The sequence below is a fragment of the Lynx rufus genome, unplaced genomic scaffold (genome assembly GCF_022079265.1).
Source record: "Lynx rufus isolate CCGP_SWC_20201006 ecotype Redwood Valley unplaced genomic scaffold, mLynRuf1.p SCAF_4, whole genome shotgun sequence".
Classification (NCBI taxonomy): domain Eukaryota; kingdom Metazoa; phylum Chordata; class Mammalia; order Carnivora; family Felidae; genus Lynx; species Lynx rufus.
In genome coordinates, this window is record NW_025814856.1 from 94,538,652 (window position 1) to 94,670,859 (window position 132,208).

The 132,208-nt window shown below is 36.8% G+C and overlaps 3 protein-coding genes across 3 annotated transcripts; 2 read left to right on the forward strand and 1 right to left on the reverse strand.

Annotated features, from left to right (window-relative positions):
- The first annotated feature begins 26,235 nt into the window (after nt 1-26,235).
- On the forward strand, nt 26,236-35,690 carry STEAP2 (STEAP2 metalloreductase). The gene is made up of 4 exons (XM_047096894.1): nt 26,236-26,727; nt 29,733-30,260; nt 32,667-32,831; nt 34,781-35,690. The coding sequence occupies exons 1-4, from the start codon at nt 26,236-26,238 to the stop codon at nt 35,066-35,068; spliced, it is 1,473 nt and encodes a 490-aa protein (XP_046952850.1). The 3' UTR covers nt 35,069-35,690.
- A 12,222-nt stretch (nt 35,691-47,912) lies between these two features.
- CFAP69 (cilia and flagella associated protein 69) lies at nt 47,913-108,762 on the forward strand. Its single transcript, XM_047097564.1, has 23 exons — nt 47,913-48,032; nt 58,614-58,673; nt 60,501-60,566; nt 62,924-63,033; nt 65,681-65,757; nt 68,094-68,192; nt 71,582-71,731; nt 71,836-72,013; nt 74,064-74,187; nt 77,221-77,269; nt 77,361-77,482; nt 80,170-80,386; nt 83,225-83,389; nt 86,692-86,807; nt 92,176-92,294; nt 96,018-96,099; nt 99,012-99,204; nt 102,129-102,266; nt 102,899-102,975; nt 104,308-104,505; nt 106,207-106,293; nt 108,175-108,279; nt 108,592-108,762. Exons 1-23 carry the CDS (start codon nt 47,913-47,915, stop codon nt 108,760-108,762), a joined length of 2,823 nt encoding a protein of 940 aa, XP_046953520.1.
- A 7,893-nt stretch (nt 108,763-116,655) lies between these two features.
- Nucleotides 116,656-117,045, reverse strand: FAM237B (family with sequence similarity 237 member B). Its single transcript, XM_047095770.1, has one exon. The coding sequence runs from the start codon at nt 117,043-117,045 to the stop codon at nt 116,656-116,658; it is 390 nt and encodes a 129-aa protein (XP_046951726.1).
- Nucleotides 117,046-132,208: the final 15,163 nt, after the last annotated feature.

Consider the following 132,208-nt stretch of genomic DNA (forward strand, 5'->3'; position numbering starts at 1 on the left):
AGGCTTGATTTTCATAATTCAACATATAATTTTAAACTAGGGCAACCAGATTTGCAACATGAAAACTGGAATTTTATTATTAAATTACACAAGTATACTGCACAAATCATACCAAAAGAAACAGCAAAATATTTCCAAAACAGTCTTATACAATGAACGCTTAGGAATCTTCTCCCTGAGGTAACTATAGACAAAGGAACATTTTGTCTGTTGAGGGCTCAGCTAAATTTGTTCCACAAGAGCTGGTGAGATTTATTTCTCACCTCTAAGGGGATAAAGAAAGAAGAATGCACATCGTCTTTAAGAACATCCAGAATGCTGCCAAAATTCTGCCTCCAAATTTGGCATTCTGCCTTTATCCTGAAAGATAATATCTTTATGTTATAATAGCTTATGGTAAAACAAACTGTCAACAAAAAGGAGGGAGGCTGGAGAGGCAGAGGGAAAGGAAAATTATGAAGTCAACTGAGTCACAATACTCTCTTGGTTTGCATTTTATTTATACAAACAGAATTAAAAAGTCAAATAGCCCTGTTAGCCAGGTACCGTGTAGTTAGAAATGGCTGATTGGGAAATTCCCTACTTTCTTTAAACAATTGATGAGTGAATATTGCATCAGCCTGGTCTTTTGAACGTTCCTAGATGGCATAAGAAAACCTTAAAATGTTAAGTGTATCACCAACGATGAACAAGTCTCTTGTGTGATTTTACAAATCATTAAAAGTATCACTGCTTTTGCTGATCCTTTTACACTTGCCAAAACAAATATTTTTAAAGATAGCCTCTATTTTTCATTAAAATATTCAAGTGGATGCAAGGAAAGTACATAATAAATCTCTAAGGCAGGCATCTACCAAATCTTGCAAGTGGAAGAGATTTTTTCAGAATTGAAAGAAAAAGAGCATTCAGTGAATCCAAGGCATGGATTAAGGGAGACAAGAGAATGAGGCAAGACTCTGATGGACCTGCTTTCTTTGCATTGTTGCACTTCCTTGTTTTCTGTGTTGCACAAACGCTATTGAATATCAAGATTTGGCTTCCCATGAATAAGACACTTAATAAAGAACCATGTTAGCCCTTTCAAGCCCATAAATGCCTTTTAAGTGTTCACAGAATTTTACAACAATTTGATGAAAAAGCATTTAAAAATATAGCTTGCATAATTGTATCACTACAAGTACTTGAAACTATTACTAAAGGAGTTCAGTGACGCTACATACAAAATCCTTAGGACTTGCTATTTAAATTTATGAGCTAAGAGGAATCTTAGCAATTATCTAGTCTAACTTCCTTGTTTTACATTTCTGTTTTATTTTCCCCAAGCCATGTATTGTGTCTGCTTCAGGATCATGTTAGAGAAAAGGAGAAATGTTTTTAGAAAAATGGCCCAGAGGATAACATTTTTTTAAGGGAAAAGAAACTTCAAGGAGAAGGGAATTGAAGTGTATTGGGCACTATCAGAAAAATGTTTACAGGTCATAAAATCATAGTGGTAAAAACACATATAAACAACACAGTTTTTCCGTTTGCTGGAGTGCCTGTTGGTTTCCCCTGTTTTTCTGAGTATTTTGTGAGAATGCCAATTTTATACAGCATGGAATCAAGTAGGAACGGAGCTAAAGTAGTTTGCAAAGTTAAGGGATGGATGTGACCAGGAGTCCCCTAATCCTGGTTCCAGCCTGTCTAGTAAACTGGGGTAGGTGCTCCAACAGAGGTTATAATTCACCTGAAGCAACAGTGAGAAACAAGGAGAAAACTGCTAAGAGCTCTATGATTGGAGAGATTATGGCTATTGCCTCCATTTACCTTTACCTTTAGTGTGAGTATGAGTGTGTGTGTGTGTAACAACTAGTAGCAATCAAATCACTCACTCAGAAGTGATTTTAGATGCTGTATTATTATAAGTCCAGTCTCCAACATCTGCAATAAGGAATCGAACAGTGACAGAGAATTCACTATTTTGTGAGTCTACCTCGTTTTTCTAAATACCAGCTATTGTTCCTAAAACTGCTACCTAGAGCCTCAACCTGATGATAAATTTCTTACCTCCTATTCATCTAGCACAATATAACAAATCCTCCTTCCAGACATTGTTACATCTGCTAATGATATAACCATTTTGTCAAAGTTGAAAACTTTGCATTCTCCTACGTCTAAAAATCCAATCAATTACCAAGTGTTGTTGATTCCATTTTGGAATCTGTAGCTTCCAATTTCACATATAAAATACCACCACTTCTGCTGTATACTCATGTATCATAAAGACCAACCCTAATACAACACGAAGGAGACTATACAAGCATGTGAATGTCAGGAGGGAACATTAGGACAATGCTGGGGTCTAGCTAGCAAACAATGTTACAGGAAAGATGAGCACTGACGATGTTAGGGTCCCCGAGGAAGAAGGTATCTTTCCTAATAGGTCTAGCAGAAAAAAATTCTAGAGGTAAAACTAATTGGCTCAATTTAGATCATGTGCCCATCTGTGAACCAATAATTATAACCTAGGAATGGACTCTCCTAGTTGAGTAGATCAGGGTCATGTGCCTACCAGTGGCTCTTCAGGGGAAATTGTGCCCTCTCCAGCTGAACCACTGAATCAGAAAGGAAGGAATACCAAACAGAAAAATATCATTATGTTTGCTGCTCCACCTCGCACTTCAACTGCTTCTCTCGAACAGCCTCATATTACCCTGTCTCTTAGCCCTCCTTTTCTTTTCTTTTTTTTAATAACTGAAGTTCAGTTTATTTTCTGCATATTCTAATTATCAAAGGAATTATGCTTGCTTTATTTTTTTAAATATAATTTATTGTCAAGTTGGCTAACATGCAGTGTATACAGTGTGCTCTTGGTTTGGGGGGTAGATTCCCATGATTCATCACTTACATACAACACCCAGTGCTCATCCCAACAAGTGCCCTCCTCAATGCCGGCCACCCATTTTCCCCTCTCCCCCACTCCCCTATCAACCCTCAGTTTGTTCTTTGTATTTAAGAGTCCTTATGGTTTGCCTCTCTCCCTCTCTGTTTGTAACTATTTCTCCCCTTCCCTTCCCCCATGGTCTTCTGTTAAGTTTCTCAAGTTCCACATATGAGTGAAAACATGATCTGTCTTTCTCTGACTGACTTATTTCACTTAGCATAATACCCTTCAGTTCCATCCACGTTGCTGCAAATTTTGCCCTCCTTTTCAAGTGGTACATAGCTGACAAACTACTCTTTCTGAAACCCAACTTGGATCAAGCTTTTTCTTTTATCAAGATCTTCCCCAAATACCTCCTCACTGCTTACAAAATACTTAGTCCTTAATCTGGCATTCACATTCTTCCACAATCTCGCCCAAAATGCTTTTCTAGCCTAATCTGCAATTTTTCACCTTTCTGAAAAACTGATTTACTCACTCTCCTCCAAAAATGTCTTTGTCTCCATGGTCTTGCTCACACTGTTCACATCCTTTATTCTCCAAGAAAGTCTTTCTCACCTTTCTTTCATTATTCAAAATCCACTCATCCTAAAGTACAACTCAAAGTCTACTTCCATTTAATTTTCTAAAGTCATCCTATTCATCCCAAAGGAACTCCTCTCCCCTTCTTCCTCAGAATAACATTTTTGTTGTATTATTACATGACCAATATGATGCACTGCTTTATTCTATCATGAATTCATACTTCAATAAATAACACATACTATCTACCTATATCTACCTATCCAGATTGCAAACTTCTTAAAGGCAAGGATTATGGCTTGTATTTCTTTTCAGTGCAAGTAAGGCTTAGCTTACAATTACTAAACAGGTGTTTATTTGATTTTGATCATACAGCCCTGTATATGTATAGGTATGAATGTCTTTAACCCACTTTGGGAATCTGACTCTGATCAATGTACTATAAGGAAAAAAATACCAAGTTTCTATTGACTCTTTAGTCACTGTACAATGACACTCACATGTATTTTTTTAATCCATTCAACACATTTGCTTCAACCAGAGAAAGAGCTGTTCAGTAATTAGGAAAGTACTGCAGTTCTAAAAATCTGTGTACTTTTGGGGTGCCTGTGAGGCTCAGTCGGTTAGACATCCAACTCTTGGTTTCAGTTCAGGTTATGATCTCACAGTTCGTGAGTTCAAGCCCAACACTGGGCTCTGTGCTGCCAGTGTGGAGCCTGGTTGAGATTCTCTCTCTCTCCCTCTCTCTCTGCCCCAACCCCACTAATTCTCTCTCTCTCTTTCTCTCTCTCTCTCTCTCTCAAAATAAATAAACTTTAAAAAATATGTATAATTTCTCTTACATATCTGCAGAAAATGAATTGCGACTTTCTAAAATGAAGTGAATTGTTGACACAATAATCTAGATGATTTTAACCAAGAGTTAAATACTGCTACTCCAATCTAGTTATCTACAATGATTAGATTTACTACATACTGCTATGTCACTTTTTTAAATGCTTATTCATTTTTGAGAGACAGAGACAGAGAGATAGAGAGATAGAGTGTGAGCAGGGGAGGGGTAGAGAGAGGGAGACACGGAATGCAAAGCAAGCTCCAGGCTCTGAGCTGTCAGCACAGAGCCTGGCACAGGGCTCGAACTCACAAACTGTGAGATCACGACCTGAACCAAAGTTGGATGCTTAACCGACTGAGCCACCCAGGCGTCCCAATACTGCTATGTCACTTTTAAAGGAGGCTCTTTGGACGAAAGCACAGTCAATGCAAACTGCTTCCAGGAAACCATTTCTGAAAGAATTTGGCTGTTTATGTCTTTGGCCAGAATGATTTGAGTTTGGCTTACAGTCTCTATTTTGCTTTCCTGATGGAAACATCTACTCACATTATACTCACTGCAAGGATGCCTCGCCAAAAGAAAACCCACACTTCTTCATCATGAAAGGATGATAACAGATAGACAACTGGCATGTACTCTAAATGAAATCAACCCAGCCATCATTTCATTCTTCTTACCAAGTGTCTAATAAGACACAACACTGTTCTAGGTATTATGATAAACACTGTGCGAGGTGTTGCAGATATACAAAATCATCCAAAGGTTATTCTAGAAAGAGAAGCAATACAAAATAATAAGCATGATCTACATCAATAATAGGATAATAAGTACCATACGTAATTAGAGAGAGAGTTTTGTGTGGGCTGGGAAAACACAAGAGAGGCTTCCTAAAGGAAAGAGATCAAAACAGTAGATCATTAGTAGAGGTGGGTCAAGTCTCATCAGGGGATAGGACTGCAAATGACATATTGTAGGCCAAAAAGATGTAAAAAGAGAGCTTACACAAGGGCATAGTAAGTGAAAGAAGCTAAGTAATTTGGAAGTACACTAGAGAAGAGTTCTAATAGTCTGTGTTTTATCCTATAGACAATGGAGATTTTTTTTTAAATTTGGAGCATCTGTGAAATAGTGTTTTAATATCAAAATGAGAAATAATTAAATCACTAAACTAGTTTTTGGAGAAAAAGAGACAATTAAAAATAATCTTTTTAAACAAAATCACAGATAGCTTAGAAAGGAAGTAATAAAGGTCAGAGTCAGCATGATGAGGAGAAAGCATAGATTCTAACAGTATAGTGGTTAGACCATAAAAAGTAATAATATTATATAACTGAAATAATTTAGCACTTTTATTCACATTTAGTGCATTTTCCTGATTATAAAACAATGCATATTCATTGCCTAGAAAAATCTCTTAGAAATTTAAATGTGTAAAATATAACTGGGAACTTGGTAAGAAGGAAAATTTATAAATAAAAATGTAAAAACTCTTGTGATATAAAAGGAATGTATCAAAAATCTTTGCTCTAAAATTACATTGTTTTTAGGGAGAACGTCATTCAAAACCCATTTACAGATACTTTTGACGTGGTTATATCAAACTTTTATCTAGTTTATCAGTTTATTGCACTTTGGATACAACGACTTAGAGGAGTTTTACTGCTAGGTGCTGGCATATTAATATCAGAAAGTTAAAGCTCATGGTGAGAACAGTCCTAAAAAGTATGAAAAATTTACACTCGTTGTTAGAGTCGTCCCCTTACATATAAAACAAACAGCTACTTGCATCTAAAATCATTGTAATTATAACAAAGTAATTTACATTCCTAATGACCTTGCATCATAAAGAAAACATAAAATTACATAGCATTTAATATGTCTAGTACGGCTTGAGAGATTACTATCAATAATATTTTTTTAAAAAGCTTTCAGACTTAAGGGGCACCTGGGTGGCTCAGTCGGTTAAGCGTCGGACTTTGGATCAGGTCATGATCTAACGGTTCATGAATTTAAGCCCTGCGTGGGGCTCTGTGCTGACAGCTTGGAGCCTGGAGCCTGCTTCAGATTCTGTGTCTCCCCCTCTCTCTCTGCCCTTCCTCTGCCTGTGCGTGCTCTCTCTCTCTCTCTCTCTCTCTCTCTCTTAAAAATAAAACAAAATAAACATTTTAAAAAAACCTTCAGACTTCAAAGAGAAATTTTCAATTATTTAAATAATTTCATAATTATTCAAAATAATAAGCTGTGACAATAATAGTTTGGAAAAGTTGTCTATTACAACATTTTAACAATTAGAATAATATTAAAATTTTCAATAAGAAGAGGGGAGCCTGGGTGGCTCAGTTGGTTGAGTGTCCGACTTCAACTCAGGTCATGATCTCACTGTCTGTGAGTTCGAGCCCCGCGTCAGGCTCTGTGCTGACAGCCCAGAGCCTGGAGCCTGCTTCGGATTCTGTGTCTCCCTCTCTCTCTGCTCCTCCCCCGCTCATGATCTGTCTCTCTCTCTGTCAAAAATAAATAAGCATTAAAAAAAAAAAAATAAATAAATAAATAAATAAATAAGAAGAGAATGAAAGTTGCAATTATATCAAAAGTCAATATGACTCTAAGAATGACCTATAGAAACATCTGGAACACAAGGACACAGGCATAGAAGTCACTATTTCAACAAGTTTTTAACACTATTTCTTGGTCCAAATGCCAACACACTTAAAAGGAGCTTTTCTTATTGAATCAAAATCTCTTTCTACCAAAAATTTAAAGCATAAATTTGGAATTCTTTAAATTTAAAGCACAAAGTTGGAATGTTATGGTTATAGAATAATAGAAGGATTTAATAAAATCATTATGCCTCTTAATAGGTTCATTATAGCTAGAAATTCAGGTTAGCAAAAGTCAAACAGGAAAAACAAGGATTTTAATAGTTGGGTATAAGATAAGAAGTGCTAACTGAAATACCTATCATACCTATTTTATGTTTTGTGGCTCTGAACATTTACTAATTTTTCCTGCCTACATTTTTCCACTTTCAGTAATTTCGTCATTCTGGCATTCAGCCTTTCCCAAAGCTCTTTGGCTCTGAAGGAACATGACCTGTTCCCCAAGCTACAGGAGTGCACTCTGGATCAAACCATACCTGAAACTCTCTCCTATTGGATTTTCAATTATGAAAGTCAGTATATTTCTTTTATTGTTGTAGTCATTTTGAATAGATTTTTGTTACATTATAAAAATGTTTTTAATTATATATTTATATGTGTGTATGAAATATGTACATTAATGCACAGTTAAAATAATAATGAAATTAACACCCATGTAACAGACATCCAGCTTAAGAAATAAAATATTAGTGTCTCAGAAGCCCCCAAGTGTCCCTCCTTATTGTAGCTGGCTCCTCACTCCCACCCCCAGAGATAGACAGCAACCTGAATTTTTGGTTAATTATTCCCTTGCTTTCCTTTATCATTTTAGCTCCTATGTATAAATCCCTGTACAAAACTACTTTTAAAATAATACTAAGATGTTATTTTACTATTTTTTAAAGATTTTTTTAAAGCTTATTTATTTATTTTGAGAGAGTGTGAGCAGGGGAGGGGCAAAGAGGGGGAAAGAGAATCCCAAGCAAGCTCTGAGTTGTCAACAAAGAGCCTGACCTGGTGCTCGACCCCACAAACCATGAGATCATGACCTGAGCTGAAATGAAGAGTCACACGCTTAACCAACTGAGCCACCCAGGTGCCCCAAAATAATACTACGATGTTATTTGACTTTTTAACTTTCATTCTCTCACAAGTGAACAGTGGAGTTTTCCAGAGGCTACATGACTTGTGGTATTGCAACAGACTGAGTACAGAAACAACTAGGAGAATCAGGCTGCCCATTAAGCTCGGCATTACAGAAATCTTTCAAAATATATGAAACAGTGCCACTTTTCTCACTTTTTGTTTTGGAAAATACACTAATTTTTCAAAAACTTCTTTATGTTCACATGTAATTGGTCTATTATTGTTATTTTGAAATTAAATAATAAATATTTTTTAAATCTCTCAGGTTTAATTTGGTAAAAATTGATAGATATAACCCACAGAAACAAAAACTCTTAGGGGTTCTCCAATAATGTTTAAGAGTGTAAACAGGTTCTGAGACAAAAGTATCTGAGGCAAATAACAGGAATAGTATTACTAGCGTGAATACCATGCACATGTTTTCAACCATTTTTCTTTTGGATTGCCATTGCTCTTATAAATTTGTACAGTTTTTATTTTTGGATGCTAATAGTTTGCTTATACGCATAGCACGTATGTTTTTACAACATGACTAGTACTCTTCAATCACTTTATGGTTTCTTTTGGTCATAAGGAGCTTTAATTTCTGCATCAAATGGATACATCTTTTCCTCTTTCGGTTCACATCTTTGTACGTATGTCTTATTTTTTTTTTAATTTTTTTTCAACGTTTTTATTTATTTTTGGGACAGAGAGAGACAGAGCATGAACGGGGGAGGGGCAGAGAGAGAGGGAGACACAGAATCGGAAACAGGCTCCAGGCTCCGAGCCATCAGCCCAGAGCCCGACGCGGGGCTCGAACTCACGGACCGCGAGATCGTGACCTGGCTGAAGTCGGACACTTAACCGACTGCGCCACCCAGGCGCCCCAGTAATTTATTTCTTACATCATTTACTGTGCTCTTCTTAACAAGTGCCTTCCTTAATCCATGTCACCCATCTAGCCCATCTCCCACCTACCTCCCTCCATCAACTGTCAGTTTGTTCTCTATTCTTCAGAAACCAAAGCAGGAGGAATCACAATACCAGACTTTAGCCTCTACTACAAAGCTGTAATCATCAAGACAGTATGGTATTGGCACAAAAACAGACACATAGACCAATGGAATAGAATAGAGAACCCAGAAATGGACACAAATGTACGGCCAACTAATCTTTGACAAAGCAGGAAAGAGTATCCAATGGAAAAAAGACAGTGTTTTTAGCAAGAGGTCCTGGGAGAACTGGATAGCAACATGCAGAAGAATGATACTAGACCACTTTTTTACACCATAGACAAAAATAAACTCAAAATGGATGAAAGACCTGAATGTGAGACAGGAAACCATCAAAACTCTAGAGGAGAAAGCAGGAAAAATCCTCTCTGACCTCAGCCACAGCAATTTCTTAACGCATCTCCAAAGGCAAGGGAATTAAAAGCAAAAATGAACTACTGGGGCCTCATGAGGATAAAAAGCTTCTGCACTGCAAAGGAAACAATCAACAAAACTAAAAGACAACTGATGGAATGGGAAAAGATATTTGCAAATGACATATCGGACAAAGGGCTAGTATCCGAAATCTATTAAGAACTCCCCAAACTCCACACCCGAAAAACAAATAATCATGTGAAGAAATGGGCAGAAGACATGAATACACACTTTTCAAAAGAAGACATCCAGATGGCCAACAAACACATGAAATAATGCTCAATGTCACTCATCATCAGGGAAATACAAATCAAGGCCACACCGAGATACCACCTCATACCGCTCTGAGTGGCTAAAATGAACAAATTAGGAAACTATAGACAGATGCCAGCGAGGATGTGGAGAAACAGGAATCCTTTTGTACTGTTGGTGGGAATGCAAACTGGTGCAGCCGCTCTGGAAAACAGTGTGGAGGTTCCTCAAAAAATTAAAAATAGAACTACCTTATGACCCGGCAATAGCACTGCTAGGAATTTACCCAAGGGATACAGGAGTGCTAATGCATAGGGGCACTTGTACCCCAATGTTTATAGCAGCACTTTCAGCAATAGCCAAATTATGGAAAGAGCCTAAAAGTTCATCAACTGATTATGGATAAAGAAGATGTGGTTTATATATACAATGGAATACTATTTGGCAATGAGAAAGAATGAACTATGGCCATTTGCAGCAACGTGGATGGAAATGGAGGGTATTATGCTAATTGAAATAAGTCAGTCAGAGAAAGACAGATAGCATATGTTTTCATTCATATGTGGATCTTGAGAAACTTAACAGAAGACCAGAGGGGAACAGAAAGGGGAAAAATAGTTACAAACAGAGAGGGAGGGAGGCAAACCATAAGAAATTCTTAAATACAGAGAAGAAACTGAGGGTTGATAGGGGGTGGAGGAGAGGGGAAAATGGGTGATGGGCATAGAGGAGGGCACTTGTTGGGATGTGCACTGGATGTTGCATGGAAGCCCGTTTGACAATAAATTATATTTAAAAAAAAAAAGAGCCTCATTTCCCTCTCTCTTTTTTTCTCCCTCCCATATGTTCATCTGTTTTATTTGTTAAAATTCCACATATGAGTGAAATCCTGTGTCTTCTTCCTTAAAGGTATTTTCCTAGGTTTTCAAGTTTCCCTCTCATAGTAAGTCTTTCGTTTTCCTAGAACTAATTTTTGTGGGATAAAGTACAACTTCACTTTTTTTCATAAAATGAATTTGTATAAGAATATAAACAATAGCACTTCCTTCCCACTGACAGACAAGGCCTGCTCTGCCATAAATCACACTTTTTTTCTCTGTGCCCAGGGAACAGATGTTGTCTGTTCTATTACCTTGGCCTGTTTATCTAACCCTATGTTATACAATTTTCACAGTTTTGTATTGGCCTTGTGTCTGAAAGGGAAAATCATCTTATATTCTTTTTCTCTGGGAATTTCATGCCTGTCCTTGACCTCTTGCTCTTCCGTGTCAATCTTGGAATTAATGTGTCTAGTTCCATGAAAAATCCTGACAGGATACCTATTGGAGTCACACTGAATTTATAGATATATTTGGGGACAATTGCATTTTCATGATACTGAGTCTTTCTACCCAAGTTTACGGAAGAACTTTATACATTGAAGATTAGAAAGTCTGGAAATTTCTTTATTATATAACTGCATAATAAAGGTGAGAACAAAAGAAATGTTGTCCCAGCATTTTTAAGCCAATGGCCTACTTAATTTTTGCCTTAACAAAGATTCACTGCAAATTTTAAAGAGTTTCTTTAAGTGGTAAAACCTTTGATGATTTGCATAAATACTGGATTGTTCAAAATTAACCAACAGGAGAAGAGTGAAGAGATTGTGAAAGCCTATAGAAGGTATTTTTCCCAGTGTCTCTGTTTATTAAACAATTTTATATCTTCTTTATTAAAATGTTCAATTCTTTTGTGCTTTTATTGGAGCCTAAAGTTGCTTCTGTTCTGAATTTGTGTGAGCTATTTAAATATTTGACATTAATCTTTTGTTAAGTTACAGCAAACATTTCCCCTCAGTGCATGTTTTTTAAAAACGCAGAACTTTAACTCTTATTTAGTTGAAATTATAATTCTTTATCTTTAGGATTGCTTCCATTTATTCAAACTTAAAGAATCCTTTCCCCACTAGAAATATGACTAATGTTCACTTTGGTTTTATCTGATTTTCTTTATCATATGACTTAAATTTTGACCCTTTGACCTAAATAGAATTTATTTTGGAGTGTTGTAGGAAATTAAGTATTATAAAACAATTGTCACGTATAAATGCTGTGGTCAGTTCTTATAACATTTGTGTAAAATGAAATGGCCATATCTTTTTTAGAGATAGTTGGATTTACAGTGATAAAATTCCAACATTTCAAAGCACATTACAATTTTACTTAAATGTGTTTTAAAATAAATAAACTAGGTTAAAAATAACTTAAAAAAAATAAAAGTGATTATAAAATAGACTCCTGTTTTATGTCTCTTCCTTTCCTAATCTTCTCTGATCCCTTTATAGTCATAGGGTCAAACATTTATGTTTATAGAACTAGCACTTGGGTTTTGTTTCTTGAAGCTGATTTCTTTCATGAGTATTAATGACAGGATTTGTAATGTTGGAGATAACTCAATTATTCCGGAAACCTACATCTTAAACCAGGCATTAAAAAATGATGAAATGACATGAAACCATGAAATAATGTCTTTGTGATTTTTTTTAAATAATAAAACAAAGAAAGAAATAGTCTCCTGAAAAAAGTGCTAATGGAGATACTTTTTAAGGAGTTCTTATGAGAGAGATGTAAAATGGGTATTACTGATTGAAAAGAAAATGAACTTTTTTTTGGTCCTTAAACAAGCTACTGTACCACTGCATAATACCTTGCCCCAATATTGACAGTATAAAACAACAATTGTTTACTTCTCACAGTTCTGTGAGTTGACTGACCTCATTCTGGTGATTCTCCTTTGGAGTCTTTCATGCTTTCGTTATCAGGTGGTAGCTGGGGCTGACTTCATCTGATGTTTTGTGTTGGACATCCAAGACAGCTTCTTCCCTCACATGATTTACACATTAACTGGGCAGACTGGTCAGGTGTCTGTCTCTTCACGTGGGCTCTCAATGAGTCTAGATTGGGTTTCCTCACAGCATGGTGGTCTCAAGGTAAATTTCAAATGGCTGCTTGCTTCCCCCAGAATAAGAGTTCTAAGAAACCAAGGCAGAGGCTACAAGGCTTCTTGTGTTCTATCCTTAGAAGTCACAAAGCATCACCACTACTGCAGTCTATTTGTTAAATGGGGCCAGCCCAGGTTCAGTGTGGGGAAAGACTACACAAAGGCATGAATACCGGAAGGTGTAATTCACTGGGAGGCCATCTCTGAAGACCAGCTACCACAAGAACTTTCTACATTTTACATGGTGGCTGTTAAGATGGTGCCTAAAATGATATCAAAAGAATATGATGGGTTAAAAAAGAAAAAAAAAATCAGGAATGACTCTTTAATACTGTGCAGCCAAGTGTGAATTTTCTAGTTAATTTTTCAATCTTTAAATAATCCATATATTCTCTACTTCTGACCATTTTACCTTCTGCTACTTTGGAGAATCTTGCTGTGTATTCAAACTGATACCAAATGAGAAAAGGGCAGACCACTAATCACCTTCCAACTAGGTGATACCACATGAAAGTTTGGCACCTTGAAAGGCACATCTCTCTATTAAGTACTAGGTGACATGACAACTTATCACAGAACAATAGTTGGTATACTGGAAATGTCAGAATTTTAGACCTTGAAGGGACTTGAAGATCAGTCTTCGTATTCAAGACACTATACCTAAGACCCAGAGTAATAAGCAACTTGCTAAAAGTTCACATAAGTCATTGAAGACTTTCTAACTCCTATTCCACAAATTTGCACAGCAACATGCTGCCTTTTTCATTTACCTACTAGTATTTCAACTCAAACTCTAAGCTATGAACAAGGCGACTAAACTTGGGTATGGTTGATCCTTATTAAATTTTAAGACTTAAAAAGTGATGGCAGTGAGGTAGTGGAGAGTATAGAGTGATGTATGGAGAGAAAAAAAAAAACAAAAAACAAAAACCTAAGCTTATTCTAAACCAGTGTTTCCCAAACTTGAAGTATGAAATCTTTTTAAAGAAAAAAGAAGGGGGACAAGTCCTCAATAGCCATGTTGTGGACTTACATTTTTTTATTAAAAATTACAGGAATAGGGGAGCCTGGGGGACTTAAGCACCTAACTTCGGTTCAAGTCATGATCTCATGGTTCATAAGTTCAAGCCCCGCGTTGGGCTTTGTGCGGACAGCATGGAGCCTGGATTCTGCTTCAGAGTCTATGTCTCCCTCTCTCTTTGCCCCTCCCCTGCTCACATTCTATTTCTCTGAAAATAAATAAACATTAAGAAAAACTTTTTATACGAGAATATATTCAAATGTAAAACAGTATAAATTTCTTATGCTTAGAGCATGTACACAACTATAAAACCAAACAAGTTTGCAAGTTGTTAAATAATATCTAGCATTTACACTAGTTAATAAGTACTAGGCTCTTTACTTACACTGTCTCATTCAATATTCGTAACAACCACTATTAGGTGGACACTATTATTATACCCATTTAATAGATGAGGAAATTGAGACTGAGACAAAGTCAGCAACAGACTGAGCAACTTGTTCTGTGTCACACAATTGTAAGTGGGAGAACAGGCTTTCACAAAAAGTTCAAAGCTAATTAAGTCGATGTAAAGAACGATATTGTTTGTAGAAGTTAAATGACTGCTTGTAAAAGGTGGGCATGGTACTAACTATAACTCTGTAGATCTTCAGGGTTTAACATACATAAATTAAAATGTAGGGCGCCTGGATGGCTCATTTGGTTGAGTTTCCAACTCTTGATTTTGGCTCAGGTCATGATTCCAGGGTCATGGGAGTGAGCCCTGATTATGCTCCTTTCTGAGAATGGGGCCTGCTTAAGATTCTCTCTCTCTCTCCCTGTGTCCTTTTCCTCTGCTTGTGCTCTAAATACATACATACATTTTAAAGAGATTTTTAAAAATAAAATAAATAAAATAAGAGTGAGTAATTTCTTCCATCACTTTTTTCTCTTCTGTCAACTGCTAAATATACCTTAGTAGAGCACAGATTTAATGTTATCTGGTCTTCACTTGAAGGGGATGCCTTGTTAGAAATTGTCTACATCTGCTCACTCATTAAGGTTTTGGGGGTTTGGGGGTTTTTTAATTTTTTTTAATGTTTTTATTTATTTTTGAAGGAGAGAGACAGAGCATGAGTGGGGGAGGGGCAGAGAGAGAGACACACACACAGAATTTGAAGCAGGCTCCAGGCTCTGAGCCGTCAGCACAGAGCCCGACAGGGGGCTTGAACCCACAAACTGTGAGATCATGACCTGAGCTCATGAAGCCAGACGCTCAACCGACTGAGCCACCCAGGCGCCCCTATTTTGTTTTGTTTTGTTGAGACAATCCCTGATTACTATTTTTTTAAATTATTGAGATATAATTCACATACTATAAAGTCTACTATTTTAAAGTGTACAATTCAGTGGTTTTGAGTATAATTACCAAGTTGTACAACCATCACTACGATTTAATTCCAGAATATTTTCATCATTTCAGAAAGTAAGCCCCTACCCATTAAACGGTCATTCCCTACCCCCTCCTCACCAGGTAGTAGATTAGCAATTCCTAATTCATTTTCTGTCTGTATGGATTTGCCTATTCTGGACAACTTATATAATGGAATCATAAACTATATGGGCTTTTGAGTCTGGCAGCCTTCATTTAGCAGACATTGTCAAGATTCATCCACACATTGTATCAGTACTTCATTCCTTTTTATAATAATATGTGAATAATATCCCCTATATGGATATACTACCTTTTATTTATACATTCCTTATTTGATAGACTTGATAGACATTGGGTTGTGAGCTATTATAAATAGTACTGCAATGAACATTTGTATGCAAGTTTCTGTATTCTGTATTTCTGTAGACATGTTTTCAACACCAAGAAATGGAATTGTCAAACTGTTTTCCAAAGTAGCTGCACCATTTCACATTTCCATCAGCAATGTATAGGGATTCTAAATTCTCCCCTTCCTCGCCAACATTGATATTATGATACTGACTTTTGGATTACACCCATCCTAGTGGATGTGAAATGATATCTCATGTGGTTTTGATTTGCATTTCTCTAAGGACTAATGATGTTGAGCATCTTTCCATGATCTTATTGGTCATTTGCATATCTTATTTGGAGAAATATGTATTGAATTCCTTCATCCATTTTATAATTGGGTTTTTTGTCTTTTTTTTGGTCAGCTGTAAGAGTTCTCTCAGTAAAGTTTGACAGGGTAATATTGCTAGGTACCAATGCAATAAAAAATGCAAAAAAAAAAATGGGATCTGAAATTGCATGGTTATTGTGAGTTATAAGATGGTCATCCGTGAGATCCAGAATCAAATCTGCTTGTACCAAAATTTTTTCATTATTTTTAAACACACATTTTTAGGGGTGCCTGGCTGGCTCATCAGTAGAGCATTGTTACTCTTTATCTAGGGTTTATAAATTCAAGCTGCATATAGGGTGTAGAGATTACCTTAAAAAGTCTTTAAAAAAACACATTTTTAAATGTGTGTGGAGAAACAGGGGATGGGAATTAAAGCATACACTTATCATGATAAAACAATAAAAATGATTTTAAAATATGCATTTAAAACATTTTTTTAATGTTTATTTTTTTGAGAGAGAGAGAGAGAGAGAGAGAGAGAGAGTATATGAGTGGGGGAGGGGCAGAGAGAGATTGGAAGACAGAATCTGAAGCAGGCTCCAGGCTCTGAGCTGTCAGCACAGAGCCCCAATGTGGGGCTTGAACCCACAAGCTGTGAGATCATGACCTGAGCTGAAGTCAGATGCTTAACTGACTGAGCCACCCAGGCATCCCTTAAAATATGCATTTTAAATGTTTAATAAAGAAATATTCCCAGGGACGCCTGGTTGAGTGTCCAAATCTTGATTTTGGCTAGGGTCATGACCCTAGGGTCCTGAGATCAAGTCCCAAGTAGGGCTTTATGCAATATAATGAACTATATAGTGATTAAGAATTATAACTATCTAGACCATGTTTATATATGGAAATACATTCTACAAAATACCTTTTAATACAGATGCATATTCATATACTTTAATAGATTTAGAAATATTCTGTCGTTTTTTCCTCAGACAATATCCATAAAATATATTTTTATAAATCTATTGAAATATACAAATGTACTTATGTTTCTATATAATTTTGTCTTCAAACTAAATCTATTTTAAACAGATGGTATGTATATTTATAAATCTATTAAAATATATGTATGTGCACTGACAAAAAAAGTATGTTCATTGGATCCTTTGGTTTCAAAAAAGCAGTTTCACAAAAAATGGTTCTATTTTATGAAGAAGCATTCCTCACAAAGTTTCAGTGCTCAAAATAAATTTGGGAATTTGTGGAAAATAGATTAAGTAAGTCTTTACAGTAGAAATTCTGAGCCTCTAATACATAATACGCTTTGTGAATCACGAAAATGAAAAAGTTCTTTTTATTATTTATCTCAAAGTCTGTTGTTTTTATCATGATTTATATTACTTTACTTGCATAAATCAATTTGTATAAATCTTATTTGCATTTGTTTACTAATTTAGCTTCCCCACCAAACTATAAATTCTAACAGGACAGATAATTTTATCTGTGTTCTTCATTGTTTCTAGTGCCGCAGCCAGGGGATATAGTAGGAGTTCAATAAATATTTTTGTAGTGAATGAATTACTGGCAGAGCATCTTGAGGAACCAGTGCATGGTTACACATCTTAAGAACTACCATTCTAAAGTTACTCAATTGTGTAATAACTTCAAAAAAACTTGTGTTAACACCTCTAGGCCACTAGAGATTCATTTAATAAAATTATTGCTGCACTTGAGTGGAATCAATTACTACTTCAGGGAACTGTAGAGATTTCTCAGAGAGCACATCATGACCTGGAAAAATCTTGCAAAATAATTTTTATATTCTAAAACTCCAACTGAAAAACAGTAGTAAAAATTTCAGTTACCCTGGAATAAGCTGAAAGGAATCATGCTTTGCATCAATGCCAACAATTTTGGGGGACACAATTGGCAACATGAGATTTTCCATCAGGGATATTTAATAGTTCAAATATGAAAAGCAGATATTCCTTCTGGCAATTGCAAATTATTGACTGATTCTCTTTTAAGTGATTTTGCATATAACTTGACCTTTGGGTGGGAGGGGGATAGTCCAATGTTAAGATAGCTTTTAAAAATACTTAAAATACATGGTTTAGGGGTGCCTGGCTGGTTTAGTTGGTAGAGCATATGACTCTCGATCTTGGGGTTGTGAGTTTGAGCCCCAGGTTGGGCATAGAGATTACTTAAAACAATAAAATCTTTAAGGATAAATAATTAATAATAATAATAATAAAATATATGGTTTACCTACATGTTTTGCACAATAATTAACAGTTTTAGGATAGTTAGAAAATGCTTCATTTTTAAATAACCCTTTGTGAAAGTTTATAATGCTATTGTTTTTTCTAAAAAAACACATGAGGAAGTTGCATGCTTTTCATTAACAACTAAGATTCATGAATTTCCTCCCCTTGTCCTCCAGAGTGCTAAAAAATGCTAATTTCATTGAGAGTACAATTGAAGCAAAATAATAAAAATTGGTATAAAATTTAACTTTTTTTTTTTTCCAGTCACCAAAATGGAAAGAATTTCACCAGCTGTCAATACCCCAACATCACTAAAAGCTTAGCTTATGCCTAAACTTTAAACCTTAATAATATTTGGCGGTAGGGGACGGGCAAATGTCAAGTCAAACAAAGAATGTATTTCCAAACCAGCATTTGCAAAGGTTAATCTGTGAATGGACTACAGAGGGGAAAGTGCAGTTGTCCAATGATCGATCAGAGACCCCCTTCTCGGTTCCCCCCCACCTCCGGTTAATAAACCACCAGGAGAGATCATTTTTAAACTTAATTTGCTGAAATGAGAATTAACGTATGAAAAAAAAGTTACCCAAATTTGAGAATTTTCCCAAATTGATTTTAATTGTGAAAATAACGATCTCTTGCAAAAGATAAAGGAGTCCTGACTAGGTAATCTGCAGGGAGAAAATTTACAGAATCCCAAAGCCAAAAGAGTCCTTACAGCTCAGAGATTCCCTGGGCATTCAAGGCCATTGAGGCCCCAAGAGTTAAGTGGCTTTCCCAGGAACACAGTTCTCCTGACTCCCTGTCTAACCCCTCTGTTCCCCAACTCCACAGCTAGCTCGGCACCAGCTACAGTAAAGGTCAAAGTCAACAGACTAATCTGCATTCCGCAGGCTGTGAGGATCCTTCTATCTGAGGGAGTTTTTAAATATGGTTCATGAAAGGGCATTTCTAAACATTTTATTACAAGGACACAATCCAGACAAAAGACGGTTTGGGTGGGTAAAGTGAGAGAAGGAACACGCAGAGGAAATAAAGCGCAGTTTCTTGGAGACTTGTCAGGAACTGAGAGTATGGAAGAGGGAACGGGGAGGGGGTGGTGCACGGCGTAATAAAAAGCAAAGTCTAGAGTGGAAAGGAGACTACGCAGCACAAAAGCAGTGGAGTAGAAAAGTGGGCTTGATTTTTCTAGAGCTTTTTCTAAAGGAATCGAGGGGGAGCCTTGCGGAGACCGAGGGCAGGGTGGGGGCCGCAGGCGAGAGGCGGATACTCAGCAGCTCCCAGTCCAGGGGATACTCAAAGCTGGAGCGAGGCAGCCGGGCTCCCCGCGGCACTGCTTGCCTGGGTCGGCGCTCTCTCTCCGTCCTCCCCAGCTCTCTCCGCGCCCTCTCCTGACCCCGCCGAGCTCCCCGGCTCCTCCAGACGCCGCACGGCTCCACACCTCCGCCCGCTGGGCCCTCCAGTTCGCGTTCCCGGCCCGCTCAGCGCCCTCCCCGCGCGCAGCCCCTAGCGGCGCGTCACTGCGAGGCCGGCCTCTGCGCGCCTCCTTCGTCCTCCTCCTCTCCGGCAATACGCGATCCAGCTCGGGGAGGCGGGGAAGCCGCCGGAGCGCGACTGCCGCGGCAGCCACCCTGCAGCCGCCGGTCGGAGGCGCGGTCCCTAGGCCCTAGAGCTCGGACGAGCCCCTGGGGTGTCGGCGCCTTGTCCGCAGAGCTGCCAGGCTCGTCCCTGCCCGGCGCGGGAGGCGGAGAGGTGAGCGGGTCGGGTAGGAGCGCGAGACCAGGTGGTGGCGGCGGAGTTGAGGGTCAAGATGCAGTCGGCGCCACGCGCTGCGTCCGTCCTCCCCGGATTCCGCGCCCTCTGCGGGCGTCAGTCCTGATCTCTTGGCATCTCGAGGTCAGGAGTGGGAAGGGTGGAGAAGGGTGTCTGTTCCACCTATTCCGCCCTGTACTCCTCTTGGTCTTCCACGAGCTCCCAGAAAGTCCTGAGGTTGGGCCCAGGAGAAAGGCCAGGAGAGACATCGTCCCAGGTAGGATGTGCCCCAAAGGGAAAGGACGAGCAGGTTACCTTAGCCTTCCTGATCGTCTACCTACCACTTTGGGTTCATGTAGCGCATCTCACTGAGTATCACGCGGCGCTGCTTTGCGAAAAAGTATTTCTAGTAGTCATTCTGTTTATTAGCCAATTATGCATCCGTGGGGTGTTTAGGCCATTATGTGTTAGGAGGTAATTGGCTGCTTCTTTGAGTGTCCTAAATCGTCTTTCAGCCTTGTGTTCAGCCTCAGCCAAAACTTGTTGAAAATTATGCCCTAAAAATCTTGCTCTTAAAATAGAGCAGAGAGATAAAGAGAATTTTGTCCAGAGATTTCCATTTATTATCTTCCCCACCCCTTGGAGAAGGATTGGTGTCAGTTTTTACTCCTCAGGCAGTTCATTTTTTAGATGGAAAAACTTATCCCGAGCCATGGTTATTATCACTCATCACTGCGGGTGAAATTGGGAGAAGCAGAATTTGAATTTGAACTCCTGCCTCTTCACCCACCCTCAAGCCTGATTAGATTGAGTCCTGGTAGCAGCTCCACTACTGGGAACCCTGAAAATTCTCTCCAAACCACCTCCTCCACCCCATCTCACGCAACTCCACCCCCACACACTCTTACCACCTTTATTATTTCTTTGTTGTGCTGATCTGCTGTATTTATTTTTTCTTTCAGGAAGTGTTTTTTGTTTTGTTTTGTTTTTTTTACTCAGCATTTCCCCCTCTGTTGTTTCATAGATTAAAAGCTATTTACAGAAGAAAAATACCCATCCTAGATATTTTGCAGGGTATTTAGAAATGGTTTGCAATTTCTTTTTCTTAGCTAGTCGTCTTTCAGAGGGGGTAAGAGGTTGAGACACTTTTATAAACAATGATAAATTGAGCTAATTGTGCAAAAAGGGAACGAAAAACTGTATTCAAGTCACTTTTTATTTTACTGGAGACATGGAAAATAATACTTGTAATGAATGAGCATAATTATATTTTAATACTGAAAAGGCACAGACGAAGGCAACTACATTTTTAAAGAAAGGGTAATAAGAAAGGTGAGAAAGAGGGTACACCAGTTTGAAAGACTAGGACTGAGGTTTCAATAAAGGACACAATCAGGACAATCAACATCAGGATGTTTTTTCTGTGCTCAGCCAGTGACCATGACACTGGCATATCACTTACTCACTTTGGGCTACCATGTCTTGATCAGCAAAGAGAGGGATCTTACCTATAGACTTTTTACATCTCTGAAGGTCCTCACGTTTTGTTTTGTTTTTTTAACGTTTATTCATTTTTGAGAGACAGACAGACTGTGAGTGGGGGAGGGGCAGAGAGAGAGGGAGACACAGAATCTGAAGCAGGTTCCAGGCTTTGAGCTGTCAGCACAGAGCCTGACGCGGGGCTCGAACTCACGGACCACGAAATCATGACCTGAGCTGAAGTCAGACACTTAACCGACTGAGCCACCCAGGTGCCCCTGGACCTCACATTTTTTTTTTTTTTGATACATTCAACAAGGATTATTTATTGCATTCTTTTTTTTTTTTTAAGTGGTCTCCATGCCCAGCATGGAGCCCAACACAGGGCTTGAACCTATGACCCTGAGACCAAGACCTGAGCTGAGATCAAGAGCCAGATGCTTAACTGACTGAGCCACCCAGGTGCCCCAAGAATATTTATTGCATTCTTATTTACAGAACAGATTCAGGTACCACTTCCTGGTTCATGGACTATCATCTTGTTGTCCTCATATGGCAGAAGGAGAGAAAGAGTTTTCTGAGGTCTATTTTATAAGGGCATTAATTCCATTCAAGAGGGTTCTACCCTCATGACCTAATCACCTTATAAAATCCAGACCATCTGATACCTTCCCATTGTTAGCATTTCAACATAAGAATTTGGGCGGGGAGGGATACAAACATTTAGTCCTTAACAAGAGTTAATCTTTTTAAGCAAGTGACAATAATTATATCCTTTGGAATTTAGGATGGGTAAAGAGAAACCAGGAGGAGGTCGAAGGAGAGTGATAAAACAGTGGGTCAATGCATCAGATTTCTTCTGCTGTCTAGAATTATCACTTTGAATATTTGACTAGGATTTTTGGAAGGCTCAGAAAATGAGTGACTGAGTGGGGTGGAGGCAGAGATTCATTATTTTTGATGAATAAGTGACAGAAACAAGAGGCCATGAGGTTGAATGGTTTATCCATTTGAATGATGACATACTGGAGAAGGATGACCACTGTTGGTGTAGAGAGGAAGACTGTGTATGTATTGGGGGCCAAAGGCACTAGTGATAAAGAATAAGCTAGAAGTCAGTAGATAAAAGCAGTGCTTATAAGAAAGTTTTATGAGGTGCCACGAGCCTCAGTGGAGCCGAGTGTTCGCAGGAGAGGAGAAGAAAGGTTCAGATGTGGCCTTGCAAAGTCAAAAATACACCTACATCATGGCCCTGGGGGATTACATTTTCTTGGCAGCATATCTAAATCATCAGGTTGTGAATGTTATCAAGATATCTGAAGTCAGCATTTTCAGAGTTACTGTCATCAATAATGAATGCCCTAGATGTTTATATGTGAAACAAATTAGGTTCTATTTATGTAGCATAACAGCTGCCATTCAGCCAGAGGAATGTCAAGGAAACTCTTCTAAACAAAATCTTAGGAGGGAGGCCACATAGCTGAGTATAATCCAATTCTTTTACCTTGATGGTAAATACACTTCAAGTATTAAATGCAAACAGCAAGTTGAATGGCCATTCAAGAAAAACTGTGACCTTGAAATTTCAAGGAACCCACCCATGTGCTACTTGCATCACACTTAAATCGAGCTCATAAAGTTGAAGTGTCACAGTGTGAAATATAAAGTAGTGATATAACTATTATTATATAGCCTTAAGACTTGGAGACAAAAGGATTTTAGTATTGGACTGCAGGAGTGAAGTACAACCTCTTTGTTTTCCATTTAACAAAGGAAACTGAGACTCAGGAAACAAGGTGATTTCGGAGGCCTCAGCCTGTCTTTTCTCCTCAACACCACATAAACAAAACTTTCCATAAATGACATAGTCTTCTCAATTCTTTGATCTGAGAAGGTAGAGAGACTCCAGGACCTTGCTAATCAAATTATAGCCCATGAACTACAAGGACCAGGGCCATCACCCAGGAGCTTGGGAGAAACACAGAATCTTGAGCCTCACACCAGACCTAGTGCATTTTAACAAGATCTCAGGTGATCATATTCACATTAAAGTTTGATAGACATTATTCCAGAGCAAGTCAGTAACTCCCATTTGCTCCAATCAGCAGAACCCCTGATGCCTGGAGAGTTGAGGAGTCCCTTTGCAGACAGAAAGAAAAGATACCATCACTGACCATTCCGAATGTTGAATGTGATGAAACAACAGGAACAAAGTATGCCGGGCAGTGGGATGACAGTTTAAAGAGCAGTACTGCCCTTTCCAGAAAGTGGAAAAAGGGAAATTGCAAAATAGTGAGTGGACCTTCTGATTCTGCTCCTGCCCAAGAAGGAGAGGGGAAAGGACAGCGTGCATTTCCTCAGCTTCCTCTGCTCCAGAGGGCAACCGTTACTCTCTTGCTAGTGTTACTTTTCATTATTACGAACAACAGTGTAAAAACGAGCATAATTGAGGATCAAAAAGCCACATTTGTTCTTTCTAAATACCAAATTTAAGTATTAGCTTCAATCCTGAATCTTTTAGTAGGGTTGTTTTCAAGCGTGGCTGCATTTAATTAAAACACTTGATGATCTCCAGAAACAAAGAAACAAATCCTGATGCCCAAGCTGGACTGCAGACCAGTTAAACAAAAATGGGTGGAGTGGTGGAGGTGACTGGGTGTCGCTGGGTTTGAAAGCTCCTCAGGTCATGTCAGTGTGCAGCAAGAGCTGAGAACCACTGCTTTAGCAGGCCATTCTCCCGTGTGGGAAGAAGCAGCTCTGAGATTGGAATCCTGCATCTTCATTTACTCAAGTGCTGGGATCCCCTACTACTCCCATAGCACCAAGCAGAGTCAGCAAACCTCAGGTCACGCCAGTGGGGCAGTTTTCGTATTTAGGAGATGTCACAATCTCTACTCAGAAGAACTCAGGACTGGGAAACAAGACACCTGGGTTCCTATGTGTGAGTCTAATAACTCTTTCCCCCTTAGGTAACATATACGATTAGGGTCAAGTTGGCCAGTTCACCTTGCATTGTTGAATGAAATGACCATTGATTTAATTATATCTGTTTTTTTTTTTTTAACTGCTCTTGATTCCCAAGATAGCCCATGATTTCTCCAAGAGGATGTTGATGGTTTGTATTACTCTGGTGCCTCTGACCTCTGCCTGGCCTTCTGAGTGCATGGGAAGCAGATAATTACCACCCCCTTCTATCTTGAAAAGTGTGAAAGGAAACGTGTAATAGATTCAAAAATAGGGAGTTTTCTCCCTTCCCAGGATCTGAGTTAGACATTAAGATCACTAGCTAATGCTGAGGAGCAAACCACGGCCAGAGAAGGAGAATATACTACTCCGTGGTTGAGCACAACCATAACTAACTGTTCCATGTCACCCCCCACTCAAAGAAAAAGCCCTCTCTTAAATTCTTGACATGCACCAAAGTGACAACATGCCTTAGCTGGACTGCATGGGTTCTAATCATGGCTCCCTGACTTTCTCACCTTTCACCTTGGACAAATTAGTCATCTACTGCATGTCTGGTGCCTCCTGTTCACAGTGGGCATGGCAACATTAGCACCTGTCTCACAGAGTGGTTGCAGGGTTCGGTCAGTGAATAAAAAAAAGCACAGTTGGCAGATAGAATGTGTTATGTGAGTATTAGGCAATATTATTATTGTTTTTCTGAAGATTAACTTACAGGTTTTTTGAGTCATTGTGATCCATTTCTAGGGTAAGAAGTTGAGTTTTTCTGGCTTTCTTCTACATTTCAAATGTCATTTAATTAAAACCCCAAAAACATGTTTTTTGAAGCATTCTACCTGTTCCTGTAAAATCCATTAAATCCTCTGTGGTGCTTACATCTGCTGTAAGCATAAAAGACATTGCGCAATGGGGATGGAGTGGAAGAGTGTTTTTTGTTCAGATCCAGCAGTGACACTGATTCATGGCCATCTGATGTGTCTTCTTGAGCAAGTCATTATGTTACTCACTTAAGTAAAAAAGAATTTGATAAATTTTTTCAGGGAAAATAAACGGCATCCTATTCTGTGAAGCCAACAAATAAAAGGGGAAGAAAAAGATTTCATAAGTATTGTGTAATTTAAGACCATAAACACATTACTAACCCCGTTTTCATCGGAAAGCTGTCTTTCTCAGTAAAGTATAGGATATAGGGTGAATGACAGAAGTCAGTGGAATCCTTTGTTATATTTTAAAGCCTGTTTTTCTTTAACTCTTATTTAAATGCAGGGGTTCATTTTTTATTAGCTGATTTATCTCTCATATAAGAATAAAGTCACTCATTAGCTGTGGAGGTGTATAGGATCATTGATAGACTCCATCCTAAATGATTCTAGCCAGTTTTAGTTTAAATAGTTTTTTGTGGCTTTTTTGTCTTCTGTTGTCATGTGAGCTGTCACATGCCAGCACGGTCCCCTCTACCTCTAGTGGCATTTCTGATTGGTTCCCTCTGATCTGTTGCCAAACTGGGGAATCAGACTTGTTAGAACCATGTTTCTAGGTGAAAACTTCAGTCTGGTTCCTTTTGTGCCATGGTGTCTTGCTGCTCAACGAGGGGTCAGCAGACCAGCAGCATCAGCATCACCTTGTTAGAAATGGAGAATCTTGGGCCTCACTCCAGACCTACTGAGTCAGAATCTGCATTTTAATAAGATTCTTGGGTGATTCATGTGTCCATTAAAAATTTAGAAGCCACACTTTAGCATATCAACTTTGTGACAGTTCATTTTTCTACTTTGACATCCTTTTTTAGCTTACAAATTGTGTCTTGCTGGGTTCTAGGTTTTATACACCTTGCCAAAATATTTCACCTCTAGAAATGAGAGGTAGTATTTTAATGTCTAGAAGTGTTTGAATATTTGGTCATAAGTAATTGATGAAGATTTTATTTTCTCTCCCCTAGGATATCTCTGGTGATCTTGAAAGAGCCTGTATCATGGAATCGATCTCTATGATGGGAAGCCCTAAGAACCTTAGTGAAACTTTTTTGCCTAATGGCATCAATGGTATCAAAGATGCAAGGAAGGTCACCGTGGGTGTCATTGGAAGTGGGGATTTTGCCAAATCGCTGACGATTCGACTTATTAGATGTGGCTATCATGTGGTTATAGGAAGTAGAAATCCTAAGTTTGCTTCCGAATTTTTTCCTCATGTGGTAGATGTCACTCATCATGAAGATGCTCTGACAAAAACAAATATAATATTTATTGCTATACATAGAGAACATTACACCTCCCTGTGGGACCTGAGACATCTGCTTGTGGGTAAAATCCTGATTGATGTGAGCAATAACATGAGGATAAATCAGTATCCAGAATCCAACGCTGAATATTTGGCTTCATTATTCCCAGATTCCCTGATTGTCAAAGGCTTTAATGTTGTCTCAGCTTGGGCACTTCAGTTAGGACCTAAGGATGCCAGCCGGCAGGTATGTGTTTTTTGTGGTTTTTTTTAATTTGTTTTTAAATTTTCTTTTCTTTGTTTTAATTATTGAAGTATAGTTGACATACAGTGTTCTGTTAGTTTCAGGTGTACAACATGGTGATCTGACAATTCAGTACATTACTCAGTGCTCACCACGAGAAGTGCAGTCACCATCTGTCACCACACATTAGTACCATACTATCGACTATGTTCCCTATCTCTACTTTCATCTCCATGACTTAATTATTCTATAACTAGAAGTTTGTACCTCCTAATCCCTAATTTAAGTGGTGAAAAAAATGTCATACTTCTAAAAAGCAAATTCTGACTCTCCAAGGATTATCATTTTGAAAACTGTATAGGAGCATCTGAAAAATCATGTCCTGACCTTGTAAGGGTACATTTCTACCCCTATAAAATAATGTGGAAAGCTAAGAAAATTACTTGGATTTTCCTGTCACTTGACTTTTCCTGTCACCAGCTAATTCAGGGAAAGGCAAAGTTGGCTGATGAATAATGGGCCACATTGCCTTGAGTCTCTCCTGGCTTCCACAAAAACAGAAACAATAACAAACATATCTTTTTTCTTCCTCTATCTCCCAAACTTTCTTCCTCCCTTCTCCTTCCTGGCAGCTGTTTGATAACAGGATTCCATCTGCATATGAAACACTATTTAGTAGGATCCTCAAGAAGAATTCTTTAGTAGTACCTTTTTACTTTACATAGATTCTTCATAGAATTTAAAATAGTGCAGCCCATTTTATTTAAAGTGTAAATTTTAATCTGTGTGGAGAGGCAGGCTGGATTTCTTAGGTTCTTTTTTAGTATATGGGTTCAATCTAGTTCAACCTGAGAATAAAGCAGATGGGGAGCTCCATCAATGCCTATATGGAATGAGAACCTTTAGAAGTAAACGTGTAAAATAGTGCACCTTAAAAATCTTTTAAAGGTGTAGTCATGCATCATAGTTAAGCATGGTGGTAAAAGACTTTTATTATTTTTGTCGATAAAGACAGTTTATGCCTTAGATTAAATGCCTTAAGAAATAAATTCAAGTATTATACCACTGCATGCATATCCAGTCATGATAACCATTCACTTTCAGGTCTTTGATTTGGAAGAGTTGGAAAAGATTATATACTTTCCAGCTTTCCAAAGGTCATTTCTAAATCCTTTTTTCTTTTGTATATCTATCAAAGTTTAGGAATGGATACATACCAAATTTAAATTTAAACCTAAATTTAATCTTTGCCCATAATTGTGATAATTGTTATTTATTCATTTATTTTGAGAGAGAGAGAGAGAGCAAGCAAGGGAGGAGCAGAGAGAGAGGAGGAGCAGAGAGGCTCTGTCAGCACAGAGCCCAGTGTGGGGCTTGAATTCATGAACTGTGAGATCATGACCTGAGCTGAAATCAACAGTCGGATGTTTAACCAACTGAGCCACCCAGGCACCCCTTGATAATTTTAATTCATTAACAACAACTGTGGAACAAATAATTAAATTTAAAGTGAGTTACAGAAATAGTTTTGTTTGTATTTCTTGGCCCTCTGCCTTTATTACAAAAGTTGGATTTATACGTTTAGGTTTATAAATTAAATAAATTTTAAATTTATTTAAATTTAAATAAATGTTATAGTTTATAGGTTATATCTATAATTAAATTTTATTACTTTAGGGTTTTTTAACAAGAAGTAAAAAAAAAAAAAAAAGTCACCATTGTCAAAACTGTAATAAATTACCTTAGAATGCTTTTCCTTATTTCTTTGGAATATGTATTCTTCCCCACTCCATTTTAGAAATTTGTGAACATTTGTATAATAGTATAGAGTCTGTTACTCCTCTGGTTAATGTTAAGTAGAATTAATAATTGGAAGAGCTCTACATTATTAGCATAATGCAAATTTTAGCATGCAAATATTTTAGTGTGGTCTGTTCCAGAGACCTTATATAAACATCTTCAGGGATATATTTAGGGATTTGTTTTCCCCAAACATTACCCAGAGATTTTATAGCAATATTTTTCTAGCCCTGAGTAAGATGACCTCCCCGTAAGTTATACTGGCTCACTTCAGCAGTGAATTGGTGACAATTCACAAATACTTGTTGAATTCTCAATTACAGTAATTTACCTAAGAGGTTTGTGTAGTTTGAAAGTCCACCTTCACCCCCCAAGCCATCACGTCATTATGTTATATAGAGGTAACATCTTAGTGTTAGAAAATGGCAGTTGCTTTACTATTTAAATTAACTAAACCTTATAATACCATTTTTCCCCCACATAGGTATAGTATCACTATTTACAGATGAAAGAATTTCATATTCTGACCAGTGAAGTAATATAATAATAATAATAACTTGAGATTCATGGTTCTTCAGATACTTGGTCAATCAGTTTCTAAAACAAAGATAAATTTTATAAATAGTATGTCATTGTGACATAAGTTAGAGATTTTAATTGCAAATTCAACCACCCAGAGTTCATGCCCATCTTCTCTCTTGCTGAATATCTATAAAGGACAGTACTTGTAATCCCTCTACTAGACAGAATCGCTACAGTCCTAGAACTGTATATTGTCCTCGAAAGTCCAGGAAGCCAACCCCACCCTGATACCTGTGAGAGTGAGAGCTGGAGTGGGCAGGAGAGGGCCAGCAGCCCAAACTCCACCTCAACCTTACCGTGCCACTGCTGCCGAAACACATGGTCTAGAAACCTTTCTTTCCTCCTGGCTTTCTTCCCGTGAGGACTTCCCGATCCCAGGCTCTAGCAGGATTGTTCTGCATTTTATTTTCAGGTCATCACAGGTAGCAAGGACTTTGTTGTTTCTATGACAGTTTTAACCTATTAATAAATAGACAAATATGTTAATAAATGCTTTACCTCCTTAACTTTTTGCATCCCTCAAGGTCGTCACAAATGACATTCCATGGGTGAAGTGGAGCATGCGATCGTCACTGTCACCATTTTTACAAACAATAGTAATGATGAGTCTTTTGTTTTTGCCGCAGGTCTATATATGCAGCAACAATATTCAAGCTCGACAACAGGTTATTGAACTTGCCCGTCAGCTGAATTTCATTCCTGTTGACTTGGGATCATTATCATCAGCCAGGGAGATTGAAAATTTACCCCTGCGACTATTTACTCTCTGGAGAGGGCCAGTGGTGGTAGCCATAAGTCTAGCCACGTTTTTCTTTCTTTATTCCTTTGTCAGAGATGTGATACACCCATATGCTAGAAACCAGCAGAGTGACTTTTACAAGATTCCTATTGAGATTGTGAATAAAACCTTGCCCATAGTTGCCATTACTTTGCTGTCCCTGGTATACCTAGCAGGTCTCCTGGCAGCTGCGTATCAGCTTTATTACGGCACCAAATATAGGAAATTTCCACCTTGGTTGGAGACCTGGTTACAGTGTAGAAAACAGCTTGGATTACTAAGTTTTTTCTTCGCTTCGGTCCATGTTGCCTACAGCCTCTGCTTACCAATGAGAAGGTCAGAGAGATACTTGTTTCTCAACATGGCTTATCAGCAGGTATGGAATGTGCTCATTATTTACTGGATACTAGTAAAATACCTTATCAGTATATCTGTAAAATGTAAGATTTAAAGTAGTGTGAGCTTTTACACATCTTATAATAGAAATTTTGGTATATTTAGGGAGGGGAAAGAATTATTCTTCACACAGTGTTTCTGTTTAAGAATTACATGGCTGATCCAAAATCATTTAGGATAAAAACTGCTACTATACCTTTCTTTGAAGAGTAAGAACAGAAATAAAGGATTCAATTCTTCCATTTTTTTTTGATGTTATGATTGCAGTGATTGTTTTCAGCATTAAACATGAGTTAATGTTTTATGATGGGCCATGTTCCATGGAACAATGAGGCATCTCTCAGTAAACATATGCGACAAAATTACAACTAGTGAAAATAAAAAACAGAATAGGAAGCCAAGATCAGGAGACATACACTTGTAAGGCTTTTGATATCAAAAAAGCTGAAAAGATACTTTGGTGAAGCTTTAGTTACTCAGGTGAACCTTTATAGCACTTAGCTCTTCAAGAAAATCTCAGGGAAAGCTTCATGGAAGGAGCTTAATGATGGAGCCAAGTATGATTTTCCTCAATAATTCCCACTGAGCAAATGTAACGTAAAGGGTTTCACTGAAGTTATCTGCTGTAGCATTTACCTGTGACAGCCAAGGACACTGCACCAAAACAAATGTGAGCTTTTGCGTTTTATAAGGAACCAAGGCATCATGATCCAGCTTTGTAGCACTAGATACTTAGGCCTGTTTCAACAATTTCAACCTAAAGTTATTTGAAAAAAATTTGGTAAATTGATGTTCTTGAAGCCATTGTCTCTGTAAAAATACCCCTTCCCCTAACTGAATGCTAAGGCTTTGCTATCTGCTGCACCAGCTCCCTCACTGGTTGTTAAGTTGTTTGCTCAGATCTCACCTCCTCAGGGACGCTGAGCCTGGACACCCTTTTAAATTCTGCTATGCGCTTCTGATTCAACCCCTAGACTCTTCCTCCTCCCTCCAGTCCCTCCTCCTCTGCTCTACCTTCACTCTTTTCAATAGCATTTATCACCTCCTAATACACTTTATGTTTTCCTTGTTGATTATATTTACTGTTGTCTGCCTCCTCTTATCAGAACATTATTTCATGAGGGGAGGGACCTTTGTCCATTTTGTTCACTGATAGATGCCTAATGCCTAGAACTGTGCCTGGCATATAGTAAGGCACTCCCAAAGTGTATTTGTGGGATGAATGAATGAACCAGGAGGCCAGGTAGATCCAGGTTGTAAGCTGTAGGTATGTCCTACCGAGGTATGTCCTTGTTCTGTATTGTTGTATAGATGTCAAAAAAGGTATCAAACAAGAGCCTTTTTCCACAGAGGAGCTCTGTGGCTTTCTTCGGGATGTTGGTATGATTGTTCCAGGGACCTCATGCTCAGAACTAGCTTTTCTTTTTTTATTTCAAGTTTGTTTGGTTAACTGGAACTGGACAAAGTTAAACTGTTTTAAGTTAGAGTCTGTTATCCACAAACAGATTTTATTTAAAACAAAGCTTTAACCCAAGGAGTCCAACCCTTGGGAGTCTAAACTTGGGTTTAGAGTATATATGTATACTCTAATCATATTGTTTACATGTAAATAAACCTTTTTTTAAGTAAATAGACAATTCTAAAAGTAATCCCTGTGCAGAATACCACATATTCAGAGTTAATCAAGTCTGACTTGATTATATATGTATTATCAATGTAAGGGAAAGACATTTGGAAAAGTACTATATCCAAGTGAGGCAAGTGAATAGTTGGAAAAGTATATTGATGAGGCAATTCAAGAGAATAAATATTTGCGTTCGGTATGATTTTATCCATATGGAAATCTCAGCTTCCTGAAGAAAAGAAGTTAAGAAAAAAGAGATAAATTAACATATAAATATTCTTCATGGAGAGAGGAAGATAGAGGCATAATTTAGAAATTCTCTTCCTGAGTTCTAATTTGATCTAAGACCAGAATGTATCCAAAATATTTAACCGAGTTTAAACCAACTTGGAGAAGTCCCTCAAAACTAATTGTAACTGCCAGTATGTTTTTTATGTCACCTTGGAACCAACCACTTGGCATTCATGGTCTTGGGACTTCAGGCCAGGAATGGTGGTGAATTATAATGCAGATGGTAGATTTACTCACCCCCTTACACACATGCAAGGAAAGAGAGAATCTTAGTCCTCCTTTTATTTAACTCCCTCTTCTCTTTTCCCCACACCTGGAACAATAACATCCACTAATAGGTTCTCCATCATAGTCTTAAATTGAAATAATGCAACTTGAATATATCCATATGTATTCTCATGCCAAGAGTGAACTGTGCTGAATCAGTTAATGTTCTGCCAAATAAAAGAAATTCAAATTTGCTCTCATTAGGTTCATGCAAATATCGAGAACTCTTGGAACGAGGAAGAAGTTTGGAGGATTGAAATGTATATCTCCTTTGGCATAATGAGCCTTGGCTTACTCTCCCTCCTGGCAGTCACCTCTATCCCTTCAGTGAGCAACGCTTTAAACTGGAGGGAATTCAGTTTTATTCAGGTATGTGGGTTGAGGGATTGGGTGGCATAAAATTTAAGTGTTAAATACAGTTTAATTTTAAATATGCTTCTTATAAAAGAGTGCCTTTGGGGCTGCATTTATACATCTAGCTCAAGGAACAAAAACTGCTGGAAGCCAGCTTAGGACCATTTGGGTTTAGTTAGTAAAAGACCAATACAGGATTCTACTAGAAGACTCTGATAGCACTGCTTACTATGTTACGGGTTAAGGTTATTTTAAAAAGAAAAAAAATGAAAGTGGGGATGGGTAAGTTTAGATCAAGTTTAGTGCCAAAAGTCAGTTTGTTATTAGACCAATGAGTGAATAATTATTTCACATTTTGAGCCACCTTGATCTTTCTAGAAAAATCTCATTAATTTGAATTCAAGTTGGGGAGAAGGTGAGTCTGAATATTGTAAAAGAAAGGTGTGTGTATACACACAAACACAAGCAGTGGCAAATTAGGTAACTGGGCTGCTGGGTTATGACAAGCAACCAGCCTTACGGATCTTGTTAGTATATGTATTTAATATATGAGTTGTATATATGTGTATATGAGTACATATAAAGGGTTTTCAAAGTAGCACTGTGTTCTTTAATAAACAATTCACCTTCTCCAGTAATGGTTATTTAATAAATTTGCCTATTTTTAAAACATGTAATTCAAACTTAGACCCTACCTATATTATCACAAAATCAGGACTGGTTGTATCCAAATGGTTTATAGCACAATATGTGGATGACTGTCATTGGGTAGTACACTAAATTTTGTTTTGTTTTGTTTTTGCCTATTTGCTCAATTCATCTAAAGAACTCATTTAAGTTAAGGGCATATCCCTGTCTAAATTAACTTTTCCTTTTTGAAGGCAAGAAAATGTGAAAACTTTTCCCATTGTTAGCTTAATCACATCTGAAAAGAGATAGAAGGCCCTCTGATAAAGGGTGTTAGACGGATGCAAATTATCATTAAATAGAGATGAGTAACTGCCAAACAGGACAATTTTCTGCTAGTTGATCCTTTCCCAGTGAAGTTAGACATTACATCGTTATACTGATGTAATGTTACACAGACCATTTTGTCAAAGTAAGCAATCAAACATAATAATTTAGGGAACCCAGAATGCTGGCCTTTTAGATTTCCACCTATAAACTAACAGAAGTACTCTTAATATAAATTTCATTTAATGTGGTCAATAAAGCCACGTGTTTGAAATGCTATTCATATTATATACTAATACTATAATATTTTTCATGTTCAATATTTACATGTTTACTTTCAACTAGTATATTTATGTGAGGCAGGGTGTGGGGGGGGAGTGTATATGAATGAGAATGCCCTTCAGCATTCACACACACACATACATACATAATATTTTTTTAATACACACAACTGGTGGAAATGTGGATAACCTTCATAAAGAAGTTTGGCAGTTTTCATCAGTATCCTTAAGGAAAACCCAGATGTTTTCACCAGTAATCCCACTATTAGAAACAAGTTGTAAGAAAATAAACCAAGATATAGAGAAGGGCTTATAGTTGAGGAAAGTTGGAAACAGAGTAAATGATCTGTTGGAAACAGAGTAAATGAGTAAACAAAAAAGTCAAGTAAATTGTAACACATCCATTCAGTGGGATATTACATAACATTAGGGTCAATTTTTTCATGTTTAATGACATGAGGAGAAAGTTCTTGATATAAAATAATCACAGTATCAAGCTATATGCAGTATGGTCTTATTTGTATAAGATGTGCAAATATATAAATAAATATATATGAAATATATGAAGATATTAAAATTCTTTAATTCAGGAGAGCACAAAGAGTAGCTCAATAATTTAAGATAAAATAGTTTTTGCACACTATAAACATGGGTGTAGCTGGATAGGTTAATTTATGAGTTTGAATAACTTCTTATACTTTGTTTCTTTTTCTTCCTCCTCTACCCAAGTCTACGCTTGGATACGTTGCTCTGCTCATAAGTACTTTCCATGTTTTAATTTACGGATGGAAACGAGCTTTTGAAGAAGAGTACTACAGGTTTTATACACCACCAAACTTTGTTCTTGCTCTTGTTTTGCCCTCAGTTGTAATTCTGGGTAAGATCATTTTACTCCTTCCATGCATAAGCCGAAAGCTAAAGAGAATTAAAAAAGGTTGGGAAAAGAGCCAATTTCTGGAAGAAGGTATTGGAGGAGCAGTTCCTCATCTCTCACCAGAGAGGGTTACAGTAATGTGATGATAAATGGTGCTCATTGATGCCATATAGAATTCTGCTCATGCCATTATTTTTATGACTTCCTTTATGTTCATTTGCAAGTGCATTGTCAAACTGACGTGGGCTGAAATCCTTACAGTAAGATCTCAATCAAATTAGTGGCAGAACTTTCTTGAAATTAATTTTCACAGAGATCAATTTTGGCAATATGAATTTTTGTGGTCAACTTATATGTTTTGTTTTACACAACCATAACACTCTTGTTATTTTAATAAACTGTATTCCATAATCAGGCAAAAATATTTATGGCGAATAATATAGATATAACCTAATGTTAAAAAAACTTTACAAACCAGCAGAATTTTAAGTGTTAATATAATTGAATGGATGCATTTTTTTTTTCCTGAAGCTTACTTAAGGTTTTAATTGTCATCCAGCTTAAGAAATAGAAACACATAATCATACATTAACTTTAAGAAAGGACATGTGACATTAGCATCTAGGTAAGGGTGAATGGTAACATTCCTATATTTTTCTCATAAGATAGGGTTTGAAGAATGTAATTAATTGTATGAACCAGTGTGCTTTGTGAACAAACACAAATTAAAAAAAAAACAACTTGAATCTGACGTATTTGAAATGCAAAGGAGACATGAAATACATACTGATAATATGTACCTTATGAAAGATTTCATTCCTTATCTTTTTACAGAGCAGTTTCATTTGCATATTAATATGTTGATTTGGGAGAAGACCGTGATATTTGGCTTCCAAAACTGATTTTTCTACTATAGTACCAATCCAGGGAATCTTACAGTTGTTTCTAGTGACAGGGAGGGTATTAAGTTTATACACAAGGGGTTGTTTGTCAGCTGATCTATGTTGTTGTACATTAGCCAGTCCCCACTCTCTCTGGTATATGATTTTACTGATATTCACTGAGGGATTATAATATGCCAGGCACTGTTCTAAGCACTTTACTCGTACTGTCCCATCTAATATTTACAACTCCATGACAGAGGTTGTTATATCCTCATTTTACATAGGAGAAAACAGAAGGACAGAAAAGCAATTTGCCCAAGGTCACACAGTTAGTAAGAGCCAGAGCCAGCATTTAATATGTAGACAGTCATATTTCCGAGGCTACGGTTTTAACCACTAGGCTAATGGCCCCTGCTCCATCCTTATGCATTCATTACCATCATGATGCCAATCTAGATGCTTCCTCTTTTGTCAGTAAAGGCACTGACATTCTTCACAGTGTGTTGTGGGTATCAAAAATATATGAAAATATTACAGTCATAAATTTATTATTGATTGTGGGATAATCTACAGTTCCTCACCTTGCAAGAGGCTCTTGCTTGGGACCTGACCCTGGAGACCTATGGCAGTCCATATGACCCTATGCAGTGAGGGACTCCAGCAGGGTAGGACCATAGCAGTTTTAACGAATGGCTAAGGACCTGCAGAATCTTAAAAGTCCCTGAAGAGTTGGTCATCCCTTTTTTCTCTCCCTGAGAAGTCCTCCTGCCTGTTCAACCATTCATGAGGGAGCAGTTTGGAAGCATGAAGGATATTAAGAAAAGTGGTTAATTATAAATCTACTCTAGAGACATATAATCATACAAATTATTCATAAAAATTTTCAGTGCTGACACTCCACATTAAAATTGCATTTTGTTCAAACTTTGATTAGAATGCCCTACATTTTTTTCATTTGTTCCTTCCTTATTAAAATAGAAAACTGCAGGTAAGATACAATTATATGCATTATGTAATTATATATCCTGAAATTATAACATTTCTAAACTTATACCCACTGAAGTACTGCTGAATGCAACTGCCAAAATAAAAGTTCTATTTAGTGGAGGCTACCTTTCCCATCATTGGCTCTTTCCCTCCTACTGCACCCTGTCAATTTGGTAAATCACTCATGATTCTCTGGTGTTCTCTTCTTGGTGAATTTTAGTATCTTGTACTTCTTAATTGAGCTCTCCCTTTTTAAAATTTTAATTCTATTTTTTCCCTCTTCATAATCATTTCCTTGCTAGTTTTTAGTAGGAACTACCTTGGGTGATAACTTTTAAAGGGAAACACCCATACACTGTTGTAGCACACTAGTGAAATTAATAGCATATTTTCAGTTTGTTCCTCAAGTTACCCTCTGTCAAGACCATTGCTTTCACCATTTAATGTGAAAATACAATGAGACATTTTTAAAAGCTATATGACTATTGAATTATATTGTTGCATGTGTATATTAAGTAGCCAATAATATAACACTATTACAGATAAATGGGGCCTTTGAAAATGTGAAAAAACAAACTTTATGAAAATGTATATAGTATATAACTTTTGTTTCAAATGATAAATTCTTCTTTTTCAGTACTACAAAGATGAAATAATTTTGAAGTTTTAGAATAAATGTAATATATGCATTCTAATTCTAATTCTAAATGTTTAAAAACCTTTCTAATACTGCAAAAATATTGACTTTTAATTTATTTATTTAATTGACTCTTAATTGCTTTATTTTACCATTTTCTACCTGATTTTTTTTTTCTTAATCATTATTTCTCATAATCACTTTTTTTTTTTTTTAATCATTACTCTGGCCTCAGAAGTAGAACTGAATTCTGCTCTTGCTAGATGTGAGAAAGTGGTAGGAACTTTAGTAGGGGTTTGTATTTTGAGAAGTGCCCCTGAGAAAATTATAAGAATGTAGAAAATATACCCAGTCTTAATCCTATGCAAAAAAACTAAGTAAGTTTTTTCCTAACAGGGAAGTAATCACGGGCTGAATCATACTACTTAGCTTTTGTGTGCAGATTTCATATGTCTCCTCTATGAAGAATATTTAAAATCATGTTTAAATAAGAATATATTCATGCTAACATATATTTTTCAAAGCACATATGGAAATTTAGCCCAAATTGTCTACATATAGAGATTTTTATTTAAATTTTAAAATATTTTAAGGTATGAAGAAATTATATTTATAGGTATTTATGAGATAATTATTTTCTGCTACATACAGTATTGGCTAGTGAACTCCATTTTAAACTATCTGATTAATTTCTTGTAAATTAGCATAATCTTGACTTGATTAAGGAATTTTACTTTCAACATTAATTTGATAATAGCAATTTAAGATATATTCATACTTTCAAATTATGAAAATTACTTGTGTAAAAGGGCTTCAAGAATATCATATCTGATTTTTGTATTGTTTATCTCTTACATAATATGATAAAATTTTAATTCTTTTTAATTGCCTTTTGCCATTAAACTATTTCATAATAAATTCTGTACAAAGAGTTTTTCCCCCAAATAGAGGTTTATTTGTGAAATGTAAAGGTTTCTTATGTGATATTTTAAATAAAGTACCATAAAATGTAACTCATAAGTATTTCTTTAGGAATATTATAAACACTGAACCTGTGTCAGCCTAGAGAATCTCTGTTTGAAATAAGTATTCAAATAGCCTAAAATGTGGTGTTGAAATTATTTTGTGAATTTTTGCCTAAAGCATTGCTACATGTGCTCATGCCTTGATCCAGTGTTAACATTTCTATTTGTGATGTGTCATCCTGAAAATGAGATGCTCTACCCTTAATTGTTTATAAGTGAGTAAAAAAAATATTCTGGTGGATATTCAGTATATGTAATTGCTCTAAATGAACATGTACTGATTTTAGTGGAAACACAGTCTGTTCTTACCTTTGAACAGTGGATTTTATAGGAATGAATGGATTCTTTAATTTTTTTAATGCAAGAAAATTATAAAGTGCTAATAATCACAGATTCTGTCCATATGATACCAAAAACAGTATTTTGGTTAGTTCAGCCTAACACACAAACATACCGAGATTTTTTTAACTTTCCAAATCACTGGCTTTCTATCATGCAGTCATACACAATTAGAGCAGACTATACATATAGGACTCTCCCCATGGCTGGACAGGCTAAATTAAATCACTAAGAAAGGTGCTTTTTTATGACTTCAAATTGTCAACTTCAATCTTAATTCTCTTAAGATTTTCCTTGAAGGTCTTTCATAGCTTTGCAGACATTCAGCCTACACAGGGCCTGGAAGTTGTCTCCCAATGTCTGGTTACCCTACTTCTTTAAAAGCTGCTGTCCATCACATTACTCAGCTGCCCTGGCAGTTGGGTGTAACAATGAGACTGAGAGTTGGTCAGTGAGATGTAGGGGCACTGTGGTTGACTTCCTGGAAGTCTCTTCAAAGAAAAGCAGCATGTGTTCTTTATCTTATTCCTCCATCTTGCTGCCGTAATTGTGGATACAATAGGAGACCTGGCAAAAGTCTAAGAGGACCAAGGCCACACCCTAAGGAAAGCCTATTAGAAACTAAAAAGATCTTGACAACTTCTACTTCACTATTTGACTCCCTCTGCCTGTATTTAACTCACTGTGCATTTGGGTTTCTTTATATGAAGTCAGACTAATCCATTCTGGTCTTCTGTTCTTTGTCATGATTCTATTTAACACTGAATGAACTAGACTGCAATAATTCTTATCTTTAAAAGTTTTTCAAGGATAATGTGCAATTCAAATTGGAATTGATTTTCCATTGTTAATTAATGATACTCACTTTCTTGCCTTTGATCTTTCATTTCATATTTTGTATCTGCTTGGAAAATATTGTTTTCTTTATAACTGTGTAATAGCTATTTGCTGAAACTCTGTAATAGCTAAAATATCGCTATCAAATTACATGCCATTTTTTATATCATTCTCATAGATCTGCCTTATGAGCATCTAAATAAAAAGTATTATTTAATGTGTTTTAACCTCTTTTTTGAAGTGTTACATACAAATGGATTTTTCTTTCTTACTGAATAAGACTTCCCGTATTTGATGAAGGCCATCTGTTTCTTTCTAGAAGCATCTGGAAAGCAATACATGAAATAGTTTTGGGCTTTTGGAGGTTTTGTTTGTTCGTTTTTGCCAAAGTAGTCATTTAGGAAGATATCTATCTAATGAGGTGGTATTTTAAAAATTATTTCAGGGCACCTGGGTGATCAGTCAGAAAAGCGTGTGACTCTTGATCTCGGGGTTGTGGGTTCAAGCCCCACGTGGAATGTAGAGGTTACTTAAACTTAAAAAAAAAATTATTTCAGGGGTGCCTGGGTGGCTCAGTAGGTTGAGCGTCCGTCCAACTTCAGCTCAGGCCATGATCTTGCAGTCCATGAGTTCAAGCCCCACATCGGGCTCTGTGCTGACAGCTCGGAGCCTGGAGCCTGCTTCGGATTCTGTGTCTCCCTCTCTATCTGCCCCTCCCCTGCTCATGCTGTGTCTCTCTCTGTCTCAAAAATAAATAAAAACATTAAAAAAATTAAAAAAATATGATTTCATTTCACTAGTGTTAAGTATCTTTAAACCAGGACTCAACATAATAGTTGAGCTGTATTCTGTAAGCAGAAACTGTATCTTATTCACTGCTGTATTCCCAGTGTGTCTAATGCAGTATGGTCCTGAAGATACTAATGAGATAATGAATGCTGACTCATCTTTAGAGAAAATTATGTTATTTATCACCCCACATGCATGCAGCTGTGCCTGCATCCTCCTGCCCACACCCCTCCCCATCACTGTCTCTACCTCCTGCCTTGCTTCCTGGCTGCCACCATCGCCACACTGCTGTACTGAGGAGAAACCAACCTTGGTGCCTGTGCGCAGGATCTGTGGAAGCTCTGGCTTCCCTGACAGCTGCCAGGGAATGCATGGGCGTTAATGTCCTGAGAGTAGGGTTGCCAGGCAAAATACAAGACACGCAGTTAAATTTGAAATGCAGACAAACAATGAATAATTTTTTATTTAACTCTATTACAATTGCACGGGACTTTTTTGTTGCTAAATCTGGCAACTCTCCCTGAGGAGTGATCTTTGACCAAAGAGATGCAGCACAAGAGGGAGCTGGTAGATAAATTCTCCCTTCATTTCCCGCAGATAAGCTAGCTATTCCATAGTATAATAATGCTTAAGGCCTCCATGAAAACATCATAAAAGACTGAGCAATTGGCTGCATTTGTTCCAAAGCTATGGCCAGCTCAAGTAACATCTATATTTGCCTGCCTCAACTTCTATCTTTTCCTCACCTGCTTCCCAGAGACAGTGCCCACTAATAAAGTGGCAGCAAGTAAATGTTTGTTTGTTTGTTTGTTTGTTTGTTTAAGGCAGGCTCTAGGGAACCTAGGCTGGCAAATTAACTTTGGTAGAGGATTCTTCAAATGGAAAATGCGACATGACATAAATGATGTTGACAAAGTCGCACACAGGGCCCTGCAGGCTCAAAATCCAGATCACTTGAAAGCTCTGAGAGTGGATGCATCTCCCAGGGACAGATACATGTAGATCAAATGTATAGTGATTGTTAAATCAGAATAGTCATTTGTCATTTCTGTGAGAAATAATCAATGTCCTATAGGTAAGAATACCAGTATTGCCTTAACTAAGCATATTCTATCCTTTAATTTGTTCTTAGAAGAATTCAAATTATAGCCCAAAGTATGTTGGGATCTGTTATGGGATGAATTAAATCCCCCTAAAATTCATATTAATTCATAGGACCTTTAAAGAGGTATTTAAGGTAAAATGAGGTCATATGGGTGGGCCCTAATCCAAGGATAACTGGTGTCCTTAAAAGAAGAGGAGATAAAGGGGCACCTGGGTGGCTCAGTTGGTTAAGCCTCTGACTCTTGATTTCTGCTCAGGTCATGCATGAGCTCATGGCTCCTAAGAACAAGCCCCGCATTGGACTCTGTGCTGACAGCACAGAGCCTGCCTGGGATTCTCTCTCCCCGTCTCTGGCCCTCCTCTACTCTCTCTCTCTCTCCCGTTCTCTCTCTCTCTCTCTCTCTCTCTCTCTCTCTCAAAATAAATAAACAAACATTAAAAATAAAAAGGAGATAAAGACACTGAGGGAAGACCATGTGATGACAAAGGGACAAAATGTCCACCTACAAGCCAAGGAGAGAGGCCTCAAGAATGAAACCAATTTTGGACACCTTATGGACTTCTAGCCTCCAGACTGTGAGAAAATAAAATTTCTGTTGTATAAGCCACCCAGTCTGTGGTATTTATTTTGGCAGCCCTAGCAAATTAATACAGAGTCCATGGAATTGGAGCAAGTCAAGTCAGTTATAAACCTTGAATAATTAATGTCATTGGAATAAACTTGTCTGATTAATCCTGCTCCACAATAAAGACAGTTCTATCCTGGGTTTACTACACTGTAACCCCCACCATGTGAACACAATAGTTCTTTTTAGTTCTAAAAGCTGGAGAACATTTTCATTTCATGGAATATTCCTAAGTCACAGGACTGAAGCTTTGGTTAGGTACAAATCACTCCATAAATTCATTTCATTTACATATTACCATTTAGTTTCTCCATTAAACATGAATAGCTCTTCTATCTTCCTATTTAAAAGTCACTTGCAATTTGGATTATTAGTACATTTTTTATTAGAATAGTTGACTGCAGAGGTGGCTGATCTTTTACTTTTGTTCTGTCCCATGTATTTATTACTCCCAAATTTGCACTAATGATTCTGTCAGAAAGAGGTAATTATTTTTGTTTCTCTTTTAAGCTTTGTTTCTGTCACAAACTGAAAGATTTTTTAAAACACTGAAGTAGATAAAATGCCAGCTTTATATGTTTTCTTTCTGTTACATAATTCCCCTAAAGCTAACCTACAAAGACTATACTCTAATTACATTTCTTATGTGCTATAAAAATTCTATTTAAAATTAATTACTCTGACTCACAAAAGAATAACATTTGTTTGAACATTTGGAACATCTGGCATTATTTAGAGACTACAAATTCATATGTAATCTAAAATACTAGAAACATTCTTAAGTTGTGCTAATGAATAATTACAATTTTACTAAATACTGCTTAATTAGGCAGTGTGCAAACAAGTATCAGGAAAAAATATCAGAAGAACAATGTTATTTCTTAATACTACATTTATTAATGTTCAAAATATCCTTAGTTTCAGTGGGAATGCAAACTGGTATGGCCACTCTGGAAAACAGTATGGAGGTTCCTCAAAAAGTTGAACACAGAACTACCCTATGACCCAGCAATTGCACTACCAGGTATTTACCCAAAATATACAAAAATACTGATTCAAAGGGGCACATGCACCCCAATGTTTATAGCAGCATTATCGACAATAGCCAAATTATGGAAAGAGCCCAAATGTCCATTGATTGATGAATGGATAAAGAAGTGGTGTGTGTGCGTGCGTGTGTGTATGTGTGTGTATGTGTGTGTGCGCACACATACACAATGGAACATTACCTAGCCATCAAAAAGAATGAAATCTTGCCATTTGTAACAACATGGATGAAGCTTGGTGTATTACACTAAACAAAGTAAGGCAGAGAAAGACAAATACCCTGATTTCACTCGTGTGGAATTTAAGAAACTAAACAGATGAACATAGGGGAAAGAAAACTAGAGGGAGGCAAACCATAAGACAGACTCTTAATGACAGAGAACAAACTTTCTGATGGAGAAAGGTGGGTGGGGGATGGGCTAAATGGGTGATGGGCATTAAGGAGGGCAGTTGTGTGAGCACTGGGTGTTATATGTAAGTGATGAATCATTAAATTCTATTTCTAAAATCAGTATTATGCTATAGGTTAACCAGAATTTAAATAAAAACTTGAAACGTTAAAAAAAAATCTGAACTAGAACCAAAAAATAAATAAATAAAAAATATACTTAGCTTTATTTTAAAAGTAAAAAATGTACATAGGACAACATATTATTAAAATGTCAAGTTAATCTTCAATCTATAGCTGCTTTTAAGGAATTGCAATTTGTAACTAAACAGATGTTTAATTCTTCAAAATTGTTATCCGACTGAAACATTTCTATTCTCCATAATTTATTTCTCATACATTTCTCTACTATTAATTTATCTTTTTGCTGAGATAATTTACCATTTCAATAGTTAGTCATTTTACCCTTAGATCCTTCTGTGTTGTGGTGTCAGGAAACTGTCCTGTGCTCTTAACTTAGAGTCTTCAAACAATACATTTTAAAAGGTTCAGTGAATGATTAAACTTAAATCCATTACCGGGGCCCTGGGTGGCTCAATCAGTTGAGCATCCGACTTTGGCTCAGGTCATGAGCTCATAGCTCATGAGTTTGAGCCCCACACTGGGCTCTGTGCTGACAGCTCAGAGCCTGGAGCCTGCTTCGGATTTTGTCTCCTTCTCTCTCTGCCCCTCCCCCACTTGTGCTCAGTCTCTCTCTCTCAAAAATAAATAAAATATCAAAAAAAATTAAATTCATTACCTAATATAAACAATTAAAGCTTTTTAAAATCTTAAACTTGGTGCACTTAACAAAAAGAAAAACAAATATTATCACCAGTAAGAAAACAAAGGAAATGGAAAATACACGGATGGATACTCAGTGAAAGCCAATTTTATGGAGATCGTTAAAACTACTCCCAAACGTTAATGAAAATATACACGCATCACGCTAGACCAGTGCTTCTCAATTTCAATATGCACACTAATCACCTGGCAGTCTGGTTAAAATGGAGATTCTGATTCAGGAGGTCCATCCTGGGTAGAACTTCTGTATCCTAACAAGCCCCTAACTACCTAACAATGCCTATGTAGGTAGTTCAAGGACCCATTTCGAGCAGCAAGGACTTATAATTTACCTTACTCTGGGTAACTTATGAAATGCCTTAATTTGGCTTCAGTTAAAATTTAAAAACCAATTTATAATCGTTGAAATCTTTAATGTACATTTGTTGAGTACCATTAGCCTGACCAAGAGCATAACATCACTTAGGAACTTGTTACACATGCAAATCCTTGGACCTCCCCTAGGCTTAACTGAAGCTGACTCAGGAGGTGTGGTGCAGACAGTCGGTTTTAATTAGTTTTCCAAATTATTCTGATGCATGTTAAGCTTTCAGAAACATTATTCTAGATACTATGCTGAGGGGTTGGGGTGCAAATCTGGGGAAGTGACTTTCCTTGCTTTCAAAGTCTCTAGAAGGAAGGGGTTGGGCACCTGAGTCAATAAACACCATTAAGCATGTGGTAAGAACAAAACCATAATGACAAAGTGGCATCCAACAGAGGATGTAAAGAAGGTTCCCCCAAAAAGTCACATGAGCTGGGTTTCACAGGGAGCTAGATATTTGAAGACAGTCCCATGTACAACAATATGCAAAGGTAATGCAGGAAGAAGCTTGGAACCTTCCTGAAATAACAAATAATTCACTCAAGATGGCTTGCATGTGGGGTGTTAGGATTTCCATCCTGGTTGCCTCTCATTTGTCAAATAATAAAAACAAATACCATTAGGGGCACCTGGGTGGCTCAGTGGGTTAAGTGTCTGACTGCAACTCAGGTCATGATCTCGTGGTTTGTGGGATTGAGCCCTGTGACAGGCTCTGTACTGACAGCTTAGAGCCTGGAGCCTGCTTCAGATTATGTGTCTTCCTCTCTGCCCCTCCACCACTCACACTGTCTCTCGCTCTCAAAAATAAAATAAAACATTAAAAAGATTAAAAACAAACAAAAACAAATACCATTCGAGCTAAAAAAAAAATTACAAAGTTGAATCTATTAATTTCCTAGGTAAGGGAACCCCTTCCTATGAAGAATTTCACTGGCTTCACTCACTGAGCAGGAAAAGAGTTTTTAAGTGCTAGAAAGGGAGCGTTCACAGTAGTCATGCTAATTAAGCATTGGGAACTGGTACTGTGGATATGGGACAGAATGAATATATAGATTTGTAAACAATTAAAGTAAAATAAAAATCTTTTTGTTCATTTGTTAGGAAAGTGTCTGCAATTAAGTCCAGTGAGGAGAGTGTGACTTTCCAGTCACCGAGGTTTATGGATTCTCATCAGATTCACCTTTTGTGCTGAAACACTATAGTCAGTCGATAACTCCCAGATAAACTTTGCTTTAAGTGGAAAATTTTTTTGACAGTCCCTCCTCTTCATCTTTACTCATCCGGAGATGCCAGGCTCAATACACAAAAGATTAAACAAATCATCCGACTGTCAGCTCTCCACTACTATCTTGGTTTTGGGTGCCATTCTCACAGGATCCCCTTGTGTTTACTCAAGTGATTTCAGTCTCCTTTTGATATAGTTTACTTGGAATGTGCAACAGCAATTTAGCTCATGTTAATACACTTGACACAACCTTTATACTCTCCTGGAGTAATAGCAATCTTACACCTATTGGACCCACCTCTAGGTGTTAAGGCCTTCAAGGAGCTCTAAAAACGCCAATGAGTAAAGATAAAAGGAAAACAAAAAGAGAGCTGAAGTCCAGGCAAGGGAGTTTCAAGAAGGGGAGAAATACTAGAGATACGTACAAGATGAGGACAAGAAAGGGTCCACAGACTTCGGCCACATGTAGTGGTGACCCCAGGGCACTTTCAGGGGATAAAGGATGAGGAAAGTGGAAGAATGAATATAAGTGAGGAAATGGAGACTAGAAACGCTCAGTTCTCTTTCAAAAAAGCTTGGTTTCTTTGGCTATGATTTACATCAAGTGCTGGCATGCCCAATCTAGTTTTTCCATTTCTTTTTATTTGTGTCATCAGAAATGTCATTCAGTGTCTGAACTGGTTAAAGAAACTTAGAAATGACTGATCGACCAGCTCATTCTACAAATGAAGAGAGAAATGCTGAGAGGTGAAGTGAAATTTATTTTCATGCAGTTTGTTTTCTGTAATTTTTAAGGCAATAAACTTTATAGATAATATAAAAACACATATGAATCTTGAAGAGTTTCTTCAGGCTAAAAAAAAGATGAAAAGGTTTAAAGGACTTTAAGATATTTTCATAGCCATGGCCTTTGGGGTGATTAAGTTATACTGATGATTGTCATAAGCAGCTTTCCATTAAAGTCGTGACCCTCCTTGTGTCATCACTCAGGATACAATGGATAGATAACAGTAATAATAAAGATAATGATAATATTGACCATTTACCTGGGTACTTAAGTGCAAAACGCCAATCTGCAAACTACCATCTCATTCTGTCTTCTCACAGCAATCCTGTTGACAAGAAATGTTAAAAATTTATGAGAGAAGGGGGAACGTGGGGGCTTCCAGGGGTTAACTTGCTCTAGATTCCATGATTTGACTCAAAACCTCTAACACTGTGTACTATGCCTTGTTTGTTATGTAACTATCTGGTAGAGCCACGGAAGCACAGAAGAGGGAAAAGGCAGGGATTGTAGGTGACACGGGTCACTCCTCTGAGGTGAGATAAACTGCTTCACCTCTAAAACTACCTATCCATCATCCATCACTCTTACAACCCACATCCACCCCTCATCTCTCCACCCACTCTTGCTTTACTTTAAGGCCCGGCGCAAACTAGCAAGACTGAGAACACAAGACGCCAAGCTAACACGCCACTGCCACGTACCGGGGTCGTCTACTCCCGCTTCCCTCCCGCCAGCGACCAAACTGAGCTACTCGCAACTTGGAGGTGCCTTTAGGGTTTGAGGTAGTTTGGCTCCCCAGGCTTCCGTAGGAGCCGACGCTTCTGCCGCCCCCGACCCCGCCCCTAGCAACGCTCTGGCTTGTTAACAACCCGCCAGCCCGCGGGAGCCGAAGTCCGCTGGTGGGCTGCGGTGGCTTGATAATAAGGGTGGCGTCGTGGTGGCCGAGACCACTGCCGGACTCCCGAGGCTTTTCGCGACCCTAGCGGCTCTCCGGCGGCTTTCTCTTCTTGGTGGGGGGGACTCTGTGGATCTTGAGGCTAAGGGAACTGTTTAGGACTGGAGGACCACCCCCGCCCCCCATCCCTCCCTCCCTCCCACTTCAGCCATGTCGGTAGCTGAGGCAGCGGGGACCTCCGAGGTCCCGGAACCGGGCCGCAGGAACAGGTCCAGCAGCCCTCGCCAAATCCCGGTGGTCGGGGTGGTGACGGAGGACGAGGACGCACAGGTATGGTCGGGTGTCTGTACTTTGGGAAGTGTGGAGGGGAGGTTGGGATCTGGGGGGGGGGGGGGGCGGGGAGAGGCCTGGGGGCAGCAAAGGGCGGAAATGGGGGCCGAAAGTGGAAACAGTCGGAGCCCGCGGGACCGAGGTTCCCAAGGCAACGCCGATCCTTCAGAGAACTGCCGCCGGAGGGAGGGTCCAGCTGTCGTCAGCCAACCTGTCTGGGGACTGTGGCGCGAGGTTCTCCCGGACCGTCCCACTAAACAGAATAAGCGAGGTTTTGCCGCTTTTCTTCGAAAAGTGTGACCACGAAGGGCGTGGGAGGAAAGGACACGTTTGTAGCAAAATCATGGATTTAATGAGCATTTTGTTTGCAATGGGCTTGTACGTAGATACCTGTTATTAAGTGATGTTCTCTCGTGTTTAAATTAGCTCCCACTTTAAAACCTACACCTGGAGGGAAGGAAAATCTGTCAAAATTAGAAAGTAGCATTCATTTTCATATGAAATTGGAGGCTGGTTATGGAGCCGGAGTTGTGAGAGAACAGAATTTACATATTTTACTTTACTTGTATTTGGTTTTGAGTTTATTTTTATTAGGAATACAAAATTAGTTCTTCTAAGTTGGTCTGTTGAGATACTTCACTTCGGAACCCTCGGCTGGATCTCCATTCGTGGCGGAAGTGTTTGTAAACTCCACGTCGTTTGTTTCATACTAGGGTTCCATTGCCCCTCCCTAGAGAGTATTGATCAAACCCTAAAGCGTGAATTCTCTGGAGGAATACTACCCTACCTCTTCACACTGATGACGTGGGATCACTATGGGAATTCCTGTGGAGGTTTTGCGAGTCCCAGGCTGCGTCAGGAACCCTGTCTCCTACGTCCACATCCTGGAACCTTGGAGAGTTCCTTGGGAGTGGCCAGTTGACTGGGGACCTCTTCTTTGGGAATAAGATTGAACTCCCTGAGGACTCTCTGACATTTGCACGGTTTTAACTGTGGGCAACAGCACTTTTGCATGAGGAGGAACGGGGAATTTACCTTATCAGTTTTGTGGACGTATTCCAATAGGGTAGGGAGAAGAAAGACTTTCAGGAGCAGCAGCTCTCCACTCCCAAGGCTGCAGGGGGGCTCAACGTTACCGCCATTGTCCCAGGAACCGGGCACAACTGAGAAGTAGGTGAATTTGGTATCTAATGGCTCTTGTTCCTTCACTCGCTGTAAAAGAGGTGGCAGGGATGGGGGGCAAAGTTACACGAGGCAGGCTAGCATGGGTTAAAAAGAAAAAAAAAAGGGAAATGCTTTTAACAGGCCAAAGCCAGAATAGTCCACAACATATCAAGTAAAGCAAAACTAGTAAACCTGTATATATGTGTGTGTACTTTCTCCCTTCCCTTTTCCCTTTCTTTTTTCCTTTTCTTTCATTATTACCCCTCCTTACAGAGCCTTGGATTCTCTTTCAGGTAGAACTATTTTCGTATTAATTGGAGTTCCTAGCTTGTTAATAAGTACTTGGAGAAGCATTAATATTTTTCAAAGTACTGGAGAAGGCAGTTTCTACCAAAAGAAATGAGATAAAAACTTTTTTAGAGCTAGGAGAAATGATCACTCAACCTTTTTGGGTATTCTTTGTAGTTCTTACAAATGAGGCCATGAGAAGTTAACTGAGAGTTACTTAGTCTCTTTAATCAGAGTGAGGTCTAGCCATCTTTGCCATCATTGAAATGATAACCTTTTAGACTTCTGCCTCAGACCAGTAGAGGAAAGACTCATGGAACCCTTGGAACACTTGAGAGATAGTAAGTATATACTGGTAGCTAAAAGTGACTTTGGAGAGTCTACCTCAGTGCTTTAAGTCAGCTCCATTCTATGCTTGAAATCACAAATTGTTTACCTTTATCTATGTCCTATTTTTAAAATTATTTATTTTGAGAGAGAGAGAGTGAGCGAGTGAGAGCGCATGAGTGAGGGAGGGCCAGAGACAGGGGGAGAGAAACCCAAGCAGGCTCCATGCTATTAGGGCGGAGCCCAAGGCAGGGCTCAAACCCACCAACCATGAGACCATGACCCAAGCAGAAATCAACAGTTGGATGCCTAACTGACTGAGCCACCCAGGCGCCCCAATTTCCTATTTGTTTTAATGTTGTTCTCATTCTAAAGAATCAGAAGCCCTCTAGAGGTGCTTCTCAAACTTTAACGTCCATTTAGAAAACCTGGGGATCTTATCAAGATCAGACTGTGATTCTGTAGGGCTGGGGAGGAGCCCCGGATTCTGCTTTTCTAACAGGTTTCCAGGTGATGTCATTGCTACTGGCTGAAGGACCTCATTTCCCACCTGAAGTAGCAATGCTTAATTTATTATAGCTGCAGTAAAGTATGAACAGTGCTACAGAATTTCACAACACTTAACCCCTGAATAGCTGTAGGAAGTAGTTTCATGTGGATTCAGATTATAAAACAAAATAATAACAAAAATAAAACAAAATTCCAACCCTACCCCCCACTGTTCCAGACTGTGTGTTAAAAAACAAGAGATGCCAAATGGAGTTTAAAAGAACTACTTACTCTCTTTTCCTGTCACCACAAAGCTTCAGTTGATCTTGGATGAATGTCACATCCTTCTAGTCAGCACCTCTTCATCTCTTCCCAAACTGCTTTCCATAAATACCACTTTATGGTCCTCCTTCCTCCCTCTGAGCCTCACCCCTCTTTCAGGATTCCACAGTAGTTTCTTATCACTTACGTCACCACACAGAATTACCCTGATCAAATCACTTAATACTCTATTTTCTATAAAGCAAGCCTGTTTGAGAGGAGGGTACCCCAAACCTGGGTGACCATCATAGTCATCTGAGGGGTTCAAAAAACTGTACATAGCTCATTCCTAACCCAGATTTACTGACTCATAATCCCCAATGTGGAGTCTGGTACTTTTTAAAAAGCTGTCTCAAGGGGCTGGGTGGCTCAGTCGGTTAAGCATCCGACTCTTGGTCTCGGCTCCCGTCATGATCTCTCCATTTGTGAGTTCAAGCCCCATATCAGGCTCTGCCCTGATGATGTGGAGCCTGCTTGGGATTCTGTCTCCTTCTCTCTGCCCCTCCTCTGCTTGTGCCCACCCACTCACTCACTCTCTCTCATTCTTTCTTTTTCAAAATAAATATATTTTTTTAAAACTCTCTCGAGTGATTTTTAGCCTCAAAACCACTGAACTAGATGATATCCAAGGTCTCTGCCTTCCCTAAAGTGCCTCAGGTCTACTTCTCTGTTGTGTTTTCAGGGTTTCCCAATGTATTATTTGTACTTAATCTGTACCAGATGCTCAGTTTAGTGCCACCTCCAAGAAGATAGAATTCTTGCCTGTTGTCTTTTCCTGTGGTGTCCCCAATAATCTTCCAGTATTCCCCAGTAGCACGGCACAATATATGGTACACAGGAGGTGATATTAAATATTTACTAAATGAATGCCCTTCCCCCTTTTCTGAATTTAAACCTTACCCTACCTCCCTACTCTCCAACGTAAAGTACTCTCCCAATAGGAAGCATTTATTTTCACCCTCACAGATCTTCTCATAAATGAATATAGTCCTAGGTCTCAGTCACACCATTTGTCACCTAATTATCACTTGTGTTATGTTGGCAACTGTTTCATTTGTCTAAATTTTGCCTCTTTCCCTAGAATATGGATTCCTTAAGTGTAGGAAATATATCTTAATAACTATGTGTCCTTCTTTCCTTGACTCTGAGCTCAGAGTAGAAATTTAAGTTCATATAAATAACTTACAAAGCCTTTTGTGTTCCACACTGGCCTCCTGGCTTCTCTTCAACCTTGCCGGGTGTATTTTATACCTCTGCCTGAGGGCCTATGCACTTGGTGTGCCCATTGCCTGGGAGTTTTCCCCTATTTTTCATACCTCCTTCAAGACTTTGCTGAAATGTTACCCTCTCTGTGAGTCTTTTGCTGACCGTTGCTTAAGCATCTTAACACTTCCTACTTTCTTTCCTCCAAAGATATGTCATCTTGTAGTAAACTATGTAACAGTGATTTTTGTCTCCTCCAAAGCATATTAATTCACTTTAAATTTTTTTATTTGTGGGGTACCTGGTGGCTCAGTCGGTTAGGTGTCCACCTTTGGCTCAGGTCATGATCTCGTGGTCTGAGATGGAGCCCCCCCCACCGTCAGGCTATGTGCTAACAGCTCAGAGCTTGGAGCCTGCTTTGGATTCTGTGTCTCCCTCTATCTGCCCCTCCTCCACTCGTGTTCTGTCTCTCTCTGTCTGTCTCTCTCAAAAATAAAATAAACATTAAAAAACTTTTATATGATTATAGGTAACATGATGTTACATTAGTTTCAAGTGTACAACATAGTGATTTGACAAGTATGTATATTATGCTGTGCTCACAAGTGTAGTTACCATCCGCCACCACACAATGCTGTTACAATATCATTGATTATATTCTCTGTTTCATCCCTGTGACTTATTCATTCCAGAACTGGAAGCCTGTATCTCCCACTTCCCTTCACCCATTTTTTCTATCCTTTCCCTCACCCACCTTCTCTCCATTGGCAACCATCAGTTTGTTCTCTGTATTTATAGGTCTGATTCTGCTTTTTATTTGTTGATTTATTCATTTGTTTTATTTTTTCATTTTAGAGAGAGAGAGAGAGACAGTGTGAGCAGGGGAAGGGGAGGGGCAGAGAGAGAGGGAGACAAAATCTGAAGCAGGTTCCAGGCTCTGACCTGTCAGCCCAGAGCCTGATGTGGGGCTTGAACCCATGAATTCTGAGATCATGACCTGAGCTAAAGTCAAACATATAACCGACTGAGCCACCCAGGTGCCCCTATGCATTTGTTTTTTGTTAGATTCCACATGTGAGTAAAATCATATGGTATTTGTCTTTCTCAGTCTGACTTAATTCATTTAGCATAATACCCTCTAGGTCCATCTGTGTAGTCACAAATGGCACAATCTCATACTTTTTATGGCTGTGTAATATTCCATTACATGTATATACCCAATCTTCCTTATCCATTTGTCTATCAGTGGATACTTAGGTTGCTTCCATATCTTGACTATTGTAAACATTACAATGCTACAATAAGCATAGAGGTGCATATATCTTTTCAAATCAGTGTTTTTGTTTTCTTTGGGTAAATTCCCAGTAGTGTAATTATTGGATCATGTGATAGTTCTTATATTTTTAACTTTTTGAGGAACCTCCATACTGTACCAATTTATGTTATTGCCAACAGTGTAGGAGGATTCCTTTTTCTCCACATCCTCACCAACACTTGTAATTTCTTGTCTTTTTTTTTTTTTTTTGCTTGTTTTTAGCCATTCTGACAGGTATAAGGTGATAGCTCACTGTGGTTTTGATTTGTATTTCCCTGATGATTAGTGATATTGAGGATCTTTTCATGTATCTGTTGGTCATTTATATGTCTTTAGAAATGTATTCTATTTAGGTCCTCTGCATGTTTTTTAATTGGATTATTTGGGGATTTTTGCTGTTGAGTTGTAAAAGTTCTTTATATATTTTGGATATTAACCCCTTATCAGATATATCATTTGCAAATATCTTTTCCCATTCAGTAGGTTGCCTTTTTGTTTCCTTGATGGTTTTCTTTGCTGTGCAAGACAAAACATATTGATGTCATAGGAAAGCAGGAGATTTTGTGTTTTATTCAATACCATATCCTTAGCAACTAGAACAATGTCTGACACAGTGTAGATACTCAAAAATGTTTGTGGAATAAATAAATTGTGATTACTTGGCCTGCATAGGTATCATGGCTTAGCTTCCTTGCCCAAATTTGCTCTTCCTCAGAGAACCTCCACAATCTTCTAGTTGAAGTCCTATCCTGCCACTGTATGTAATACTGCCATGGACTGTCCTTAAAATTGCCTACCCTGGTTTTGGGGTAATTGCTAGAAATAACCTCAGTGGTCAGTTGAGAAGTCAGGCAGAGAACTAAGGTGCAAAGAACCAGCACTCCTGCATCAGACAGACCTGCTAGCCCAGGTACTAGCTATGTGACCTTAACAAGTTAGGTCTCAATGCCCCAGTTTCATCAACTCTATATGGTAAAGTCGAGGACTACTTAAGATATAAAGTTTAAAAAAGGGGGTGGAGGGGCCTGCCTGGCTCTGTTGGTAGAAGATGCAACTCTTGATCTCAGGGTTGTGAGTTCAAGCTCCATGTTGGGCACGGAACCTACTTAGGAAAAAAAAAAAAAAAAGGATATAAAGTGCCAGAGACAGACACATAAAAGGACCACAGTAAATGTTAGTTCCTTTCCCCATAACCATGTATCAAATGAGCAGGATTTCTCCCCTTTGACATGTCCCTTGGTAAAATGGGAAAATAAATTTATCCTGTAACTGTAAGTAAAGGTCTAATTTTCTTCAAAACAGTTTATTAGACTTGATCTTAAAATGTTTTGTTAAATGTTTTTACAATTCTCTATAAACATCTTATGTTAACAGCAGTTATTTTCATGTTTACATCTGTATGTCCTCTTTTCCTTCATTCTGCTGTGTGATCTCATTTACCCAAACTCTTCCAATTATTACTTTAAGTCTCTGATTTGGAAATCTCTACCCCCCAATTTAACTTATCTCCAGCCTCAACACAGGCCTCTTCCTCCAGCCTTCCCTGTCTCAGCAAAGGGTGACACTACTTCTATAATTGCCCAAGCCCAGGAGCATCATCACCTTTTCCTCTCTCTCCCACCAAATCAAATCACTCTTTAAGTCCCATAGACTCTACCTCCTTGATGTTTTTCCTTCCATTCCCTGTTGTCAGCCTGGGTTGCCAGTACCTTAGTCAAGGCCTCAAGTTACAGATGTCTCCTACCTCCTTTCCAGTTCAGCCTAGACCTTTCCAGTTCAGTCTCTACTCAGCAAACAAAATTGCCTTTTTATTGTTACACTCCTCTGGTTAAAGCCTGTGGAAATAAACACCACCCTGATGAGAATAAGCAGGCACTATTTAATATACAGAGCTTGCTATATAGGAAGTCAGCCAGCATTACTTACATTTGGCAGAGACTCTAAGGCAGGCAGGGAAGCTTTGTAATGAAAAAAGGGAAAGCTTCTGGTATGCTCTGTTTGGAGGTTGTTGCCATGGGGAAGCTGGAGGTGGGCTAGCTACAAACAGGGCATTCTATGTGATTGATTTGGGAAGCATATTTGGGTTTCTCTGGTGGTCCTACATAGCAATATGAGGGGCAAAAAATAGGGAATCTGGCAATCATTGCCAACTTCTGACTTTCCTGAGCAAATGGCTCCTGGGTTTGGTTGCTGCAGAGATTACAGGCTAGAGTTCTGTTGCCATATGTAGTCTGGCCATTGTCTGTTTATATATCCAGTCTCAAACCATTCAATATTTTTGAAGATCTTTAGCATAGGATACGTACAAGGCATTCTGTAAAGTGGGGTTAATAATAGTATCTACCTCATACAATTCAATTAGCAAATACGTGGAAAGTACAACTAACTGTACCTGGAAATAGACATCACCATCATTGTTATGATCATTATTATTATTCATGATTTGACCTCTACTTACCCAATTAGCATCATCTGTAGCCACTATCCTTTGCACTATATCTTCCTCCCCATCCTCAAAATGCCTTTTCTTTTGCCTCCAGGCCTTCACATATGCTACTCCCTGTCTCCACCTCTCAAACCTTCAGTTCATCTCACAGATCCTACTCCTTCTCACCTCTCCCTGCCAATTACTTTTTACAGCAACTGTGTCATGCCTTCTGTGTTTCCAGTCTGTGTGCTTCCAGAGCACGCCTTTCAGCATCCAGGGCGCATTTTGTAGCTTTTTATCTGTATTACTTGTATTCCATGCCAGACTGATAGCTACTTGAGGTCAGAGCAGTGTTGTTCCCCACACTTAGCACAGTTTCTGAAACACAGAAGCTGCTTCTAAATATTGATGGAAGGAGGAACGGGCTAAAGGAGGGAGGGCAAGAGAAATCTTAAAAATACAATATATGCTAAGCAAGTAACACACAGAGTAGCATGAAGTAATCAACATAAATCTGAAAGGAATCTATGCTTTAACCTTTACTACTCTCTGTTAATAAAAGTTATACCTGCTCACTTGGGAAAAACAATTCTGATAATACGTGCAGGTATTAAAAAGAAAATGTTGCATTGACTTTTCATTTCAATATGCTTTCCAACCTTCAAAAACAATATTGCAGAAAATCTGAAAACAAAAACCTCTTTTTTCCAAGAGGAAGAAAGAAGACAACTGAGGTAGTGGCAGATGGCACTGAACTCAAATCTTAAAAGACAAAATTCTATTATTCATTAACTTTTTTGGTAACAGTCAATTTAATAATTTGAACAATTTAACAGTAAAATATAACAGTTTTTAAGGATAACCATAATACCAGGTAAAGATCAGTATTTGGGAAATCTTTTTTGATTATTAATTTTTTTGGTAAAAAGCATTTGGAGTTAATAAACTCACTCAGATACTTACCCTACAAACTTAAAAATAGAACACTTTACTGAAAATTGTTTTTTTGTTTGTTTGTTTTTTTTAAGTTTATTTATTTGAAAAAGACAGAGAGAGAATCTTAAGCAGGTCTCTGCACTGATACTGTGGAGCCGGATGTGGGGCTCGAACTCGAGCCATGAGTTCACAACCTAAGCCGAAACCAAGAGCAGGACACCTGACCACCTGAGCCACACAGGCACCCCTGAAAATTGTTTTTGAAAGACATTGCCTGAGATTAGAATATATGAGTTTGTAATTGTGAAAAGAAAGGAAATTCTAGACTTAAGAGGCAATAGAATAATATCTATGTAGACATAGGGAAAGATATGTATTATAGATTTAGAAATCAAAATACAATGGTGTTAACACTAAGTTAAATTATATATTTATACATGTAAACAAAAACAGTAGCGTATAAAAATAAATATATAAAAACAAAATTATATATAAAAGTAGATGTATTTAGATGATAGGAATAAGTAGGATTTTCTTCCTTTTTGAATTTTTTTATATCGTCATCTTTTATATAATTTTTTTGAAGTTATTTTTTTATTTAAAACATTTTTTAATGTTTATTTATTTTTGAGAGAGAGAAAGCCCACATGAGCAGGGAAGGGGCAGAGAGAGGGGGACAGAGGATCTGAAGTGGTCTCTGTGCTGATGTGCGTGCTCTCTCTCTCTCAAAATAAATTAATAAACTCAAAAAAGGTTAAAAAAAAAGGGGGGGAAGAAAACGTCATGCAACAAAGCATTAATCCCCAAAACTGAATTTAAAATGTGGAGATTTTTGTATAAGTACTTAAATTTGGGATGATAGCACTTCCTGTTTCCTTCTCCGCTTACCTACCAATAACTTCATATGCCAGGCCCAGTTTCTGGAGCTGGGGTGCCAGAAAACAAAAGTCTTTGCCTTGAGTGAGTGTTGGGGAGGGTGTGGTGGGGGATAAACATGCAAACCATTCTAGAGCCATGATAGGAATTGTAGTGGATAAAGAACTTAGGGTGCTATGGGAGCACAAAGGAAGGACATTTGTTCTATCTTTTTCCTTCCCTTGGGGAGGCAATATCTGAGCTGAGTTTTGAAGCACCCGTGGGGTTTAACCAAGGGAAGGAAAATAGAGGAGGGGTGAGGGGCACTAATGGAGAGTAACTGAATGATTTAGATGGGTTATGTTCAGAATTGAGTTTTATTATTCACCATAGAGTAGAGGACCATGATGAAGGGTGGGAGAGTATAGGCACTGAGAACAGCAGGATACCTTCACAACTCTGTGAATAAATCAGTTGTGCTCAAGAAATATTTAAAATGTAAAATCTATAGAACTTGGACATTCTGTTTTCTAATGTTGATGACTGTAAGAATGCTGGTACCAACTGAGAAAGGGGATACCTAGTTCAGGAAGATGATCTGCTACCTGTAGTTTAGAAGCAAGTCTTATGTATATCTGCATAGACAAACTCAATGTATTGTGCATGTGTGGGATGTGGAATATATATGTACCGGATCATTTCATTTTCCAAAGCACGGAAGTGCGATTATTACAGGTGTTTTGAAATTTAAAGACCATAATATTATAATACTAGAATTCAAGAGGCATTTTTATTATTTTTTCCAACTCCAAAATTTATTTACTCCTATAAGGTCTCATCTGCTTTTCATTCTCCCCTCCATATCTTTTATAGAAATTGAAGTATAGTTCACATGTAATGTTGCATTAGTTTCAGGTGTACAACATAGTCATTCCACAAGTGTATAGTTAATGCTATGCTCATCACAAGTGTAGCTGTTGTCTGTCACCATGCAATACTGTTAGAATACCATTCACTCTATTTCTTATGCTGTATGTACTTTTCATCCCTGTAACTTACTCCATAGCTGAAGGTCTCTATCTCTAACTCCCCTTCACCCATTTTGCCCATCCCTCCATTATCCCTTTCTCCTCACTATCTTTTTGTCATAAGATACTTTTAAGTTGCTGAGGGATAATATCATAGAAAAATAGTGTGTTTGATGTGATTTCTTGATTCTCATGACACAGAATTGTAAGAGTTGTATGTTTTTTAGGGTGCTTTCAAGACCATGGACCTAAATCGCGTCATCAAACTCCTTGAAGAAACTGATAAAGTAAGCTTTGAGAGAAAATTTCTCTACTGTATCACTTATAAACTATGATTTCCCTGAAAGGTAACATGTATTCCCCCAAAATAAGTCTTGTTTATTCCTTTTTGTTGAAAACATTTCAAATAGGAACATCTCTCATATTCAAGGACTGTTTAAATTTAGTATGACTGTGTTTTACCTGGTATGGAGGCTGGAGGAGATTTCATTTGGTTTTGTGGGATGGACAAATCCATGGTAGATATAAACAGAAGGTATCAAGAGTACAGGAAGACTCCTCCAGCCTCTATTAATTGCTTGTTACCAAAAAGGATGTGGGGAACAAGAGTAGAAGAAGTGATTCATGATGTACTACTTAAAATTTCCTGACATGAAATCTGGATATATACACACTCAGACATATTCATAAGTTAATCTACTTTGAGAGGGATCTTATACAGAATGGAATGGAAATAAAATTATTTCAGATCTGAGACCCAAAGTGGAGAGTGTAGGCATTGGGAGGAAGGATAATAAATGCATCTCATGCATGCTCACACACCACACTCTCCTGACATTACCCAAGAATCGATTGCATGCCTAAAAGCCAGCACACACTATAACATGACTACAGGATGAAGATTTCATGCTTTTAATATGTGGAAAATGGGTTGATCATGGTAGAGTCAATCAAAAAAAGTGTCTAGTGATTAGTAGGCCAAAAATTTAGTTACTGTGTTAGCATTTTTTAGTCTCATATTTTCACATAGAGAAAAAGCACAATAATAATAATGGCCCTTATAAGAATAATTTATCTCTTGCTGGCTGTGTTTGTTGTGAAAGTTATTTTTAATTTTGAATGTGCCTTCATTAAAAAAAAGAAAACCCAACTACATAGAGTTCCAACTAGTTTTTAAATAAAGGTAGACCAAAAAAAAATGTATAGAAAATGCCACAGCTTCTTATGAACAATTTAAGAACTTTAAAAGGACAGTGTGATTCAGTTATGAAAACAAACATATCACTGTATTGAGTTTTGTTTTTGTTTCTTTGTTTTGTTTTGTTTTTTGAGTTTTGTTTTAATTTGCTGAAGATGTTTGTGCCATTACACTGGGCTTGGTTTAGAGGTTAAAAATACAATTTCTACAGTCAGATAGCCAACTTTGACTCCTAACACCTTCAGTTACTAGCTAGGTGATTTTGGACAAATTAGCGTTTCCACTTGAGTTTCCTATTCTGGAAAATAGAGATAGTAATGGTACCTTCCTAATAGGGTTATTTTAAAAATTAATTAAATGACATGTATCAATAGAGCATAATGGTGCATGGCATAGAAAAATGCTCAGTGAATTCAGGTATTGTTAATATTATTAATGGAAACAAATGCTGCTTTTATATTAATCTAGTTTTGATTCTCAATTTCCTAATCAAATTAAAAAAAATATTTTTAACGTTTATTCATTTTTGAGAGAAAGTGCGAACAGGGGAGGGACAGAGAGAGAGGGAAATATGGAATCTGAAGCAGGCTCCAGGCTCTGAGCTGTCAGCCCGGAGCCCAGCCCAACACAGGGCTTGGATCCACGAACTGTGAGATCATGACCTGAGCCGAAGTCAGACACTTAACCAACTGAGCCACCCAGGTGCCCCTTCCTAATCAAATTTAAATGATATATTTATTTTTACCTTCACTGTTTGAGGAAATATTTTATAATGCTTGTGTTACAATATAGTAATTTAATAATTAACAGTTTCAATTTACTTTCAATTAACAGTTTCTTTTTATATTCAGGAAAATTTTTAATATCTCCACATATTTAACAGTACAAAAGAACTAAAATAGATAACTTGTTTTAGGATGATTTAGAAGAAGAACAACTTAAATCTGTCAAGAAACTGGTGCAGTGTTATCAGAATGGACTTGTATCCTTTACATATATCTATATCTGTATCTAGATCTTTATGGGTTTGTTTCATTTATCCTGAAATGGGAGAATTTTTATTAGAAAATGTATTCATTTCCTCTTGCTGCTATAACAAAGTACCCCAAACTTAGTGTCACCAAACATCCTAAAGCTTTTTCTTACAGTTCTTGAGGTCACAAGTCCAAAATCAGCCTCACTGGGCTGACGTCAGGTGTTGGCAGGGCTGGTTCCTTCTGAAGGCTCTAGATGTGAATCCCTGTCTTTGCTTTTCCCAGCTTTTAAGGTGGCCGGCATTCCTTGGCTCATGGCCCCTTCCTCAGTAACACCACTCTCATCTCTGCTTCTGTGGTCACATCTTTTGTGATCCTCTCTTGCCTCTCTCTTTCCCATGTAGAACCCCTGTGATTACTTTGGGCCTACCTGGATAATCTTGGATAACAGTCCCATTTCAAGGCTTTTAACGTAATCACATCTGAAAAGTCCCTTTGCCATGTAAGGTAACATTTGCATTCCAAGTTCTAGGAATTAAGGTATGGACAACTTTGGGCAATCCATTATTCTGTCTACCACAGAAAATATCTAACATTGTGTATTTTTCACAGAATTATATTTTTTGTTTACCAGGGAATATAAAATTGAAGAAACACTATAATGCGATTAACTCTGCACAGATAACGGCAATTTTTAAAAAGTATATTTATTTATTTTGAGAGAGAAGGAGCACAAGCAGGGGAGAGAGGCAGTGAGAGAGGGAGAGAGAGAAAATCCCAAGTAGGCTCTGTGCTCCACACTGAGCCCAATGCAGGGCTTGATCTCACAACTGTGAGATTATGACCTGTGCCAAAAGAGTCACTTTACAGGTGCCCCAATGGATGTAGTTAGGAGGGTCAAGTCAAAGTCTTATTTTTACCAATTAACCTGATTATTTGTACTGTTGATAAACGTACTAACTTCTCCACCTCTTAAGAAAATCGGGATAACAGCACCTCATCATGTTGTTAGGAAGGCTAGATAATGTACATGCAGGTGCTTGATAACCTGCAAAACATTATATAAATATATTATTTCCACTGTATATACTACCCTGATCAGAATATGTGGAAACCAGTGCAGCTCAAAACTGTGTTTAAGAACCAGTTTATTGTTGGGTTGTTGTTGTTGTTGTTACTGTTTTAACCTTTGCATATATTAGCTATTATAAAAGGCAGTGCAATTGTCACAGGAAACTCTCACTCCCTGTAGTCATCTTACCAGATTGGTAACAGAGTTCCAGAACTGGCTGTTATGCACCAGGTGGGGTTTTGTTTGTTTGTTTGTTTGTTTGTTTTTAATGTTCATCTATTTTTGAAAGGGACAGAGTGGGAGCAGAGCCAGGTAGGGGTAAAGAAAGAGGACAGAGGATCCAAAGCAAGCTTTGTGGTGACAGCAGAGAGCCTGATGTGGGGCTCAAACCCACCAACCATGAGGTCATGACCCGAACCAAAGTTGGATGCTTAACTGACTGAGCCACCCAGGCACCCACCAATTGGGGTTTTTAAATAGATAAAAGGTGCTGTTACCTCAAGATTTAGAGAAGATAAATTTTGCTTTTAGACTAATATCAAAGCAAAATTTTTATTTCATTAGTTTTTTCTTAATGTTTATTCATTTTTGAGAGAGAGACAGAATGAGTGGGCAAGGGGCAGACAGAGAGGGAGACACAGAACTTGAAGCAGGCTCCAGGCTCCCCACTGTCAGCACAGAGCCCCATGCAGGGATCGAACTCACTAACCATGGGATCATGACCTGAGCTGAAGCTGGATGCTTAACTGACTGAGCCACCCAGGTGCCCCTCATTTCATGAGTTTTAAATGAAATAAAATCTCAGCCAATTTACAACATAAAAGAACATGCATCTGAATAATGTTAATAAAATAAATAAGGTAGGTTTGGGTTGCTTATTCTGGAGCAGTGTATGTTTTGTGTGTGGGTGGGGGAAAAACAAATTATAAAATTGAGCTATTATTTTTTTCTATGTGTTATTTCTTATTGCCAATAGTAAGTTATTGATCAGCTGAATCCATGGTGTAGTAGTTGGTAATCAAATTCTAAAGGTGTGGTAAGGGAAAATGATATTGTGAATAAGCAATTACTGAGACAAAAATTAAATAATATTCCTAAAAAATATATGGTTCCAAGTTTTCCTCTTTAGACTTCAAAATTAGTATAATTAAAAGTGTCAAAAAATAAAAAATAAGTGTCAACCACATTTAACAAAATAGATGGAATTCTATAGACTTTCTTGAGAGAAGTGCTATAGGGTATGTTAATAAAAATATTAATCTTAATTTTATTTCTTAACTAAAAATATTAAAGCCCCTAAGGGATTTAGCACAAATATTTAAAATTCTGAATCTGTGTGCAGAAAAAATTGAAAACCAGCCCCACTTTATAGAATCTGCATTTAATATCCTAAAATTATGTGGGTAAGTTTTTTTCTTTAACTTTATTTTACATTAGCATGTAGCATATTATTATATTTTATTTTATATTACAAAGATATGCATCATGGTATAGTATGTGATAAAGAACTCAAAAACTTCACTGGATCACTTGATTCCAGTTGATATTTCAGAGGTGGTCAATTTTATTGTAATGGGAGATTCTAGCCACAAGAGATTAAACTATATAAAAATTTTTTCTCACAATAAGTTGCTCTCAAGTGAATGATAAATGTGAGATGAAAGCAAGAAATTATGATTTTTTTAGAGAATTTTTGAGAAAATTTATGAACAATACTAAATAGTTTGCCTAGTATTTTTTTCTCTGTTTAGAAAATTTGGCTCTCAAAGATATATTAACTTCTGAGTCATGTTTTATTGATTTTTCAAATTCCGATGAAGAATAAAATGTCACCAGTTATTTTTGGTATATATATTTTAAATGTAAATTAGAGGTCAGCATTATAAAATTAATATATTCTATCCTCCATACTATTGTTTCTTTACCCATTTGGGGCAACTAGGAATATCTTCTGCTTCCTTGCTGCCACATAGTAGCTAATCAAGACATCCATTTTTAGGTTTCAATATAATATAGTAGAGGAGATTTCTCAAAGTAGGAATAAACCTTTCTGATAATTTAACCTTCTAAATCTTTCTAACAATTCAACTTTTTAAATAGCATGTTTCTTTTAATACACAAATAACACTAGTAGGAGCATATATATATGGTAGTTTTAACTCTCACTTTTAGGTTTAGTAGCAATAATATTTTAAAATTTTATAACTATATACATTTAATTTCTTTGATATCTGAAATAAAATAATCAAAAATCATTTATTGAATACCTTTACCATACCTTACTTTTTAATACAGACCATGAAAAAAAAAAAAGAAGTAAATTATTACTCTGGTGCTTTTAAAGAACTTTTTTTTTTTAATATGAAATTTATTGTCAAATTGGTTTCCATACAACACCCAGTGCTCATCTCAACAGGTGCCCTCCTCAATGCCCATCACCCACTTTCCCTTCCCTCCCACCCCCCATCAACCCTCAGTTTATTCTCAGTTGTTAAGAGTCTCTTATGGTTTGGCTCCCTCCCTCTCTCTCTTTTTTTTAATGTACTAATTGCAAATTATGATATTGATGTGGATTATATTGCTACCATTTCAAATTCTGAGGCTCTGCAAGTCCTAGAATACCAGGTTTATAAGCATTACTTTCAACAGCAATGCTCTTATGGAGCTTGACCAAGAACTGGTTCTGTGTGAAAGCTGCAACTGAATATTTCCTTACATAATATGACAGACTTGAATTGCACTCTTCACTTTCCCTCATATTTCATAATTATTCAAATTATTTAATAGTTTTCTTTCATAATTTCTGCTTTCATCCTGCATTTCTCCATACCTCACCCTCACATGATTGATTCTTTCCTCAAGACATTTTTGGGAGATAAAAACATTGAAAATAAAAAATAAAACCTAGCCTTTCTGTTTTTGGTGCCTATGTTTTTCTCACTACATCAGAGATATAATGCATATTATTTTCATAACCTTTTGGGGGGAACTTTTCTAGATTTATCTTTTAGGTTGTTTTCTTTGGTAGAAAAGTTTGAGGACAAAAAGTAATTATAGAGTTCTTCACTTTAGAGATTCAACAACGAGCTGGATAACAAGTAATAAGTTATTGGTTTCAAATGAAAAGTTCTAACAAACACTAAAAAATGAATCTCTGTGGCATTTATAAAATTGTGCTTTTCAAAGCTTTCCCTTGAAATATCTTTAAATTTTTCTTGAAAAGCATGAATTAAAAGTCCTATAGAGAGGATATATTATACTTTATATAGTACAGGAGATTCAAATTTTGAACTCATGAAATGCCAAAATAGTTAATATTTTGTATTTAAGAAATAACCTTTATCTCTCCTTTCACATTTAGACTAATGACTTAGGTTTGAATGCCCTGCTTTTTATGATTTTTAAATAAATTATTTTCAAATAGCTTTGCTTATAGTAGCTGTGAAATAGAAGTCTAATATAATTAATATTTGTTAACTTGGATTCTTTAGAGTCTTAAAAAGTGTATTTGTTATTTTGTGGATGATAACAAGGATCCAGTTAATCCAGTTAATAAGGAAAATCCAGTTAATAAGGAAAAGGTCACTAACCTTTGAGAACAAATAGACCATTCATCTATCAGATTTTCAGAACTTTAAAAGCCCCTGAGCAGAGCAGTTTTCAGGTTCTAGGTAAGCCGAGGTCTGTGATTTGTATCTGATTATTCAGTGTCTTCCTAATTTTGATAGAGGTATACGTGTAATCCATTATTACTTTGCCTTCAGAGAGAAAAGAGGATTCTTAAGTTTTTTATTTATACAGTGTTGCAAGATGGCTTTCTTAACCTTTGCCTTTTATGTCCATCTCTCTTTATTTTTATAAGCCTATTTTCCTTTTGGTCACTTAGTTAGAAACAAAAATTTTTTTGATGGTTGCCAATTCTCCCAGGGCTACAGAATAGGATATTATTTTCATTGTTTTCTTTAGAAAGGAAGATTTCTCATACTTTACAAATGGCTCAATTACAGACTTTATTAAACATAATTCATTTGTTCTTCATTCTTATTGAAGCTTGCCATTTTTGAAAAAGAAAGTATCGGATGAAATAACATATGCTGAAGATACTGCTAATTCAATCGCTCTTCTGGGTAAGTTAAGATTTCCTTAAGGTAGAGGGGTGTAACATATGACAGGCCCTACTGTCAAGAAAAAAGTGTCTTATATACTAAGTCTTAGAGTCCCTCAAATGTAGGTTCTTTTCTTGTTTTTGGTTGGGAATTAATCATAGCGTGCTTGATGATAATTTTTGTTATTATCCACTTAGGCATTTTATAATACCAACAAGATTCTGTGTTCCTTAATTTAAGGACTGGCAGATGTTTATTTGTCTTGATGTTATTTAGTTTGTTGAAATATTTAACTTTTTTTGTAAATCAGACATGTGTTCCTCTCAGTAATCACAAAAATGTTTTCAATGTTAAACTCTCATAATTGCTAGTCTAATTGATTGCTAGAATCATTGGGATCCAAATTGTTCATTAAATAATCTAAAATTTTATATAAAATCATAAAATGGTGAGACATCCTTTTATATCTAAATAAGTTTCATTAGTCTTCTATGGTAGATTCTGGGAGAAATTATTATGGGCTAGAATGGAGTAAGGGTGTCGAGGAAATTAGAATAAATGTGGGGAGTTAGATAAGATGACCTTAAGGAGCAGGCAGGCTGGAAACTAATACGAAACTTGAACTCTGTGAATCTCTACCATCAGTGGAAATTTACAATGGGAAGCCAACCCAAAGGAGGACATGATAACATTAATACATAAAAGATGTAGGTTTGGGGGCACCTGGGTGACTCAGTTAAGCATCTGACTCGTGATTTCAGATCAGGTCATGATCTCATGGTTTGTGGGACTGGGCCCAAGCACAGAGCCTGCTTGGGATACTCTCTTTCCCTATCTCTTTGCCCCTCTCCCTTTCTCTCTCTTTCTCAAAATAAATAAATAAACATAAAAAAAAAAAGATGCATGTTTGGATGATAACATTAAAAAAATGCCTCTATTGCCCTTATTGTTTTTAAATGTTGCCTCCATAAGAGTGTTGGCAGGCATTTGTATGATAAATACATGGCTCTTTATTACTGTGTCAGTCTGGTCTTTGCTGAATAACTGCTTGCCTGCCTATAGAAGAGTGAAGGAAGTATGAACTCTTTGCTTAAAATGAGCTACCTTCACTGATTATTGACTGCAAATACTACTGTCCTGTCCCTTATTTTTTAATTGCTGAAAAGATGAGTTTTAAGCTAAAATAATTGTATAGAGTATAAGGGGTTGAACAAATGTTGTTCATTTTTACTAATAACTTCCAGCTTCTACCTAGTAGTAAGTCATATTACTTTTTTCTTCTAAGTGATAATTATTTCTGATTCAAGAGCAGGATTTTGGAAACGTATGAGGGAAAATGTTGGTACTCTGTCCTGAGATAAAACAGGAAACCGTGAGAAATGATCTAAACTTACAAGAACTAAAAGGGTGGGGAGCAGATGAGAAACCTTAGAATTTCCCGTAAACTTGTTTAGTTTTGTTGGAAAAGTTTAGTTGTTTCTGTTGACTAAGTTTTTCCAAAATGTAATGATTTTTCAACATAAAAGGAAGTGTTCAAAAAATTAAGGGAATCATCTGGAAATTGTCTTCTTTTCTTCTTCTTCTTCTTCTTTTTTTTATTTTAGTGGTATTTTTTGCAGATAGATACTCCTAAAGCAAGTGTGAGGCTTTCCTATGTGCTTTCTCCTTTGGTCCATTTGTGTCCCTACTCACTGACCACTCCCAGAGGTGAACATTGTGCAAATCCTAATGCAAATCACAGATCTTCCAGGAACACCTCATTATCTGTTTCCCTCACAGATTCCACCAAGATCTGGTTCAGCCCTGAAGTTGATTCTCCCAACTCCAGTCTCCAGTTGGGACACACACATACACACACACACACACACACACATGTGCATATGTGTGTGTGTGTATAACCCATATCTTGCCAAAATAATAATAGTAACTTATTATATGCCAGACTCTATTCTCAGCTTTTTCTCATATTAACTCATTTAATCCCCACAGCAATCTTTAAAGTGGAAACTGTTGTTATACAAATTTTATAGATGAGAAAACATACAAGTTTACATAGGTAGTAAATGGCAGAGCCAGTATTTAATCTTAAAACCATCTGGTTCCAGCATTTATGCTATTAATCACCATTCCTTGCTCCTTGGGAAGAAGAGGTTGAGTTGATTGAGGGGCCAAATGTTATAAGGATAGATCCAAGGTATTTCATGTATGGATGTTGTGTATGTGTGTGCATGTATAAAATACATGATCCAGCTTGAATTTCCAGTGAGGATATTTTTAATCATATTACTCACACATTTAAATTTGTAAATAAACTTATGACAGTGTTATTAAATAGCATTCATTTATCTTTCTGGCAGGTGAATTAATGAAAATACCAAATTCTGAATTGAGGATACAAATTTGTAAGTGTATTGTTGACTTCTATCATGCAGAACCACTAAAGAAGCATATTACAGGTGAAGTTTTCAATGGTCTTTTAGTAACAACTTACGTCTACAAAACATTATTCTGTCTCTTTGAACCTAAAAAGACATGGTGGGATTGATGCAAGCTAGTGGGATCCAAGGACCCAGAGGTATTCCCACAGGACTCAAACACAAGCTGAGAGGTAGTAAGAGCAGAGTTTATTGAAGACATAGAGTGTAAATATGGATAGAGCATCTGGGAGACTCAGAAAGGAAAGAAGAATGAGTCTTGTCTTTGCTTGGGGCCTGTGGTTTTTATTGAGGATTGTGGTCCTGTGCACATCTCCATAAGTCACTTACGCCCTAGAGCCAGGGGTCTTGATGAGTCAGTGGTTCTTGGAAAACCTCACCCAATTACTCTTAAGATATTGTCTGTTGTTCTGGAAGACTCCAAAGAAATCATTAAATCCATGACCTTTATAAGAAGGATATATATGTATGTATGTGTATATGTATATAGATAGATAGATACACACACATATATGTATATATATACATATATATATATATATATAATTATTTGCATGATATTTTTATTCTAATACTAAATATTTAGGATACAGTTTTAAAAGTAATGCCTAAATTAGTTTAATTGTAATTATTATTATTAATGTTATTTAATACTGTTAATGATATTATTTATTGTTTCTCTAACTCTTCTATAATTATTCACAATATCTTTTCCACCCAATTAGATGTTAAATTCTAAATGCTAATAACATTCTCACTCATCTTTGGGAAGAAAGTTCTGTATATTATAGCTAAGGGATCTTAATATATAATGGTAAAATGAGTCATACTGAAATGGGTGGTATCAAGCCAGGGGGCACTTGCATTGTGGATGATATTATTTAGGACATAGTTCCTACCTTCATAGTTTCTATAATTTATAATCAGTATAGGAAGAGAGAGAAGACATAAATAATTTAAGTGATATGTTTCTTAAGAGATGAGGAAATAAGCTATGGTAGTAAAGAAAGATTACTTATGACTAAGGAAAATGGAAAGACCTCTGAAGCACAGAGTAAGGAGATTATTAAATGTCAGATTTGAATTATTGGTGATATAGACAGGTAGAAGTGTTTGGTAGATAGTAGACAATGGATACTTAGAATAGACCAGAAATATAGGTTTGGAATTTATACAAATAGAGATGAAAGTTGAAGCCATCAGGATAGTTCAGTTTGCCTGGAGATAAAGCATATGAATAGCTAAGGAGCAAGAATGGCAGCATGGACAGTGCCCATATTGACATGTGGAAAAAAATGACCCAAAGAAATCAGCAGCGAAAGGCTCAATGAGGAGAAAGAAAACCTCAGGACTGTTATGTCTTAGGCACCAATGAATGAAAAATTTGATGAAGGAAGAAGTGGTTTTAGCATCGAATACTGTAGTAAAGGCTTCGGTGATTGATGAATGAAAAGGCCAAATTAATATGGTACCTGAAAAGTTGTAGCTAGCCTTTGGTAGATGTATTGCCATGAGGTGGTCAGGGCAGGTACAGGATTGTCAGAAGAGAGGCAGGGGGAGTAAGGGAGTAGAGGCAGTGAATGCTTACTTAAATTGTGAGATCAGGTGGTGAAGAAAAAAGAAGAAGATGGAGAAGAGCTGAGCTGGTAGGAAGATCAAAGAGGGATATTTGGGTTTTACTGCTTTTTATTTGTTTATAGGAGAGGGGAAAGTGAGGTTTGTAGACACAACAGGAAGCTAGTAACTCGAAAATGGGAGGGTGAAAGTCCCAAAGAAAGCATGAAGAGGATGGAATTAAGAGCACAGGGATAGGGTTAACCTTGGCAAGAGACAGGCACCCTTTAAGATAGAAAGAAAGAGTGACAAATGATGTCTAAGATAAAACAGAGTAGTTAAAGTGTGGTGAGGCTGACCTTAATTTAATCAGGCTCCAAAATTTAGGAGCCCTAGGCAATGCTCTCACTGTCACACAGTTGGTTTTTAGTGGTAGGCATGGCTGGACATCTGGAACCACAGAGAAAAGTCCTCAGTAGAACAATTTAAGAGACAGCCCTGGAGACAGGAATCCAGTCCATGAGCCTTAATATTACTATATGCTTCCATAGAAATAGAACTCAATAGAAAAAGATATAGGGAGTTTAAAAGTACATTTTGGTCCATCCATATGATAGATTAGTATGGAATTAAAAATCATGATTTGGGAAAATATTTTACAGAATGGGGAGAATCTTAAAAAATGTTTAGTGGCTGCAATCGAATATAAAATTCCACATATAAGTATATTGTTAAAATTATATGCGTACATTAAAAGTATTAGCAAGAAATATACCAAAATCTTAATGTTGCTATCTCTTGATAGTGAAATTACAGGCAATTTTTGCTTTCCTCTCCATACTCTTTTTTTTTCTTCTCCATACTTTTTAAATTCCTAAAGTAAGTAACTAGGGTATACCATAGAGAGCCCATCCCAGAAATGAACAGGGCCTTGTCCATTGCCAAAGATGAGATTCAGAAAGATAACACAAACTGACAGACCTCTCAGAACTATGGCAAAGTCAAAGAACTTCATTGGTTTCAAAAGTGAAGAAGTCAGGGAGCTAGATAACTCACAGCACCAAGAGAGGAAATAGCTGCATCAAGTGAGCAAGTACCCTCTAATGTTTATTTAATGTTTCTCATTGAATGTAGTCAGGCAGGCACCTGTGCAATTATGTCAAAAGAGGAGGTAATGTTTCTCATAGGAACTAAGGCAGAAGGAAATTCTTATGCATTGCCAAGAATCACACTTTCCTAAAATACCATTTTATTCACTAGCATTTATCAAAACAGCATTATATTTTCACTTATGTCACTGTCATGTCACATCATCATTTTTCCTTGAAAGCAACTGAAGTAATGCATTGACTTAAATAGTGAAAACATTTAGTATTTGTAATCATACCACTTTTCTTTGTGGGGAGGCATATCTATGGACAAATGAGAAATATTTTGCTCCTTTTTAGAATTCAAGATGTGCCCCCTCGGATCTGCGGTCCTATTTCAAATTTTACACCAGGGACCAGCAAACTATGGACCCCAAAGCTAAAATCAGCCCACTGTAAATAAAGGTTTATTGGAACACAGCTACATCCATTTATTTTCTGTATTACTTATGCTTGTTTTTGTGCTATGGTAGCAGAGTTGAGTATTTGAGACAGAAACCTTATAACTTGCAAAACCTAAAATACTTATTACTTGGCCTTTTACAGAAAAAGTTTGCCTGTCCTTGTGCTATACCATTTTAAAATGCCATACACTTTTTAAGTTGTTATTGCTGTTGTTTATAATAATAAATTACTCATTCCTTTGTCTGAACATAGATGATTACTATGTGAAATAACTGTACATATTTTTTAACTAATTGTTTTTAGGTTACCAGCAAGCAAGTTCATCATACAAGATTAAGATGGCTGAAGTTGGAGGATTGGCAAAAAAAATGGTCCAGTCATTGGCCTTACTTGAAAATCAACTTGTTGAGAAGCTTTGGGTACTTAAAGCTCTGCAACATCTTTCAACTTCTGGTTTGTATATTATTAAATTTAAATACTTCATTCTCAACTATTTTTGTTTTTATTTAACAATGTCAAGACTATACAACATAAATAACTTTTAAATTTATTTTAAGAAGTTAATTGTACTTTAATGATGAAAGCCCAAGCAGCCAGTGGAATCTGTGCCCACCTCAATGTCCCAGATCCCTCTGGACAGCTTCTGTTTCGTTCATCAGAAATACTTTGGAACTTATTGGAAAAATCTTCAAAGGAAGAAATCATACAACAGCTTAGTAACTTGGAATGTTTGCTGTAAGTATGTAGTTAGATAGGAATGCTTTTTAACCTTAAAATGATAGCCAGTGACATCACTAACATCCTTGTTTGAATATGTGTTTAATTAGGCTTTTGAGTCATGTAATGGCTATGTTTCAGGACATCACTTTTATGCTGTGGTATAAATGCATCTGCACATCAAGCCATTTTTTTTCTATTTAGAAAGCTTTTAAAGTAGATTAATTAAAACTAAGTTATGTCTCTGAATAAGTATAAAGTAAAATTATACATTTAAAAGAACTACTTCATTTGTTCATTCACTGAACTTATTTTTGAGTACTTACTGTCTTCCAGATGTTGCAATAAGCATTAACAAGAAATATAAGTGAGCCTTTAAGTTACTTATTTATTCATCAAGTAATTGTCTTCTCTGTGCCAACTTCACCTCTAGGCCATAGAAATACAAATGAAAGCAATGCAGACATGGTCTCTGCTTTCATGGAATTTGTATGATGTTAGGAGATGGACAAATCAATAGCAACTAAATGTTATGAAAGACATTATCACAAGATGCTACATGTTCTTTAGAAAAGAGTGAATCAGCACACCCAGACCAACAGATTTAAACCATTTAGGATATTTATGGGCTTATGTAACTACAAAGTCAAGGATAAAACTTGTTTCGTGGGCAGTTGTAGTCAAGGCTCAGCAAATAAAAGGAGTTGGGCCCTCGTCATCCCTTTGCAGTCTTCCAGTGTGTTATCTTTATTCCCAAGATCCACATGGTGAGACCTAGGAAGTGTACGTTCATATCATCACAACCCCAAATGAAGCAGAAAAGACTTGCTATTCTGAAAGTCCAAAGAAAATATTTCGAATTGAGTCCCTGTAGGCCCTGCGTAGTCTGGATTGGCTATATGCCATTCCAGAATGAATTACTAGTGACAAAGAAATGTTCTGGCTAAAAGGAAGCTGAAGGCATCTTTGCAAGACCAAAAATGGGGAAAGAGTAAATGCCCAAATAAAAATAAGGGTAGTGTTATCATAAGAAGGGCAAGTGAGGGGCACCTGGCTGGGTCATTCAGTACATCATGAGACTCTTGATCTCATGGTTGTGAGTTCAAGCCCCACAATGGGTGTAGAGATTACTTTAAAAAATAAAATCTTTCAATAGTAATAATAATAATGAGAAGAAGAAGAAGGAGGAGGAAGAAGAAAGGAGAGCAAAACAAAGAGAAGAAAGAAGAGAACGAAGAAGAAGGACAAATGAGTGCTAGAAGGCAAAGCAACAAATGCCCATTGTACAGGAAACCTGATGTAGATTTAGAGAGTTAATAAATACTTCCTGATGAACCTTAATTTGGTATCTGAATGATAAATGTGAATTGGCAACAGAGAAGAGTTTTGCGTCCTAGACAGGGGAACAGAAGTGAAAATAGAACCTAGCAACATTAAAAAAAAAAAAACAAAAAAAAAAACTGAAAGAAATTCAATATATCGAGAGCAGAAAATAGTAAAATAGGGAGAGATGAAGCTAATTAGCAGGGACCATAACATGAAAGGCTTGATTAGCCTTGGTAAGGAGGTATAGGACTTTTTAATATTAACGACAAAGAAAAGCCTTTAAGTAGTTTACAAAGGAAAATGATATGAATTAATCTTTATTTTAGAGCACTGTACCCACCTTGTATAGATTTGGATTGATGGATTCTTATGTGATAGAGATTTGAATCCTATGTAGAGGCAGATTTGGAAATGTAGAAAAGATTACAAATACTTTGAAATGAATAGTATAATATGAACATGGGGGAGGTGCCTGGGTGGCTTAGTCTGTTAAGCCTCAGACTTCAGCTCAGGTCATGATCTTGGGGTTTGTAAGTTTGAGCACTGCATCAGGCTCTGTGCTAACAATGCATAGCCCACTTCGGATCTGCTGTCTTCCTCTCTCTGCCCTTCCCCTGATTGTGTTCTATCTCTCAAAAATAAATAAGCATTAAAAAATAAAAATAAAAATGGGGCTTTTGTTGGTAGACACTTAAGTAGCATTTACAAAAATATGTTTTAAAGATATGATTTTGCTTTCTAGGACTTTGAAGGAAGTATTTAAAAATCTGTTTATGAGAGGTTTTAGTCATTATGATCGTCAGCTTAGAAATGATATATTAGTAATCACTACAATTATAGCTCAAAATCCTGGAGCACCAATGATTGTAAGTATGAATCAAATTGCATTAATTTTAATTGTGGAAGTAGTTGGTATGGGGGGAAGGAGTCCTAGACTATGTTGTAATAGTTATGAACTTTGTTGTGATGCCCAGGTATATTGTAATGTCATTATGGTCACCGATACCCTTGCACTCTGCCAGTTCTTCTTTGCAACCTTTTGGAAACTTGAGATTCTCTTAATATTTTATAATTTACTTACATATTTACCATTTATGATACGTTACTTTGCTTTCTGATAATATGAGTTTATATCTGGCATCATTTCTCTTTCACCTAAAGAATTTCCTTTGCCATTTCTTGTGATGGAGATCTGCTGGCTGCTGGCAGTAAATTCCCTTAGTTTCTTTTATCTGAGAATATCCTTAATTCAGCTTAATTATTGAGGTCTGTGTTCACAGAATATAGAATTCTTAAGTTGAACATTTTTATCTTTTAGCATCTTCTGGTTTCCATTGTTTCTGATAAGAAATATTTATTATTTCAACTTGTTTCCCCATGGACAGTGTATCACATTTCTTTCTGGCTGTTTTTCAAGATTTTCACTCTATCTTTGGTCTTCAAAAGTTTCACTATGATGTGCCAAGATGTGGTTTTCTTTGTGTTTGTTTATCCTGCTTGAAGTTCATTCATAGAGCTTCCTGAGTATTTAATTTTACTAAATTGGGAGAATTTTGGGCCATTATTCAAGTATTTTTTTCAGCCCCTCTCTCTCTCCTCTTCTTCTGTAATTCAGATTACATGTATGTTTGTCATGAGGCTCTGTTCACTTTTTTCAATAATTTTTCTATTCTTCAAATTCAGTAATTTGTATTGGTCTATATATGTAAATTCACTGACTTTTTTTTTTTTTCTATCCTCTTCATTCTGTTATTAATTCCATCCAGTACATTTTTATTTCAGATGTTACATTTTTGGGATTTTTTTTAAATTTTTGTTTCCTTTTTTATAGTTTATATTTCTCTGCTGAGAGTTCCTGTCTTTTGGTTTATTATGAGCATCTATACCATGGATTCGGGTGTACTCCTCTGACAAGTATATACTTTTTTTGTATTAATAGGCATTTAGTTTGGCTACTCATCCCTATGGTGGATGACAGGTCAAATCTGAGTTCATTTCTTTTGGCCTCACTTGGGATGCTTGAGAATTCCCTGCGCTGGCATGATTCAGGCATTAGCCAGAGATTTGGGAGTTTATACACAGAAGTTGAGGTTCCCTTTCTGTGGCTCTCTCCTTTATGTGGGATTTCTCTTTTCACATTCCAGTAGTAGCAGTTGCCCTGAAATTACCTCTGCCCTCTGAGTCTTCAAACCACTAAGATTACAGCTTTACTCTGAGTTGTATCATCCATACAAGGTGTAGACTAGGGCCTGGCCTCAGTCTAAAAGCCATTTTTTTAAAAAAGGGAAACCCATGCAGTTTGCATTTTTTAAAAAATGGGAAATCCAGGGGCGCCTGGGTGGCGCAGTCGGTTAAGCGTCCGACTTCAGCCAGGTCACGATCTCGCGGTCCGTGAGTTCGAGCCCCGCGTCAGGCTCTGGGCTGATGGCTCAGAGCCTGGAGCCTGTTTCCGATTCTGTGTCTCCCTCTCTCTCTGCCCCTCCCCCGTTCATGCTCTGTCTCTCTCTGTCCCAAAAATAAATAAACGTTAAAAAAAAAAAAAAATGGGAAATCCATTTCTTTCTTCAAAGTTCTGAGTCCCTTCGAGCATCTGCTTGGTTTTGGTCACAAAACCATTGTTTTTATATTTTGGTCAGGGTTTATGATTGTTACCTGAAGAAAGGTTTTTTATGGGAGCTACTCTGCCATCCCAGAAGCTGAGCCTTACTGAATGATTGACACCCCAGAGTAGAGATCTTTGGCAATGACATTCACATATCAGCCACACACTTTCTAAGTTGTACTTAAAGGAAATTTGGGAGCGAAGGCCTCAGTCTCATATCAACGGTTATCAAATGATCCCAACAAAGAACAGTCATGGAATTTATAATGTGCAAATGGGGCAACAATCCTCCATAGCTTCCTACTCAAGGCTGCAATGTATGGGTAGACCTGTATGTTTCTCTGGAAGCCCCTGGCTAGTTAATAAGTTCTCATTAGCATCTTTGCAAACATCCAGGTGCATTTTATGGGTCATATAACATCTTCACATTTAAACAAACTATAGGGGGGCATTTGGGTGGCTCAGTCGGTTAAGCATCCGACTTCGACTTCGACTCAGGTCATGATCTCACAGCTTGTGAGTTCGAGCCCCACATCAGGCTCTGTGCTGACAGCTCAGAGCCTGGACTTCACTCCAGATTCTGTGTCTCCCTCTCTCTCTGCTCCTCCCCAGCTCGTACTCTGTCTCTTTCTCTGTCAAAAATAAACATTAAAAAAAGTTTTTTTTAAAGAAACTATATGGATCCTAAAGCAGTACAAATGAAATGCTGCAAGCTCTAAAGCCCAGGGTTTGTCCCTGTAAACTCTCCCTAATTACAAAGTCCAATTAGGATATCTCTGTCAGTAATGAGTTACCTCATGCTGAAATGTTTGCAATTCTGTTTATTCTTCAGGGCTTTTAATGTTAACTAGGAAATGTTATGTTATCTCTTGACCAAACCTTTGACATCATGAGATTGGTTGGGGTAAAGGTGGCAAGCAGGGTTGTTTAAGAAGAAAAGCTGTCGAAAATAACATCTTTCTCCCTCATTTTGTCACTTAAGGGTATAAATAATAAATTACACGAGTAATTTATAGTCTTAATACATTTTGGGTTCTTACCAAATTTTAAATAGCATCCTATAAAATATAGAGTAATATAAAAATATTTCTTAGAACCAACAGAAGAAGTTTATATTAAATAAATTACAAGTTTATCTGGCTTCACATTTCTTGCTTTCATCCCTTTCTGTTGTGAGTAGTTTATGAAGTCAAATAAATGACAAAGGGAATCTGATAAAGATAGTTAAATATTAAGTAAATATAGACATCTGTAACTTCCATCTAATTAAATCATCCTTCTGTGTATTTATTATTAGGAATGTGGCTTTACCAGGGATTTGATACTATTTGCAACTTTTAATGAAGGTAAAAACTATAAAGCTTTCAACCTATAATTATCCTGATGAGTTTTATACATTATTTTAGCTGTTATTTTCTTTTTTTTTTCTCCTAACAGTTAAAAGTCAAAATCCTTTGGTAAAAGGTCTTAAGCTTTCTAATTCCTATGAAGATTTTGAGTTGAAGAAACTGCTATTCAATATAATTGTGATCTTGTGTAAAGATTTACCTACTATACAGGTAAAAAGAAAAACAATCAAAACAAAGCTAAAATTGCCTCACTTTGTAGTGTAACTTTTTAAAACTCATGACTGCAAATCTTTCATCAACACATAGGTTTACTATAGAAAGTAACTTTCATTGGGCAGAATTTCATCTTTGCAAAATTTCTTTTGATTACCTGTTTAATAAACAGTGAATTTACCTAAATTTAAACCACATAAGCCAAATAAAAGCAGGAGAACCTTACTAATTTATTTATGTATTTAGATCTCTTGAATAAGAAAAAAAATTAAAGAAAATCCATATAGGCCCATCCAGCCTAATAGTCTGTCTCTGATCATATTAGGACTAAGGCTTTAGTCAGGCAGAATGCATTGCTGCCATTTTCTAGCAACGTGATCCCACATAGGCTGTCTAGTTTCTAAAAATCCCAGATATCTTAATTTCAAAATGGGTATAACACCTACCTCATGGAATTATTATGAGGGTTAAAGGAGCTCAGGATTTTTCGGTATTACAACTTTGAAAAACATACACTAACACACTAAAAAAGCCCAGAGAAAGAAAAATTGTCTTTAAAGTTATGGCTTTTTTTAAAAAATTTTTTAGTGTTTTACTTATTTTTGAGAGAAAGAGTGACAGAGCACAAATGGGGGAGGGGCAGAGAGAGAGGTAGACACAGAATCCAAAGCAGACTCCATGCTCTGAGCTGTCAGCACAGAACCTGACATGGGGCTTGAACCCACCAGCCATGAGATCATGACCTGAGCTGAAGTCAGACGCTTAACTGACTGAGCCACCCAGGTGTCCCATAGCTTTATTATTTACATCAAAAATATATACTCTATAGAAACTAAGTGTATTTTCTGAATTGCCAAATAGAAAATCATTCCATAAAATATGGTTTTATTAGTACAGTGGAGTCTTCTATAACTATTAAAATGATAGCTATGGAGACAAAATGTACACTACAATTTATAAACCAATTTTAATTGACAACAGAGTCAAATAGCATAACAACTGTGGTGAGATTCTTAATACAGTATGTAAGCAGTGGAATCAACTAATTTGTTTTATGTTGTAAGTTTGTGGTCCATTAATAGAAATGATGATAAATATATGTCCTATTATTTGAAGTTCATGGAGTATTTTGAAAACATCCACTTAGGGGCACCTGCGTGGCTCAGTCGGCTAAGCTCCCCACTTCGGCTCAGGGTCCATGAGTTTCAGTCCCACGTCTGGCTCTGTGCTGACAACTCAGAACCTGGAGCCTGCTTCGGATCCTGTGTCCCTCTCTCTCTCTGCACCTCCCCCAATTGCTCGCTCTCTCTCTCTCTCAAAAATACATAAACATTGAAAAAATTAAGAAAACATTATCTACTTAGTACTTATAGTAATGCTAGAACTAGCTGTTGTTCTTATTCCTATTTTCTCACATCTACATCTTGTGTTCATTCCACATGGACTAGTAGAAAATTTAGAAAATAATCATAGATGTTATTGTGAAAAAATCTTTATAGAATAATACCAAATGAAGGGGCGCCTGGGTGGCTTAGTCGGTTGGGCATCCAACTTTGGCTCAGGTCATGATCTCATGGTCCGTGAGTTTGAGCCCCGCGACGGGCTCTGTGCTGTCAGTTCAGAGCCTGGAGCCTGCTTCAGATTCTGTGTCTCCCTCTCTCTCTGCCCCTCTCCCACTTATGCTCTGTCTCTATCAAAAAATGAATAAATGTTAAAAAAATTTAAATAAAAAAGAATACCAAATGAAAAGAAAATTGAATAGAATATAGCATATCATGTGTTGCTATCTTGTGAACCATATATAAGCATCAATCAGAATTAGCCGTGGGGCACCTGGGTGGCTCAGTCAGTTGTGTGTCCAACTCTTGATTTCAGCTCAGGTCATGATCCCAGGGTTGTGGGATCATGCCCTGTGTTGGACTCTGAGCTCAGTGTGGAGCCTGCTTGAGATTCTCTCTCTCTCCCCCCCCCCACCTCTGCCCCTCTCCTCTGCTGACACACACTCTCTCTAAAAACAGAAAAGAAAAAAGAAAAGAAAAGAAAAAGAATTAGCTATAACATTGACAATTGTCAACTGTCAACATTGTCCTATTCTAATAGCTATACATTTTTGTTCTGTTTTAGTGAAATAATGGATTCAGTACCATTTTAAAATTCTAGGCATGTAATTATAAATATGGCTTGTGACCTGAGTGGAATTCATTGAATAGAAAATTTATATAAGTTATATTGCAGGTGCTTAAAAGTTAGCCATAGTCATTATTCTGGATAAAATTGATTTGTTTATAGTATACAATTGAGTCTGTGAAGTGTTTCTTTTTCAAAAAGTGAAGGCAAGAGAGAAATGGCAGCAGTTTGTTTGCTCCAAATTTTCTGCTACTGTGGTTTAATAATAGGCAGAAGCTAAATTACATATATAAGCAGCATATATGAAAACATTAATACTTGCTTTATATAATTGTCAGCTAGAGAGTGCATATCCCAGATAAAGGGGATCATAGCCAATTGCTGTTTTTGTTTTTGTTTTTTGTTTTGCTATTTAACATAGGCTGGGATCTTTAGGAAGGAAATAATTTTTTAATGATCATAATAAAACATAATATTGGAAATTTTTAATTTTCTTAGATTAAATAAAACTGTTTTAATTATGCTTCTAATAAAGTACTTTTTGCCCTTTCTCATAGCTATTAATTGATGGCAAAGTTATCTTGGCTTTGTTTACCTATGTTAAAAAACCTGAGAAACACAAAACAATTGAATGGTCTGCAGCACAGTATGAAGAATTACAACTGCACGCAATTGCCACTTTGTCATCAGTGGCTCCTTTACTAACAGAAGAGTATATGTTGTGTCAGGGAAATGCTCGAGTCCTTGCATTCTTACAATGGTGTGAGAGTGAAGGTGAGTGATCCCTGTGAAAATTCTACTTTACAAATTTCAACGGAACTCTCAATATATGCATAGAAAAAGAAAATTAAAGCAAAGAAATAAAAATATATATCTGGTTTCTTGTGATTTATATTCATGTAAATATATTCATGTGTTTACATGTTGTTTTAAGGGAAAAAATCTGAGATTTCATTTAAAGTCTGACACATTAGTAAATATCCTAACTATAGGTAACGCGTACCTCTCAGTAAAAGAAATCATTCATATAACCTGATTTAAATTTTTTATCATTAGGCTTATTCAACAATTATACTAAGTCCTGGAAATATTTTAATTATTCAACAAATATTTGTCGAATACTTACTGGGTATAGATATTGTTTTAGCTGCTAAAGATACATTTATGTTCAAAAACATAAAATCTCTACCTTCATGGAGCTTAAAATCTCCAGCCAGAAGTAATGACTCCACAAATAGCCTACCAAATTAGCAAACTCCCAATTTGTACAAATACTTTATTTCAATTCTCATCATTCTCAGAAAGGAAATAAGAAATGACTTTCTTAAAAAAAAAAAAAAACGTTTATAAGGAAGATACTGCATTCTTTTCTGGTAGTAATTTTGCTCTAGAAATAATTTGGTATGATACATTTTCAGTAGATCAAGAAAATCATATATCCATGAGAGAGGGAAAAAATTATAGCTGATTTTTTTTATCCTCTATTTTCTAATATGCTGAGTTACTAATTTTTTTCTTGGTAAACTGCTGTGCATTAAATAAAACAGTTCTTCAGTCTATTCTTTATATCATTTATGTTTACAAAAGATTATAAGGAAAAAGAGGAAATGCTGCCTAACATGAGGAAAACTTATAGCTAACAGTTATTGAGTACCTACTGTGTGGAAGGCCTTAAACACCTAACAAGTATTAATTCATTTAGTCTTCACAACAAATCTAGGGGTTATAGGTACTATTTCTATCCCTGTTGGTCAGATGGGTAGAACTTAATCAAAAAAGTTAAATAACAGGGGCGCCTGGGTGGCTAAGTTGGTTGAGTGTCCGACTTCAGCTGAGGTCATGATCTCACAATCTGTGGGTTTGAGCCCCGCGTCAGGCTCTGTGCTGACAGATCAGAGCCTGGAGCCTGCCTTGGATTCTGTGTCTCCCTCTCTCTCTGCCCCTCCCCTGCTCATGCTCTGTTTCTCTCTGTCAAAAATAAATAAACATTTAAAAAAATTTTTTTAAATAAAAAAAAATAAATAACATGTTCTTGGTCACACAGGGAGTGGCACATCCAGGATTTAATGCAGGCATTCTAGCTCCAGAAACCAATTTTTAACCTATACACAATACTCACAACAGTACTTTTTTGAATGTTATTTTAGCTTTAAACAAAACGCTACTTCTAAAGACACTTTTATTTTTTTAAATGTTTATTTATTTATTTTGAGAGAGAGAGCACACACAAGCAGGAGAGGGGCAGAGAGAGAGAGGGAGAGAATCCCAAGCAGTGCTAACACTAGGTGTGCGCCCAACACGGGGCTCGATCTCACAATTGTGAGATCACAACCTGAGCCAAAATCGAGAGATGGACAATTAACTGACTGGGCCACCCAGGTACCCCTAAAGAACCTCTTAAAGAATGCATATTATTGTAAAAAAGAAAGGAGAACTAGCCTTGCTATTTACCAAGACCTACCATAAAGCTATAGTAATTTAAACTGTACGGTATTAGACAAGGAATAGATCAATGAAAATAGAATATATGGGAGGTTGGCATTATCAGAGATGATATTGCTTTCAGTGAAAATAAAAATTAGGTTCTTTCACCTTGTTAAAAAAAAATGAAATGCAAAATAAATTAAAGCCCAAAATGTGAAAAGTTAAACTGTAAAAATCTTAGAAGAAAACATGGGAAAATATCTTCATGATAACAGGGTAGGGAAAGATTTAAAAACCAGAAGAGCCTAAACTATACAGAAGATGAATGCATTTAATAATAAATTTAAGATGAATGCATGTAAAATTTAGAATTGCCTGTGTGACTAAATCTGAATAAAGTAACAATCTACAAATTGAGAGAATACATTTACCACTTCTGTGAATAATAAAAGATTAGAGTCCTGGCTCATAAAGAACTCAAGAAGAAAATAACTCTGTAGAGAAGGTGACAAAGAATAGGGACTGCCAAATCACAAAATCTCAAATTTAAAAAAAGGAAAAAAACATTAAAAGATATTAAACCCTATTGGTACTCAGAGAAATGCAAATTCAAATAACAACAAACTATCATTTTCCATTTAACAGATTGGGGAAAATCTATTGGTCTTATACATTGTATCCATATAACCACTTTGGGAAGCAATTTAGGAATTTAAGTAAAATTCAATGTGGGTATATCCTATATGATTCTAGTGTCACTTGGCAAAACCTTTCTCAGTGGGAATAAGAGACATGAACCAGAATGTTCACTGTAGCAGTTTGTACTACTGAATGGATAAACTGTGATTTATTTATAAAATGAATGTTGAAAGCAATTAAATATTTCAGTCTGTAAGAGTGTGACTACTTTAAAAACCGTAATGCTGAAGAATAGTAGCAAGTTACCACAGATACACACAATATGATACATTTGAGTAAAATTTTAAAGCATATTTCCATTCTGGGAAGAGAAGGAGAAGGGGGAAAGGATACTATTTCTTTCTCTAAAAAAACCAAGTATGACAAAATTTTAACATCTTTTTAAAATTAAGCATACATATATAAGGTATTTGATGTATTCTATTTTATTTGAAATGTTTTATGCTGTAAGTTGATACAAAGTATTAAATTATTAATATTTCTCCACAGATTCCTTCTTTAGTCATGGTAATAGTTACCATGGTACAGGTGGCCGTGGCAACAAGTTTGCCCAGATGCGTTACAGTTTAAGACTCTTGAGAGCCATGGTCTACCTTGAGGATGAGACTATAAACAATGATCTTTGTGAAAAGGGAACAATTCAGCAACTGATAGGTAAACATAACATGTTTGTATACTTATGAAAGTAGAATATTTATAAACTAGAGGTTTTGTTTGAAATATTTCTTACAAATTTATTTTGTCTTTATAGCTTAAAAACCCCTGAATATTCTCTTGATTTTTGTTTCATATTGTTGCTATATAAGACAGTTTGTCTTTACTAAAACATCATGATCACTCATTCTGTAAACATCTGTTTACTCAATTCAGATACTATTTCATTTAGGATTATCTTTTTTTTTTTTGTAATGGGCTACTGTTTCATTTTTCTAGTAATAAGATCACTACTTTTTGGCCAGGAAGAGGATAACATTCCATTTTCCAGTGTATCTGACATACCAGAACACTGGTATGCTGGGATATACAGATATGTACATAGGATATTCTTTTCTGTTATGAAATATCAGGATATCCTTGATTAAAAAAAAAAACAATGTTCATTTTTGAGGGGGCTATTTGAGGGAGAGAGAGAGCGCGCAGGGGAGAGGGAGAGAGAGAGAGACACAGAATCTGAAGCAGGCTCCAGGTTCTGAGCTGTCAGCTTAGAGCCCCTGACGTGGGGCTAGAACCCATGAACTATGAGATCATAATCTGAGCCAGTCGGATGCTTAACTGACTGAGCCACCCAGGTGCCCCATATCCTTGATTTTCAACTTAGATTTGACTGTTGAATCACCTTACCCCAAAGTACATACATGTGAGCTCAGTATAAACTCAGAACACCTTAGAAGCTTTTTACCTTTTTCTAGTTAAGAAATAAATAGTCCTCTGGCCCTAACCTTTCCTGACTTTGAAAAGAGCTATTTTGGTTATATTCAAATTCAGTAATTGTCTCATGAGTAAGAGATAATTTGTTGGATGTCAATTAATTACAAATGCCTACTCAAAAACTCTTCTAAATGTTAAGTTAAAGTGCCTACTCTTCCATCATTAGTGGAGTAGAGTGGTACCCTTTAATAGCGGTGCCTTTTAAAATGAGGATATTGAGAAGGGTGCTAAGCAAAAACACTCACTCTCTTGATGACTTTACTCAGGATGACCAAACCCAAAAGTAGATATTATCACTTCTATGCACATTCCATTGTACAGAACTCAGTACCAGCCTAACTGGATAGCGTCTAGAAAATACAATTTTTCATATGTCCAGGAAGGAGTATTAATCTTACCTGTGTAGGAAGTGGGGTAGAGACACGGGAAAACAAATGTAGAAGGATTCTTTTCTTCTTAAAATCCTTTCCCTTTAACTTGAAAGAAGCTGATCTTTATCATGTGAGTTCTTAGAGGCAGTAGTGGCCTTCCCTTAATCCAACAGAAGGCTCAACAAATAGTTTGTTCAACAAATAGTAATTGCATTGTAAATGCAAACGTTTATAATACTCTTTGTGCAGGCACAGGACCTTGGCCTTAATGAGAACAAAAGAAAAGATGTCTATCATAGAAAAATAGCATGTGTTACCTAACACCATCAGTAAGGCCCCTAATGAGTAATACAGAGAGTAAATACCACAGAAACTAAGAGGTTATCAATAGTTTTTAAGGCTGGGTAATCTTGGCAGGATTAAGCCGGAAGCTTTATTGAGCTTGGGTAGGAGGGTAAAGCTAGTTTTGAGACAGAAAAATAAAAGAGATGGTTTTTCAAGCAAGGGAAGAGCAGGGGCAGAGACATGGTGTCAAAATATGTATGATAATGTGTGCTGAACTAGCTTAAGTGAAGTCTTCATAAAACTGAACATATGCATCAACTATACTTCAATTTAAAAGTAATAAAAAACAAATTGAAAATAAACATTTTATGAAAACAAATAATATGAGATATATGTCTAGTTAGGAGCCAAGCTAGAGTTTTGAATAGCATTGTCTTTAGGCATGGGGAGCCATTAGTGGTTTTGATTAGGGAAGTTAAGTATAATGATGTATTAGGAAAAGGAACCTGGAATAAATATATCTGATGACTTAGAACAAGGAGAGGGCAACTGGGTGACTCTGTCGGTTGAGCATCTGACTTCAGCTCAGGTCATGATCTCACAGTCCATGAGTTCGAGCCCCAACTCTGTGCTGACAGCTCAGAGCCTGGAGTCTGTTTCAGATTCTGTGTCTCCCTCTCTCTGCACCCCCGCCCCCCCCCCCCACAATGCGCGCTCTCTCTCTGTCTCTCTCTCTGTCAAAAATAAACATTAAAAAAAAAAAGAATAGAACAAGGAGAAGATAAAGGCAAGGAGCTAAAAGATACTGAAATATGAAGGAAATAATTCAATATTAACATGTGGGATAGACAACATAAAAAGTAACATACCTGCACTCAAGTAGGAAGGCAAATGAAATCCTCTAGAAAGGAGAATCTGACCTCTGGCTAATGAGATTGAATTCCTAGGTGTTCCTAATAAAGGAGCATTGGCCCATCTGTCCCTGGCATGCTCCTAAACTGGGCCTCCAGCATGCTCAACTAGCCCCCTAGAGATTGATCCAGCACCTGTCCTTCGTTCTAATGGGACCAAAAATCATCCCTTCAGGGCTAGCTATGGAAATAAGCTGTGATTTGTGTGGCCCTCTTACTTTGTTTGGAACATAACTCCACCCCTTCCTGCTAATGCCAAGGACTTCTTTAACAGAGAAGCAATGACTTTTGTTCCTCATTTAAAGCTTGAAGGAAAACTTCTTTTTGAGGCAAAATTTTATTGTGACTGTCATTCCATCACTGTAAGTGGCTCTTTTCCAATCTTTCTAAATTTTTATTAAAAGCAGAGGAGAGATTTCAAAGGACATGGGAATACTGCTATCTAAAGTTGTTGAAGACACCTCCAGGTAGACATAAGGAGAAAATGCAGAAAAAAGTAACAGAAAAATAAAAACATATTTAGAGATATCTACCTTTGCCTAAAATTGACCCTGTTAACCATAAGGAGATGAGCAAGTTGGGATCAGGCATTTTAGTCATATATTTGCAGCAGCACTCATCTCTGCCTCATGGCACTCTGTGTATTTCTAAAGAGTTTTGTTTGCTGGGCAAAGTATCAGGTTGTTAGGGCATCTTTTAATGTCACTCCATTAATTCTGTAGTAGACATGCTCTACATATGGGGCTACTGATTGTAGTCAAAGAGTCCCTTTATCATCATCTGTCTACAGCTTCTAAGTAACTGTGCAATGAAAACAGCCCCTTTTAAAATAGTTGCTCTAGCTGAAATTTTGTAAGGAATTTTTTTTCTTTTTTTAAGAAGAGATTTCAAAACAGTAATTGATCAAAATAAAAATACAATGTCCAGTAAGTTTACATTCTTTCAATTTTTTTCAAACTAGGAGTTTTTAAAAATATAATCAAGTCTCATGACAAAGAAGAAGCCATTGTTTTGGAAATTCAATCTGATATATTACTTATCTTATCTGGTCTTTGTGAACATCATATTCCTAGAAAGGTAAGTATGCCTATGAATCCAAGTTTTGTTCAGATCTCCCAATCACCTAGCACTATGAACTCTTTTTTTTTTTTTTTTAATCTCAAGTTAGCTAACATAGAGTGTAGTCTTGGCTTCAGGAGTAGATTCCAGTGATTCATTACTCCCATATATACCCAGTGCTCATCCCAACAAGTGGCCTCCTTAAAGCCCATCACCCATTTTACCCACCTCCATCAATCCTCAGTTTGTTCTGTATTTAAGAGTCTCTTTTGGTTTGCCTCCCTGTTTTTATCTTATTTTTCCTACCCTTCCCCTATGATCATCTGTTAAGTTTCTCAAATACCACATATAAATGAAATCATATACCTGCCTTTCTCTAACTGACTTATTTCAGTTAGCATAATACCCTCCAGTTCCATCTGTGTTGTTGCAGGATTTCATTCTTTTTCATCACAGAGTAGTATTCCATTATATGTATATATACCACATCTTCTTAATCCATTCATCAGTTGATGGATATTTGGGCTCTTCCACAATTTGGCTATTGTTAATTTCACTGCTATAAACATTGGGGTGCATGTGCCCCTTCAAGTCAGCACTCCTGTATCCTTTGGAAAAATTCCTAGTAGTGCAATTGCTGGGATGTAGGGTAATTCTATTTTTAATTTTTTGAAGAAACTCCACACTGTTTTCCAGAGTGGCTGCACCAGTTAGCATTCCCACCAATAGTGCAAGAGGGTTCTCCTTTCTCCACATCCTTGCCAACATCTGTTGTTTCCTGAGTTGTTAATTTTAGCCATTCTGACTGGTATGAGGTGGTATCTCATTATGGTTTTGTTTTCTATTTCCCTGATGATATGTGATGTTGAGCATCTTTTTCATGTGCATATTAGCCATGTGGATGTCTTCTTTGGAAAAGTGTCTATTGATGTCTTCTGCCTACTTCTTCACTGGATTATCTTTTTCATGTGTTGAGTTTGCTAAGTTCTTTATAGATTTTGGATACTAACCCTTTATCTGATTGGCCATTTGCAAATATCTTCTCTCATTCTGTTGGTTGCCTTTTAGTTTTGTTGATCATTTCCTTTGCAGTGCAGAAGCTTTTTGTCTTGATGAGGTACCAATAATTCATTTTTGCTTTTACTTCCCTTGCATTCAGAGACATGTAAGTAAGAAGTTGCTGTGGCCGAGATCAAAGAAGTTGCTGCCTGTTTTCTACTGTAGGATTTTAATGGTTGCCTGTCTCACATTTAGGTCTTTTATCTATTCTGAATTTATTTTGTGTATGGTGTAAGAAAGTGGTCCAGCTTCCTTCTGTATGTTGCTGTCCAGTTCTCCCCTCACCATTTGCTAAAGACACTGTCTTTTTTCCATTGGATACCCTTTCCTGCTTTGTCAAAGGACAAAGGATTTGTGTGTCCAGTTCTGGATTCTCTATTCATTGGTCGATGTGTCTGTTTTTGTGCCAATACCGTACTGTGTTGATGGTTACAGCTTTGTAATAAACAGGAGAAAGTCCAGGATTGTGATGCCTCTACCTTTGGTTTTCTTTTTCAACATTACTTTGATTATTCAGGTACTTTTGTGGTTCCATTGAAATTTTAGGATTGTTTGTTCTAGCTCTGTGAAGAATGCTTTGATAGGGATTGCACTGAATACGTAGACTGCTTTGGGTAGTATTGACATTTTAACAATATTTATTCTTCTAGTCCATGAGCATGGAATATTTTTCCTTTTTATTTGTGTCTTCAATTTCTTTCATAAGCTTTTCATAGTTTTCAGTGTATAGATTTTTCATCTCTTTGGTTAGGTTTATTCCTAGGTATTTTATGGGTTTTGGTGCAATTGTAAATAGGATTGATTCCCTGATATCTCTTTCTGTTGCTACATTATTGATGTATATAAATATAACCGATTTCTGTACATTGATTTTATATCCTAAGACTTGGCTGAATTCCTGTATCAGTTCTAGCAGTTTTTGGTAGAGTCTTTTGGGTTTTCCACATAGAGTATCATGTCATCTGCAAAAAGTGTAAGTTTCACTTCTTTGCCAATTTGGATGCCTTTTATTTCATTTTGTTGTCTGATTGCTGAGGCTAGAACTTCCAACACCAGGTTAAGCAACAATGGTGAGAGTGGACATCCCTGTTGTATTCCTGATCTCATGAGGAAAGCTCTCAGTTTTTCCCCATTGAGGATGGTATTAGGGCCTTTCATATATGGCTTTTATGATGTTATGGTATATTCCTTCTATCCTGACTTTCTTGAGGGTTTTTATTAAGAAAGGATGCTGTATTTTGTCATGCTTTTTATGCATCTATTGACAGGATCATATGGTTCTTATCCTTTCTTCTGTTAATGTGATGTATCACATTGATTGATTTGTGAATATTGAACCAGCCCTGCAGCCCAGGAACAAATCCCACTTGATCACGGTGAATAATTCTTTCTATATGCTATTGAATTTGATTGGCTAGTATCTTGTTGAGAATTTTTGCATCCATGTTCATCAAGGATATTGGCCTGTAATTCTCCTTTCTAGTAGGGTCTTTGTTTGATTTGGGAATCAAGGTAATTCTGGCTTCCTAGAATGAGTCTGGAAGCTTTCCTTCCATTTTTATTTGTTGGAACAGTTTGAGAAGAATAGGTATTAACTCTGCTTTAAATATCTGGCATAATTCCCTTGGGAAGCCATCTAGCCCAGGACTCTTACTTGTTAGGAGATGTTTGATAACCAATTTAGTTTCTTTGCTGGTTATGGGTCTGATCCAGTTTTCTATTTCTTCCTGTTTGAGTTTTGGTAGTGTGTGAGTGTCTAGGAATTTGTCAGTCTGAAGAAAGCCACATAATTTTGAAAACTCTGATCCTCAGCTCCTGGCGCTGTTTGCAAGGTAGAAACTGGCACTCTCCATATTTCTCACTCCCCAGTCCGTGGTCTGGAGAGGTTTTACTCTTGTACTAACACAATACCACAATTCCACGGCCTGTCTTTCCCTTTTGTCTCTCCAAAGAAGAGGTTCCTTCCCCTCCATGCCTACACTGTTTTATCTCCCCCAGTTTGCATACATGCACCTCTGACCCACTAAGCTGTCTCCCGCAACCCGTGGCGATCCTTCTGCTACCCCCCCGCCAGATTGATTTCCTGGTGTCCCAAATGCTCTAACCTCAATATAGCTGTGTTTGAGGGAGGAGGGAAATCCTGGTCCCCCTACTCGTCTGCCACCTTAACTCCTCCTCCTCAACTTTTTCTTTGTGTCCATAAATGTTGGTGTTTTTTTAATCCTGTGATGTTTTAATATTCTTTTTTGTAGAGTATTCTTATATACAATAAAATATATGTTTTGTGTATATTTTGATAGGTTTTGATGAATGTATATACCCATTTAACCAGTACCCCAATTAAAACAGACTATTGTTATCTCACTATAAAATTCTTTTTTTTTTAATTTATTTATTTTTGAGAGACAGAGGGAGAGAGAGAGAGAGAGAGAGAGCGAGCAAGCACTCGCAGGGGAGGGACAGAGAGGGAGAATTCCAAGCAGGCTCCATGCTCTCCACAGAGCCTGACGTGGGGCTTGATCCCACATCTGTGAGATCATGACCTGAGCCAAAATCAAGAGTTAAATGCTTAACTGACTAAGCCACCCAGGTGCCCCATCCCTATAAAATTCTTTCATGCCCCTTAGCAACCATACCCCCACTTGCCTTCAGGTAACCACTATTCTGATTTCTATCCCCTTAAGTTAGTATTGCCTATTTATTTACTTTATATGAATGGAACCACATAGTATTTACTGTTTTATAACTGGTTTCTGTCATCCAGCATTATATTTCTGAAATATATTGATATTGTTGTAGGTATCAGCAGTTCATTCCTTTTTATTGCTGAATAGTATTTCACTCCTTGAATATACCAAATTTTTTTTATCCATTCCCCTATTGATAAACACTTAGGTTGTTTCCATTTGGGACTATTATGTATAAAGCTTCAGTGAACATTTTTATAGTTGTCTTTTTGTGGACATCATACTTTCATTTCTCCTAAATACCTAGGAGTGCAATTAATGGTTCATAAAATAGGTGTCTGTTTTTAAGAAACTGGAAAACAGTTCTTGCAAAGTGGCTGTAGCATTATAAATGTTTTTTGAGTTTATATTTGATTCAGGGTGATGGGCATTAAGGAGCACTTGTGTGAAACCCTGGGTGCTGTATGTAAGTGATGAATCACTGAATTCTACACCTTAAACTAATATTACACTGTGTTAACTAAGTGGAATTTAAATAAAAACTTGGAGAAAACTGAATTCATAACTAGAATTAAAAATTAGAAAAAAAGAGCTTAATTCCCTTTGATCTTTTTTAACTCTATAACAAACTCTGAGTCTCTAAGATTGATAAATAGCAAAAGATAGAATTGGAAAGATAAAAATTAAAGATTATGAAGTTTTCAATAGAGGGGTTTTAGGGAAAGCCAGCAAGAACAGTAAATCCACACCTTGCTCTGAGCTTTGGTGCAACTTTTCCTTCTATTCTGTCATCCTGTGCCTGTGTTCTTCTGGAAAAATGCTCATAGTCTTGCTTACTGGGTAGCAGAACTGAACAACAAAGCAATGGGAAAGGTAATTGTTAAGGGAGAAATATTAACTGGTAATAACTTGATATAAATTATTAAAGGTTTTACAAAACCTTATATGAGTCTCATATATATATGAGAGAAATATATTATGTATACATATATGTATGTATATTTCTCTCTTGGGAGCATTAAAAAATCTTCCATGATAGAATTTTAGCCTCTTTTTTTTTTTTTTTTAATTTTTTTTTTCAACGTTTATTTATTTTTGGGACAGAGAGAGACAGAGCATGAACGGGGGAGGGGCAGAGAGAGGGAGACACAGAATCGGAAACAGGCTCCAGGCTCTGAGCCATCAGCCCAGAGCCTGACGCGGGGTTCGAACTCACGGACCGTGAGATCGTGACCTGGCTGAAGTCGGACGCTTAACCGACTGCGCCACCCAGGCGCCCCAATTTTAGCCTCTTAAATTAGTTTTTGCTATCTAGCATTCATCTGACAGGATATTGGACTACATTCATTATAATGTGGAAGAAAATCATGGGGCAAGCTTATGGTTTATTTTTTTAAAAAAAAGGGAAAAATAAAAATTATAAAGAGACATTAAGCTAGCATAGTGATTGATGCCCTTTCTTAAAATGATTAGCTTTATAATAATTTGTCCTAAACTCCTGAGACTGAGTATTAATTCAAAAAATTGTGTAATAAAGTAACAGTGTTTTCTGCTTCTCTGGTAGAAAAAGTTTTAGGGGACAAAATGAAATAGAAAAGGATGAGATTATTTCAAAACATAATTTTAAATAAATCTCTTAGGAAATTTTCGGAACAGAAGGAGTGGATATAATTCTTCATGTAATGAAAACCGACCCTATGAAGTTTCAGAGTGGATTAGGCTATAATGTACTTCTTTTTAGTACACTGGACAGCATTTGGTGAGTATTACTGTAACCAAGTTAGAACTATAATACAAGAAAATTACCTCATGACATTTGTTGGCTTGAGGTCTGATTTTTTTAAATAGATTTAAGATTTCTATCTAATTTTTTAAAACTGCACAAATTTGTATGGAATAAAAGCCTAGAACAATTAAAACTATAGATTGGATAATAATTGAAATTAACTCTAGTGTGTATGATAGAGGAGGGAAAATTTTGTTGCAATAATTTCTCTCTTAAATCAGTTGAAATGTATTTTTGTACCACAATTTAAGCTTCAATAAGTTTTGCTAAATTCATAAAAAAAATTTTCTTCCCTTAAAATCACACCATAAAGATAACTCTTCCAATGCCTTTTTTTTTTTTTTTGCCTTTTTGCCTTTTTCTTTTCAATAGTCCAGAAATGATATTTACTAACATCCTTTGGAAAGCAATCTTGTCTGTAACTCAGGATACAAGTTTGTATATAAACTTAAATTCTTGTTTTTGTGATTTGAATCCATTCCATTTTGGCCTGGTCTGGAAAAACACAAGCATCTACTTTTACTCACACAGTTCCTCACTCATTTCCTCTTTGAAGAGTCAAAAACCAATTGATTAGGTATTTCCTAACCAATATTTTTCCCCAAATGTCTTAGCATTCCTAAAGAGCAATAAATAAATAAACATTGCTTTTCTTAACATTAATTTATGAAATTTTGTCTTGGAGAAAATTACTTGAGTTTCAAATATCATTAACACTTAACATATTTCTTTTTTTCTGCTTGGGTGGGATTCATGACAGCCCCACTGCAGCATATCTGGGGGGAAAAACTGACTATAGATCTAACACAAAGAGCAATGAGAACATCTTTTGTTACAATATTTGGTCTTTTATTCTCAGTTCCTGTAATAGCTCCAGAGTAATAACTTTTGAAGGCTGTGTCTTTTGTTATATATAACAAGCCCCTTTCAACCACATCTGAGTTTATGTCAATGAGGTAGTTTTTGGAGAGCGCCTAGATAACCACAGGATGGGGGGCTGGTTCTGCCTACAAGGTCACAAACAAGTCTTAACAAATTTAAGAAGACTTAAATCATTCAAAATATCTTTTCTGACCACAATGGAAGAAAACTAGAAATCAATACCAAATGGAAATTAGGAAAATTCACAAATGCATGGGAATTAACACACTCTTGAACTACCACTGGGTCAAAGACAAAAGCAAAAGGAAAATTAGAAATTTCTCAAGACAAACTAAAATGAAAGTACAGCATAACAAAACTTATGTGATACAGCAACAGCAGTGCTAAGAGGGAAGTTTATGGGGATAAATACCTAGATAGAAAAGAAGAATGATTCAAACAACCTAACTTTACACATAAAGGAACTAGGAAAGGAAGAACAAACTAAGCTCAAAGTTGGCAGAATAAAGAAAATAATAAAGATTAGAACAGAAATAAATGAGGGATTGGGAAGAAATCCAGAAAAATAAGAGCTGGTTTGTTTTGAAAAGATATCAAAGTCTACAAAGCACTAACTAGACGAAGAAAAAGAAGGAAGATGATTCAAAATAAATGATGTAAATGAAACAACATATCACAACAGATGCCATAGAAATAAAAAAGATCATAAGGGATTATTATGAACAACTCTATGCCAACAAATTGTACAATATAGAAGAAATAGATAAAATTCCTAGAAACATACAACCCACCAAGACTGAATCAAGAAGAATTAGAAAGCCTGAAAAAACCAATAACAATAAGGAGATTCAATCAGTAATCAAAAACCTCCTGGAACACCTAGGTGGCTGAGTCAGTTAAGTGTCTGACTCTTGATTTTGGCTCAGGTTATAATCTCCCAATAGTGAGACTAAGCCCGTGTTGGGCTCTGTGCTCAGCATGAAGTCTGCTCAAGATTCTCTCTCTCTCTTTCTCTCTCTTCCTCTGCCCCTCTCCCCAGCTTGTGCTCTCTCTCCCTCTCTAAAAAACAAAAAACAAACCTCCTAACAAAAACAGCTCAGGACTTGAGAGCTTCACAGTTGAAATTTACCAAACATTTAAAGAAGAATTAATACAATCCTTAAATTCTTCCAAAATATAGAAAAGGGAACACTTCCAAAGTCATTTTATGAGGCCAGCATCACCATGATACCAAAGCCACACAAAGATACTATAAGAAAAGAAAAACTACAGAGCAATATTCCTGAGGATCATAGAAGCAAAAGTCCTATAGAAAATATTAGCAAACTGAATTCAACAACAAATTAAAAGGATCATACACCATTACCAAGTCGGATTTATCCTTGGCATGCAAGAATTGCTCAATACAAGCAAATCAATCAGTGTGATATACCACATTAACACAATGAAGAACAAAAATCACAATCATCTCAGTTCTAGAAAAAATGCATGTGACAAAATTCAACACCCTTTCATGATAAAAACAAACTCTCAACAAATTAGGTAGAGAAGGAACTTGCCTTAACACAATAAAGGCCATAGATGAAAAACCCACATTATACTCAATGGTGGAAAGCTAAAAGCTTTTCCTTTAAGATCTATAACCAGGCAAAGATACCCACTCTCACTATTTCTACTCAATACTGTAAGTACTAGCCAGAGCAATTAGGCAAGAAAAAGAAATAAAAGGCATCTAAATCAGAAAAAAAGAAGTAAAATTATCTCTTGATGAGCTTACATGAGCTTATAAAGTTTCAAGATACAAACTCATCTACAAAAATCAGTTGCATTTCTTTACACCAATAATGAACTATGCAAAAAGAAAATTAAGTAAAGAGCATCAAAGAGAATAGCACCAAAAAGAATAAAGTACTTAGGAAAAAACATAGTACTTAGGAAGTAAAAGACTTAAACCCTGAAAACTATAAAGCACTGATGAAAGAAATGAAAGCAGATACAAATAAATGGAAGGACTTCTTGTGTTCATGGATTGGGATAATTAATATTGTTTAAATGTCATACTAGTCAAAGTGATGTATAGCTCCATGTAATCCCTATTAAATCCTAAAGATATTTTTTACAGAAATAGAAAACACAATCCTAAAAATTCATATGGAACAACTAATCATCAGGAAAATGCAAATCAAAACCACAATGAGATATCACCTTATACCTGCTAGGGTGGTTATTCAAAACAAAAATAGGTAAATAGATAGACAGGTAGGTAGATATATATATAGAGATATATAGATATAGAAATGTTGGCAAGAATATGGAGAAAAGAGACTCTCTTGACATTGTTAGGAATGCCAAGTGGTGCAGCCACTATGGAAAACAGTATGGAGGTTCCTCACAAAATTAAAAATAGAACTACCACCTGATCCAGTAATCCCTCTTCTACGTATATATCCAAGAGAATTGAAATCAGGATCTTGAAGAAATAGCTGCAGTCCCATGTTCATTGCAGCACTATTCACAATAACCAGGATATGGAAACAACCCAAATGTTCCATCAATAGATGAATGGATAAGAAAATATGGTATATATACACACTATGGAATATTACTCAGCCTTAAAAAAGAAAATCCTATTTATAGCAACATGGATGGACCTGGAAGACACTATGCTAAGTGAAATAAGTCAGTCACAGAAAACTCTCTCTTATACATGATTTCTCTTAAATGAGGCATCTAACATAGTCAAAAATATAGAAGTAGACAATATATATAGATAGTAGAATCCTTGTTAAAGGAATAACTTCCTTTTTATTTAAGGTGCTGTATTTTGGGATGTTATCCCTTAGAGGATTATTTTCTTGAAAAGGAAGGCATTTTTCTCCTTTTGGATTTACTGGCAGTAAGTATGATTGTTAACAATTATAAAATACTAATAATAATATGTCTTTATTAAAGCTTTCCAAAGCTAAGTGCCACAGAACACTATTCTGTAATTAAATGTGTCCCCAAATCATGTTTAAATGTTTGTTTTAAATAAAATCTTGGTGGCTCAGTCAGTTAAGTGTCTGATTTGGCTCAGGTCATGATCTCACGGTTCATGGGTTCAAGCCCTGCATTAGGCTCTGAACTGACAGCTCGGAGCCTGGAGCCTGCTTTAGATTCTCTGTCTCCCTCCCTCTCTCCATCCTTCCCCCAGTTGTGCTCACTCTCCCACTCTCTCAAAAATAAAGAAATAAACATTAAACAAAATCTCACCTGGAGATCATAATTTGCATTTGTATAGATAAAAGCTCTGAAAATCCCTCCTCTGAAGAAACCAGTGTACTTAGGTCAGAACTCACAAACACATAACAGAAGATAATTTGTTTTATGGGATTTCTTTTCCCCACCAACCTTTAAGGAAATAGTGTGTGAAGTGCTAGACAATATCAAAATGTATAATCATTATTGATAACTTCTAGCTTCTTTTAGTATTAAAAGTTAAGGGCTACATTACACAAAGGAGTAAAGATCAGTATTTTTTAAGAATTGTGTATAGTTTGTAGGTTATGCGAGGAATTAGTATGTCATAGACCATTTCACAGAATGAACAGGAATGGATATATTAAGCCTGTCAGGAAATATAGTTGCCATCTAATACCAATGAAGAATGGCAAAGACCCTCAATTATCCTCAAAGTCATTTTCTACTGGCCTGAATTCTAAGTAAGTCCATAGTCAAGACAATGTGGGAGGAAAAGTTATTTTGGTTTCAGTAAAACTTTGAGAGATATTCTGTCCCTGCCTGTGATTGCCACCATTCATGATTTTATTAACAGAATAATGAACTTACTTGGATTTAGCAAATGTACTACAGTTATTTGTGTCCCTTCATCTCTCTGAAAGAAAATTAGTTGGCATTACAGATAGGAGAGCAAACTCATTAGATATAAAAAATTACATACAAAACATAAATAATGATAAACTTTGATAAACAGGAATGAATCATGACCAGAAACCCTTGGAAAATTCAGAGATATTGGACATAATATGGAAGGATATATGTGTGGCTCTACTAAATGATGTATACCTCACCATGCTTCTCTGATGAGAGTACAAGTGTGCCCAGAGACACATGGTGATGTGTCAGGAGATTCTCAAAGTCACAGAATTAACTTGGCATATCTTCCTAGAATCTTGTTTTTATTTAAAGACTCAAAAGTAGGGAGTTATATAATAGGGGCACCTGGGTGGCTCAGTTGGTGAAGCCTCAGGTCATGATCTCGCTTGTGTTCTCTCTCTCCCCCAAAAAATCAACATTAAAAAATAATTATAAAATAATAAATTCTATAGGAATATTTAAGATTATATAAAAAGTTCACAGACATTTCTCAATTGTGTTCACTCTCCTTCACCACTAGGGTTTCTCTGATGGAAAGGCATGAAGAAGACTGCTAGGAGAAGCCATATATAGCACAATGGTTATGAGCATAGGCTGCAATCAGTCTGATTGAGGCCTCCAATACTTGTTAGCTGTGTACCTTGGACAAGTATTTAACATCTCTGTAATATGTTTCTTCATCTATAAAAGAGATAACAGTATCTACCCCGTGCACTATTGGGAGATTTATGAGTGATTATATATGCGTGTGCACGTGTGTGTGTGTGTGTGTGTGTGTATAGACAGACATACACACACATATACACTTATTTGGAATAGTGCCTGACATATTTTTACCATGTGTTTTCTATTAATATGAATATAATTATTAGATTGTACTTAATGTGGATCAAACCAATCAAGTTAATTACAGATAAAAAATATTCTTTAATGAAATTTTTAGATCAACTCCAACCTTTGACATTTGCCCCTTTTTCCTGAAAGTGATGTATAGGAATAAAAAACTCAATTGAGGGTTCTGCTTAATACAATCTGCTAAAATATTTACTCAGTATGCAATAATTGCTAATTATGTTACATATTATTTAGAACTTTCTATGTGCCAGGCAGTCTTGTATAATTCATCATAATAACTCTTTAAAGCAGGTAATATTATAACCTTTCATTTTATAAAAGAGGAAACTGATAATGTTTGCAGTTCAAACAACAGGTTACATGTTTCCTTTGCTATATTCTATTAGTGGTATACTATGAGTTAATCAACAAAAAATATTTCAGACACAAATTATTGTGTGGAGGAGGCTATTATTCTGGATGGAATTTTCTATACCTAAATTTTGGTTTGCTGAAAACTAGTAGCAAAACAAAGGAATATGCTTGATGATTTTTCTTAAATGCTTACTGTTTTGGATGCTGATTTTCAAAATACAAAATTATATCTTATTTGTATCTATTTTCATATATGACTTCCACTTGGAATTACCATCAGTTATTTTCTTAATCACAATGAGATTATAGTTAATATGAGTCTTTATAAACCATAATAAATCATGTAAATTGGAAAGATCCTATAAATACAGTGAACTATGTATAGTACTGTTGCCATTGCTTTACCTAAAATGAACATCTTCATTTATTTTTATAATCTCTCTTTTTCTGACTGAACCTAATCATTACATTTTGGTCATGACATATATTCATGACTATGTCAGAATTATATTGAATCTTTTTCTTTTTATATTTTCTAATTCTTAATGTTTCAAAACATACTTTTTAACAAGAGATTGTCCCAAATCATACTTAAGTCTGAATTTTAAGGCAGTCATTTAGAAGAAAGTTACTGATCAGTAATACAAATGTTTGTTTTCTTTTTTGAAGGTAATAATTTTTTAAATTTATTGCATTTTTTTCTTTCCTGTTTCCTTGCAAAAGTTGAACCAAAAAAAATTCTGTAATCTAGTACTTGGAATAATGGTTGAATTTTGTGATAATCCCAAAACTACGGCTCATGTTAATACTTGGCGAGGGAAGAAGGACCAGACAGCTGCTAGTCTTTTAATTAAATTATGGAGAAAGGAAGAAAAAGAACTAGGAGTAAAACGTGATAAACATGGGATGATCATTGGTAAGTGTATTTATAACTGTTATAATAGCAATTAGATGCATATTTTTAATTGAGATATAATTGAATTTTACGTTGCATTAGTTTTTTAGTTTTTTATACATTACAAAATTATTACCACAATAAGTTTAGTTAACATTCGTCACCACACAGTTACAATCTTTTTCTTGTGATGGAACTTTTAAGAACTACTCTCAGCAACTTTCAAATATATAATAAAATATTGTTAGAATAGCCACCACCCTGTTAATTACATCCATAGGACTTCATCATCTTTAACCCATATTTTTAGAAAGAGATCTTTAAGATATGAGGGAAGTATGAGAACTTTCACCCCTTTGTTTAAGGTTCTTTTCACAAGAGTTTGAAGAACTTGCTATCATAAATTCTGAATGAATGGAAGAAAAGTATATTATCAGCAGATTCATATTTTTATAGATATTTTCAGGAAGTGGTATTTGATTATATTGTTTAACTCAAAACCAAACAAAACCTAACACCATGTCCTAAAGAAGTTCCTTTGAGTTACCTGCTTTTACAAATAGATTCAACCCATTTCATTTACTGATAAAATTGGGGATATAAATAGAGTGCCTGTATAGTATTTTGCATATTTCTGTTGATTCATATTCATGCAGTTTACTTTTTTTTTTTTACAAATGAATAGTCTAATGAATTATTATAAAGTCAACATCTATGTGACTAATACACAGTTTACATTATACATTGCATATGTATATGTAACAGATATATAAAATGTTACAATAATTTTATTGCATGTAAGTTAAACCACAATAGGAATTATTTTTAAAGGAAAAACAAAGAGAAATGATCTATTGTAAACACCCCAGAAAGACCCTACTCATAGACCCTTTCCAAGCACAACTGGATCTCTTCTAGTCAATATTGTTCTTAAGATTCATCCACATTAGATTTAAAGCTGTATTACAAAGCTGTGGTCATCAAGACACTATGGTACTGGCACAAAAACAGATACACAGATCAATGGGACAGAGGAGAAAACTCAGAAATGCACCGAACTATATGGTTAGTTCATCTTCAACGAAGTAGAAAAGAATATCCAATGGAAAAAAAGACAGTATATTCAGCAAATGGTGTTGGTAAAACCGGAGAGTGACATGCATACACCATACACATGCTTACGCCACACACAAAAATAAACTCAAAATGGATGTAATACCTAAATGTGAGAACACAGGCAGCAACCTCTTTGACCTTGGCCACAGCAACTTCTTAGTAGACACGTGGCTGAAGGCAAGGGACAAAAAGCAAACGTGCACTTCATCAAGATAAAAAGCTTCTGTACAGCGAAGGAAACAATCAAAACTAAAAGGCAACTGACTGAATGGGAGAAGATAATTTGCAAATGACATATCTGATAAAGGGTTAGTATCTAGAATGTATACAGAATTTATAAAACCCAACATCCAAAAAACAAATAATCCAGTTAAAAAATAGGCAGAAGACATGAATAGACACTTTCCCAAAGAAGACATCCAGATGGCCAACAGACACATGAAATGTTGCTCAATATCCCTCATCATCAGGGAAATACAAATCAAAACCACAATGAGATATCACTTCCCACCTGTGAGAATGGCTAAAATTAACAACACAAGAAACAGGTGTTTGTGAGGATGCAGAGAAACAGGAACCCTCTTGCACTGTTAGTGGGAATGCAAACTGGTGTAGCCACTCTGTAGAACAGTATGGAGATTCCTCAAAAAAACTAAGAATAGATCTACCCTACAATCCAGCAATTTCACTATTAGGTGTTTACCCAAAGGATACAAAAATACAGATTTGAAGGGGGTATGTGCTCCCCAATGTTTACAGCAGTATGCTCAATAATAGCCAAACTATGGAAAGAGCCCAAATGTCCATCAACTGATGAATGGATAAAGAAGAGGTAGTATGTATATATATACAGTGAAATATTACTCAGCCATCAAAAAGAATGAAATCTTATCATTTGCAATGACGTGGAGTAAAAATATATTGTGCTAATAAGCAACATAAGTCAATCACAGAAAGACAAATACTATATGATTTCACCCATATGTGGAATTTAAGAAACAAAACAAACAAACATATGGAAAGGGGTGGGGGAAGAGAAGAGAGGGAAACAAACCACAAGAGACTCTTAATGATAGAGAACAAACTGAGAGTTGATGGAGGGAGGTGGGGATAATGGGCTAGATGAGTGATGGCTATTAAGGAGGGCACTTATGAGAAGCGCTGGGTGTTGTATATAAGTGATGAATCACTTTTATTTTTTTTAAGTGTATTTATATATTTTGAGAGTGAGAGAGAGCATGAGCAGGGGAGGGGCAGAGAAAGGGAGAGAGAGGATCCCAAGCAGCCTCCACACCACCACTGTAGAGGCCGACGTAGGGCTTGAACCCCAAACTGTGAGATCTTGACCTGAGTTGAAATCAAGAGTCAGATGCTTAACCGACTAAGCCACCCAGGCACCCCAAAAGTAATTTTTTAATGTTTATTTATTTATTTTGAGAGAGAAGAGCGTGAGAGGGGCAGAGAGAGGAAGAGAGAATTCCAAGCAGGCTCTGCCCTGTCAGCACAGAGCCCGATTCAGGGCTCAAACCCATGAACCTTGAGATCATGACCTGAGCCAAAATCAAGAGTCAGACACTTAACTGACTGAGCCACCCAGGCACCCCTAAAATAGTTATTTTGTGAAATTTTCATATTGTACGTAAATAACAAAAAAGCTCTAAATTTTGACATAGAATGGGGAATAACTGGATTACTTATGCTTTCACAAGAATAACCATATACAATGCACTATTTTATAATGTATATGTCTGGAGTAAAATTTCAAATTGAATTAATTTACTAATGTTTTTACCTGTCCTTTCTATGTTTTCATGATATGCAATGAGTAGATACAAAGAAACCTCTATTTACTAGTTTCCAAGAAGAGCAAAAAATCATGCCACTGCCTGCAAACTGCCCAACTATTGCAATTATGGATGTTGCCGAGAATATCAGAGCAAAAATTTATGCTGTGCTGGGCAAACTAGGTAAGAAGCTACTTGTCACATTCATAAGAGCCTCTGTTTTGCAGAGTGTGCAAGTTCATTTTGCTTTGGAGTCTATTTTTCAGACATGATCAAAAAGTCCCCTGATACAGATAAATGCATGTTTCATTGTTACTCTAATGTCCAGCCTACACCCTTGATGAATTACAATCAGAATCTCTGGGTATGGAGCCCAGGCATCAGCATTTTTCAAAGCTCCCGAGGCAGTTCTAGGTGCAGCCAGGATTAAAAGTGGTTAGTTTAGATGATTAGGCTTAAACACAAGAATTCTGAAATACTTGCATTTTTAAAGTCCTTCTTTTTTTCCCTTTTCTTTTCTTTTTTTTTTTTTAGTCCTTGCTTCCTATTAAGGGAAAAGGTACTCAAACATTATTCAGCCTCTGAAAATACAGTATCATTGTCTTAACCACAGCAGTGACTCAATAAGGATGACCTGGCAGAGGTTTCTTATAGGAGGAAGCCAAAAGCTCACAAAACTAACTTTTCCATAATCAAGATGAAACAAAAATAACTGTTTGCATTAGTTTTTATGATAGATATATGGGGTTATTATTTTTTTTTTTTGGAATTACTTGCTTTGTTACAGTAATTCTCTCTTTATAAACTTTGTTTAGATTTTGAAAATTTACCTGGCCTATCTGCTGAAGATTTTGTCACTCTTTGTATCATACATAGATACCTTGATTTTAAAGTGAGTACTTTCTTATAATCTTGTTATTACACTCTGATATGACAAAAAAAAATCAATTGGGAAATAAAAGATCTATATTCATAGTTGTAAGCAGTCAACCATGTATTGTAAGCAGTCAACCATGTACTGTATAGTTTTTATTTTCCATTTTGCATCTGATACTGTTCCAGAAACATGCAATTAATTAACTGGCTATTTTCCATAGGATATGATTTCATCTAACTATTTATAAAAGAAGATGGATGTTACTGACAGAGGCATTCAGAAGTTTTACAGAATTTTTAAAATATAATTTCTTCTGTTTATAGAGCATTAGGAGCTATAATTAATTGAATTATTAATGAATTATTGCTTATTAAAATCAATTAATATTTATTAAAGATTTTATTATTAGTTTATATGGTAATCAAATATCAGTTAAAGGATATTAGGTTGCTCACCCTGATGGTTATATCTTTATTGGCAAATAAATGCTTTTGAAGTGTCAGCAATGTCTTTTTAAGTACATTTTCTTCTACTAATATTAGTATTATATATTTGAATGTTGCCAATGAATAAACCTATTTGCAAATGAAAACAAAGCTCCTTTTCTTCCCAATCCTGGATATATAAATTTTTCTGCAAATATAAGCATACTCAAGCACATTAATTTCCAGACAACCTAGAATATGAGCTGTCAGTATGATGAAACCATGGAGTTTTAACAGCTTACGATTCAGTCTTAGGTAGAAAATAAGGGGCAAGAGACAGGACTCTAGATTCCCAGGAATCCCCATGCTCAATGTCCTACAAGTTCAGCCTGACTTAGATTTTTTTTTTCTTTCAAGCAATTTATATTCTTTATTTTTTATTTAAGTAGGCTCCATACCTAGTGTGTGACTTGAACTCACGACTCTTGAGATCAAAAGTCGCATGCTCTATGGACTGAGCCAGCCAAGCACTCCTTAACTCATTTTTTAATACATGGGTTTGGGGAGGAAAACATCAGTAGTTCCAGAGGATGAGACTAAAGCAGCAGTTTCTGCAACTATGAAAACAGTGTGACTATAAACCAGAGGGCAGTGACAATGACAGTGAACTAGACTTAGGTAGTAGAGCCTCATCCACAAATACCTTATCACTATAAAACATTTAATAAATTTCTTCTGAATACTCAAATGTAACTATTGCCTCAAATTATTCCCAATGCACTTATTCCCAAGTAGTAAGATGGGAAAGGGTGGTTCAGTAGGTGTTAACTTTGGAACAACCACCCAAATAAAGGATTACCTAAAATTATATCATTTATTTTTGGTTAATTTAACTTTTTAAACTTAAACTTTATTATAACAGATTGGAGAAATATGGAATGAAATCTATGAAGAAATAAAATTAGAAAAGTTAAGACCAGTCACTACAGATAAAAAAATTTTGGAAGCTATTACAACAGCATCAGAAAATATTGGAAAGATGGTTGCTTCTCTTCAAAGTGAGATGATTGAAAGCCAAGCACACCAAGATGTGCAAAATGAACAAAAAGTATATGCAAAAGTAAGTCACATATACTTTTAAGGCAGAAGATAATTTCATTGTATAAGCTAGTTGACCAGGCGATATATTTGCCTGACTTGTGTTTCAGCACTTATATTGTGTAGTTTTTTCTTATAGTTATTTTCAGTGTTCTTGGGAAATTTTTAAAGAAACCATGGAGTTAAGAGCCTGAGATTCAATTACTATATTCACTATGAATTTATGGCATTGTAATTTGATTTCTACAGGCTTACATTTTAAAAAATAGACAACTGAGATACATTTTTTGAAATGTCAGTTCCAAAAATTGTGGTCTATTTAAGGGTATACACTGGGCAAATTGTGTCTGATAGTGTATCTCTGTGACTGTACATTTAACCTCACTGGGAAAGTTGGCCCTCATCCATCCCTCTGTGATAGGCCCTTACTGGCATGCCAACCATAGGCATATCCATAAAGCTCCATCCTCATTTCAGTACCATAAAACTTACAATGAATGTTCTATCTAAAAATCCAGAGGTAAGCTGGCCTCTGACTTTAATCAGATAAACCTTCCAGGAAAATATAAACCATTCTCCCAAAGCTTTGTGTTCAGTCAGAAACTGAATACAACAGAAGTTTTTGAACAAATAGGTTAAGTAGCTATTTAGCTTGTCTCCAGATACAAAGGTGATGCAGATTCCCCACTTCTGGTTGGTGACCCTTTATGATTACAATTAAATGTTTACAACTCTTTAAGGTGATTTCCAAAGTTTTCTGTTGTCTGATCTTTCACATAGTCTATTAAACGTATGTATCTACAGCCTAGTAGGAATTCTGTCTGCATCCACCTGTGAATTCTGCTCCATCTTAGACACCAATTTGCTTGAAAGTTTTGAGAGGTTTTATTGCATAGATGTTGCCATTTAAGTAATTTATTTCTCTTAAGCGGGAGAGCCCTCTTGGAAGTCCTACTGCCTCATTAGTTCCGTAGAATGGCAGAATGTCTGCTGTGTGGACTAACAACTGTTGATTTGTTGGTCATTTTTGATATGTTATCATGGCTTTGACCCCATTTATTTTTAAGTAGTTGTTTAATTAAATACTTAGGTTCATAATTCATAAATTTAATAATATATGCTAAGGGCATGTGTCCTCTGATTATAATTTAGTAAATAGCCTGTTGAGAATTGTTTCTATAATTTAGAAATAGCCTGCAGTTAGTGGTTACCTCCCTAGACTGCATCACCACAACCAACACGGCACTCTCACAAAACTGCTTGTGTTAAATTGCTACAGTCACAAATTAGTAGTTTTCCTGAAGTAACCTCGCGTAAACTATTATCAGTGGCAGTAGGAATCTCTTTATTTTCTCCCGTGAATTTGCCGTTGGGTCGTTTACTTAGCTTGTTCTGGATTATGATGTGTCTTCACAAGTGATAATCACATAAAGCAATCAGTCTTTGGAGAATGATTATTGTTATTTTATATTTTATATTTTTATAACAACAATTTTATATTACATTTCATGGAAAACAGTTCAAACCTTAGCCACATAGTGAAGGAAGGATTTTTCCTCCATATTTAGACTTTTGCTGAACTCTGAATATTCTAATCCTCTGCTAGTCATTCTAAAATTTACATTGGCAAAATCTAGGTCTTCCTTCAAAGTAAGGGCTTTAAAAAAGTGCTTTGGTATTCTTCCATAGAAACTGGAATTCTTACTTATCTTTCTCATTTCAGATACAAGCCACACACAAGCAAAGAGAACTGGCTAGTAAATCATGGGAAAATTTCTTGGCCAGAACATCAAATGCTAAAACTTTAAAGGTAGGACTTTTAAAATCTTGTGATATCCACAACAAATAGTCAACTCAGACAAACAGACTTTTTCAGGAATATTCATTTGCCTCTTCTGCTGATCTTTTTTTTTTTTTTTAATGTTTATTCATTTTTTTTTTTAGAGAGAGAGACAGAGCATGAGTGGGGGAGGAGCAGAGAGAGAGGGAGACACAGAATCCGAAGCAGGCTCCAGGCTCTGAGCTGTCAGCACAGGGCCTGACGCAGGGCTCAAACTCACAGACCACGAGATCATGACCTGAGCTGAAGTCAGACGCTTAACTGACTGAGCCCCCCAGGAACCCCTTCTGCTGACCTTTCTATAGAATACCAACACTGTTAGATCCTCACACGCAGTGCAGGATAATAAGTGAAACTATGCATTTTCATATTACAGAAGACACTACTTGGAGTTTTATTTGATCTAGCAATGGGAATCAAGGATAATTTCCTGGATTGCATAAAGGAGATGATAGTTAGCCAGCAATGAGCAGGAGAAATGTGCTCCTACTTTCCACTTTGAGTCTTCTTATTCATTGGTCATTCCTTTAAGAAGTAGAGTGAAGGACAGAAAAAATAATTGTCTGTACTCTCTCCCCTAAGGGTATTTCCCTTCCATGACCATCAAAAGTAACGTTATATTAAAGCTTAAATGAGAATTGAGAAGAAACATCCCTTTGGAAAAATGTGATAAGCTGTTTCAGGAATAAGTTAGACACTAATCTAAAAAGTTTATAATATTGAATGTTTACTTGAGATATGTGAGAAGCAGCAAGTATTTCCAAAACCTCCTTTTTCTATTAATACTTTTGGATATGCTTTTATGTAAACTTTTTTTTATATATAAACTTTTCCCACTTTTTCCATTAATACTTTGGATATGCTTTTATGTAATGTTACAGTTCTTCCACTAGATATGAAATTGTTGAATGTTAAGTTAGGCCCTGAAAATAGTGAAACCACATTAAGGTAGCAAAACCAAAGTTAAGAACAAAAGCTCACTTGAGGTACCATGTCTCCCCCTTCTCAATAAAAATTCTTCCCAACTTATAAAACATCCTCACAACTATCTGTACTTTTAAGGAATAATTAATGAAATTCATCCCCTCATTTGTTTAAGAATGCAGATCATTTGTTACCTTGAATTTCACCTGTGGCAGTGCTTCAACTATTGAGTTTAACTATAGGTGCAACAGGGGCACCTGGGTGGCTCAGTGATTAAGTGTCCAACTCTTGATTTTGGCTCAGGTCATGATCTCGCAGTACATGGGTTTGAGTCCCACATTAGGCTCTGTGCTGGTAGGGCAGAGCCTGCTTGGGATTCTCTCTTCCTCTCTTTCTGCCCCTCCATGGTTCTTGTGTGTGCGTGCTCGCTCGCTCACTCTCTCTCTCTCTCTCTCCCCCCCCAAAAATAAATAAATAAACTTAAAAATTTTTTAATATAAGTGCAATATACACTTATACAATTTATATTATTCTGTTTGAAGCATTTAAGTGTTCTGATTAGTTTAATTTATGAAAAATATTTTGAAAATATGCATCACCCAAGTTAGTAGCTTATTAAATTATGTGCTAAAAATTGAACATGATTTCCTTAGGACCGCCTTATTCCTTGGTCATATATGACTGGTACCTCTGGAAATTTCAGTAATGTTTTTAGGTGACTGGTGTCTTCTGCGTTGTATAAAAGATATAACTTACTAATAATGATCTTTTGAGCCTGAGTAAGTGTAGGTTACAGGGCTACTTAATGAACACTCTAAGTATAAGCCAGGCACAATTAAATGTATTTCATATACTTCATTCTAAGTACAATGGTTAATGCTTTAATAGAAATTAATACTACTTTCTTTCTAATTTAAAAATCTTCAGAAAGCAAAGAGGCTTCAGGAAAAAGCTATAGAATCCTCTAGATACAGTGGGCAACCTCCAAATGCAATATTTCATAGGACAGATATTAAAGGCCTTAACACAACGGTAAGGGTTTTTGCTTCATGACTTTTCTTAGTAGATACTGAATTTAGTCTCCATAGAATGTTATTTCCATGGGGTTTTGTCTCATATTTGTTCTTTTCACTGGTCACATTTCCCATAGTTAAGGCATATTTATCTCTAAAGTACCTCCACTCTCACCCAGTACTGGTTTAGACCAGATCAGCCTTCCAGGATTTCCAAGAAACTGCTATAATTTGGTATCTTTTCCAAAGTCAGCTAAAGGATGAATGGGTTTCTCTCTTATTGGAAAATTTTGCAAATGAACTCTTAGATATATACCTTTTGCTTTTCCAGGTGCCTTCTGGTCGGGTAGTAACAGTGGAAAGCACTCCTGCCCGATTACTGGGAGGACCTCTGGCTGATACAGACATTGCTCTTAAAAAACTGCCTATTCGAGGAGGAGCCTTACAAAGGGTGAGAGCAGCCAAAACTGTGAATGAGCCAAAGAAGATCGCTCCTACATAAGACAGTATACAGACTGTCTGAAATAAAGTCTGCTTATTTTAGTTAAATACATGTTTATTTATAATTATAAAGCAAATATTTTGGAATATTTTTGTAGGAAATACTAAGAAAAAATAAAAGTAAGCACACACTATTTGTACTGAAAATATCAACATTTGGCATCAGAAGAGCTTTCATCAATTTCTTTCGAAAGATTGCTAATTCTCTTAATTGTAAAACATATAGTATCAGTTAAAACTCCTTTGGTTGCATGACTACTCCATCTGGTTTAAGCCAATAAAAACTTTTACGGGCACTCTGTAGCTATCAAATCTAGGAGTAAATAAGACTGCAGGCATTGTTGGATCCAGGGACTAAAGCTCTGAGTAGAATCTCCTTCCCTAGCAGCTACTGGATTATATTTTCCCAAATTGATACCCAGTACAGAAAAATACATGCCTGTCTCTCCACAATCTCTGCAACTGCCTCCACATGTTGGGACCCTTGATTGGTCACATGCCCATTGAAGCCATCCACCATGACTTTGGCCAGATCTAAGTACTGGCTACTCCCAGAGCCAGAAGCAGGCCAACTCCAAACAAAATATAGAGATGGACTGGAAAATCAGGATATTGTTATCATATGTACATGTAAGTACTGGGCAGAAAAAACATTTGCAACAATTTGTTGGTCAAAGTAAAATAAATTATGTCTGTTATAAAAAGCAAATGTTATTCATGAGCTAAACAACAAAAATAAAAACACAGATGGTTTTACTCTTAATATATAAATATGCAAAGTTAATTCTAATGCTATTTTCTTCTTTAATGGGGAAGGGAAGGGGAGGGTTGGGAAGTGTTTTCCCTCCTTTGGTGGTGGAGATATCTTTCCAAAAAAACAGGAGATAGATGCCTTAATGCTGGATGTGGAACAGAGTGTCCATGTATGTATGCAATTATGAGGTTTCCATAGACTGTCTCCATTCCCATAAACTCCAGGGAAGCCACAAAGTTGAATTCATGTCCAGGATAGGGAGAGACAAGAACCTGTTTTCTTTAATAGGAAAATATGCTGGTATTTGAGTCTAGATTCTAGGCCCATAGGCACACTCAGCAGTATACTGGTAATTGTGTAGCAACTGGTTCTTCAAGAGGAAATAGCCCTTATTTGTAGTGTTTGCCAATTTGCATGGTGTAAATACTCCCACTGTGACCAGTTACAAGCTACCAACATGATGCTACTGAATCCAAAGTTGGGAAGACCTGCATAGAGTCCATGTTATCAAATAAGAGAAGGCTCCATCACCCCACTGGACCCACCTCCTGCAACTTCCTCCTCCCTTCTCCTCCTCTTACCTCATCTCACATTCCACCAGAAACTTTCCATTATCCCCATCTGTGAAGGTAGTAGCATCTGCAAAAAGGGGAGAAAGTGCAACGTTTTTCATGTTCTAATTAAAATGAGTTGACAGTATACCATTGGCCAGCAGCTTCTAATCCTGGCCCAGCTGCCTATTCTCCTTGTGGCCCACAAGAATAGATAACATGCATCAGCTTACCATGCAGCTTTGTCTCTCCCGAATCCTTTTCTTTATTACCACCACCACCACCAAGATATTAGAAATCATAATTTGTTCCTCTTCTTGACAGGAAGCCCTAAGCACAAAGAGTCCATGAAAGAGTAGTTACTGGGTCAAGAAAAGATGTGGATAAGAACACGCATTGATGAGATGTCCATACAAAAAAGCAACAGATACACCTCAAGTATGTCAGATACACACACAATCAAAATGAAGTGTTCATGGCTAAGAACAACAAATCTTGCCTCATTTTGTAGACTATATGCTTCTTCCTCAGATGCTAAGCTCCCTAAGCACAAGGTAGAAACTACATTCATTCATTATTGAAACCAACACTTCAGTAAATAAATCATTAAATCAGTGTAATGGTGGCCCCAGCTCCTGACAGCCTTTCCCTTGAGCTCTGCAAATGCAGCAAAGTTCTGAGCTCAAAAGGAAGATTCAGCCAACAAAATACAGGTAATGCTAAACACAGATATATTAAGGTAGTTCACATGTATTTACTCCATAACAGTAATAGACCTTATCCAAAATGAATTTTAAGTATTTAGGACATAAATACATTAACTGATTACATAAACACTGTGTAGAAATAGAATTGATATTACTTGGTTGAATATAATTTTTTGTATCTAGTACAATGCGATATCTCCAAACTGATTAGGACAGACTACAAAGTAGTCTGTGATATCGCTGGACCTTTCCCCTCTGCTGTGTAGATCTTACCCATCAGGAAGAGGAAAGGTAAAATAGGGCAGGTTGTTACCTAGCAGCCATTTAACAGCTAAATAAATGTAGGTGGATGGAGGATAGTGTTGCTTCATACAGACAATTAACCTTGGTAGACAGATGTGCATTGTGTTTGCATATTACAATTCCAGCCACCTTTGTAGTGAGCAAGTGAACCAGTATGACAATGTCACTAACTATAATAGGTCTCTGTCTCTCCTCACATCCTGTGCTCCTACACCAATCTTGAGCCCTCTAGTCCATCCAGCCTGGCTGAAAGGCAGACAATATGTTTTCTTCCATGAGTCAGTTGAGACAAAATTTCAAGCTCTCAAACTGAAACTTTTGCTAATAAACGAAATTCAAAGAGAGTCAAAAGAATAAAAATGGAGTTTAGTAAATACAGATGAAATGGTTTCAACATGCTTCAATAATGAGATTTTTACCACATGAGGGAGCTCATCCCATGGTTAAACTCTATTAGCCAGTTCTTGCTTATATTGGATGAAAACCAGTGAATAATTAGGTGAATAACTCATCTCTTCCTCTGTCTTCTGGAGCACAAGATATGTTTCATATCACAGGAAAAAAACTATTGTGTTCAGCCTAAGTCTTTTCCGGTCAAATATCTATTTTCTGTAATCATTCCTCTTTTTTTTTAATGTTTATTTTTGGAGAGATAGAGAGACAGAGTGTGAGCAGGCAGAGAGAGAGGGAGACACAGAATCCGAAGTAGGCTCCAGGCTGTAAGCTGCTCTAAGCTGTCAGCATAGAGCTTGACATGGGGCTCAAACCCATAAACCATAAGATCAAGACCTGAGCCAAAGTTGGATGCTTAACCGACTGAGCCACCTAGGTGCCCCTTCTGTAATCATTCTTATTTAATCATTCCAGACTTTATGAATCTGGCTAGCCCCTTCTGAAGTGCCACCATTTATTAATTTTCCTTTAAACTGTGACCAGACAAACTAAACAAAAATTTCCAGGTGTTGTAGGTCCCATGGAGGTTATAATGAAAACAGTATTCCTCATTTTTACATACTTTCTGCCAACAGAACCTAAGCTTACATTAGTTTCATTAGCAGTTATGTTTCATAGTTGCTTATATTGAGTTTACAGTCAAAGATGCTTTCTGAGAAAGAGAAAAGCAGCCCCTGACAGTCAGGAATTGGCCTGGTACTATCAGGTCAAAATTCTATAGATACACCTAGTGCCTAGATCTTGATTTCTGATAATATTCTCCAATAAAAGAAACCAGGGCTCCTTGGAGAAATGGCTGGTTCTGGGGATGGGGCAGAAATACACAAGATGAGTCTGGAACATCCTATAGAGCTCCCAATGACCAAAGCTGGAACAATTTCAGCAACAAAATAAGTAATGTAGTAGTACTGGATTATAACCCAAAGTATAAATAAATGTCTGTTAAGTTCCTACTGATATGATGATGAATGATATGATAAATGATGAAAGAAAAGGAATGAAGGAAGAAGAAGGGGGGGGAGTGAGGGCAGACAAATCTCCCATATAAATTATCTACAGATAATTTATGTAGATATTCCCTCCTTCAGCATGTGGAACATTACTTTCCATTCTCTTACATGCGGGTTATACTTAGTGACTTGCTTCCAAAGAATACAATATAGAAACAGAAGAGAAAGTAACATTATAGCGGAGAAACCTGGGATACACTACCTTAGCCAAGGTTAAACATCATCAGTGATAACTTATGTTGATAGCATATACCCTTGATCTGAAGTATTGAGAACAGTACTTTACTTCTGTGGTCTTCACCCAAAAATCCTATAAATTCAGTCTAACTGTAAGAAAAACAAGCAAACCCAAATTGGATATTCTGTAACATACCTTATCAGCACTCAAAACTGTCAAGGTCATTGAATGAAAACACCTTCTTAGAGCCTAAGGAGACATGATGCCTTAATATATTATGGAGTCCTGGATGGGATCCTGGAACAGAAAAAGGATATCAGGGAAAAACTAGTGAAATCCAAATAAAATATGAAGTTTGGTTAATAATGTATCAGTAGTGGACCATTAGTTATGACAAATATACCATACTAATGTAAAAAGTTAACAATAGGAAAAAAATAGGTGAGGAGTATACTAGATCTCTGCATTATCCTTGCAACTTTTCTGCAAACTTAAAACTATTCTAAAATAAAGTTTATTTAAAGTTTAAAAAAATCTTTTGAATGATCTAGTCAGATGATTTTGAACAGGGCAAAAGAGAAATACATATTGTCCCCCACTCAATCATATTTGACCACCATTTCTCTTTTTTTAACTTACATTTTCATATCATAAAATTGTTTTTGAATTAGTGTATTAGTTCCTACTGTACCTTTGTCCCACTGCAATGGCAGCTCTGTGAGTCAAGGATTATTCAGCAGTATACCTACAAGCTCAATACGTTTTTGTGAATGAATGAACGATGAAAACATAATAATATATCTTTCTATATAAAAATGGCATGATTTGTGCCAAAAATTGCTGGGGAGGGAGGGGATTTTTAACAGAACATGGTATCTAAGTACCAGCAAAAAGACTTAAGGTGAACTGCTCTAAAACCAGACTGCCCGTTTTGGCAAATGTCCTTTTTACTATTTTTAATAATCCAATGTAGCCTGTTAATTCAGTTAGGTGATCTAGGAAGCCATTTTCAATTAACCTATTTTGGATGGCTAACAATTAATTTTATTAACACTGAAAAGTTAATAATTGCTGCAATAAAAATTTGTATGACAACTATGATTGATAACAACTAGTTGAACAATTTTTTAGGCTAAAATTATCTGGTTTTGCTTTATGACATTGAATTTTTGAGCTTCAATCATTTACCCACAGGTTGTAAAAGAGAGATATCCTCTAAGGAAAGTCATGACCCTATGCCTCCACCTGCAGGAAATGAATTAGGCAGTTTAAAAAAAAAAAAAAATTTTTTAACGTTTATTTATTTTTGAGACAGAGAGAGACAGAGCATGAACAGGGGAGGGGCAGAGAGAGAGGGAGACAGAGAATCGGAAGCAGGCTCCAGGCTCTGAGCTGTCAGCACAGAGCCCGACGCGGGGCTCGAACTCATGGACCGTGAGATCATGACCTGAGCCGAAGTCGGCCGCTTAACCGACCGAGCCATCCAGGTGCCCCATGGGCAGTTTTTTATGTATCTTTCTGGTCATCTGAGCATAAGACCCACCCTCCAACCAGCTAATTTTATGAGCTTAGGGATCTGTCCTTAATTGGCAAGATAAAATATTTTCAATATAGGAATTTATTAGCCTGACAACCTTATATTATCTAGAACCTCATTATACAAAACTCAGTTATATGAAATAATTTTTATAAAATAATACTTGAAAGCCATGCAAACCATTTATTCTTTAATATTGGAGATTCTTAACCTGGGGTTCATGGACCCCTCCCCCCAAATCATACACAAAATGATGACACTGTGTACATAAAACTCCTTGTTAAAGTGTCTATAGCTTCATCAGAATTTCAAAGTGATCCATAACTCAAAGAATGTCAGCCCCCACTCCACCATTTAATGTTTATTCTTGGATCAAGTCAAATCATCGGACAGTTGCCCATTTGTTCAGTATTATTTTTGCTACTTTTAAAATTATTTATATTTAATTGAGTTTGGGTGTGGTGACATCAGCTTGCATTGAAGGGAATCTGTCATTGCCAGGATACTTGAAAACACAGTGCTGTATCCCATGGTAGCCATTATGAAAACCTGTCATCTTTATTGGTTTTTAGTCCTAGCAAAGGCTGGGCTTCTCCTAAACACGTTGTTTGGTTTTTCTTATCAACAGAGTGAGGGCACCTGCATGGCTCAGTCAGTTAAGCATCCCACTTTTGATGTCAGCTCAGATCCTGATCTCAGTTCCTGAGTCAAGCTCCATGTAGGACTCTGTGCTAACAGTGTGGAGCCTGCTTGGGATTCTCTCCTCCTCTCTCTCCCTCTCAAAATGAATAAACATTAAAAAAAAAAAAAAACTTTTTAAGTGTGAATCTTGAAAATGCTCATGAGTCCTTCACCTTTAGAAGTAGAAAACTCAGACCAAACTTACAGCTACCTTTTTATCAAAGGTATAGGCTTTTATAACATGCATTTAAAAGTATTCATCCAAAATACAACTACATATTATTAGTTTCCTGTCTTTATTTCCCATCATCTAAATTTCCTCATCTACTTCATGTTATCCTATTGTTTGTTATATATTTTTAAAGCTTCACATCCTCTTTGGAATAAGATGTGAGATGTATGTAGGAAATACATTTAAAAAGAAAAACTGAGCTAGTACCTAAAAACCAAAATTCTACCAAACTTCACTTTACTAAAATGAAGTTTCTTACTACCTTTCTGTTTGTTTTTTTTTAATTAAGCCAATAAAAGTGAGAATGTAAAAAATTTTAGTCCTTAATGCATAGAAAAACACTTTAATATATAGGATGGCTTGGAGATGAAATGCACATTTCAGAAGCCACTCAGTACATGACATCAAAATCAAATATTACTTTTTAGGACAATACTGGCATTTATTTTGGCACAATTTAAAGTCAATATTACGTATAAGATACCTTAAAAAATTAGTCACAGCATTACTCCCTCAACTATTATATTTAATAATATATTGCATTTGCATTTTAAGTGTTTTCTTTAAAGATGCTTTACAGATATGCCTTCCAAATAAAAAAAATATTGACAAATTACCTGAAAAGATGGAAATGCTAATTCAATAGCCATAAAGCATTTACACATCACATCAACAAAAATACAACTTTCATAAATATTAAAGAACTAGAAATAACAATTTTGATAAATACTGTAAGAAATATTTGACTTCAGAAATACTGACAGAATTAAACCTTCAGGTTGATGTCACTTTGCTTGAGGTATTTTCCATGTTCTCTATCTTCTATGTAAAACTCATGTTTTGTAAAATCCAGTCCTATAATATTAGAGAGGAGAAATTGTTAATACTCACTATAAAATGACTTTTAAGATTTCATCCTTTTAAATAACCCTATTGAAAAACTTAATTTAAAAAGCCTTAATTATATGTCCTATCTTTAAAATTTCTTCAATAAATGCAATATGAATAACTATGATGTTAAACAGATTTCTCATGAACTATTTGTGGGAAAAAATAAGGTAATAATTTTAATGATCTACCAAATGTATTATATCTCAAGATCATTTAGATCATGTGTCTGTACATCAGAGCTCCTGCGGTTTCTAAATAATATAAAATCAGTAAAAATGAAAATCAAAGTCAATCATTAGGAAAAAATAAGGCAAATTTGCTAGCTTATTGGCAAAAATGATTAAATGTTGAATTTTTAAGAAGGCTGAACTGCTGGGGGCACCTGGGTGGTTCAGTGGGTTAAGCGTCCAACTTCGGCTCAGGTCATGATATGGTAGGTGAGTTAGAGCCCCATGTGGGGCTCTGTGCTGACAGCACGGAGCCTGCTTAGGATTCTCTCTCTCCCTCTGTCTCTTTCTCTCTCTCTCTCTCTCTCAAAATAAAAACTCAAAAAAATAAAGAAAACTAAACTTCTATTCTCTTAAGTATACATTTAAATTACCTCCTGTTCTGCGGAAAATTATACTTGGGAGGCATCACCTGTCTTCTGCCCATTCCATGAGATCGTGAGAGCAAGCAGTCTATATACATGTCCCAGAAATCCTGAGCTATGCTTAAGAAGACATTATAATGTCTAGGCCGCTGGGATTTTTGCAAAAACAACATGAAATTCCAGAAAGCGTCCACATTGTGCTGTATCTTGAGTTCCTTGAGATCTATCAGTGTCAAAGAGCAAGAATTCCAGCATTGGAAATCAATATCTTCTGTGATGCCTGGGCTGATACTGGCAAGCACCCCCTTTTGAAATTCGAAGTCAGCATTAATCAGATTGATCAGCATCATGCAGCCCAGTGGTAGGTAGAACCGTCCTCTTGTGGCAAAACCCATATTCTATAGAGAAAAAAAAAATGAGGGAATATATTTTTAAGTTAAAAAGAAAATTATTCAATTATTCAATGATCTATTTAAACCTAAAATTTTACAAAGACATATGTACGTGTTTTTGATCAAGCCAAATTTGTCTACTATGTACTTGTTGATTTTCCTCTAAGTTGCTGACTCTCAAACCTTGTTTTGAAAAGATGCAGTTACAATCTATTTACCAATGTTCTGATAAAGTCTTCAGCAGCCACTGAAATGCAATACTTGTTTTTGAAGATGTGATGGATTCATTTCATCACAGACTTTTAGAGCTGAAAGAAATCTTTGTTTTAAATTTTGTTTAATGTTTATTTATTTTAGAAAGAGAGACACAGCACAAGCAGGGGAGAGGCAGAGAGAGAGGGAGACACAGAATCTTAAGTAGGCTCCAGGCTCAGAGCTGTCAGCACAGAGCCTGATGTGGGGCTCGAACTCATGAGCCGTGAGATCATGACCTGAGTTGAAGTTGGATGCTTAACTGAGTAAGCCACCCAGACACCCCTGAAAGAAATCTTTAAAAACTTATGCTCCAACCTTTACAAATTAGAAAAATTCTCAACTGATATGGCTATGCACATTCTCAGGTCTCCTGTGTCCGTATCTAAGACTCCCACCACAACACATTCCAACTAAGTGAATCAGAACAGGCTATTCCATGTGTAACCATGAGAAAAAGGTGTTTTTTCCCCTAAATTTTAGATGTAACCAATCTATTAACCCAAGTGGTGTTGGATGTTCAAGCACCATTTAAAGTTTCAAAGTTACTGACACTTCTTCCATTTCTATTCATTGAAAAATATTTGTTATGCACTGATGTCTGGTGGGTCCCTGGCTACTCTCAGGTTGTTCAGGATCTGTTTGCAGAAGATTAAACGGACATACCTTTAGGAGCAGGAAGACAATAAAGGTGATATGAGCTAATACGACATAGTGTAGGGCCAATGACATTCAGCAAAATCTTGCCTTTTTCTAATGGTCTTTGCTCAAGTTTCCCTGCCAAATCATCACTCAGTAAACTGGCTACATGAGTGGACATCAAGGACTAAATTGGCTTTGAATTGCTACAGAGCTGGCATTGGAAAAGTCCCTGACACAACCTTGACAGCCAAGGCCGAGGAGTGGAGAGGGGGGACAAATCCAGAAGACTCACCACCTCCTTACCCATATACCACCGTCTGACATCTCCTCTAAAATAATTTAGGGTAAAGAGACAAAAGAAAAAAACAAAACAAAAAACTTTGCTTATTCAGGTCTTTTCACATCGTCAAAATCTGTGCAGATTCCCAAACTGAGCTGGCAGTGTCAAATGTATGATAGAAGTTCTAAACGGAAATGACTGGCTTGGGCCTGAGAATTTTCTTCCACGAGAATTTCAGGTTACACTCCCGACCAGTGCCCTCCTCCAGGTAGGGTCATCTGGACTCGCTCGGAAGAGGGAGCCCGAGCGGAAATGGAGTACCTCTCGTCTGCGCCGAGGCGCGCGTCCAGCGCGGTGTTCTGTGCGCGCCGAGCTCACTCGAAGGTTGCAGGCGGCTCCTGCCAGGTAGGGACAAGAGGACTCAGAAGGCTCCAGAAGCCGGCCCTCCCGGCTCCCACCCCCTGCCCAACCAGGTCCCACCCCAGTGGCAGGCGAAAGGCGGGAAGCTGCCCTCCACGCGATCCTCTACGCGCGCCGCGAGCACCTCAAACTCGCCCAGCTGAAGGGTGTCCGCAGTTCGATGCTCCGGGGCTGGAAGGCTCTGGCTCGCCGATGGCGGCGCTGCGGGCTCTGTTGCGGCCTCGTGAGTGGCGCCCTAGTCAGCGCGCAGCCCGAAACCACGCTCCTTTTCTAGGGAAAGAGTGAGGGGGCAGAGAGTGGGTGGTCACGCTGCCGAGACCCAGCTCTCATCTTGCCCACCTTCCTACACTGGGCACCCACTGGACCGGCCACTCCCTGCCCTCTGTTGCTGCTCCTGTCATGCCCTCCTCCCAATTTTGAAATTACAGTTGCTCAGGTCTTCCTCGCCCTCCCCCCTCCCTTCTACCTTTCTGCCTTTGAGAAAATCCATCACAGCAGTCAGTCCACTATATATTCCAGCTGTCTCCTCCCTGCACCCACCCAGCCTTCACACCCTATTCTCCTATCCAGAGAAAAACTTTCATAAGGCTATGGACCCTATTGAAATGAACCTCCTTGATGAGTTCTAACCTCTAGCGAAGCACCATTTAAATTATTTATAGTAACACATACACATTGCAACGTATCTTCCCCTCTACCTAAATACACAGTGTTTAACTTTGAGAAGATAGTTTTCTTTAGTCTTTGGTAGAATGAAGACTTTGGGCAAGTCCCTTAAATATCTGTATATTGTGCATCAATCTCAGCCTTGACACATCGTTTGTACTATATGTTTAAGTCTGACGTCTATCCCCAAATCCCAAAAGCAATCATCACATGGAGCTGTAAGGGAAACCAACCCAAAGCTAGTTGTCTTAATCCAACTTACCCTTAAGCAGGTCACCCTTTCCTCACTGGTTCTTGAGGTGGGATGGTTAAGATTATGGGCCAAACTCAACAGCCAATTTCCCAGCAGTTGTCTTCCCTAAAGCTCACTTCTCCCAACTCTACCATTATACAAAAAGCTGCACTCTGCCCTCCTCATTATATGAGTGCAGCCATCATTATTAGTCTTGCCCTGGCAATACCCTTCCGTGTCCCTTCCATCTCTAGGACTAGCTCCTTACAAAACAGAACTGCAAAGTGAGTCATTTACTCTGATTAGGTAGAACACACACAAATCCATCTCATACCAGATTTTCTTCAGCTCTAGGTTTCCAGGCATTTCAGTCCACTATTAACCATGGCCTCTTAAAGTTAGCAGAGACATTAAAAGTTACCTAATCCAACATTCAGCATTCCATCTGAAGTTTAAACCCTGCACTCTCCCAAAGAATTCTTCAACCACCAAAGCTGTTGTCCAATTTGACTGGGCCTTGGGCATTCCACTCCTATATACTAAGGATATAAATCATCAATTCACAGAAGAGTAATACCCCAAATCCAGTATATATGAGAAAAGATGCTCACATTCAAGGATATAATGCATTGTTTTCTCTCATTAAAGTTTAACAAAAATTGAAGCATTTGATATTATACAATGTTAGCAAATTTTTGAGCAAATGAATATTTTCATATACTTTTGAGAAGAATGTCAGCTAGTAAGTATAAGCACCATAGAAGAAAACTGGCATAATTTCTTTAACCTGAAAATGATCCAGAAATTCTGCTCTTGGTTCTACCCTCGAGTCAATGAAAAAACATATCTACAATGTGACTGATTTCTCTCCAGGGTCCACTGCTGCATTGTAAATAGAAACTGCCTAAATGATGACAAATGTACTTTTTAAATTATTGTTGAGTAATCAAGAAAGTGAAATCTCCAAGGAAAGAAGGGAATAAAAGAGAAAGAAGAATCAAAGGGTAAGGAAAAGAAAGCAGAGGAGAAAAAAAAAAAAAGAGGAGGATTAGAAAAGTGAGACATAGTAAATTTGGAATTTGTCAATAAATATGTATGGTGAAAGGTAAGATATAGATACTGAATTACACTTTGTAAAGTTGTTAAATATATATGTAAAATTTCTTTGGTAGTTTCTAAATGACAGAAATAAAGAACAAAGCTTTTGAACAGGTGGAAAGTAAAAACTGAATACGAAAAACAGATTGATTTGTGAGCAGTATAGGCAGTCTTCCTCTGTGCTTTGCTGTAGGCTACATTTTTGTCCTTTGAGTCATCTAGGGTTGACTGACTTTTCTCCCAACTCTAACATGACCCACTGTTACAGCGAGCAGGCCACTGCAGGCCCTTCCTCCTGGAGAATCCAGAGAAGTTCCAGAAGCAGAAGACAGCTCTGCTACTCTACAAAGGAGTAGTATCATCTCAGCCATGAAGCCTATTGTTGAACCTCTACCTCTTAGGTGTGGTGCTGACTCTGCTCTCCATCTTTATTAGACTGAGGGAGTCCCTGGGGGCTTACTGGAGAACCTGTTTCCTGGGAGCTCCTGGACCACCAGAGGTCAACTAACTAGCACACAGCTCCAAGCGCCTTCCAGAGGTGTGGGGTGTGGATAAGACCTCCCTCCACCAGCTATAACCTTGGAACACTGACCTAAGCATATCCATCCAGGTGTCAAATGGCTGGAAAGGCAAGATGAGAGTATCAGTGTTATCAGAATTATTAATTGGTCCTTAAAGGGCCTCTCTCTCTGGATGTTCCTTGTCCGGGATAAAGAGCCTGTTTAATACATAGGTGTGAGTGTGTTGCCTATAACTGTGGGACGGAGTGATGTCACTCTTCTCCCTGGGTTCTGCTGTAAGATTTGCTGCCCTTGGCAACATGGCTCTGACATCTCTTAGACGGCAGTTTGTGCTTCACATTCAGCTTTTGGGAGATGGTGTCATTTTCATCATTGTTTCCTCAACATCTGCCAAGAGTTCCTTTGGACTTGGGTAACCTATGGTCATCTTATTTGGTGTCCAGCCTCTCTTCCATGAGAGCTTGTCTATGTGCAGATAACAGTTGAAGCAGTGGGTGGGTTGGCTATAGGGAGGGGGATGAGGGAGGAGTCAGTGTCCAAGTCTCATTGTTTCACATGTTAAAGTCCCTTCTTCAACATAGTGTGTATGTTCATACATTGGTCTGAAGGGGACAGTGGGATGGTTAAGCCAGCTCAGGACATAGCATTATGGCCACCGTGTGGCTTAAATGAATTTTGCTAATGAAATAAAGTTGAATATATATTTTTTAAAAAGAAAGAAAAACAGGTTAACAAATAGGAACTCAAGAAAGCAAGAATAGAGGTGAAAAAAAGCATAGAAAAAATGACAAGTAGAAAGCACATTTAAAATGGAAGAACTAAATCAATAATCACAATAAACATATATGGTCTGAATTTGTCGATTAAAAGAGGAAAGATGTGGGGTGCCTGGGTGGTTCAGTCAGTTGAGCGTCTGACTTCGACTCAGGTCATGATCTCGCAGTTTGTGAGTTCAAGCACCGCGTCGGGCTCTGTGCTGACAGCTCAGAGCCTGGAGCCTGATTCTGTCTCTTCAGATTCTGTCTCTCCCTCTCTCTCTGCGCCTCCCTCGCTCATGCTCTGTCTCTCTCTCTCTCTCTCTCTCTGTCAAAAATAAATAAAAAAACATTAAAAAAAAAAGAGGGACTCACAGGTAATTAAATAGGGTGCTATTGCCTCAGAAATAGATAAATCGACAATGGAGTAGGTTAAACAGCCTGGAGACAGACCTACACATTTATGGAGACTGTGTATGTGATAAAATCAATATAGTAGATCTGTAGGAAAACAGTGGTTTCTTCAATAAATAAGGCTAGGACAATTGGTTATCCATTTGGAGAAAATAAAAGTGGATTTCTACCTCATACTATCACAAAAATCAATCACATTGTGAATTAAGAATTTAATTGTGAAAACAAAGCATTACAACTTTAAGAAGAAATTCAGCAGACTATCTTTCTGATCTTGAGTTTGGTAAGAATTTCTTACACAAAATACAACTAGTGCCAACCATAAAAATTACTATATTTAACTAAATTTAAATTAGTGTTCTGTTAATCACAAGACATCATAAGTAAAAATAAAAAATAACTGTAATCTGGGAGACAATAATTACAGTACACAAAACCACAAACAGATTGCAGTTAGGATCCAAGAGTTTTCCATGGAATCAACAAGAAAAGCACAGATACCATAATAGAAAACTCAGCAAAAGGCTTAAAGAGCCATTTTATAAATAAAACATAATGAATGAATACATAAACATATTCATAACCTTACTGCAAGCAGAAAGTGTAAATTAAGACCACAATCAGATATGAACTAATACCTTTCAGGCTGCAAAAATAAAGAAGTCTAGCAATATCCAAGTATTGGTGAGCATGTAAAGTATATTAGTCAGGGTCCTCCAGAGAAACATAGAAAAAATATATATATGACTTTATATATTTAAAGAGATTTATTACAAGGAATTAGCTCATGTGATTATGGAGGCTCAGACATCTCATGATCTGCCTTCTATAAGCTGATGATCCAGGAAATCTGATGGTGTAGTTTCAGTCCAAGTCCAAAGACCTGAGAACCAGGAGAGTCAACAGGACTAAGTCCCAATCCAAGGGAAAGAAAGAAAACCAATATCCCACCTCAATAAGTCAGGCAATTCTCTCTCCCTCTGCCTTTTTGTTCTATTTAGACCCCCAAGAGATTGGATGATGCCCACCCACATGGAAGAAGGCAACCAACCTTCTTTGCTCAGTTTACCAATTCAAAAGCTCATCTCATCCAAGAACACTCTAATAGATTCACACAGAAATTCCATGTAACCAAATATCTGGGTACCCAATGTTCCAGTCAAATTTACTCATATAATTAACCATCACATGAAGCAACAGGCACTGTCACACAGCTAAGAAAGCATGAATTGATTTGATTAGTCTAGAACACAAGTTGGCACTATCTTGTAATTTGAACAAGCACATAACCTGCAAGATGTCTTTTCACTCCAGGAGTGTGTGTGTGTGTGTGTGTGTGTATGTGTGTATTTAATTTTTTAATATTTATTTATTTTTGAGAGACAGAGAAAGGCAAAGCACATGCAGGGAAGGTCAGAGAGAGACAGAGACACAGAATCCAAAGCAGGCTCTAGGCTCTGAGCTGTCAGCACAGAGCCCAATGTGGGGCTTAAACCCACAAACTGTAAGATTATGACCTGAGCTGAAGTTGGATGCTCAACTGACTGAGCCACCTAGGCACCCCTCCAGGAATATATCTTGAAGAAAGTCTTGCATGTGGGTACCAAGAGACATAACTAGAATGGAATATTCTTAGCAACACTGTTCATAAAAGCAAAAAAACTTAGAAACAGTCAAAATGACCATTAACAGAAGAAAGGATAAATTAACTGTGATATGTTCTCACACTAGGATGTTACTGTGTAGTGATAATGAATAGACTCCAGCTATACTCATTATAGATGAAAAAATAATTTTCAGAAAATACCATTTTTATAAATTTCAAAGACAAACAAAATGAAACCATATTTTCTTTACAAACACATGTATATTATAAAATAATTTTAATAGTAAGAACATGATTAACATGAAATTCAGGAGAATGGTTAAGTTTGGGTATACAAGGGAACGAGATCTAGAAAGAGTGGGGGCACCTGGATGGCTTAGTCAGTTAAGCGTCCAACTTTGGCTCAGGTCATGACCTCACAGTTTGGGAGTTTGAGCTCTGCCTCAGGCTCTCTACTGTCATCACAGAGCCTGATTCTGATCCTCTGTCTCTGCCTCTGTCTCTCTCTCTCTCTCTCTCTCTCTCTCTCTCTGCCCCTCCCATGTGCACTTGCCTGCTCTCCCTCAAAAATAAATAGACATTTAAAAAAAAAAAGATCTAGAAGAATGTATAAAGAGCTTCAATGAATGGTGGATTGATTAGTCATTATGACTATGGTTTCCAACATATGTATGTTTTGTATATTCCTTTCTATTATTGAATAGTGTATAATAAAAATGTTAGGATAATGAGAGCCTAATATATTTCAAATACAGAAAGACAAAACTTGCTGACTGGTCACAATGATTTGAAATGGAAAGAAAAGAAAACTAATGTTTTTAGCATACCTGCTTATGGGGGTGACAATAACAAATATGAAAGATGGAAAGGGAGGTGATTAGTGGGGAGGATAAGTTTGATTTAGTATTTGTTGCATTAGAATTGATTTTGGATTTTCTGGAATATCTAAAATTTAGCTAGAAATATAATTAAGTTGAAAGGTCTCTATTTTGATAGAAAATTGCTGCTTTGAGAATATACATTGATAAGATACAGTTGAGAAGATGGAGGACTATGCCCAAATTTAGGGAGTCTATGAACTGCAAATGGAATCAATGAAGGAAGGAGAGAAAGAGCACTCAGTCTATATAAGCTCTAGGATAGTATAATATCACAGAACCGAAGGGAGGATGCTATGGTCTGAATGTTTGTGTCCCCCCAAAATTCATATGTTGAGGTCCTAACCCATAAAGGTGATGGCACTAGGCCTTGGAGAGACTTAAGTCATGAGGATGGAACCCTCATGAATGAGATTAGTGTTTTATAAAATGGGCTCCAGAGAGATCCTTAGTGCCTTCTAACATGTGAGGACACAGTAATTACCCAGTCTTTGGTATTTTGTTATAGCAGCCCAAACAGACTAAAACAGAAGATATAATTCAAGAAGCAGGGGTGCCTGGTAGAGTATGTATATAACTATTGGTCTCAGGGGCATGAGTTCAAGTCTAACATTGGTCATGGAGCCTACTTAATAATAGGGAAAAAAAAGGAGAAGGCAGAAAGAGGAAGAGCAGGAGGAGGAGGAAGAGGAGGAGGATGAAGAGGAAGAGGAAGAAGAAGAAGAAGAAGAAAGGAGAAAGGAGAAAGAGAAGAAGGAAGAGGAGAGGGAGGAGGAGGAAGTGGAGGAAGAGGAGGAGGAGGAGGAGGAGGAGGAGGAGGAGGAGGAGGAGGAGGAGGAGGAGAACCAGAAGACAGCAGTTAGTCAAACACTTTAGAAAAGGTTAGGAGAACTGGCCTTGAAATGAGATATTTCATTTGGCAAAAAGAAGGCGCAGTAGTGAAATTCAAAAACACACAATACATTTTAAAATAGCTATGAAAAATTCATGCAGAAGTTTAGATTTAACAGTCAGTATCTGTAAAGCCAAGTTAACTAATCCAACTAATTTATCATTATATCCAAAGCAAAACCTTTAACTAAGCAGATATGTTTTCAAAGACATGCATTATTTTTATTAAAATCACCGTCACCGGCAGCAGTATATTCATCACCATCCCATCATGATCATCTGTTCGCAGCACAACCCTGGCCATCCAGAGACTCCATCTCTGAGTTGTATGATAGAGCATCTCTCATTTTCTGTCACGTTAGGCCCTAACCTACTTCAAAGTCCCTTCTACTTAATTCAGTCTTACTTCTGCAACTAGGTGTTCATTTTCATTACATTCCTTGGCATCTATTCCTATTTGTATTTGGCATCTATACTACCTATGTTGTCTTTTTGCTATGAAAACATGTCATCTTTCCTACTAGTTTATAAAAAATACTATGTTTATTTTATATTTTTCTAGTTACTGGCATATAATACAATAGGCACTCAATAAATATTTTTAGCTCATTTCTACTTCATATCCATAATATTCCCTCCATGTAGGAAGATCTGTCAAACCCAAGTCTTGCAGAACTCTAGTGTTGCCTGTGAAGACTGCCTGGTTTAGTCAGACCAGTAGTAGCCTAGTCATTCCCCCCAAACCACCATTCTTCCTACCTTCCAATCACTTAGTTGCAGTTCTGTCACACTTGTGTTTATTCCAGTTCTCCTTTATACAGCATGCTTCTCCAGGAAATACTGCCATCATCACACCCCACAGAATTTAGAAGAGCACTCCACACACACAGCAGGGACATGTTGACTGACTAATGCTGAATACCTACAAAAAGAATAGTTTTCCAATTCATTGATCTTCTGACTCATTATAATGAAAGACATTAATTTAAAACATCTACAATTGCAATTGCCTCTAGTAAACCTTAATAATGATGTATTTATCAAAATGTGATTCAATGACCTTAGGGAGAAAGAGCAGGAAATGAAGTTGAAACCAATAAGTACCTTGCAGAGAAAACAAGCACTCCTTGACTGTGACTAATTGAAGGGAAATTAGAAGGCATAATTTTTTCAGGAACACAGAGACAAAGATGAACAGAATACTGTCTCTGGAAATAAGAGAAAAAGTTCAGGAGAAAAGTTGAAAAAAATCACTAATCCTTACTCTTGCCAAAAAATTAGTAGAAAATATTGTTGACATTGTTTAAGAAGAAAAAGAAATAAAAGTATATTTTAGGTTTACTTTATCTTTAGTTTAGCTGCAATATAGAAAGTATACAAATATTATGTATTCCAGAATCCTAATTTTACCTCTTTGCATTATTTTGTAGTGGTTAAGGATCACAATATGTATCCTTCACTTTTCACAGGATATTTAGGATTAATATTGAATTGATTCATGTAACATGTAGAAATCTTACAAAGTAGTTTACTCACCCTTGCATCCTTTTTGCTAAAGTTGTCAAATGTACTACATCTATGTACATTATAAACCTCATGATACAATGTTATAATTTCCAGTGCTCTTCATTCCCCCTCTCTGCCAAGACCTAAATTTACATGTTTTTATTTCTCTTCAGCCTGAAGAGCCTCCCTAATATTTCTTGTAGAAAGAACTGTAGTTATAAATATAGGGCTTCCCTGAGTTCCATGAGTCATTCTAGTGAATTGTAGAACTTTAAGGGTAGTGGGAACCCTTAAATATATAGCTAGTGGGTCAAAAGCACAGGTGGTCTAGGAAGCCTGGAATTTCAGATAATTTCTGAAGTGAGGGGAGGATTGTGCCCTTAACTTGTGAAATTTGACCTAAATCTGGGTACTGAGCATTAGAGTTGTAGTTGTAGTACACACAACTAGGCACATTATCATTAAATTTTAGAAAAGTAACACATTCTAAAAGATGGCAGAGAACAATGGTACATTACATACAAGGGAATTATGAACTGAATGATTGACAGCTTCTCATCATAAAAGTAATGCAGACTAGAAAACAGGTGGAACATCATCTTTAAAGTGATGGAGGGGAGAGGGGAACAAAACCATATCAACTCAGAATTTCTACATCTTGTGAAAATGATCTTACAAGAAAAAGTGTGAAATAAAATATATTTTCAGATAAAGAAAACTAAAAGTATATGTTGACAGTGGGCTCCCTTGTATGCAATGTACTATGGTTCTCTGACATCTTTCAGAATTACATGGTTACATGTAAATTACATAGTTAATCTTTCTGGTGTGGCCAGCCCCCATCCTGAGTCCTCTCATTAGCATAAACTCAAGTAAGGTCCCAGGGGACCATAATAAATAATAAAGACATTCCTGTCATTCAAAGAAATTCCAAAGACTTAGAGGTTACCTCCTAGGAACCAGGGACAAAGGCCAGCCAATTCTTTATGATAGGTGTTTTCTTTGTATTTATACTATTGGGTTTGTTGTACTTCTTGAATGTGTAAATTTATATCTTTCACCAAATTTGGAAAATACTCAGCCATGTTTTCCTTAGATATTGTTTCTGCCCATTTTTCCTCTCTCTCATCTTCTTCTGAGACCCCCAGTTACATGCATCTTAGACTTTTTGATATGTGTTTACTGTTTATTTTTATTTCAACATTTTTTGTGTTCTTCAGGTTAATTTCTATTGACTTATCTTCAATATTGCTGGCTCTGTTTTGTCATCTACATTCTGTTGTTAAATTCATCTGGTGACTTCTTCAAAAAATTTTGTTGTTTGAGACAGAGAGAGAGAGATTGAGTGCAAGCAGGGGAGAGGGACAAAAGGAGACAAAGAATCATAAGCAGGCTCAGCACAGAGCCCAACACAACAATTAAGGGAATTTTCTTTTTTTTTTTTTAATTTTTTTTTTTTGATGTTTACTTGTTTTTGAAAGGGAGACAGTGAGAGGGGAGGGGCAGAGAGAGAAGGAGTCACAGAATCCGAAGCAGGCTCCAGGCTCCAAGCTATCAGCACAGAGCCCCATGCGGGGCTCAAGCTCACGGACCGCGAGATCATGACCTGAGCTGAAGTCGGACAGCTAACCGACTGAGCCACCCAGGCGCCCCAGGGAACTTTCTTAAGTGTAATAAATATCACTAGTTTGAATTCATTGGAGTGACACCCAGTGTTAGTCAAAATTCTATATTATAAAATATTGCCAAAGAAATGTTATAACTTTTCATTACTTTTTAAGGACTTTGTTAGCAAAGTGCTAAAAACAGAGCATCAGAAAAGATATATTTTATTAAGTATCTTAAAACCGAAATTAGCATACACACATACAAAAAGATCATCTAATATTAATGTCTATTCCAAAAGCTAAAATAACATATACAAAAATAAGTAATTGTTACTTCTCTGGATGATAGAATTTAAGGGTTTTTTTTTTCCTTTATTTATAATATTTTGAGTTGTATTACTTTGTAATAAAAAAAGAGTGATTTTAAAATGGAATACATTCTAAGGACATTTTATTCATATTAAAGCATTTTAAAATTCTATTCATGATTTTCTCATAGACAGCAATTAATGCTCCATCCAAATCACTAGAAATTCTAAATTATTATGGGCTCCATTGAAAATACTACTAAAATGAAAGCAAATATCTAACTATTCGCAATTAATTTCCTCATAAACTTATGTCCTCATACCATAAAAATCTTTAAGCAGTGAAAGGATTAAAATGTTTAATTTTTAAAAGAAAAAAATGTTATATATAAGAAAAGTAAGCAGATATTTTGAAAGCAAAGACCTACATTAGTAGTAACCTTTTAACCTTTACTTGTACTTAAAAATTAGCAATGATTTCCTAGTTTTGAAGAAAAAATTAGGCTTTACATCTCTTCTCAATAAGCAGAATGTTTTTTGAACCTTAAGAATCACTGTCACAGGTCGACTTCTCCAGGAGGCAGGTTCTGTGATAGCATTTGTGGGGCAGAATGTTTGTTAGGGAGTGATCTTGGGATCAATACATGTAGGATGGAGGGAAAGGAAGCAGGACTGGGCAGAAGGAAAAGCTGAGCTGTGATGAATTCCCAGTGTTTTCAGTGAACTCCATGGGAAGTGCTGAAGCTGAAATGGCCCACTGGTTAGCCATGTTGTCAAATGGGTCATCCCTTTTATCCCTTCCTCTGTTAGTTATTGGAAGACCATGTCTGGATGGATACAACCTTGGGCAAAATGGCTTTTGCAGCTGAGATAATCCTTGAAGGGGCCTACAGCCAAAGGCTATTTGTTAATATCACTCTCAGAAGGTGAGGCAACATGTTCTTCCTTGAAGAGATCTGGGTGCTACATCTCCACATTTATCTCAATTGTGAAATTTCCTTTCTATTGGAAGTTTCAACTAAATGCTAGGTTCAGTATGAAACAAGTAAAATTATACCCAAATTTAAGGAAAATTGGAAATCTGGGTTATCTAACACCATGATAGGGTATAGAATTCTGGGCAGTAAAGGCCCTATTTATGAAAAGTAGTTGAAACAATTATTTTAACTAAAAATGAGAGACCTATTAAGAAGCAGATGGGATTATCTGGCAAAGTGTCTAAGTATAAATATTGTATAAGAATAAAATAATCTAGAGCCACACTTTACTGCTAAATCTCTTTACAACGATAAGAGTTGAAAACAGAATGCATTAACCAACACTCTAGGAAGTGAAGCTTCTGTACCCAGAGGGTTGCAGCTCCCTTTGTGCGCCTTCTCTGTAGGTCCACAGTGCAGGCACAAGGGAAGGCTGTACACCAGGAACCAGACAGAGAATGAAGAAGAATGCAAAAGAGTAAAGAACAACGTCCAGCAACAGAAAAAGATACCAGGCATAAAGAAGAACTGTTCTGCAAAGTCAAATGGCAAACTAATATAACACGAATACAATCTATATTCGGGTTGGATCAGGTCATCTGGTACTCCACATGACCCAGACTAGACACACATTCAGTGCCCAGTAGTGTAGGTATTCTCACTGACAGAAAATGTCAAAGGGAGAGAGTGCTTTCTTAAAACCTTCTTAGTCTATCACCATTCCTCTTAATGTTCCCTAAAACCATAGCTATTCCCAGAAACTCTAATTCTTCTCCACTCTGAGCTCCCTGCCTCCCAAAACTTCTCTGACAGTTTCCCTGTATGCCCTTTCTTACCACCTTTTCTCTTTCTTGCTTCTGTAGCTTTTTATTATATAGCTGCACATAGCCTTTCTGGTTTCAGAAAGTGTGTTTGTTTAGACCTACACTTGAATTTAGGAGACCAAATGATAGCCCCAAGTGACCAAAAAAAAAGAAAGAAAAAAAGAATCCTTTCTCTTAAGTGTAGGCCAATTTTCAAGGAGAAGAGATGGACTACAAATGTTCACAAATCTAGTAATTATGACTTCCCTATACAATTAAGTAATTAAAAAGTTTATCTGTATTATACTAATAAGAATAGAGCACTGTATTTTAGAGTTTCCCTATTAGATGTGGTGGATTTTCTTAGAGGTGATTGGGATCTAGATCTAGATCTATCTGTGAATTCTGAAATAATAGATGCAGAGAAGCTTCCTGGAACTATTTTACAGACTATGACTATTGGGTTCCTCTAAACTATGCTGGGTAGAGATAGAGAATGATTTGATGCTTAGTCTTTTTGAGATTAGAGGAAATAGTGTTTTCAAATTCATATCTTATGTTAATTTTTTGCTAGAATCTCTGAGTAACATAGCACATTCAGCCCCTTAGATTTCATTTTTTTGGGGGGAGTTACCATTTAAAAGACCTAAAGTGGATTGGACATCATCAAAAACACAGCCAATAAAAAACAAAGTATGACTAATTGGGAAAAATTGTGGGCCAGGCAACACCATGGTAAATTTAAGGGCAGAAAAGTCAAAGGACAGTTTTAGGGTTCAGGGGTTTACATGTTTCCCATAATGATGGACCAGCTTCCTGAAGGGGACAGTTATAGGAAGAATGATATGCTGGTACAGGAGGCATTTAGACAGCAGTTGGAAAAGGGAACTACAGATTCTTCTTGTTTTTAATCACTGTGATTCTAAACAATCCAGATTCCCATTACAGGCAGGCAATATAAGTCTTCACAGTAAATATGTACAGGTTTCTGTAAGTTTCTATAAGAACATGTTCTAAAAACTAGGAATGTAATTATAACAATATAAACAAATTTCATATTTTTTTTATAAAGGAAAATCACCATTCATTCAAAAACACTTGATAAACACTTCTTGCCAGGTGCTGAGCTAGGTTATGGGGCTGCACTGGCAAACAAGTAGACAAGGCCCTAGGGGAGAGAGACAGACAATAAATTAACAACTATACAAATAATAGGGATTATTGCAGACAGTGGCAAGATTTATAAAAGTTTAAAAAACAAAGTGACTTATAGGTCACTATCTTAGACATAGGGGTTCCAGAAGAGATCT

Coding starts and splice junctions, on each gene's coding strand:
- STEAP2 (XM_047096894.1), top strand. CDS start 26,236: ATGGAATCGATCTCTATGATGGGAAGCCCTAAGAACCTTAGTGAAACT. Junction 26,728..29,732: donor CTAAGGATGCCAGCCGGCAG/GTATGTGTTTTT, acceptor TTTTTGCCGCAG/GTCTATATATGCAGCAACAA. Junction 32,832..34,780: donor GGGAATTCAGTTTTATTCAG/GTATGTGGGTTG, acceptor CCTCTACCCAAG/TCTACGCTTGGATACGTTGC.
- CFAP69 (XM_047097564.1), top strand. CDS start 47,913: ATGTCGGTAGCTGAGGCAGCGGGGACCTCCGAGGTCCCGGAACCGGGC. Junction 80,387..83,224: donor ACAATGGTGTGAGAGTGAAG/GTGAGTGATCCC, acceptor ATTTCTCCACAG/ATTCCTTCTTTAGTCATGGT. Junction 106,294..108,174: donor CAAATGCTAAAACTTTAAAG/GTAGGACTTTTA, acceptor AAAAATCTTCAG/AAAGCAAAGAGGCTTCAGGA.
- FAM237B (XM_047095770.1), bottom strand. CDS start 117,045: ATGGGTTTTGCCACAAGAGGACGGTTCTACCTACCACTGGGCTGCATG.